We start from the raw sequence: 110,074 nt of genomic DNA, 5'->3' as shown, positions 1-110,074 counted from the left end.
GGTAACAACTATTCGTCAAATTACGTTATATAAAGTTTGATTCGAATCATGACGTTTTTCTATTTGACAGTTGAGGTGACAATATACTGCAACGGTATAGCGCAGTAAAATACTGCATGATGTCAGTATAACGCATTAAATTACTGCGTTATACTATCATACCGCAGTATTTTACTGCGTTGTGACAGAATAACACAGTAATTTACCGAGCTATTCTGCCGGGACCTGGCATAACGCAGTTATTTCATGCGTTATGCAACACTCCGTATTTAATTTGATTTGATGTAACACTGCAAGCCACACTAATTGCATGCATGCGTTGGTTCTATATTCAAACTTCAAATCTTATTAATACCGAGTTCGTATAAGGCAAAAAATTCTAAGTTTCATCCAGTTTTTGCATTTTGTATTCCTCCTAAATTATTCAAAATATGACAGATGTTCCAAGAATTAGAGTTTCTTTATTCTGGGACGGACAAATTATATTCGAGGAAAATAATTTGCGCTATGATTCTCCCCCAAAATATCATGTTAAGTTTCCACTTGACTTAAAATTCTCAAAACTACTCCAAGCCTTGTATAATAGACCACAAGTTAGTAGAAGTGATTTTGATCTAAATATAATTGAAAAATATCCAATGTCATTTACGCCGCAAGGTGTAACTAGTTTTGGATAGTGGTACATTCAAGACGATGATTCTTTGACTGATTATTTGAAGGCGCCTTATGGTTATAGGCAATGCATAACTTTAAACGTCCTTAAAATGTATATAGAGAAGGTCCCCATTAATCGACTTGAATTCATGGCTAGGGCTCCTCGGGAAGCTTGAAATAGACCTCGTCGGGAAGCCCCGTCTATAATTCAGGCCGAAGTCACTCAAGCGGAACCTACTTATCAACACAATTACCCTGACATGAGTACCTATGAAAGCATTTTGACTAGCCAAATGCCTCTGGATAGTTTAAGTCAGCAATTTGACGGCCAGTGGTATATATTCATTTTTTACATTATTATTATTATTATTATTATTATTATTATTATTATTATTATTATTATTATTATTATTATTATTATTATTATTATTATTATGTGTAGTGGCATTTGAATGCTACTAATGATGTCGATTATATTGTTTAGGGGTTATACACCTGATATGGATCATATCGGACGGTCTCCTCAACCGGGATGGATGAATCAGGTTGGAACATCCTCAGCCTATCCAATAACTCAAAGCGATGGTCCTTCCTCAAGTTTCGGTGCAATTGATTACTATCGGTACGTCTATTTTTTTTTAACATCTATAGTGCTATTTGATGTGTAGTAGTTAAAATACCCTAATTTCTTATGTAGGGAGAATGTGGTGGTTGCACCAAATTATAGGCAAAGGCCTGCTATGGATGGTCCGGATTATCCGAATTATATAGTGACATCATCCAGCGATAGTGAGGAAATACCTAATGCGGAGGAAAGTGACGATGAGCAAAGTGACGATGAGATTGAGGTTGGAACTAATCCTCAACATCAAGTAGAACTGGTGCAAGACATGATGAACAATCCGGCACACCAGGAGGAACTGAATTCACAACAACCATTTTAACAGTAAGAGTCGACTCCAGTTCAGCCGCAAAGCCAATTTTAGCAGCAAGAGTCGACCCCGATTCAGTGGCATTCCGATGAGATCCCCTATCTTGATCATCTTCAAGATCGCCCAAATGCCTTTGTCTTTACTATGGATGATGATCATATTCAGCGAAGTTTGTGGAAAGAGCCAATGGATCTTTTAAAAGAAAATGCTCATATTGAAAAATGCATGATTTTCAACTCAAAAAAATCATTGCAAAGGGCTGTTAAGATTTATTGCATCCAGTGGATGATGGAGTTTAGAGTTGACGATTCCATATGAAAACTTTGGCGAATTGGTCTGCAAACGAAAATATCAAGGCTGCGAATGGATGCTCCGTGGTAAGGAAACTGCTGAAAAGATGTGGACTATTTCAAAGTTCTACACAAAGCACACTTGTGATATAGGTGACCTCCCAGGTGATCATTGCAATCTAGATACTAATTTGATTGCGCGGGTATTAGTTGGCGACATTAGAGAAAACCCAAGGAATCCCCTTCGCCTAAGTTTATTTTATTTTTGGTGTTAATATAATGTTCCTCGTTGTTATATGCTGATATTTCAAATTTTTCAAGTTCCCTATTAAAGATTGTATTAGATCCGTCCTGAAAGTATATAGCAAAACTGTTACAATGAGAAAGGCGTATCTTGGGCGTAGGCGTGCACATGAGATAGTCTTCGGCAATTGGGAGGGCTCTTTTAAGAAGTTGCCGAGATACATGGCGGCTCTACAACACTTCATTCATGGTACTGTTGTTGAATGGAAGCTCAAATCGAAGCCTGGTGTGCCCAGTAATATTTTTGATTTTGTGTTTTGGGCCCGACATTGATGGTTTTGCTCATTGTCGGCCTGTAATATCAATATATGGAACACATGTGAGCGGGAAGTATGACATAAAGCTACTAATAGCAGTTGGAATTGATGCAAATGGAGCTTTATTCCCTCTAGCTTTTGCAATTGCAGCTATATTCCCTCTAGCTTTTGCAATTACAGCTAATGAGAGCATTAGCACGTGGGGTATGTTTTTGGACTACTTAAGGCAACACATTATTAAGGATCGCATGGGAATATGTGTAATATTAGACAGACATGCTGGCATATTGCATTATATGTTCAATTTGCAGGGGTGGCAGCCACCCTTTGCCTACCATCGTTATTGTTTAAGGCATTTGAAGGAAAACTTTCAAAAGGCATATCGAACCCCCGCACTTTGCAATTGGATGTGGGTTGCTGCAACATAGCATCAGGAGAAGAAGTTTAACCTGCAGATGGACATTATTAGGCAGACGAATAAGGAAGCCTTCCACTGGTTGAATGCAATTGATAAAGAAAAATGGACATTACACCAGGATGAAGGTAGGCGATGGGGTATGCCGACAACAAACAACTCTGAGTCATTCAATGGCTTGTTGAAATCTGCACGGGAACTACCCGTCACCGCAATGGTGAGAATGACATTTAAGTAGGTTGTGGAGCGGTTCGTCAATAGATCAAAAGAGGCCAAAGCACATGTAGCAGCAGGTCTAAGATGGATGCCAAAATCGTCAAAACTGTTCGAGTACCACAAATATAAGGCTCAGAAACATGACCGGATGGAGTACAACTCTGCAGAGCGTATATTTGAACTCACAACAAGTGTGCACCAAGGTAAAGGAGGTTACATCCACATAATTTGTAGGATTCCAAGAACATGCACATGCGGCAAGTGGAAATCATATCACATGCCATGTTCTCACGCCTTCAAGTGTTTTATCGCAATGGGAAAGAACGTCTCCCCGTACATGACTGAGGAATATATAGTTGAAAATTATGAAATAACGTATGCTGGAAGGTTCTACCCACTTAGTAGTGAGAGTTATTGGCCACCGGATCAATTTTCAATGGTTACAAATAAAGCATTTATCCGTAAATTCAGAAAAATGCATACTCGCGTATTCATAATGAAATGGATGTTCCACCGGGTGATACGCTCGAAAATGCTCATTTTGCAATTATGTTGGTCATGATAAGCGCAAGTGTACCTTACGGCATGGTGGTCAACTACATCTCGCGGTGGAAGTACCTCTCGTGGTGGAGGAAACTTTCGTGGCGGTAGATGTAGTGGTGGTGGCACATCTCGCGGTGGTGGTGGAAGATCAAATAAAGGGCATTAATTGATGAATGTTTTTTTAAGTTTTTTTCTTACTTTGATGATTGTATTTAAAAAGTTTTGGGTTTCTTAATAATGAACAGGTTTAAGTATTTTCATGTGCTCAAGGTTATGAATGATGCGATTTAATTAAGTGCTTTTTTTTTGTACGAATGCTGCCATTTTGACTAACTTTTGATTAATTATTAATGAACAAGTTTAAGTATTCGTAAAGAACTTCAAGCTAATGGCACCGAGCCTTCAAACGAAAATGGCGTTCGAGCACTTTTCAACCACTAAAACGGTCATCCGAACTTTTGTGTATCCTTGATGTATTGATCCTAACGTATTAATCGCAAAAAAATAAGTAGGGTTCTGTATAAAATATTGAAATTTCGGGGTCCCGAAGCATGATTAATCTATGGTCAAAGTACGTTAAAAAGTGTAATGAAAAAAGAGTTAACCAAAAGCGCCGGAAAAAAAAAGGCACACTATAGCGCAGTAAATTACTGCACTATAACAGTTAACAGAGCCATCCCCGTTAACTGCTTTTGCGCAGTAAATTACTGCGCTAAAGGTAGTTCGGTAACATTTTTTTTTGTTAGGGTATTTTAGTTCAAAATGGTTTTTTTGAGTCATTTTGGTTCCGGACTCGAGCAAATACTCTGTTCAACAAATCCCCACCAGCAAATAAATTCCTAGCTAAAAGAGTGCAACGATCTCTTCTTCTTTTTCATTCTTCTTCGCACTGGACTTGATTGTTTGTTTCATCAATTTTGTACGAACAACCATGGAGGGGTTGCGCAAAATTGGGATTCTGATTTTCACTGCCTTCAACAATCTTATCGCATTTCAAGTCATTGTTTAACGATACTGAATTACTGATGGTTGAATTTTCCCTCTCCTTCAGTGTTGCATCTCTTAAATTGAAAACAACATTCGGTTCATAATCTTGTTCAAATAAAACTCAATGGAATCGATTGCATAAAGACAAAGAATTGGATTACCTCCTATTTCTTTCCCCAAGAGGAATATCAGATAGACTAGTTGACAATTGAAGCTTTAAAAATACAACAAACTTGGCAAAATTTGAACGTAAAATCTATTAACTAGCTAAAGTTACAGAAAAAATTAATAGGAAATGAAGGTTATTGAATTTCCCACTCCACATAAATTGAAACAATGACAACTAAATTCTTGAAACTAGTAGAAACACTGAATTCACTTCAATTCTCTTTTTCCCGAAGAAAAATGAAGAGCAAATCCTAAAACTAAACGGAAAAACTAACCATTACATACAAGAATTTATATCAGAGTGTACTTAATACTAGCAAAAACATTGAAATTACAAATACCCATTTCCACATTTTATTAAATTGACACATGGGACTCGCAAATTAAGAAATTAAAAGACAAAAATTTTGACCAAAAATGGGAAAGAAAGCACAAACCTTGGAGGAGGATCACTTTGTAAAAATCTTCCATATTCTTTGAATGATTACATTCTAGGACAAAGAAAAGAAGCCCCAAAATTAAGAGAAAAGCTGGGTTTGAGTGTTGGTTCGGGTCTGGTATTTTTATTGGGTTAAAAATTTATGTGGACCAATAAAAAATAGTCATTTGTTTAATAAAATTCCATGTTCATACATCTTTTAATTAAAGGGCATTTTTGAGCCTAAAGAAAACGTTAAGGGCATTTTTAACCCAATGTCATACCCCATTTTAAGCGGGATTAAATTAGAAGTACGACATATTGAAGATTCCTATTTTTTGTTTGTTTTAAGGAGTCGCCACCTAATTATTTACGGTGAATTAGGGCACCTAAAGTTTATTAAAGTAGTTATCTAAAGTTGATATTATTGTAAAGTCTACGAAACCAAAAGATTCTAGGTAAGGGTTCAATTAGTCTAAAGGGAAGGTATTAGGCATCCTTTAAGACCCATTAACAATGGTTAACCGACCGGACTTATGTTAATTAATTAAAGCCAAAATGTAGATGTAATTTTTAAATATTTAAGAAAATGTTGCTAAAGTTATTTAAAGTAAAACTTGTAGAAAATAATAGTTGCATAAAAGAGTTTAGTAAAAAAAAATAAACTGAAAAAAGCGGGACCTGTAATGTTTATATGTATTTGGAGAAAATGACTAAAATTAAAGAGTTATTTAAAAGTTTTAAAGGTTGTTATAGACAAATATGTATTTCAAGTGTTGGAAAGGAACTAAAGCGGAAACGTTATCCGTCGAAACTAGTTTGCCTTTTATTTCTCAAAATGAGCTAACATTAGTATAAAATTTATGATGTTTTGAAAATCCTAAGATGGTAAGAATAAAAAATGATTCCTTTAAACCAAGAATGTGTAGGCATGCTATTTGAAAATCAATTACTCCAAACAAATGTTATAGATACTATAAATAGTTTAGAATATAAATAGAAGAGAATGTAATTTATGGAATTAACTACCCATCATTAAACTAACCCCTTAATGTCACTAAGGTTCATCTAAATTAACAAACAAAAATGTTAGTCATACAATACACATTAAATGCGCACAAAATAAATAGAGGAGTAGATGTAATGTAAATGGGCTCTGCCCACTTTCTTGGACGGCTGCGGTCTGCTGACTGTTGGGCTTCGACCCAGCAGATTTCTTTATATATTACTGCAGAATATCTGCTACTGTATGGGACTGATTCGAGAGAAGTTGTGTTGGGCTTTTAGCCCAACGCCAAGTGCGGAAGGAGATGACGAGTCGCTTGGACTCGTATGCGAGATGTCATGCATAAAAATGAAAGAAAAAGAATTAGTGCAATGAGGATTTACAAGAGGATAATCTAAACTTTAAAGAAAATGCACATTTTAAACAAACACAAAGGTCATGGATTAATTTCAACGGAATACTGGAATCAACTTTAACTGAAGCATTATATTAAAAATCTATAACTTGAGACAAAACAAACTAACTCCTCGAATTGGTATTGGAATCAGACACGGCTTATTCCTAGAAGATCAGACCATTATTCATTTCAGACAACATACACATGGGTCAAAATTGTTTAAATCCTCTTTGTTAGAGCTTCAACACACACTACTGATTACACTAACTAAATAAAACTTGCGTGCTGTTTTACTTGAGATGCTTTAATCAACCACACAGCCCAACCCGAATGAAGGAAATTAATCTTAAGGATATATATATATATATATATATATATATATGTATATATATAGACACTTTCAAAGCAAGATGCTAGGCATATATTTATCAAGAGAACATGTGTAATTTTGGAATTATAATAGAAAGAAATAAATAGCTTTGATATGAGAATGACACTTCTTCTAACAAAACTAAATCGAAGTCTGCCCAGTTGAACTCGAAAAGGAAAGTATTCAGCCCATATGTATTACTAGAGCAATGAGTAAACAAAGTCTTGACCTGTTATCATCCTTTGGTAAATCATTTTATCCGATTAAATCAGAAAATATTACTAAGCCTTCACATAAGAAGTTCTAAACAGTCCTTGTTTATTTAGCTACGACAACAAGTTCTAAACATGAACTAAAACTCTATGCTTTTATGACGAACTAGAAATGAATACTCGATCATACTCCGCAAACGGAAAATAAACATCTCACCCAATTAAATCAAGCAAAGCATGAACCGAACTAACAATTAATATTGGTTCAGGTCTCACACACAAAAAGGAAAAGCTAATACTAAAATAAACTAAGTAAGCATAAATGGACAGAACTAGAAAATGAAAAGCACTAGCAATAAAAGGAGAATTACCAAACTAATGACTCATATCCTCTAAAACTGATCAAATGACAATTCATTAAAACTTAACTAAGTGAAGGCTAACCATTAAAAGACATCCCGATAGATTAATAATCGACTGCAAGCAAGCAAAACAGATGTGGAGATTTTAACAACATCCCAAAATGAAAACAGAACACGAAAATGAAAGGGAGAGGATTGAGGATTATACGATAAAGCAGAATTAAAATTAAAACAGAATTGAGCTACAGGAATTTGAAAAACAAATAGAATTGAACGAAAACAATACTATGATGAGGAAACTGAATATTTAATCGAGAATAAACTAGGTTGAACAGAGACTTATTTAAACTAATGTTTAAACATACATGGAAACTGTCAGACTGGCTATATCATACGGAAAACAGTCCTTAAAGTTCCAAATCAAGTTCTTGACATAAAATGTACAAAACTAAAGTATGTTAACAACCATGCCAAACAACATAGAGAATAAAGGAAACAAAACAACGCAATAAATTAAAGTAACAACATTATTTAACATAACTATATAGACTACTCGTTTTAGAAGGCATACTCACACTCAAACTGGACAGAACCTGTTTGACACACTATTGCATAACTGTGACTGGGCAGGAATATTAGAAAAAACGAGCAAATGGTCTTTTCAATTTGCTAAATCAAGATAAATACAATTTAGTTCAATAAGCACAGTTCAGGTTCGGATGAGCTTGCAAATATAAATGCAGGTTAATATCAAGGTTTAACAGCAATGGCATACAAACTCCAAGATAAAGATTGTTTTTAGGTTACTGATTATATTAGTAAAAGGGCCAGTCCCATAAGATAGTAGTGATATCGGAACACACAGCAACATTTTAACTCAAGAGTGCAGCATCTGCCTGTCCTAAGCAAGGCAGCAATGACCTCTCATAATGCTAACCACAAACCAAGAAGCAACAAAATATGTCTTTAAAGAAAAGGAAACATCAGCAGATTCTCAGAGAAAAAAAAAACAGCAATAACATGTTTTCATTTATTGGCTTCAAAACAGGTAAGGCATAATAGTAGAGAACGAACCGAAAAGAAATGGAAAGGACTGAACCGGCTTAATCGAACATATACTAAAGCATGATGAGAACTGAACAGGCTCGGGGTTGTGCACCCCTAATCAAACAAGTTCCACTATATATAGCACAAACTGCCTCAATTAAGCAGATACGACAGAGTTATTTAAGAAAATAAATTTCTGTAAACGAGGTATGCCAACAGATTTTAACAATACACTTACTGAGCAGAATTTGAATTCACCAACTATCAGCAAATGACTAACATAGAACTTTCTGTGTTTATGAGCCAAAAGGGTGCTAATAGAACTGAGCATAGAATGTAAACTGGAGACCAAATCAAATCAGTAAACAACCTTGCCATGTCATATGACCATTTTATCGTATCTAACCCAAGCAGATTTCATTCATGACAGGGATATATTACTTAAACAAACAGAATAAAAGAGACACAGTGCTGGCCTGTTTTAATCATATAAATAATATACCTAAGATATACATACCATGGTGTGTATATCAGATGTATATCGAATGTATACCTTCGTCTTACCTTGACAGCTTACTGTATACCATATGTATATTCGACTCTAAATGGGTTTTAAATTCTGGAAATTCAGTCTAAACATCCAAACCACAGTATACGTCTTTCAAATTCATTTCAGCGATTAACATTCTATCCTAGCAGCTCCCAAACATCAAAGAAATAATAGGAAAACCAAGAAACTACCTAGCTACTACAACGAAAACATAAATGAGCCAGAATTCTAACTAAAGCGGAAACTAAAGATTAAAGCAATAAATGTATCAGGGTTTACCTTTTTTGTGTGCAATGAACTGGGGTGTCGAAGTCGTCGAATCTATGCCCGAACTCGACAAAACTCGAACCCGATCAAAGTAACCAAAGTCTCAGACTAAAAAATGAAAGTAGAGTAATATGTTGGCTGTTTTTTGTTGATTAAAACTTGTGTTTTGTAGGGGATTTTCGTGGTTCCCGATCCTTGGGTTCCTCCTCTCTTTCTGTTCGATCTCCCTCTCTCTTTATAGAGCGAGGAGAGGGGAGCGTATGAGAGAGGAGTGGGGAACAGCGTGTGGGGGGCAAAGGAAAGTGGATGTGGCAGAAAACGTGGGGGACAGGGGAGAGTGGGAGAGAGCGTGTGAGAGAGGAAGGGAGCGTGAGGGAGAGAGAGAGATGAGAGAAAAGAAAGAGGGAGAGAGCAGCGGCTGGTGAAGGAGAAAAGAAAAGGGATTAGGGGTTTAGGGAAATAAGATTTGGGCCGGATCGGTTCAATTTCGTTTGGGCTGGACCTGATAAAATGTGGGCTGATTTAAGTTTAATCCAGTGGGCTGGTCTGTTGGGTAGGGGAATAGAAATGTGGGTTGTTTGTTTGGATAGGGAAGTAATATTGTATTTGTATTTTGGGTCATTAATTTGGCTGAGAATTGTTGATCCTTCCTCCGCTATTTTAATTATTCTTGGGCTTTTAATTTAATAACTAGTACAATGTATACTATGATAATTAGTGATTAATATGTAGAGAACAAAATACTTGATAAAGTATAATTAATTTTAACGAGCACAAAAATCCGATAATGCTGACGAGCCATTAAAAAATTGTGATAAAGTAATGTTCGTAATGTTGAAAATAAAAGTAGCGATATTAATAGTAGTAGCAATAAAAAATAAAATAGTGAAAATAAAGTGTTTGGCTTGGCAATGAATTTAGAAGCTCAAAGAAATAAATTGAAATAAAGGAGGGACAAAATTGGGTGTCAACACCCAATAGATGAATGGAAGGTATTTTTGAACCATTTCCAATACCTTAAGGGCATTTTTGAGCCTTTTCCGTATCTTTTATAACAATAAATTCTAATTAAGCACTAACAAATTTAGCGTTTGTTAAACTCTAACTACTTTGAAGTATTCAATCTTAAAATTTAATGTTTTGCTTTGATAAGTAACAATAACAAGCACAATTTAATAATTTAAAACACAATAACGATAAAAACGAACACAGTTGTGTTATTTGGGCACATCAAATACTAGTGTTGGATATCATTTTTTGCGCGAATTGTCCTTCATTTTGGGGTGGTCTTTAATTTTTATCCTTCAAATTGGTGGTCTTTAAGTTTTACCCCTCAAATTGGTGGTCTTTAATTTTTGTCCCCTGTCTTTGCAAATTCTGCCTCAATGCAGAATTTGTAAAATTGTCCATAAATTTGGGTCTAAAGGCAGAATTTGCGTGAGCAGTTTTGCAAATGCTGCCTTTGCATGGGCAGAATTCTGCCTTAAGGTTTCTATTAAACAACCATATCTTATAATCTCCTTAACTTGATGGTTGATGCACCAAGTTTCTTTTAATTATCAATTTCCCAGCTAGTGCAAAATGTGACACTGGCTTTTAATGCTTAATTTATTCCAGCACTTCTTTGGGTGTTGCTAGCCCTGATGCTCTGATCGCTAATACAGAGCAATTAGTGTGCAAGTCAAACCTGTGACAAATCTGGGATCCAATGCAATTACATACAGATCTATGAAAAATAATTAGAGTACAGTTTGTTGAAATTAATTAGAGTGTGTTTAAGGGTCTAACAGTCAACTTTGTTGCTGGATGCAAGGTGCATGAGAAGGATTTTATGTAGAATGTGCTAAACTTGCTAAGGTTTTAATTTGATTAATTTCAGACAGGTTGATCTATTTTTTTATGCATGATCACCAGATCTAATAATAGAAGGCACAATTGAAAGGAAACGGGTTAGCGCATTTTTTTTGGGCGGATTGCCCTTCTTTTGGGGTGGTCATTAAATTTTGCCGTTCATATTGGTCTTTAAATTAACCCCTCATATTGCTGGTCTTTAATTTTTGCCCTTCGCATTGCAACTTTGAGCGTTCACGCAGAAATCATGAGGTTCTGAGTTCGAACCCCGCTCAAGCATAAATTAAAAAAAAAAAAAAAACTTGCAAGGCAAGGTTTGGATCGCGTGTATGTCGGACCCGACATACTCTTGTTAAGGAATTACCAAATTTATGCCGGACCCGACATACTCATGCCTTATGGGCAGACTTGACATAAATATGCCGGGTCCAGCATAACTTTGGTAATTCCTTTACAAGTGTATGCCGGTGGGGGCATACTTTTAATGGGCAAACTTTTATGCCGGACCCGGCATAAACTTGTGAAGGAATTATCAAAGTTATGCCGGACCCGACATACTTATGCCAAGTCTACCCATAAGGCATAAGTATGCCGGGTCCGCATAACTTTGGTAATCCTTCACAAGTTTATGCCGGTGGGGGCATACTTTTAATGGGCAAACTTTTATGTCCGACCCGGCATAAACTTGTGAAGGAATTATCAAAGTTATGCCGGACCCGGCATACTTATGCCAAGTCTGTCCATAAGGCATAAGTATGCCGGATCTGGCATAACTTTGGTAATTCCTTCACAAGTGTATGTCGGTGGGGGCATAGCGAAATTTAAACTCTGCCTTGCGATTTGTTTAAAAAATTTTGACTGTGTGTGGGTTCGAACCTGGAACCCATGGGTTTTAGCTGAAGGGCAAAATTTAAAGATTTCAAATATGAGGGGCAAAATTTAAAGACCACCCCAAAAGAAGGGCAATTCTGCGAATTACCCACGTTAACGTGGGGTCTATGGACCGTGGACCTGCCAAAAGAAATTACTCCCGCTATTTTAATTTATATGAACCTATTTAACTAGACACGAAATTTAAGAAAAAAAAAAGACTTTTAAACTTGTAGTGTTAAATGAGTCACGTATAGTTTGTGTGGCTATAAATTATTTCATAAAGTTAAATTATTTTCAATTATAGAAAGAAGTCATTCTTTTTTATATAAATTAATAAAAAAATAAATTCACATATTGAAACGGAGGGAGCATATGGTACTCGTCACAAATTGTATGTATATAAACAACTTGTTTTTTTTTAAGATTGTCTACTCTACGTAAGCAATCAACAGATATGAAAACATCTGTGCCCCTTTATGTGAAAACCGAGAATTTTTTACTTTTTGCGCTTGCACCTTTAGGCTAGTTGCCGAAAAGGGAAGGTGGCAGGTAGCATAAACTTTTTCGATGTATATTTTGTTAGGGATTTATATTTGGCTCGAGTTCATCTCTTTTTAATTTATTCGAATCAATTTAATAGATTTTTTTTTATTTATAAATATAAAAATTACATTTCAAAAATCAAGAAACAAACATAATTAGGCCCCGTTTGTCCATAGATATAAAAAAAAAATCACTTTTTTTTGGAATTTTAGAGTTGAAGCTGTGTTTGGCCATAGTTTTTAAAATTGTAGTTTTTAGTGAAATGTAGTTGTAAAAAAGTGAAAAAAATTTGAAAAATAAGTTTTTTTGAGTTTTTGGTATTCCGGAATACAACTTCAAGTTGTATTCGGAATTCTCATGGCCAAACGCTGATTCCAGAAAAAAGTGAAAAAAAATTCCAAAATAAAGTGAATAATTCTTATGGCCAAACGGGGGCTTAACATTTTAAACAAGAAATCACACCCATTAACAACATAGATAAAATCAACATTTTCACTAAGGGATTTGCATATTTTATGTATATTAAAAAATGAACTTGCACAAGTAAAATAATATCTCTAATAAAGGAATTATATTACACCAATCAAAATAAGAAAAATAAAAAAAAAAAAGTCTTCAATAGGTAAATACATCTATAAGTAAATGTAGAATTAGATTAACTATAAGTTCTCAAAAATGAATCATAATTTCATCTTTTTTCTAAGCAGTGCTTATGAAATCTCCATCACAATTTAAGTAGTAAAGTAATTTAAATTGAATTTAAGAATTATAGAATAGCACAAATTTTTATAATACACTCTCTCCGTTCATTTTTATTTGTCCACTATACTACAAATATATGTCCACTTTTATAGTTTGAAAAACCAAGACATAATTTACCATTTTATACCTATTTTACCCTTATTATTAAGTACTCTAATTCATTTTTCATTTTGTTTATTGCTTATTAAGAGTGTCCCAAGTCAAATATAGACAAGTAGACAGGGACGGAGGGACTAATAAACAAAAGAAATTATTTAAAAAAAAATGTTCTCAATCCAAAATTTCCATTGAGACCCAAGTTTTTCGATTGAAATACTCATTTGAGATTAAAAGAAATGCTTAATTTAATCTCTAGTGAGAACACACAAATAGAACCTTCAAAATCTGAGTGAACCCATGGTTATCTGATTAAATTCGGTATGTTATGTTTATAATTCATAAAATATTCTCCCTCCATTTCAATTTATATGAAACCATTTGACTGCGCACGACATTTAAGAAAGATAGAAGACTTTTGAAACTTGTGGTTCAAAATAAGCCTCGAAAATTTGTGTGTTTGTAAATCATTCATAAAGTGAATTTGTTTTCAAATTAGGAAAGAGGTCATTCATTTTGGCACGGACTAAAAAGGAAATAGGTTCAAACAAATTAAAACAGAGAGAGTATCTAGTATTAATCTCCGGCACCCATGCTACAAAAGACTTGGTTGGAAACTACGTCATTTACCTAGTATTAACCTCTACTTGATGCATTTTGTTTCTCCTTTCTTTAGTAGTCCACCAATTTTCTAGAAATCCTAAATTCGTCTCGGGTCTTCATCAATCCTCACCCTAACTAACTTTTGGGGTTGAGTTAGGCCTAAAATACATTTATTTGCGTGGTATCTGAGGGTAGCATCAAAGATTTTGATATCCATTTATTAGTATTTCCATTTCAATAAAAAAAAAGTTCGATTTTCTTTTCCAAAATTTGCACTTTTGGCTCAGCAATTCCAAAGATAAGTTTTTATTTTATTTTTTATTTTTTTATGGTGTTTACCCCAAATTTGGATAATCAATTAAATTTATGAGTGAGGTATACGATATGTGGTTGAACTTTAATCTATTTTTGATTGAGAGAAAATGGATTGGGATCAACTATGAATAATCTGAATAGTAATCGATGATTTACATTAAACGTATGTGCCAATATGTTGAATATCGTTTAATTGAACAAATCTAAAAGATGACACAATAATCCGGACCAAAATCAGATGTTGAGAGGGAGAGATTTATATATTATTGCTATTACAAATGTTCTATAACTCAATAATCCAACCCCTAAAAGTAGAGTAATGGTCCCTATTTATAGTTTTGTCTCATGGGCCATATACAACATAAAGCCTTTTGAATAAAGAAAAACCCTAAAATGGATAAGGTTGATCGTACGGTCTCACACCTGTACGACTGACAATACAATGTGGCAGAACGGTTTTGATGCGTGACATTTATGTAACGGATCACCCGGACCAATGGCCACGACAACTCGGATCAACGGCCACGATCAACCGGGCGAACGGCCACGATCAGATCGGCTATGGAGAAACCCCGACCAAGCGATGTTCTTCGCTTTCTTCGGTTCAAGCACTCCTCCTGTCCAGAAAGAAAGTCTTCGCGCTCGTGCTTGTCCTTTTCTTCCCTCGGTCTCCGGTCTTACCGGCTTAACACATGTCTGAGTTTTACCGTATACAGATAGTCCCCACACTTCCCGGACCGTAGTTTTACCGGAGTAACAAAAAGTGGATGAATAAAAAACCAGTGGTTCCGCATGCTCGATCTTATCTTTTCATTTTGGCGGGAATAGTTGCGTCACGTCCCGTCTGTCATCAGCCACGTGTCTCATCCCGGGCGGTCAGCTCTGACAACCGCCGTAACGCACGTCGTTTCAAGTCACTTCTCATTAATTATGGGACACGTGGCACTCCCCGGTTGGCTGGGATCTGTAACCGCCTCGATCCCATGCCTATATAACGTCCTTTACCTCTTCATTTTAACATGTTTACCTCTTCAACTCACTTCTTCTCTGTTTTCAGTTCTTCACTTCTTCTCCATTTCATTTCTTATCATCTTTCAACTCACATTTCTTGTTGATTCGCTGCTTATACTACGTAAAAAGGAACGATTCTGCCAACTTCTCCACTAGTCGTTCTTGTAAGTGTGTTGTTGCTTCTTCTCCTTACTCTTTACCACTTCGAGTCCTTACTTTACTGTTACCTCACTTCTATTTTTAACTTCCCTTCGAATTTGCAAAATCTCTTTTTTCGCAATCTTCAAATGTCTGCTAACACCGAAACCACTTCCCACGAGGTTCTCTCGGTTTCATCCCAAGGAACCGATCCAACTTCTCAACCTAAGGGAAAAATCACCTTCGAGCCCACTGCTTTGGATATTGTTCCGTCCAAACCCAATTATAACAAAGATTTCGAGGTTGAGAAACCTTCTCTGGTTTCCGATAGAGGATATGATGTGAGACGATATCCCTCGTCCATTACTGAGGACAAACTCGACTTAGTCCGGGCTGATTGTGGATGGGATAACCGTCCGGTTCACGTTTTTGCCCCCAGACCAAATGAATCAGTTACCGACCATTGGGAGGGCTTCTTGTACGTTTATACTTATCCTTTCACCCTCAAGCTCAACCCCCCAATCTATCCGGTTATTTTAGAGACGTGCAAGAATTACAATGTGACCCTGGCCCAGATTGGTCCGATTGTCTGGAGGACCATGGCTTGCCTCCGGCTGTTGGTCAATAATTCGAGGAAGGAGTTTACGCTTGCGCACTTCATCCGGTTCTACTCCCCGAGGTTATTCCGGGGTGGTGTAATAAAGCTTGCTAAGCGTAGCCGGAACCCTATCTTTTCGAAGATGGATGAAGATAGAGACCGGGGTTGGCTGGAGCGTTACGTCCGGGTCAAGACCGCGAGCATCATTCCGGCCAACTACATGCCCTTTCCGGAGAAATGGAATGATAACCGTAAGTCTCTGTTCTTTTAATAGTTGCTTTCGAATGCTTTATCAAACATAGCCTTTTCATATTCTCACTACTTGTCCTCTTCTTTATACCAGTCGTGGCGTGGATACCTCCGGCTGTCCGGAACATCAACGAATGGGTTACTGCTCTCCTCAGTCAACAAACCCACGATGCACAGATGTGGGGACACCTGTCACGTGGCCGATGGGTCGCCCAGAACCACGGTAATACTTTGCTTCTATTCGTATTCGTTGCATCTTCTACCCTTCCTTCGGTAATATCTTCGGTTTTCAGGTTTACCTAAGGGCTCGGTGGACCCAAGGCCGGAGTCAGCAGTTGAACGCGCAATGTCGGTACCCGAGTTAGATTCAGCGGGTGCATCCCGTATCGTTGCTGCCGCCGCCAAGAAAAAAAGGCGCTCGGAAAGAGGGCAGAAACCGAAGAAAAGGGCGAGGAGCATCGTTAGGACTTTAAGGGATGAAACAGAGCCCGAGCTCCTCGGTCGGAGGATCAGTGTGGCCCCTTCCGTGGCTTCCATTCCGGAGGAGGGTATCACCGTTTCATCAGCCGGGGAAGGACCTTCAGCTCCGACATTATACACAGGTGAGGAAGAAATTCATTACCCGGCTCCTTTAAGGTCGATTCAATTCGTTGATATTTCAGGTGATGCTTCTTCCGAAGAAACCCCTCTGCAAAGGAAGGCACCTATTGCCGAAGCCGGTCAAAGGACTGAGCCGGTCCCCGAGACTGAAGTCCCCACGGATGTTGGTCCGATGCCCGACTATGAGACTGCCCCAACTTCGGAGGTCCCTGCCTTTGCCGAAGCTGCTGAGGTCCCTCTGAGTTCTCCAACTCCGGCTTCAAGATCGAATGAGTTTGATGACATGTTCTCGGACACTTCTCCTGCCACCGATGAAGTTGCTGGTTTCGGACATCTCCCAATCCCCCGAGCCACGAGGGCGGCCAGCCGGACCACCGAGACTGGAGCTAGGGATAGTCTGGTGCGTGTCTTCCCAGCCCCAAACGTGGAACCCAGGAGGACCAAATCGGCCGTAATCACAGTTCCTGAGGATTGTAGCTTTTTGTCTCGCCCGGTGGGGGTAGCAAGCTACTTGAGGCCGCTCGTCTCGGACTCGGACAAACGGAATATGAATGGAGTCCCCTGCCAGTGTCTCATCAACGAGGGCATGCACGCGGGCAATCGAGTAAGTTTATCAGCCATCCTTTGCATAATTCATTGAGAATTTTAGCCTCTCGCTTATCCGAGTTTTAACTTCTTTGTAGAGTGTGGTGCTTGTTAACGCAGCCTTCGTTCGTGCTCAGCAAGAGGTCGACGATGTCAAAGTCCAACTCGATGCCCAAGGTCGAGAAACGGAGAAGTTTCAGCACCTTTTACGGGTGAAGGAGGATGAGCTGAACCGAGCAGTTACTCTTTCCAACCTCCAACCCTAGCTCGATGCGACGAAGGCTGAAAACCTTCGATTGAAGGATGAGCTGGCCGAGATGGTCGAAAAGAACCGGCTTCTAGAAGCAGATAAAGTCGGCCTTAGCCAGGACAATGCTCGTTTTTCCTCAAGTCTTGGTGAGCTCGAAACCACCATCTCTCAACGTCGGGGGGAGTTGGATTCGATCAAGTCCGATGCTACGAGCATGGCCGAGAGGCATCGGCTGCTCGAATCTGAGAGTGCCCGGTACAATGAGCGGATGAGGGTGTTTGAGGAGAAGGCAGAGAACAGGGCCCGGATATGTGATGAGCTAAAGACCAAGCTCGAGGAGACGGTTGATGCTAATGACCTTCTCAAGGCCAAGCTCAAGTCGACCACTCAAATGCAAAAGGTCCTGCAAGAAGATCGGGATGTACTGGTGGCAAAGTTTGCCCAGGCCGATGCCGATTTGGCAGAAGCCCTTCAGAGTGTAGAGGCTGCCAAGGCTCATACTACTATTGTTGTGGAGTATGAAAAGTGGAAGTCTCGGAGGATCACCCTTGAGCAAGCCGGTCATGGCTTAGTGTATCCTCCGGCCCTGATACTTGAAGCTAAAAGGGTCAAGGAAAAAGCTAAGGGAGTTCTCGGGACTGACTCCAACGACTCCGCGGGAACAGTGTCCGAACACTTCGGATCCAGCCATACCGGATAGACCAGGGCCTGTGCTTATCCTTTTGTTTTTTGCCTTTGTGCGAGTTTTCGATGTAAAAATCTTTGTATAAATGGAACATGTATTTTTCTTGATTTTCTTTGTTCTTTTGTTTGAATGTTTGTTATGACATTTACCCGAATTGTCGGTCCGTTTTAAGGACAAGTAGACTCGGAGTCATTATTTCGGACTGTGCCTTAGTATCGGCTTTTCTCTTCGTCCGGTACGTTTTGTCTGGGAATTTGATGAAGTTTTTTGCCCGTGGGACTTATCTAATGCTTTGTGAATTCAGACGACTTTAATCACCATAGGCATTTTTTAAGGCCGGTATTTTTCGACTATTTTTTAGGGCCGGTATTTTTTACAGCCTTAGTAAAATTTGATGTAGCAGTCCCCATTCGAGGGAGTTGAAAGATTTTGGCTCGGTTCATTGTGACCTTGTTGCCTTTGTCGAATTTCGACCGTAGTGCCCGGAATAGGGTATATGAATGAAGCGATGCCGAAATACGGCGATAATCACTGGGGTAGGGTGTTTTAACAAAAACACATCCGAAATATGATAATTCGAATTTTCGATAATTTTTGTATTGCAAGTATTTTGTACATGATATGAGAATTTGTTTCCTTCTGCTTTTGCTGTAGCAAATACTAAATGGACACGATTCATTCTGATCGTTTGGTCCTTATATCGAAACCTAATGCAGAAGGTCCGGTCTTGGTTTTGCCGTAGCAAATATTGAGTGGACACGATTCATTCTGATCGTTTGGTCCTTACATCGAAACCTAATATAGAAGGTCCGGTTTTGATTTGTTGAGCTCCTCCGTTTTTCACTAACCAGGGTAAACCTCGATGTGGGTATAATAGTCCCCTGGTGCTTATCCGAGCAGCAAGATCAGGCAAGCGCTATTAAGCCCCCACTTATTGGTCGTGACCCCGAGTTTCCGGGCGTTTGTCCTCATCTTTGTTAAGTAACACGTTGTACTTGTTGCCTCATTAAAAATCTTGTCGGAAAACCCATTTTGGGACAAAACCATACCAAGGAAAAGAGTGCAACACGTGTTTTCAGGCCTAGATTCTAACTATATCCGGTACTCGACTTCCTACAAAAAAGAAAATGGTTAATAGTAAAACACGTTCATACCTTAGCAGTAGTATCTTTTCAAATGAGTCACATTCCAATTATTGCGCAACCGTTGTCCGTCCATAGATTCCAGCTGATACGATCCTTTGCCCGTTCCCTCGGTTATCTTGTACAGTCCTTCCCAGTTCGGACCCAATTTTCCTTCGTTGGGATTCTTGGTGTTCAAGGTAACTTTCCGAAGCACCAAGTCCCCAACTTGGAAATGTCGAAAATTGGCTCTCCGATTGTAGTATCTTTCCATTCTCTGCTTCTGGGCTGCAATACGGACCAACGCGCTTTCGCGAAGTTCATCCGTGAGATCAAGCTTTACGGCCATGGCCTCCTCGTTTGACTCCTCGGTGGTGTACCTGAACCGGAGACTCGGTTCACCAACTTCTACGGGAATGAGGGCTTCGACCCCGTAGACCAATAAGAAAGGTGTTTCTCCCGTGCTTGATTTCGATGTGGTTCTGTAAGCCCACAATACCTCCGGTAATACTTCCCTCCAGAGATGCTTTGACGCTTCAAGTCTTTTCCTCAGATTTTGAATTATCGTTTTGTTCGTGGATTCCGCCTGTCCGTTCGCACACGGGTGATAGGGTGTTGATACGATTTTTTTGATATTTAGCCCTTCGAGGAAATCATTGACTTTGCCGCCCACGAACTAAGGACCATTATCACAAGTTATCTCGGCAGGGATGCCGAAACGACAAATAATGTGGTCCCATATGAAGTCGATGACTTCCTTTTCTCTAATTTTTTCGAAGGCCTGTGCTTCAACCCATTTGGACAAATAGTCAGTCATAAACAGAATAAAACGGGTTTTACCTGCTGCCCATGGCAATGGACCGACAATGTCCATTCCTTACTTCATGAAAGGCCAAGGTGACATCACCTAATGCAGTAACTCCCCGGGCTGATGAATCATCGGAGCATGTCTTTGACACCCGTCACACTTCCGGATAAAATTCTTCAAATCTTCCTCCATCCGGTTCCAGTAGTAACCGGCTCTAATGATTTTTTGAACCAAGGCTTCTGAACCGGAGTGGTTGCCGCAGGTCCCCTCGTGCACTTCTCTTAAAACATACTCCGCTTCCCCGGGACCCAAACACTTGGCAGGGGTCCGAAGAAAGATCGTCGATACAATTGACCATCTACCAAGCAAAAACGCGCAGCTTTCGCCCTTAATGATCGTGATTCTTTTGGGTCATTCGGGAGTTTTCCATCTCGCAAGTAGTCGATGTATTTGTTGCGTCAATCCTAAGTCAAACCCATTGTTTTTATTTCGGCATGTCCGTTTTCTATCGCCGAATTCATCAAGTGCACGGTAGTCCCTGGGTTGATTTCTTCCCCTTCGACCGAGGATCCCAAATTGGCCAATGCATCGGCTTCGCTGTTCTGCTCCCTTGGCACATGCTGCATGGTCCATTCTTTTAAACCGGTGTAGTATCACTTGGATTTTTTCTAGATACCTCAGCATCCGTTCGTCTTTGACCTCGAAAACGCCGTTCACCTAGTTAACGACCAAAAGAGAATCGCACTTCGCCTCGATTATTTCGGCCCCCATACTCCGGGCTAATTCCAAACTTGCAATCATAGCCTCATACTCGGCTTCATTGTTAGTCAATTTAATAGTTCTAATGGATTGTCGAACGGCATCCCCGACCGGGGTTCTAAGGACGATTCCTAGCCCGGAACCTTTGAGGTTCGAGGCTCCATCCGTGTGTAGCGACCAAATACCCGAAGCTTTCCCCGAGGTTAGCAGAAGCTCTTTTTCAACCTCGGGGACCATAGCCGGGGTGAAGTTCGCCACAAAATCGGCCAAGATCTGGGATTTGATGGCCGTCCAAGGCTTGTATTCGATATCATATCCGCTAATTTCTACGGCCCATTTAGTTAGTCTACCCGATAATTCCGGTTTTTGCATGATGTTTTTTAGGGGGTAAGTAGTCACTACACATATCGGATGGCATTGAAAGTAAGGCTTGAGCTTTCTAGAAGCACTTACCAATGCCAATGCCAACTTTTCCAAGTGTGGATAACGGGTCTCCGCATCCCCCAAAGTTCTACTAACATAATAAATAGGGAATTGCGTACCTGATTCTTCTCGGACCAAAACGCCACTTACCGCTACCTCTGAGACAGCAAGGTAGAGAAAAAACTGCTCATCCGCTTTTGGTGTGTGTAACAGCGGTGGGCTGGACAAGTATCTTTTTAATTCTTGTAAAGCTCTTTGATACTCTGGTGTCCAAACGAAGTCGTTCTTCTTCCTTAGTAACGAGAAGAAACGGTGACTCTTGTCCGAGGACCTCGATATGAAACGACTCAGCGCCGCTATCCTCCCGGTGGACCTCTGCACTCCTTTGACGTTATTCACCACCTCAATATCCTCGATGGCCTTGATCTTGTCCGGGTTGATTTCAATCCCCCGGTTTGACACCATGAAACCCAAAAATTTACCAGACCGGACCCCGAAGGCACATTTTTCCGGGTTGAACTTCATGTTATACTTGCGGAGTACATTGAAGGTTTCCTGCAAATGCTTTAAATGGTCCTCTGTTTCCAGGGACTTGACCACCATGTCGTCAATATAAACTTCTATTGTTTTCCCTATTTGTTCTTCGAACATCCCATTAACTAGGCGTTAGTAAGTTGCACCGGGATTTTTTAATCCAAAAGGCATGACATTGTAACAGTAAGTCTCATATCGAGTAATAAAGGATGTTTTCTCTTGATCCTCCGGGTGCATCCGGATTTGGTTATACCCGGAGTAGGCATCGAGAAAACTTAACATGTCATGCCCGGCCATCGCATCGATCATTCTATCGATGTGGGGAAACGGAAATGAATCGTTCGGGCATGCTTTGTTTAGATCCTTATAATCAACGCACATTCGAAATTTATTACCTTTTTTCGGCACCACTACTACGTTAGCTAGCCAGTCCGGGTACTTTACCTCCCGGATAGAGCCTATTTTTAAAAGCTTCGTTACCTCGTCCTTAACGAAGGTGTGTTTTGCCTCGGCTATGGGACTTCTCTTCAGCTTTATCGGGGGAAACCTCCCGTCTAAGCTGAGTTTGTGAGTTGTCACTTCTGGTGGCACACCTGTCATATCTATGTGGGACCATGAGAAGCAATCGACATTAGTTATAAGAAATTTAATTAAGTTGTTCCCCGTGCCCAGGTATACCTTTCTGTCCGGTAGACAAGGTGATTTGCTCCAACTCCTCAACTGTTGACTTGGTCGCATCTAAGTCATCCGGCATGACGAATGATCTGGGTACACCGAAATCATCCTCTTCATAACCCGGGTCCAACCCCGTGTGCTTTAGTTGCTATTTGGCGTCCTTTCCCCCGGTTGAATCCTCTTCCTTTTGATCCGATTTTTTGGGCTGAGGTGTCTTTTCCTCGACCGCGAACATCTCTCTTGCAGCGAGCTGTTCACCTAGGATAGTTTTTATCCCATCCGGGGTCGGGAATTTCAGCAACTGATGTAATGTCGACGGCACGACCCTCATGCTGTGTATCAAAGATCTACCTAGCAATGCATTATACTTCATATCCCCTTCGATTACATAGAACACCGTTTGCTGGATAGTGCCATCAATGTTAACCGGCAAAGAGATCTCCCCCTTCGTGGTTTCGCTCGCCATGTTGAACCCGCTGAGCACCCGGGCTACCGGTACGATCTGATAGAGTAGCCTTAGCTGTTCGACCACTCTCTACCGAATGATATTGGCCGAGCTACCTGGGTTAATCAAAATACGTTTAACCTGCGTTTTAAAAATAAGAATACAGATTACCAATGCATCATTGTGCGGTTGAATGATGCCTTCTGCATCCTCGTTGCTGAAAGAGATAGAACCTTCGGATAAATAATCCCGATTGCGCTTCTCACGCACAATAGAAACCTTGGTCTGTTTCATCACCGGCCCTCGTGGGGTATCGGTACCCCCGATTATCATGTTGATTATATGCTGAGGTTCTACCGGTTCCACCCGCTTTTGGGTCTCCCTTTCCTTGTAGTGGACTTTGGCTCGTTCACTTAGCAATTCTCGGAGATGGTCATTCTTCAGTAACCGAGCCACCTTCTCTCTTAGCTGGCGACAATCCTCAGTTCTGTGCCTATGGGTTCCATGATATTCACACATCACGTTTGGGTCCCGTTGGCCCGGGTCTGACCTTAGTGGTCTCGGCCATCTTACATCTGCAATACGGCCAATAGCCGAGACGAGGCCCGAAGTATTGACATTAAAGTTGTACTCCGATATCCTCGATAAATCTTTGCTGCCGACCGAGCTTCCGGCATCGCTTCTGAATGAGAGACCTCGACTATTCGACGAGCGCTCGGCCCGTTTATCACTTCGCCCGGAGAAATTACTTGGGCCAACCCTTGATTTTTCCGACCGGAAGCTTGGCTTTTCTGAATAAGAGTATGGCCGATACCTTTCCCTCGATAGTCTGGCCTTCGGTTCATAATTATTTCGCGATCTCTCCGAGATTTTGTTCATGTTTACGGGCCCTGGGGGAAGCTCGAGTTGGTCATCTTCTACCCGAATCTTTGACTCGTATCGGTTATGGACATCCCCCTAGGTCACAGCCTCGTATTCCAGCAGGTTTTCCTTTAGTTTGAATGATGCTGTTGAGCTCCGAGGATTGAGCCCTTTGGTGATTGCTTGTGCTGCCCATTCCTCCAGAACCGGAGGGAGCTTCATTCGTTCCCTTTGGAATCGATTGACAAATTCACGCAATAGCTCGTCATCCCTTTGTGCTATACGGAAAATATCCGCCTTACGAGCCTGCACCTTTTTGGCACCGGCGTGTGCTTTTACGAACACATCGGCGAGCATTTCGAAAGAAGTGATTGAATGCTCGGGAAGATGGTCGTACCAAATCAATGCTCCTTTTGACAGAGTTCCTCGAACTTTTTCAGCAACACGGATTCAATTTCATCTTCTTCCATATCATTGCCTTTTATAACACAGGTCTACGAGGTCACGTGTTCGTGAGGGTCCGTAGTGCTGTCATATTTCTGGATATCCGGCATCTTGAACCTCTTCGGGATCGGTTTCGGGGCCGTATTGGGAGGAAAAGGCCTTTGGATGTATCTCTTCGAATTCGGCCCTTTCAAAATAGGCGGAACCCCCGGGATTTGATCCACCCGAGAGTTGTATGTTTCCACCCTTTTTTCGGTCGAGTCTACCCGTTTCGCCAATGCTTCGAGCATTCTCAAAACTTCGGTGGATGAACCAGCTCCGGACCCGTTGCTCTCAACCATCCGCGGCTCGTCCCTTCGGGGTTTAGCAACACCTTCCGCCCTCTCTGGGCTCGTTTTATTACTTTTCTTCTGCAACTGGGCTATCGCGATTCCCTGTTCGGCAATCGCTGCTCTCTGTTCCTGTAACATTTTAAAAATTAAACGTAAGTCAATATTATCACCCGGGGTATCCGGTTCTTTCCGGCCCTGAGTCCGGGACAAAGTAATTGAATTGTGAGTATCTAAAGGATCGGGTGCCGGAGGGGCGGCATTCTCCCGATTCACGGTGTTTTGCCAGTTAAGGCCCTCCCTCGAATTAACGGGGTTCGGGTCAGCAGGATTTGGTAATCCTCGTGGCCCACTGTCTTCATTTTCGGCCACGATCTCGTTGTTGCTGATGTGACCAGATTGTCCACTGTTAGCCATTTGGTCCTTTTTCACAGAGACTTAACAGATTTTTTTTATTCTGACGGGTAAGAGAGTTTCTCAGATCAAAGACCACTATTATCCTAGCTCCACGGTGGGCGCCAAACTGTTTACCCCAAATTTGGATAATCAATTAAATTTATGAGTGAGGTATAGGATATGTGGTTGAACTTTAATTTATTTTTGATTGAGAGAAAATGGATTGGGATCAACTATGAATGATCTGAATAGTAATCGATGATTTACACTAAACGTATGTGCCAATATATTGAATATCGTTTAATTGAACAGATCTAAAAGATGACACAATAATCCAGATCAAAATTAGATGTTGAGAGGGAGAGATTTATATATTATTGCTATTACAAATGTTCTAGAACTCAATAATCCAACCCCTAAAAGTAGGGTAATGGTCCCTATTTATAGTTTTGCCTCATGGGCCTTATACAACATAAAGTCTTTTGAATAAAGAAAAACCCTAAAATGGATAAGGTTAATCGTACGGTCTGACACCTGTACGACTGACAGTACAATGTGGCAGAACGGTCTTGACGCGTGGCATTTATGTAACGGATCACCCGGACCAACGACCACAACAACTAGGATCAACGGCCACGATCAACCGGGCCAACAGCCACGATCAGATCGGCTATGGAGAAACCCGGACCAAGCGATGTTCTTCGCTTTCTTCGGTTCAAGCACTTCTCCTATCCAGAAAGAAAGTATTCGCGCTCGTGCTTGTCCCTTTCTTCCCTCGGTCTCCGGTCTTACCGGCTTAACACATGTCCGATTTTTACCGCATACATATGGGAACACTCGAAATATGCAAAATGCTTAACGTGAGTTTTTGTTTTCTTCTACAAATAATCAAGACCGCATTTGAATTTCGAGACATTTTTTTGTGCAGAATGACCTTCAAAGGCACTGGTCCTTAATTTTTGCCCCTCAAATTTGAAATCTTTAATTTTTGACCTTCGCTTAAAATCCATGAGTTATGGGTTCGAACTCCCGCTCAGTCAAATATTAAAAAAAATCGCAAGGCAGAAGTTTGTAGCAAAATTAAGCCTATTTCGGCAAAGGTAGGCATATTCGGGCAAAGTTAGGCTTAAAGGTAGAAGTTTGTCAAATTCCAACTAAATTAAAAAAAAATTGCCTGAAGGCAAAACTCTACCTTAAGGTAGAGTTTGAAACTCTGCCTTAATGCAAAACTCAGCCTTGCGAATGCAAACTCTACCTTGCGATTTTCTTAAAATTTTTGACTGAGCGGGAGTTCAAACCCGAAACCAATTTTTTTTAGCGAAGGACAAAAATTAAAGACCACCAATTTGAGGGACAAAAATTAAAGAACAGTGCCTTTGAAGAACAATCGTGCAAATGACCCATTTTGAGATGATACTGATATATACACCTTAATGGGCCGACACACATTGGGCCGTAAAGATACATAATTGAGCCCAATAACAATATATCCCGCCAAACAGCCCAAGTTTGGGACCAAAACTGAGCTGACATGTTACACGACTTCCGAAACTGAAAGTTGGAGATCAGCTGTCTGAGATTGACAAAACACAACTCCATTAATAACTTGCCTTTCTTCACTTTCCCACCCACTAACTACTCTCTGCCCGGTAAGAATCTTCCTTCTATTCTTTCACTCCATATTTCCATAAAACCCTAATTTTGTATCTATGTGCCTGAAATTTATGGTAGACTGTACATTGTTAGGTTAGTGTTGTGGTTGTTGTTCCGTTTTCTGCTTTTGCTAAATTTATGATGTGTTGATTATACAGTGGTGGAAAGTCAAGTAAAATGGGGGACGAAAAGGATGCTTTTTATGTGGTGCGTAAAGGAGATGTGATCGGTGTTTATAAGAACTTAAGCGATTTGCAAGCTCTGCTACGAACATCTGTATGTTTTTTTTTACCTTTACCTTCTATGGTTAAATACTTTATGCTTTTGAGCCATAGACAGGGTTATCTATTGGACTCCTATGCTACCTTTTTTGGGTCATTTAGTATGAATGAAAATGTTTTCTTCGAAAACAAGTGCGTTTCTTACTTATTTTCTAGTGTTTGTTAAGTAAGCAAAAAAATATTATTCTAAGAACATTTACATGTAATATTGCAAAACACTATAGGGGTCGGATGGGGTGGGAAGTGGGGGCATTTGGATGGGTGGGTTAGAAGATAATGAACTTGAAATGTCACTTATGGAACTTGTTTTCCCTACTTCCATTAGCGAAGTCATTTTTCTCATTTCTAAGGAACTTGTTCTCCTGGAGAAAATGTTTTCCAAAATATTTTGACCAACTAAACATGGGAGAACTGGAAAACATTTTCAAAAGGATATTTTTCTCCATACAAAACACACCCTTGGAGCTCAAGTATAAGAAGACTTTAAATTTTTCGAGCTTTTGAACTATGATGAAGAAATAGAGCAAAATGGTTACAATATAGCCAATCCTACTATTTCAGGGTTGAGGCTTAGTTGATTGATTGATTAGAGCAAAAAAAAAACTTTCTAATCTTTCAGGTCGGTGAACCAGCCATAAGTGTTTTTAAAGGGTATCGCCTGGCTAAGGAATCTGAAGAGTATCTGGCCTCTCATGGACTCAAGAATGCAATGTATTCTATGGATTTCAGCGATGTCCGAGATGATCTCTTTGGGATACTCATCCCATGCCCTTTTCGGGTTAGAAAGTTGATCATTTTACTGCTATTGAACTGGCATCAGAGATAGTTGTCTTATCTATTTGCTAGTGTTATCATAACTATTTGATGACAGTTGGGTAAAATTTTGGCTGATGTGGATGCCAAAATTGTCCGGCTTTTTAAGTTTCATACCTATCCTTCTGCTGTCATGATCCATTCACAGTAGTACATAACCGGAAGAAGTACTCTGGTATGATGTGCCCTTTATATACTTCGCTTATACAAGTTTTGATGAACATGGAGCTGAGACTAATTCAGTATTTGGGGGGAGGGTCAGATGCCTTGTGCTGTCATTCATGCTATTTCTGTGGCGCACACCTTCTTGGTGATAATTCTACTGCCATATGTTATATTGCTTCAAGACTAATTCAGTATTTGAGGGAGTGTCAGATGGAGAACTGTACCATTGTTACCTTATTTTCACAGAAGCCTGCTAATAGCTTTACATATGAGACTCTTGGTATTGGATATCGATGATAGGTTCAATCCCTTTTATGATTTGTTAGTTTTTCCTTGCTTTGTCGTTGCCATCGTGTCCAACTAATTCCCCCACTGTGTCTTGTAGCAACTGACTGGTAACTACAAAGTGCGCATAATATTGCTTTTACATTTTTCAGCTAGACCCAACTTGGAAGGCTTAGATTTTTTGGTGTTCAGTTATTGAAATATCTTTCTCCTTTTGCTCTGTCAAATTCAGCAGTCTATGGTATAAACTACATTTTGTGCCTCGAGAAAAAGAAACATTTAGCAACCCGCACGGGTGACTCAGTTGGTTGAGCATGGGGCTTTCATAATGGAGGTATCAGGTTCGAAACCCCCTCCCTACAATAGCAGGGGATTTGCCTTCTGGGTCGAGCTCGTCGCACAGGGCTTGCCTAGTGCGGGTTATCTCTCCTGTGTGGTTTGCGAGCTATTGCACAAGAGCTGGGTTTACCCTGTGCGCACCCGAAGGGTAGTTGCTGCGGGTTCCCATGTCATAAAAAAAAAAAAACATTTAGCATGTTTTTCCAGCTATTATTTTACATCAAGGACCATTTCATGCGTGGAGATTTAACTTTTTCCTGTTTTTGCAGCAACCCGGCTCTTCGAAAGATAAAGTTATTGGGAAGAGCATTCAAGAAAAGAGGATGCAGGTGATCACTTAATGGCCAATCCAGATCATTCTTGTGTTGATTAAATAGGGCACGTCTTTCTTGAAAAATTATAGTAACTGATATACTTTGTTTTAGGTCCAGCTTCAGTCATCAAAACAACTATATCATTAACATGTTACTGCAAAGCCTTAAGATGTTTTGAAGTAGGATGGGATGGAAATTTTGGGCCACATGTATTATTAGCCTTGTGCTTTTCCTGGAATAAGAAACTAATTGTCTGGCCTAGGGATGGTGGTTTCCTCAATAGCTCTTGAAGTAGAATGAGGATACACATCTAGTGGTGGTATAAATGTCGACGATTTGTCTGTTTGCTGCTAGCAATAAATTTTGGTTCACATTTTATCCTTTTTAGTATAAAAATGACTTTTTTTGGGTCATATAAACTCAAATTTTATTACTGGTTCAACTCACAAGTTTTAGTTATCTTGTATTGGGCTTATGAAAATTTGTTTGCTCCTCAGTCTTGCTGGTCTTTCTTGATCTCTGACTGCTTTTGCCTGATGTAGTTATTATACTTTTTTAATTTGAACTGAGTCCGCATGTGAAAAAGTTTTGATATTATGACTAGGTATGTATGGTATCTTTGATGTTCACTTTATTTTTTCCCCTTCATTCAGATGGAGGTGGTGGCATCTCCTTCATTTGCAGCTGCTGGTCAGCAAAAACATGCCAAATTGGACAACTTCCTAGAAGTTCCTCCAATTTCGTCATATTCTGTAAGTTAATTTTTTTGCTTAATAATTTCTTGTATCAATAGGTGCAAATATTTTCATTGTCTGCTATTCCTGTATGTTGATATTCTCGGTTTTTTTTGGGGGGAGGGGTTGATGTTAGCCTGTCGTGAGCGAACCAACAATAAATAATTCTTCAGACACATGTCAAGAAGAGGTAATAAAAGTCTAAAACAGGGAATATAACATAGATAACAATATCTGATACAGTCGAAGACTAAAATAAACCCCCAGGAACTGGTGTCACAAGTCATGAGCCACCAAGAATAGGAGATACAACTCTTTATAAGAATAATACATAGTCAGTCTAGAGTACAAAACAGAACAAAGAAATCCTTAGCTACCATGAACAAGCTGACAGTGCACTACTGGATGTTGATAGATTTACAATGCTCACTCATGAACTCTGTTGATGCTCGAATCCGTATCTGCACACATGCTGTAGAAGTGCAGGGTGAGTACTCGGTAAATATCATTGACTACCTCCAACAACATAGTGGCGAGAGACAATATTAGAAATACTCACTTTCAAATCTGTGCAATTACTATGTACAATAATAACAATAATAGTACCGTTTATCTAACCACATGTCCTACGTCCATCACACATTATCAATGCACAGATAAAGCATTCATGAATATGCATAGTTTAAGCATGTGACAGAATGCAAGCTATCTCAACCAATCAAGTCCAATGCATGTAACGAATAAAGAACACTAGATTATATTTACTTGATTAAAAAAACGTACAAGATTTTATTTAGACTTATGTTTTTATGTGCTTTAAAAGAGAAAAAAAGATTCTCTTTGAACTTATGTTTTGAGCCATTGTATAGTGTATTAATTTGTGGCACTTCAAGTCATGATATCATGTCTTATATGGGACGTGGATAAGACATTGATTAGCTGAATTTGTCTTATTTTTGCCAAAAGAGGGTGGTTAGTTTCTCGCTTGTAATATGATGAATGTCCAGTTTTCTTTTAAGTGCTACTATCTTTATGTGATCTTTGCTTATAGCTTGGAGGAATATTTTGTAAATAGATACTTTCAGTCCCCTTACATGCAGTGTTCATGCATTCTTGAGTTTGATGGGGCTTCAAAGGGGAATCCTGGTCTAGCTGGTGCTGGCGCTGTGCTACGTGCTGCAGATGGAAGTATGGTATGCTCCCTATCCATTTAGAAGATGTGGTTTGTCACCACAAATTTACAGGTTTTCGACTTTTAATTCTTTTCTGTAGGTTTTCCGGTTGCGTGAAGGTGTGGGAGTGGCAACGAACAACGTTGCTGAATACAGAGGTGTAATCTTAGGGCTAAGATATGCTCTTGAGAAAGGTTTCAAACACATAAAAGTTAAGGGTGACTCAAAACTTGTCTGCATGCAGGTCTTCTTTTCTCTTTCTTCTTACTTTCTGCTTTTTTGTTTTTGTTCTATTTTCCGTTTTGCCTTTAGAAAATTAGTAAATTATTTCTTTCTCACTTTTAATATCCTGTCGAATTTATATCTCTGGTAATTTGTTGAAACCACTGAGTTCTGAGCAATTGCTAAAGAGCTTCTTCCAGGGCATCCCTAGCCATTGGAGAGTATCTAAGAGACTAAGAGACCGTTTGGATTGGCTTATAAGTTGCTTATAAGCTGTTTTCAGCTTTTTTGAGTGTTTGGCTGGCCAGCTTAAAATCATTTTGTGCTTAAAATAAGCCCAAAAAATTAATTGGGCCCGTTTGGCTTAGCTTATCTAAAGCAGCTTATAAGCTGAAAATAGCTTATAAGCCAAAAAAAAAAAAGTTGGGCTACCCCAATTTTTTTTTTTTTTGGCTTATAAGCTGTTTTTTTTAAGCCCATCCAAACAGGCTCTAAGACATGCTCACAAACCCCGGGCTACACCACTGTGCCCCAGCAAGTGGACCATTTCAATTGATGAGAAACATGGTTTTTTACTAGTTTTTGGGCACCTGCATCCCAAATTATTTAGAATTAGATTTTTCAAAATCACTTAAAATCATTGGAAACAACCTTAGAAGATATTAAAAAGTAATTAAACTTTGGTTAGGTCAGCGACATACCTAGTCATAAAATACTATAACAAGGTGTTAAGAAAAGATGAGGGAGAAATGATCAAAGGAAGCTTTTAAAAAGAAATGAGAAAAGCTAAGAATTGTCCACCATGTTTCTAATTGCGCGTCATTGACCCTTGGGGATTCCTCGGTTATATTAAAAAAATGACAGAGCCAAGAGATGATGTGGCGTAGAAGAATGAGCAGCAGCAAGTGAGCAGTTTGGCTCCCCATATTGTCTTGGGAAAACTTGCTTCTCAACATCCCAAGTTGAATGCCAGAGAACAAAGGTGTAGGTTAATAATTAGCGTAAGAAATTTATTTTACGTAGCGTTTATTTTGGATTTAACTTGATTGTTTTGCAGAAGAGATTTTACGGTCACAGGTTTAGGAGTGCGTATAAAGATCCTGTAGGATTTGAGAGTTGAGACATATTCAGGCCACCTAGTTCGATAGAAATTATGGGTCTTGATGGTACCTAACCCACTCCATCCTAAGAGATGCCTAAACCAGTTCCAAAGTGAAGCTATTCTTCCCCTTGCAACCTATGTGATCTTATGCTGATCGTATGTGTTCATGCAGTGCTATTTTTATTGCCTTCAGTTTTAAGTTTTTGTTTTTTGCTGGAACTGCTTGTGGGCCAATGTCTCGTTCTTTACAAATTTCTATCATGGAACAGACTCAAGGAATCTGGAAATGTAAGAACCAGAACATGGCTGAGCTATCCAAGATTGTCAAAGAGCTTAAAGATCAGTTTATGTCATTCCAGATCAACCATACAGACAGAGTATGCCAAGCTTTTCCTATTTTGCTAATTCGGAACTTACTGAGCTTGTCTATAGAATTTTGATTAGTCCTTATTATATCTTGCATCTGCATCTTATTTCTGTAATGAAAATGCAATAGTGTGAGTATGTGTGGTCTCCTGTGACCAAAGTGCAAGTGGTTTCTTGTTAATGCGCTCCATGAAATTGGTTGTCTCACCTTGTTGCTAGAAGTGAATAATCATGCTTCCCCAGTCTGTCAACTCTCATTGCTCTGCATAGGAGTTTAGAATTTCACTTGATACATATTGACTACACATAATTGTTCCTTTCTTTTTAGTCATTAAAAGCTATCTTTTTATCCCATTCTGAGGGTTTTACTTGTTTAACATATCAGGAATCCAACACCGAAGCGGATGCTCAGGCAAATTTAGCCGTGTATCTCAAGAGTAAGGGTCTTTCTCTTGTGGCCCCTTGTCTTGTGCTTAAATAAATCTCTCTTTTCCCGTGAGATATCTTATAAGAAAATTTTCTTGCAGATGGCGAAATTCAAGTCGAATGTGACATGATAACTTAAATGTGAACTAACCAACTACCTCAACTTTTTGGGATTTTGGGAAGTATGAATGACCCCCAAGACAGACGTGTAATGGATTTTCAGTGGTCCAAAACCACGTCTTGTTCCTTGTAGATATATGATCTGAATTATGTGCATGTAACCTAATTATGTATCTGGATTTTAGTAGCTTCTGTTCTAACCTAATTATGTATCTGTATTTCTGTTCTAACCTAATTATGTATCTGGATTGAAGAAACTTGGGCTTAGGGCACGCTCGAATTAATTATTCTCGTCTCATTTGCAATGAAAATTGGTTGGGACAAGTGCCAGATTTCTTCTTTAGAGTGATATTCTAGCACGTTGAAACCTGTCTTACTAGTACTGTATGCCTAGTTAAATTAGTATAACTGACGTATTCAAATAAACCAGAGAGATAAGACGAGAGGAGGAGAAAGAAAATACTCACCGAAAGAGGGTTGCGTTTTTGACATTGCTGCAATTTCTTTTTCTATCCTTAGTGTTTACATTTAAATGGTTTCTGTATTGCCTTCAGAACACTTGAATTATGTGAAGGAAATTTGTTGGCTTACAAGTGAGTCTTGAGTCTGCTGCTTCACTATGAACTAAGATAAGCGTCACAATTAGACAACTATTTTATGTGTTCCCTCTGGCACGTTCTTAGACAGGTGACATATAACCCTATGGGATTTCAAATCAACGGGAACTATGAATAATCAACCATTGGCTATGGTCCGAGACACATTTAAATGGTTTTTCTTTTTCAGTTTTTCCCTGTGATGTGGAAGCTTACCAATTACGCACTTTTTAAAGCAACTAAAGTGTAGTAGTTGAATTTGATGTTGAATTCTACCACTTAGTGATTAAAGTGTAATTGCTTAATTATTAAGAGGGAGCGACACAACTGTATATGAACGGGTGGTATAGTAACAATAATTCTTGGAATGATATAACCATCGGTAAACATTTTTTTCCCTTCTGTAATTTCGTAAATATAGTAATTTTTTTAGCAGAAAAATGAGTAAAAAAAAACTGAGGAAAAAGATAAAATGTTGTTGGGGTGTAATAATTATTGGGCCGGAAAGGGACGTACCTGGATAGCCCAAAAACCACCAAGCAGCCCAAATATTCAGTTTCGGACCAAAATCAGCTGGAAACTGAAAGTTTGAGTGGAGAGATGCTGTGCTGACAAAACTCCATTACACTTGACTCTCCTCCTCTGCTCGGTAAGCATCTTCCCTTCTGTTCTTTCACTTTTCCATTGTTTTAAAAACCCTAATTCATTATCTCTCTGCCTGATATACGGGGGATTTTTTTTTTTTTACAAAAAAGCCCTAAATCATATAGTAATTGAGTATCACACTATCAGTAGTACTATCTCAACTACACTGATCATGCACGCACGCATACATTATATGTAGACTGTAAGGGCCCGTTTGGCCATGAAAATTGTGAAATTGGTTTTCAAAGGAAAAATGGTATTTGGAAATTGGACTTGTGTTTGGCCATGAATACAAATTGGACTTGTTTTTGAGTAGTGATTTGGAGTTAAAAAAGTGAAAAAGCTTTTTGGTGTTTTTCAAATTCCGGAAAATGCAAGTTGAATTCCAGAATTTTATGGCTAAACATGATTTCCGCAATTCAACTCCAGAAAAAAGTAAAATATATTCATGGGCAAACGGCCACTAAATTCCTCGGTGAGTCTAGAATCGAGTTTCACGAGTGGAATTTGGACTTGTATTGGTTTCTGTTTCTTTTACTAAGTAATACTGTGTTGTGTTGATTCAGTGGTGGAGTAATTTGCAAAGCCAAGTAAAGGCATTGGAGTTGGGGCACATAAATGGGGGACGAAAAGGACGCTTTTTATGTGGTGCGTAAAGGGGATGTGATCGCGGTCTATAAGAACCTGAGTGATTTGCAAGCTCTGCTACGAACATCTGTATGTTTTCCTTTACCTGCTATGGTTAAATACTTTATGCTTTTGGGCCATAGACAGGGTTATGTATTGGACTGCTACCTTTTTTGGGTCATTTAGAGCTCAAGTATAAGAAGATTCTAAGGGGGTGTTTGGACATAAAAAATTTGAAATTTGCAAAAAAGAAAAGTAGTATTTGGAAAAAAGCTGAAAAATGGTATTTGGAAATTGAAGTTGTGTTTGGACATGAATACAACTTGGAAAGATGTTGAATCTTTGTGAGTGATTTGGAGTGAAAAATGTGGAAACGGCTATTTGGGGTTTTTCGAATGCCGGAAAATTGTAAAAATTCTATGTCCAAACAAGATTCCGGAAAAAAGTGAAGATTATCCATGGCCAAACGGGCCCTTATTCCACATCTGCACAATGATGAAAAAATAAGAGCAAAATGGGTACAATTTAGTCAACCCCACTAGTTCAGGGTTGAGGCTTAGTTGCTTGATTGATTAGATACAAGTGATAATATTATTAGGTGCTTTATTTTTTCTTTTTTGAATAGATTTTTTATTTTTGCTAATCCTTCAGGTCGGTGAACCAACCATAAATGTTTATAAAGGGTATCACCTGGCTAAGCAATCTGAAGAGTATCTGGCCTCTCATGGACTCAAAAATGCAATGTATTCTATGGATTTCAGCGATGTTCGTGATGATCTCTTTGGGATACTCATCCCATGCCCTTTTCGGGTTAGAAACTTGATCATTTTACTGTTATTGAACTGGCATTAGACATGGTTGTCGTATCTATTTGATGATTGTTGGGTCGAATTTTGGCTAATGGTGGATGCTGAACTTGTCCGGCTTTTTAAGTTTCATAACAATCCTTTTGTTGTCATGATTTAGACACATAGTAGTGTGCTGCTAACCTTGACTGGCTGCATGATTATTCTCGGTCAGACTGAACTGCTCCTTCTTTTGATCTTCCAACTATGTTTTCGGCAACTGAGTGTTAGTGATTCACATGTTGTATCTACTCCATTTGGTGGGTTTTTACATGTTTAGATGTATGCCTTTTGCCTAGCTCTGATATCTTCTTTTGTGTGGCACCGGTGCTCCCATGTAGCTCTTTTTTCTAAAGGAATTGGACAATTGTGTTATTGAATGCAACTGCTATTTGTTTCTTTGACATAATAACCATCTTATTATTCCTCTTTGCTTCACTTTCATCTGATTGTTGACATAAGAGAACAACTTCGTGTAGTTCTTCAGCATTCTTTATTATCTTTTGCTTCCAATTCCTTTTTTTTTATAATCGTGGTGTCCGGGCCAGCATGCGCGTACCTCGACTAATTCCACTGGATACCTGTCACCTCCCACCAGCAACAGGTACCACGCAACTCTGTCCACCAAGGCTAGGACAGATGGGAAGAAATCAACTAGTGATTTTATCTGTTGGGACTTGAACTCGAAACCTCATGGTTCTCAACCTACTTTATGGACTACTAGGCCCACACCCTTGGGTGCGCTTCCAATTCTTCTCATAACACAACTATCTGGCGCTGCAGAAATGGTTTTGAACTCATGAGATTAACTTTTCCGGTGTAGGATAACTTCCAAATAATAAAGTGCCTTGTATTCTGTAAGAGGAGAATATCACTCCGTCATCTACAATCATATGCGGACCAGCGTAACTCGAAGAATTGCTCCGGAATGATTATATTCTTAGCTTATACAATTTTTAATGAACAAGGAACCGAGCCCTGTGTTTGGTCAAAAAAATTCTGAATATTAGAAGTTTAAATTAATACTATAGTTGCTAGCAATGATTCTTTAAGGTGATTTTTGAACTGATGACACATAACATTGATGTGATTGGATAAATTTTTACCTCAGCAGAACTTTGAGCTAAGATGCATGAGAAGGGAAGTGAATATTGAATCAGATTTCTATGTATAGGAAATTAAAAATTGAAAGGTGGAGGACTGGGAAGAATCATTTCATTGCTGCATTAGATAAGAGAGCAAACCAAGATGAATACTATTGAGAGCTAAGAAAAAAGGTGAATACTATTGAAAAGCTTAATGTGAATAACGTAAAGTAGATTTTTTTCTGAAGTGTTTATCCGATTATGTGGTACATGGTAGCATTGCCATACCTGCCTATTATTTGTGGCGCACACCTTCTTGGTGATAATGCTACTGGCATATGTTATATTGCTTCAAGTCTAATTCGGTATTTGGGGGTGGGGGGTGGATCTGTCTCAGATGCAGAACTGTACTACTGTTACCTTATGGTCACGGGAGCTTCCTAATAGCTTTGCATATGAGATTCTTGGGATCTGAATTTGATATCGATGATAGGTTCATTCACTTGTTGGAATTGTTAGTTTTTCCTTGCATTGTCATTGCCATCTTCCCCCATCATGTCTTCCAGGCACTTACTGGTAATTACGGAGTGTAAATAGTACTGCTTTTACATTTTTCAGCTTTACCCAACTTGAACGGCTTAGATGTTTTAGCAATCAATTATTGAAATGTCTGTCCCCGATTGCTCTGTCAAATTCAGCAGTCTATGGTATATACTACATTTTGTGCCTTGAAAAAAGAAACATATAGCATGTTTGTCTAGTAATTATTTTACATTAAGGACCATTTCATGCAGGGAGATTTTTAATTTTTTTCTGTTTCTGCAGCAACCTGGCTCTTCAAAAGATAAAATAATCGGGAAGAATATTCAGGAAAAGAGGATTCAGGTAATCTCTTAATGGTCAATCCAGATTATTCTTGCAATAATTAGATGGGGTATGTCTTCCTTGAAAGGTTCATAACTGATATACTTTAATTTTTGCCCAGCTTCAGTCATCAAAGCAACTGTATCATCAGTTACTGCTAAGCCTTAACATGTTATGAAGTAGGATGGATGGAAATTTTGGATATTGTGTATTCTTAGGCTCGTGCTTTTCCTGGAATAAGAAACTAATAGGGATGGTGGCTTCCTCAATAGCTCTTGAAGTGAAATTAGGATACACTTCTAGTGGCGGTATAAATGTCGAGGATAAGCCTGTTTTGCTGCTTCTAATATTAAAGTTATGGTTCACATTTATCGTTTTTAGTATAACACTGATTTTTTTAACCGAAGAGCTCAAAGTTATTGATGGTTCAACTCACAAGTTTTAGTTAATCTTGTCTTGGGCTTATGATAATTTGTTTGGTCCTTCATTTTGTTTAATATACTCTTTTAAGTTAAACTGAGTCAGCATGTGAAAAAAGTTTTGTTATTAACTTGTTATGAAAAGGTGTGTGTAGTGTCTTTGATATTCACATGATTTTTTTTCCTTACATTCAGATGGAGGTGGTGCCATCTCCTTCGTTTTCAGCTGCTGGTCAGCAAAAACATGCCAAATTAGACAATTTCCTAGAAGTGCCCCCAATTTCGTCATATTGTGTAAGTTAATTTTTTCGTCTAATACTTCTTTGTATCAATGTGTTTAAATTCTTGTCATTGTCTGCTTCATCTGCATGTTGACATTCTTTGTGTGTGTGTTGGGGTTTTGTGGGGGGGGGGGGGGGGGGGGGGGTGGAGTTAGCCTTGCAAAGGGCTGCTCCTATATTTTGCTGCTGATGGACACACAGTAGTGAGGGTAGTGATGCTTATTGGAGCTAATTTGGAAAATAAAAGGTTAAAGAACTCAAAGTAATTTGAGAACGAGAGATTATTCTCTCAGTCTATAAAGTTGAAAACTCCTGATTCGGCAACTGCTGAACCAAGGGGGACCAAGTGACTCTTAAATCAAACTTTGTGAAGGACAATGTGCAACTTTGCTCCAAAGTTGGAAGATTAGTGGCAAAATTTACTTTAATCTATGTTGTTTAGATTCTTCAAAAAGTGCCGCACCCGTGTTGGATCCTCCAAACTACTTTTGATGGATCCGACACGTACTCATCAACATTTTGAAGAGTCCGATTAACATAGCTTGTAATAAGTCTACTTTAGAATGTAAATGGAATTGCAGCATACTAAGCTATTTCACATGGAGCACTCCCATTAGAAGCCAAAAAGAACACAGGGAAAAGAAATTTTCTGTTGAAATAACATTCAAGCTTACTTATCCTGAATGTAGAACACACAAAATTGGGTTTACTTGATTAGAAAAACAACATAAAAGATTCTATTTGGACTTTGTTCTTATGTGCTAAAAAAAGATTCTTGGAACTTATGTTTTGAGCCATTTTATAGTGTATTAATTCTGTTGGCACTTACCCTAGTCATGATATCATGTCTACTATCTCTACCTGATCTTTGCTTCTAACTTGGAAGAACATTTTGTAAATTGATACCTTCAGCCCCCCCACATGCAGTGCTCATGCATTCTTGAGTTTGATGGGGCTTCAAAGGGGAATCCTGGACCAGCTGGGGCTGGGGCTGTGCTACGTGCTGCAGATGGAAGTATGGTATGCTCCCTATCCATTTAGAAGATGTGATTTGTCACTACAGATTTACAGGTTTTCGACTTGTAATTCTTTTCTGTAGGTTTTCCGGTTGCGTGAAGGTGTGGGACACGCAACTAACAACGTTGCTGAATATAGAGGCGTAATCTTAGGGCTAAAATATGCTCTTGAGAAAGGTTTCAAACACATAAAAGTTAAGGGCGACTCAAAACTTGTCTGCATGCAGGTCTTCTTTACTCTTTCTTCTTACTTCTGCTTTTTTGCTTTTGTTTTATTTTCCATTTTCCCTTCAGCAAATTAGTCAACTATTTCTGCTATCTCACTTTTAATATCCTGTCAAATTCATCCCTTCGGTAATTGACGAGACCACTGAGTTCTGGAGCAATTGCTAAAGAGCTTTTTCCGGCTATGTGCTAGCCATTGGAGACTGTCTAAGACATGCTCATAAATACCGGGCGACACCAATGTGCCCAAGCAAGTGGGCCATTCCAAATGATGAGAAACATGGTTTTTCACTAATTAACCTTGTGGTTCTGTGGTCTAAGGTTTCTGAAAACTTTTGTAAGCTAACATGCTCATTTTTTCAACAAGATGGTGAAAATTTTGTTCCTGAGTTATTAGCTTAATTAATGGTAGTAGCGTCTTGTTCAAAGCATTTAAAGTGGGATTGCAATTATCCCTTGTTATCCCATAGGGCTATATTTATAATAAAATCTTTTATATTTCTAATTTTAAAAAAATCCTGTTATTCTTACACATATAAGTCCTAATAATTTTATAGACCAGGTAAAAATTTCCAAAAAATAACAGGTGAAAGAGGAATTATCTCTGCTAATAAGTCAAAACGACTTAAACCAACGCGAGGGAGAAGAAGATTGTTAAGCTTGGAGAAACTATGTCAAAAAGAAAAAGGATTTGTTATGTTGCGAGGAAGAAAGTGTTTTGACTATTTTGGGAATATGGGGTTTGGGGGAAAGAAATTAAAAAAGGAAAAGAGAAACCAAAAAATGCAAACAGAGAAAAAAAGAATTGGAAAAATAGAACAACAATCTATGTAAGAGAGGGGGTCTAGGGAATGGAAACAGAAAATAAAAAGAATTGGAAAAATAAAACAACAATCTATGTAAGAGAGGGGGGTCTAGGGAATAGAAACAGAAAATAAAAAGAAATGATTTAACGGTAAAAGAAAGAGAAGAAAAAGCAACAGCTGAATTGAAAAAGATAAAGAAAGTAAAAAATAGGAAAAAAGAGATCCCTTGCAATTTACAGTGACAGGTTTAAGAGTGAGTATAAAGACCCTATACGATTTGGTATAAGCTTGCCTTCTTGATGGTACCTCACCCACTCCATCCTTAGAGATACCTAAACCAGTTCACAAGTGATCTATTCTTCCCCTTGCATCTGTGTGAACTTTTGCTGAGATCATATGTGTTCTTGCAGTGCTATTTATATTGCATTCAGTATTATGTTTTTGCTGGAACTGCTTCTGGGAGACTGGGACGATCTCTCTCGTTCTTTACAAATTTATATCTTGGAACAGGCTCAAGGAATCTGGAAATGTAAGAACCAGAATATGGCTGACCTATGCAAGATTGTCAAAGAGCTTAAAGATCAGTTTATGTCATTCCAAATCAACCATATGGACAGAGTATGGCCAACTTTTCCTCTTTTGCTTATTTGGAGCTTACTGAGCTTGTCTATCAGAATTTGGATTTTCAATGTCCTCATTATATCTTGCATCTGCATGTTGTTTCTGTGATGAAAATGAAATAGTGTGTGTAATTTTGTATGTGTGGTCTTTTAGACTGCCGTGACCAAAAACAGTGCAAGTGGTGGGTGCTTGAATGTCATGTTTAATTTTTGCCGTATAGAGTTTCTCTTTTCTTGTTAATGGGCTCTATTGAATTGGTTTCATCACCTTGTAGCTAGAAGTAAATAATCATGCTTCTTCAGTCTATTAATTCACTTTGTTTCTGCATTCCTCTGCATGAAGAGCCTAGAATTATACTTATACATATTCACTAGACACATAATTGTTCCTTTCTTTTTAGACATTAAAAGCTATCTTGTCATCCCATTCTGAGGGTTTTACTTGTTTCACATATCAGGAATTCAACACCGAAGCCGATGCCCAGGCAAATTTAGCCGTGTATCTCAAGAGTAAGTGTCTTCTCTTGTGGCCCCTTGTCTTGTGCTTAAATAAATCTATCTTTTCCCGTGAAGAATCTGATGGGAAAAATTTCTTGCAGATGGTGAATTTCAAGTGGAATGTGACATGAAATAACTTAATAATGTGAAGTCACCACCTACCTCAACTTGTTGGGATTTTGGGAAGGATGAATGACCCCCAAGACGTGTAATGTATTTTTGGTGGTCTAAAACCATGTCTTTTTCCTTGTAGATATATGATCTGATTAATTAATCTCGTCTCATTTGCAATGGAAATTAGTTGGTCCAAGTGCCAGGTTTCTTCTTTAAAGTAACATTCAAGCACTTTGAAGTCTTACTGGTACTATTGTCCAGTATGCTAAGTTAATTAGTATCCCTAGTACTTAAATTTAAATGGTGGTCTATCCTGTATTGCTTATGTGAAAAGAAATTTATCAAGGGGTTTCTTAAAAACAAGACTTAACCGATCCAACCGAATCGTACCGAACTGATTATTAGGTTTCCTTTATATGATTCAATGTACTATATTTCGATGAGTTGATTTCATACAAAGAAAATGTTGCGACACTCAAATATGAGATATATAATTATGGGCTAGATTTCAGATAAATCGGTAAAACAAGTGACGAGGAGAAAAACTATAATAGGAATTCCTCTTGAGAGAGTGATGGAAAGAAGAAATAAAGAGAATGAGCTCGTTTGGATTGGCTTATAAGTTGCTCATAAGTTGTTTTTAGTTTTTTTGAGTGTTTGACTGGCCAGTTTATAAGCTATTTTGTGCTAAAATAAGTCCAAAAAAATAATTTGGACTGTTTGGCTTAGCTTATCAAAATCAGCTAGTCAAAAAAATAAGTTGGCTACACCAACTTATTTTTTTTTTGACTTATAAACTGTTTTCAGCTTATAAGCAGCTTTTTTTAAGCCCATCCAAACAGGCTCAATATCACTTTTACCCTCCTCAAGGACCTTTAACCTTTAAAAGGAATTTTCCAGGCCTCACTTGTGAAATTATACTAGGTATATTATTTTTTGTTGTAAGGACTTTAACCTCTTAGGTTTGAGAAACAATATCCCTTTATCTATTTAATGAGACATAAAACCCCCTTGGTTGTAAATCAACGCCAAAATTGAGTTAAATCATTGTATGTAATGTCACAAAAGATACCTTCATTTTATGTAATTTTAAAATACAGAGTATTTAATGTTTATTTTTGGTACTCACATGTTCAAAGTTCCAACTATTATATTCAAAATTTAGTGACTTATCATTATATCGTCCCAAATATCCGTAGTGTCCCCTTCCATTTGTGCTTTGGCTTGTGGATAAGAAGAGTAAAACAATCACTTTGAGGAAGTAGCAAAAGAATGGCCAGTGTCTCAGCATTTTCAGTTTGCAGAGCTAAATGTCATTCTCAAATTCCCCATTCAATTCCCCACGTTTTCCCAATTCAATTCCTTCGACTTCAAAGTAACAGGAGCATTAACGGCGGTCATTCAAGTTTGGTGAAAGCGAAGACACCTTCGAGAAGTTGGAGGATATTTTCTGCAACTGAGGAAGATACTGCTGTTGCCGAACAAGGTGGAGATGAAGCTTCTACTGCTCCCACTACAACCACTGATCAGACTGTTTCTGTTTCCGTTTCCCCTTCCGATGTCCTCACTATGTTCTTTCAGGTTTCCCCCTCTTCTTTTTCTATTTTAGGAAAGTTTCTATTTTTGTCAAAAAACTCAACCAATGTGAACTCGGAGGTTTGAGGCCTAGTGTTGGAATGAATTTCAGTCTGTGCTCATATTGTTATGAAATGGGTTCTTGTCAAAGTGTCTAATTTTGTCAAAAAAATTTCAATTCACTACGTTCGGATAAAGGAGGAGGGTTAGATATTAGCTCAGTGTACAACAACAATATACCCAGTGTTAACCCACAAGTGGGGTCCCGGGAGGACAGAGTCTACGCAGACCTTACCCCTACCTTGGGAGGTAGAAAGGTTATTTTCGATAGACTCTCTGCAATTCCAAGCATGTTGGAAAAAGAAAAAAATGGAAAAATGACATTATATATATAACATATTTAAATAGAAAATTATACAAATCCTATTTTGGGTGGATTTAAAATGAATTAGAATTAATAAATATTAGCTCAGTGTTGTTGTGCTCATATTGGCATGAAATGGGTTCAGATGAGAACGCGTATACATGATTATTATAGTCCAACTCCAACTAGTTTGGGAGTGAGGTTTAGTTAATTAATTGATTGATTGTCTCATACTGGTGAGAAGAATCAGAAGTGTTCAATGTGCTAGTTTTGCTTCATTTTTCTATCAAATTGTTAGTCGCTTGTAACCCTTTAACGTGTGGTGGATTCTTCTGTCAATGGTAACTGAAATTATACCTTTCTTATCACAGGCAGAAGGAACAATGAATGAAGCTGCCGTTCCTAATGTGACTAACGCTTTAGAGGTAAATTCAGTACGTAAAGTTCAAAACTTTTTACTTGGACATAACCAATATGTCCACTCTTCCGCAAAAGACTTCAGTTGTCTATGTGTTAGATACAATGTAGTTTAAGTTGCAGGAGACTCTGCATTTTTTTTTTTTTTTGTAATTTTAATGGTACTTGTTGAAAACCAGAAAGACTCTCAATTACATTGTAATGGGAGATAAAAAACACGGGGTCTTTACACTTTAAAGAACAATTAGAGAAAGAAAATTCCGATCATTCTAAGGCATATCTGAAATCTTATAACCTAAAATCAAAGAACAGGTATAAATATTCATCAGATTATTGGTGTTCAAATGCTGCAAGAGAGAACTATTGATCTTGTGAATGTTTGATGAAGAGCTCTATCTGCTTGCTTCTCCATCTCTGTTCCAAAACATTAGATTTTAGCTAATAATTAGAATCGAAGAATACTTGCAGTTTGACCTTATCAAAAAATAAAGCAAAAGGAACAGTTGTAATTTGATCTTCATTGTCTGTCCATATGTATACAGGAGGTAGAAGGCATTACAGGTCTCAAAGTTCAAGTTGTCGAGGGTATTGCAAGCGTCGAGGTGATTTACATATATAGCACTTCTCTTAAATTGACTTATTAACTGTAATATATTCTGTTACAGGAAAAATTGCTATATAAAGTTGACATCTTTATCAGCATAATGCACCTTAGAGATAGTGCATAAAATAATAAATCACCGAAGCATGCTTTAGGTTCCTTACTGGTATTCTAAATTCAATACTCAACATAGTGGACTACTACCAGGAGGATTGTCTTGTGCTGTTTTGTCATGTTTGGAGCTTCTCTAGAAATGATAGTGTAACAGTCTATCTAAATGAACAGTAGCAGTTAACTTTGTGTGGAAGAGCTGGAATAAAATTTATTTGTCAAAAACGGTTGTTAAAGTATTTATCACATTTTAATCCTTAAAATATTCCGTAGAAAACCTAACGCTGTCAAAGCTAACCTTTGAAGCTGCATTCCCTAAACATACAAACTACATAACATCCAAAACGTGTGCGAATTTCATTGACAATATAGATCAAGCGTATAAAAGTGGAAGGTAAAGTTACCATCTATTTTCATCAGAATTGAAATCTGAATCCTTTATCTGAGTGTAACAAATGAAGCATGGTTAATCTTTCTTGTTATTTGATATAGTTAACAAAGCAAACGACAATACAAGCTACAGGGGTGGCTTCCAGTTTGGTTGAAACAATACAAGGTTCAGGCTTCAAGTTGCAAACATTGAATCTGAGCTTTCAGGATGAAGATTCAGAGGCATGATGGGCTGATATCTTTCACAAACATCTTAAGAGAATCCTATTTCCCTATACCGATGCAAGTAGTTCAGTCAGCCTATATTTGTCACATTTTTGGTATTACGCAGTTCTTTGATTAGTTTTTCAACTTGTGAATTACTGATGAGCAGAAGAATCAATTTTTTTTTTTTAAAGTATATTATCCCCGTGGTGGGAATATGTCAGTATACAAGCGGTATGCAAAAGTAGAGGAGGTACTCTTATGAGCTGTCGGAGTCATATTACTAGCTTGTCAGATCCAAATAAGAGGGAAATTACTTTGTGTTGGGAAGGAATCGATCCAAATAGTAATTGGTAGCTCATTTCTCAATAGTTAATGAATCTATGCCATCGATCGATTGGTCAGTCCAGTAAACGGCCTTGATTAATGAAATTCCGATATTAGGAGTCGTCAGCTTCTGCCACTTGCCTATTTTTTGCCAGTTATCAAGAAGGACAAATAGAATTTGCTAGGAATTGTCTCTTTCTACTGCCAGCGACTCAATTAATTAAGCAATATTGAAGGGCATGCATTTTCCTATAAATAGCTTGTTTGAGAACCTGGGACATACAGAATTGAGCAGGAACCTTAATTTCTTTCAAATAGGCAAAAGTGGCTCTGAAAAAGTTTGTTGTAGCAGCAATTATGCTTGTTTTCATAGCTAATTTAGTTGTGAGAGCACAAGTTGGAGCACCTACCCCCCTACCCCAACTCCAGGGGGTCCTTCAGATAATTCTAATGCATCACCAAATGAGCTAGTTTCGATTCAGCACATGTTGCTTGGTTTCTGAGCATTGGCATGTCCTCGTTTCGGTTTGTCCTCAAACACTCAGTTTGACACTTAAAGATTTTCGATCGTCCAGTGATAGAAGATTAGCAAGTTAATGTTGCAGTGTGACCTGCGGCTGCTTTCTTGTTATCAGTAAAAGTGTCAATTCTAGTTCAGTTAGTGTCCAATTTCCGTTGTTAGTGGAAACCATTGTCAATGTGCTTGCGGTGTATTATGTCTATCAGTCTATGCATACATTTATACACTATCGACTGTTATTTAAATACTCCATAAAATCATCTTTGCCAGTTTTGCGATATCACTCTAAGACTCATTAGTGAGGTAAAGGGCGTGAACTCACGAACTTTGCTCAAAACCTGTTATATATATGTTTATATTTGATTGTGAATCCCATTGTTAATCTGTACTAATTTAAGACTAACGTAGAAACCTTTAAACTCTAAATCCAAACCAAGTGATGTTTGCTTAATTGTTTTGCAGAAAATTTTATTTATACACAATATTCTAAAATACAATATGTACGCTAAAGTGACGCTGCTTGAAAAATCTGTAATAATTAAAATACATATTGAATAAGAAATAAAATTGTTTCTTTCTTAAATTTCAAGTCCAGTTAAAACAACTACTTACATGGGTCATTTAATTATAAGTGACTTTTAAGTTTTAAAATTAAAGGAAGGTGATTCAAGTTTTAATTATTGAGTAGAGGTGACTAAATTTGATTAGTGATTAAGGGGCTTGAGCTTGCCCAATAGTTTCATTTTTGACACTTTGGCCCTCTATTTTATTTTTAATACTTTGCCCTCAAGTTTTATTTTTAACACTTTGACCCTAAACTTTACTTTTAATACTTTGCCCCAAAGTTTTATTTTTAACACTTTGACCCAACCACTATAAACCCTAAAATACAAAAATCGGGAAAAAAAAATCCTCTTCAGTGCCGTTTCCTCCATTTTTGTTCTTCCCATCTGTTCTTCGTGCTGCTTTCTTCTTCTTCTTCTTCTTCTTCTTCTTCTTCTTCTTCTTCTTCTTCTTCTTCTTCCGCCATTACTCAAGAAAAAAAATCATCCGATTTTATAATTTTTTTTATTGAATGTCATTGGTGTAGCACTGGAATTACTTCATAAGTGTTTTCGGGTCTATTGGTAAGTTAAACAATACTGTTTCTTTCAATTGTTCATTTGGGTATAGTTGCCTTATTTGCTGATTTTCCCAGATTCGTAGTTACAGCAGTATAGTTGTTGCGACAAGTTCTAAAGCTGCTGTGTAAGAGCTTCTGAACTTTTTGCATCAGCTGTTGTAGTCCTAGTATTTCTGCAAGAGTTGTTGATAAATTATGAAGTTGTTGCAACAGATTTACTAATCTGTTGCAACAATTACAAAAAAAGTGAATAAATAATTTACAACAGTTGTTGTACTTTATGCAATAACTGTGAAATCTGTTGGAAAGATCCTACTCTTTCCAACAACTGAGTTACTTGTTGCAACAAGTATGATACTTGCTGCATCAATTACAGCAGCTGTTGGACATATTTTACAGTTGTTGGATGAAACAGAAACTAAAGCTGTCTCCAACAAATAAGTGAGTTGTTGCAACTAGTAACCTACTTGTTGCAACAAGTATGTTATTTGTTTCAATAAGTCACTTAGTTGTTGCATTTTGTTATGAAAGAGACAAAAACTGAAGCTGTCTCCAACAAGTAATCAAGTAGTTGGAACAGGTTACATACTTGTTGCAACAAGTACGCTAGTTGTTCTAACGATTCATATAATTGTTCCATTTTGTTATGAAACAGAGACAGAGACTGAAGCTGTCTCCAACAAATAAGTGAGTTGTTGCAACTAGTAACCTACTTGTTGCAACAAGTCAGTTATTTGTTTCAACAAGTCACTTAGTTGTTGCATTTTGTTATCAAACAGAAACTGAAGCTGTCTCCAACAAGTTACCAAGTAGTTGGAACAAGTTACATACTTGTTGCAACAAGTACGTTAGTTGTTCCAACAAGTCATATAGTTGTTCCATTTTGATACGAGACAGAGAAAAAACTGAAGCTATCTCCAACAAATAAGCGAGCTGTTGCAACTAGTAACCTACTTGTTGCAACAAGTCAGTTATTTGTTCCAACAAGTCATTTAAAGTTGTGATTAAGTTAACTAATTTGGGTCCAAAATTACAGGAAAAAACCACTCAACTATGAACTTAATCATAAATTTAAGTGGCCTTTGGGCTTGGGGTGGTCAAAGCTGTCACCTAGAGTAATTTGAACACTTGACATTCAAGCATTGTAATTACTAGTTGTGACAACTTTGAACATCCAAGCTCAAAGGCTGCTCAAAGGCTGCTCAAAGTTGTGATTAAGTTAACTAATTTGGGTCCAAAATTACAGGAAAAAACCACTCAACTATGAACTTAATCATAAATTTAAGTGGCCTTTGGGCTTGGGGTGGTCAAAGCTGTCACCTAGAGTAATTTCAACACTTGACATTCAAGCATTGTAATTACTAGTTGTGACAACTTTGAACATCCAAGCTCAAAGGCCGCTCAAAGTTGTGATTAAGTTAACTAATTTGGGTCCAAAATTACAGGAAAAAACTACTCAACTATGAACTTAATCATAAATTTAAGTGGCCTTTGACTTGCGCTGGTCATGACTGATTTTCTTAAAACAAAATATCTTCAGACACCATTAATGGGGGACTCAATAATAATAGGTGTTGATTGCCATGGTGAATGGATCGAGGTGAACAATCGATATATTTGGCGATGGAAAGGTAGTCACATGTTAGAGACGATAGCGATGACTGTCCCAAGAGATGTTGAGTTTGATGATTTTGTGAACTTAATCATTAACTATTGTGAATTAACTTGTGAACCGAAAGACCTTGTCATCACTTACATGCATAACTCTTTTGAAAACCAGAGGGTCTTGCCTTTTAAGATAACCGATCAGAGTCATTTGCGTACTTATTTGAAAGATGTAGCTAGGCCCATTTTAAGGGTATACGTGGTTGGAAGCCCGGTCGAGAACCATAATTTAGCTCAAGACCAACAAGATGCATTAAATGATAAATTGGAAGGGGTTAATATGGATATTCCAGATAATAGAAGTGCGAAGCCCCATGGAAGTGAGGGTGAGCCGATCCCTATACCCGAACTTGCGAGTAATACATCGTGTGCTACACAATCGTCACAGTCCAGCCATGTTCAAGATGATGAAACAGGTTTTTATAAAGGAATGTCATTCAATTCGCGAAGTGTGTATTGCTTTAGATGTGAACATCTGAAGTGCAAGTGGTGGCCAAGGGATGTGAAGATTTTAAGTTCTAGCAAACATGGAAGAAGGTGGACAAAGAGGGCTATGCGGAAAAACAAATGCTCCTTATGCAAAACAGTTGGCCACAAAAAAACATGTCCAAGCCGAAATGCTCCATAGTTGTAGATTGCATTGTGTTGTAATAATAGTTATCTGTTGGATCTTTATGACATTTTAATATTATTATTTCTTAACATGGTAAGTTATATTCTTGGTGATTATGAACTTGGTTTATATGATATGTTGTTCGTGTTCAAATCACTAATGTAAATATTCTTGTTAATAAATTGTTGTACAGTTTCCAACAAGTAATGAATTTGTTGCAACAGCTCTGTAACTTGTTGGGTTTTATCGAACAAGTAACAGGACTTGTTGCAGCAATTAGTAAGTCGTTGAACATATTACAAAAAATCGGAGTTTTTACGCAGATGCAACTAAGTTATATGTTGGGTTTTTTCTAACAAGTGGAGTGACTCAAGTTTTAATTATTGAGTAGAGGGAATCATCCACATTTAGTGATAAACAATTGGAATCAACCATATTTAGTGATAAACAATGGAAATCAAACAAATGGAGTGACTTGTTACAGAAAATGGGTAATTTGTTGGGTTTTATCGAGCAAGTAACAGGACTTGTTGCGGCAACTAGTAAGTCGTTGAACATATTACAAAAAATCGGAGTTTTTAAGCAGATGCAACTAAGTTATATGCTGGGTTTTTTCTAACAAGTGGAGTGACTCAAGTTTTAATTAGGGATAAGGCATCATTACCCCCCTCACCTAGTAGCGTTTTTGCTACGACACACCTTACCTAATTTTTGGTCCTATCACCCCCCTAAACTATTTAAAACCGTAATATTTTACCCCCTTAAGGTTGACGTGGCAAGGAGAGTATGTTTCACTCTCTTTGAGAGAGTGAGAAACATAAAAAATGGGAAAACTTAATTTTTTTCTTAAAAATCCGTATTTTCTTAAAATATGAATATAAATCTAGTTCCACATTTTAAAAAAATAATTAATTTTTTCAAAATTCTATAAAAAATCAGTTTTTTTTCAAATTTTGACAAGAAAAACACTTTTTCCGGATTTTATTTGAAAAATAAAAGTGTCCTAAGAAAATGAAATCATGAAAATCAAGATCTTTTAAGACATTTAAAAAAAAATAATCAAGCTTTCCATATTTTTAACAAATCCATTTTTCCATATTTTAAAAAAAATTCATGTTTTCAGTTTTGTTTTTTTTTTAAAAAAAAAACATATGGGTTTTGAAAAAAAATCAAATTTTCAATTTTTTTAAAAGGGTTTTAAATTTATTTTTTTAAAGAAAATTCAGTTTTTTAATTCGCGTTTTCAATTTTTTTTTATTTTTTTAAAACGGGTTTTAAAAATAAAATTTTTAAAAGAAAAATCAGTTTTTTATTTTTTTATTTTTTAAAAATTGACACGTAAGCTGAAATTTTTATTTAGTGATAAATAATGGAAATCAAACAAGTAGAGTGACTTGTTACAGAAAATGGGTAACTTGTTGTGTTTTATCCAACAAGAGTAAAGACTTATTCAACAACTTACTCAGTTTGCTGCAACATATACTAAACTTGCCCCAACAGATACTACATCTGTTGCAACAAATACTACTTGATTCACCCACATTTAGTGATAAACAATGCATATCAGCCACATTTAGTGATAAACAATGGAAATCAATCCTATTTATTGATCAATATATATACTTAAGCAATTTCATGGTGTTTTGGGTCAGGATAGATGATCAACTAAGTCCAATACGCACTAAATGGAGTGATCATTGAAGTGAATTGATGGGATTCACCCACATTTAGTGATAAACAATGAAAATCAATCCTATTTATTAATCAATATATATACTTAAGCAATTTCATGGTGTTTTGGGTCAGGATAGATGATCAACTAAGTCTAATACGCACTAAATGGAGTGATCATTGAAGTGAATTGATGGGATTCACCCACATTTAGTGATAAACAATGGAAATCAATCCTATTTATTGATCAATATATATACGTAAGTAATTTCATGGTGTTTTGGGTCAGGATAGATGATCAACTAAGTCCAATACGCACTAAATGGAGTGATCATTGAAGCGAATTGATGGGATTCACCCACATTTAGTGATAAACAATGGAAATCAATCCTATTTATTGATCAATATATATACTTAAGCAATTTTTAGTAATTTGTTGCAACTTCTCTCCACAATTGTACGATATGTTGCAACAGATTAGTAACTTGTTTCAGTAGATTATTTACTTGTTGGAACGGATTAGTAACTTGTTGGAACAGATTAGTAATTTGTTGCAACTTCTTTCCACAACTGTATGATCTGTTGCAACAGATTAGTAACTTGTTTCAGCAGATTATTTACTTGTTGGAACGGATTAGTAACTTGTTGGAACAGATTAGTAATTTGTTGCAACTTCTTTCCATGACTGTATGATCTGTTGCAGCAGATTAGTTACTTATTGGAACGGATTAGTAACTTGTTGAAACAGATTAGTAATTTGTTGCAAATTCTTTCACAAATGTATTATCTAATGCAACTGATTAGTAACTTGTTTAAAGAGATTAGTTACTTGTTTGGAACGAATTAGTAATTTCTTCAACAACTGTATGACCTGTTGCAATCATTTAGGCAACTTTTCTAAACAGATTAGTAGATTAGTAAATTTTTGCAACTTTTTTAACAACTGTACTATCTGTTGCATTTGTTGCAACAGCATTCATAAATAATAACAAGGACAAAAAAAAATTGTTCAAGTAGTAATTTGTTAAACAGCCAGCTTAGGGCTCCAAAACTTTATCTATCACACCCACCGCCCACCGCCACTGCATCCTCACCACTGAGTTGTCGCACAATAGAGTCTCAGGCTTCATCATGTTAGTGCCGGTAAGCAAATGCTCAATAAAAGCAAGTGAATACGATCCGCATGCCATTGCAGTTTCATTGCGGGGGAGATTCTCCTTCAGCATAAATTTCCAAGCTTCGTTGAGCAGCTTTTCAGGCAAGCGTTCAAACATGCCACTCTGCTTCAGTAGTTTCAGCCATAATTCAATGACTGGCTGGATGTGGATGAAGAACTCATCCTCTTGGATTTTTGGAACGTTGCAATCATAGACATTTATCACCCCCTCCTCAATTATGAATTCGAGGGTGACAAACTGTCTGACATTTATGTTCATGATAGTAAGCACCCTTTTGGCACCAACCCACTCGCGACCACCTTTGGCTGGTGCAGTACCTCTACAGTAAGCGATAATATCATCATCCCATATAAAATCACCAAGCATTTGATTGAATGGAATAGCTTCTGGCTGTGTGCTTTCATCCGACAACTCTGTGTATCGCTTGAGCATGATATTGTAGAAGTTGAGATCCAAGATTATATTTGTGGAAGCATAGTGCTCAGTGAAAGTGCTTTGTCTCACACATATTAAGAGCATAATTTCATCAACATACTGCATTAAAAGTATAAGGAATGTCAGTCACCTAAACAACTAAGTGAGTTGTTGCAAAAAGTGTGCACTTGTTGCAACAAGTATTGGTCTTGTTGCAACAACTCACTTAGTTGTTGGAGTTTGCTTACAGCAGTTGGGGAAATAGACCCAACTGTTGTAAGCAAACTCCAACAACTAAGAGAGTTGTTGCAACTAGACCCAACTGCTGTAAGCAAACTCCAACAACTAGGAGAGTTGTTGTAACAAGACCAATACTTGTTGCAACAAGTGTTCCACTCGTTGCAACAAATATATAACTTGTTGCAACTAATACAACCAAAATAAGACTTGTTTCAACAAAAATAATTGTTGTTTTCAAACTTGCACTGGCCAGCCACCAATCTTCCATGCTTGTCATTATCCTGAAGTCATCGGCCTTAAATTCATGCAATGAATACATCGTACCCTTGCTCTTCTTGGCATTGACGAATTTTTCAAGATTTTTCATTTTTTGAGCATCTGCATGCTTATACACATTTACCTTTTTAAGATCAACAACAGCAGCTGCCTTGTGGGGTGTAGAAGATTTTCTTGACCTAACATCGGCAAGTGCCTTGGAAATTGCTTTTCCCTTCTTGCAATGCGAATAAGAGTATAGGGTGAGGTCAGCTTCTTGGATGGATTGACACCCCTCTTGGATAACAAACTCTGTAAAGCAGAATTTGTGTCTTTTTGTGCCTTCACCAACTCCTCAACATTATTTATCAAATCATCCATTCGCTGCTTGCAATAGGTGCATTCACAACCACATTTCGATGTGTCGGCACCAACAAAGGAAAATCTACCACCAAATCCGCCACAACTAACATCTCCATCAATTGGAGTTTGTCCACCGACATTACCACCAATTGGAGTTTATCCACCAACAACACCACCAATTGGAGTTTGTCTACCAAAATCAACATCATCATCTATTATTTTTTCACCGGCAATTTCTGTCGCAACGTCATCAACAACAGGTTGACCACCAGCAATAACACCACCACCAACAACATCTACCACAACTAATTCCCTTTTTGATGGCTGTTACTCCAGCCAATTCTAATTTCATCCCCTCAATCATTTTATCAGGAACAGATTGTAAGGGCTCAAAGGAAGCAAGGAATGACATCTCCAACTCCCGTACTGTCGGGACAAGCCACGGGTGCACAACCTACAACAAAAAAGTAGATGTATTAAAATGGTCCTAAATCATGAAATGCAACAGATAATTAGGTTGTTGCAACAGGTGTCATACTTGTTGCAGGTGTCATAATTATTGGACATTGTCCAACAGATTAGTAACTTGTTGCAACAGGTGTCATAATTATTGGACATTGTCCAACAGATTAGTAACTTGTTGCAACAGGTGTCATACTTGTTGGACATTATCCAACAGATGACCAAGTTTATTCTATATATATGTCTTAAGGCTTACCTCTTCCAAAGGAGGGTTAAAAAGATCAACACTTAATCTTGTGTTGCTCTTTGCAGTCAGCCATCTAAGCATTCTTGGAAAAGACACTTAATTTCTTTCAAATAGGCAAAGGTGGCTCTGAAAAAGTTTGTTGTAGCAGCAATTATGCTTGTTTTCATAGCTAATTTAGTTGTGAGAGCACAAGTAGGAGCACCTACCCCAACTCCAGGGGGTCCTTCAGACAATTCTAATGCATCACCAAATGAGCTTGTTTTGATTCAGCACATGTTGCTTGGTTTTCTGAGCATTGGCATGTCCTCGTTTCTGTTTGTCCTCAAACACTGAGTTTGACACTTCGATTTTCGATCGTCCAATGTTAGAAGATTCGCAAGTTAATGTTGCAGTGTGACCTGTGGTTGTTTTCTTGTTATCTGTTAAAGTATCCATTCAAGTTCAGTTAGTGTCCAATTTCCGTTGTTAGTGGAAACCATTGTCAATTTGCTGACGGTGTATTATGTCTATCAGTCTATGCATGCATTTATACACTATCACTGTTATTTAAACGGAAAAGGTCCAAAAATACCCTAACCTATTGAAAAAGGCTCATAAATACCATCCTTCCACCTTTTGGTCTAAAATACCTTTAAGGTTTGTTTTTGGCTCAAATATACCCCTCAACCTATTGAAAAAGGCTCATAAATACCCTCCTTCCACCTTTTGGTCTAAAAATACCCTTAAGGTTTGTTTTTGGCTCAAATATACCCCTAAGATTTTTTTAAATCTGATTTTTTTTAAATCTGGAATTTTTTTAAAATATGGATTTTTTTTTTTAAATCTGGGATTTTTTTTTTTAAATCTGGATTTTTTTTTAAATCTGGATTTTTTTTTTAAATTCCGTAATTTAAAAAAAAATCCAGATTTAAAAAAAATCCAGATTTAAAAAAAAATCCAGATTTTTTTAAAAATTCCGTAATTTAAAAATTCCGTAATTGGTCAATAATAAAATTCCATAATTTAAAAAAAATTCCAGATTTTTTTAAAAATTCCGTAATTGGTCAATAAAAAATCCAGATTTAAAAAAAAATTCCAGATTTTTTAAAAAATTCCGTAATTTAAAAATTCCGTAATTGGTCAATAATAAAATTCCGTAATTTAAAAAAAATCCAGATTTAAAAAAAAATCCAGGTTTTTTAAAAAAAAATCCAGATTTAAAAAAAAAAATCAGATTTAAAAAAATCTGAGGGGTATATTTGAGCCAAAAACAAACCTTAAGGGTATTTTTAGACCAAAAGGTGGAAGGAGGGTATTTATGAGCCTTTTTCAATAGGTTGAGGGGTATATTTGAGCCAAAAACAAACCTTAAGGGTATTTTTAGACCAAAAGGTGGAAGGAGGGTATTTATGAGCCTTTTTCAATAGGTTAAGGGTATTTTTGGACCTTTCCGTTATTTAAATACTCCATAAAATCACCTTTGCGAGTTTTGCGATATCACTCTAGACTCATTAGTGAGACGGGCGGATCTACCCTTGAGCCTATGAGTTCACGTGAATTCACGAACTTTGCTCAAAACCTGTTGTATTAAAAATTCACTAAATATATATATATGTATATGTATATATTTGATTGTGAATCCCATTGTTAATCTGTACTTTAAATTCTAAATCCAAACCAAGTGATGTTTACTTAATTGCTTTGCAGAAAATTTTAATTATACACAATATTCTAAAATACAATATGTACGCTAAGGTGACACTGTTTAAAAAATCTGTAATAAATAAAATACATATTGAATATGAAATAAAATTGTTTCTTTCTTAAATTTCATATCCACTAAAACTAACTACTTACATAAATTGGGACAGGGGAGTTCATTTAAATATTCCAGTGAACGGTTAGTAGAAAATTTTAATTGTTCGCTTCTTCAAAAGTTGAATCTTTCTAAAAATTTTGGGTCATCTTTGAATAAAAATATAGCCGCAAGATGAGCCTATAACTGTTCGCAGAATTAGTCAAAATCACTACACTAATAACTGGAATTTTGGGTTTAACAGAGTTGTTAATACTAGTAACTAATCTGCACTAACTTTTCCAACAAAAATTCCTTACACACAAAACAAAAAGAACCGCAACAGATCAAGATACTTAGAAAATAAATCTTGGAGATTTTGTGATCCAATTAACTGATAGTAGATGCTTGGAAAAGTTTCAAGTTTATAGTAATGAGGACAGATGGGATCTTGGGAGATGGTAGGAGATCCACCATTAACACTGCTAAAAATAAGCAGAAATGGCTGAGCAGAAAAGAGAAATGGCTGGTGGTTCTTGGTGTAGTACTTCATGCAGTGTATATGCTCAGTATCTTCGATATTTACTTCAAAACTCCCATTGTTCATGGCATGGACCCTGTCCCACCTCGTTTCGTTGCTCCAGCTAAGCGTCTTGTTCTTCTGGTCGGTGCGTTGCACTTGCACACAACTTGTTCGATGATCTGCCGCAATGAAATTTTTCAAGCTCATGTTTTTATTTTCTTGCATTGAATTGACGCAATGCCATTTTCTTGCACTGAATTTTCTTGTAGTTTCTTGTCCTTTGATTTCTGTTACTATCTGTTGTTTCTTGTGTTCCGGTTATCGTATTATGTGATTGTTGTTAGTTGTTACTGTTCTTTTTTTCTTCTGAATGCTATATAATGCTTCCCCTATTATTTGCTATGTCCTCTTTATTTCTTCTTTCTTTTTCAAACTGCGAAAAACAGCTTTGGTATGCGTTACTTGAGCCGAGGGTATTTCGGAAACAACCTCTCTACCTCCACAAGTAGGGGTAAGGTCTGCGTACACTCTACCCTCCCCAGACCCCACCTGTGGGATTACATTGGGTATGTAGTCATTGTTGCATTGAATTGGCCAGTGGGTGATTACCTTTTTCTTGTGTTGATAAATTGCAGCGGATGGTTTACGGGCTGATAAGTTTTACGAGCCAGATTCAGAGGGGGGTTATAGAGCCCCATTTTTGAGGAGCATTATAAGGAAAAAAGGTCGATGGGGAGTATCACATGCTCGTCCTCCAACAGAATCTAGACCTGGACATGTTGCTATAATTGCTGGCTTCTATGAAGATCCTAGTGCTGTTACTAAAGGTAAGTCTTTTATATATTTCTTGAACTGCTTTAGAATATGCCTTTACTTGTTTAGGCAACTGCCTCTCAACCTCAACAAGCTCAATAATTTCGCAGGTTGGAAGGCAAATCCTGTTGAGTTCGATTCAGTATTTAATCAAAGCCGGCATACATTTTCCTATGGTAGCCCAGATATTGTTCCCATATTCTGTGGGGCCTTGCCCCATAGCACTTGGAACTCGTATCCACATGATTTTGAGGATTTCGCAACTGGTGCGTTACAGTTTCTAAAGTATCTGTTTTGATTAAACATATCATACATGCAAGTAGTTTTCACAAGGTTTTGTGATTTACGAAAATAATTTTATGGTTCATTTAGTAGAGCCCTGATTTCCTCTCCTTGAAAGAATCAGTTACTCCATATTAGTAGTGTAGCCACCAGCCCACCAATCCTTTTCAGTTCTTTTTAGTCATTTTACCAAATTCGATAGTGTTTATATGCAGATGCTTCTTTTTTGGATGAGTGGTCATTCGATCAATTCCAGAACCTCTTGAATAGGTCCAATGAAGACCCAAAATTGAAGCAGCTACTACAACAAGACAAGCTTGTTGTTTTTCTGCACCTTCTTGGCTGTGATTCCAATGGTCATGCACATAAGCCCTTCTCGTCCATCTATCTAAATAATGTTAAAGTGGTTGACAAGATAGCGGAAAAGGTTTACAATCTTATGCAGGACTACTACAAGGACAATCAGACTGCATATATATTTACAGCAGATCATGGAATGAGTGACAAAGGTTGGCCTTGGCGCTCAATTGTTTTTCAATTGCCTAATGAGTATAAATAGATATTTACCATGTAAACACAGCATAGGAAACTGTTTGTAGATATGATCATTTGATATATATATATATATATATATTACGCACACAAGTTGAACTGTTTCCATGATAGAAAAATTCTTTTCATTTTCCCAGCAAGTGATGTTTGTCTCTAGTTACCTGGATCTTTTACAAAGTTTTTTCTGCGATTGAGCAACTACAGTGTAATGTAGCATATTGATTCATAGCAATTTCTGGTATAGGGAGTCATGGAGATGGACACCCAACAAACACGGATACACCTCTTGTGGCATGGGGAGCAGGCGCTGGGCATCCCTTGCCAATTTCCCGCAGTGACCATCATGAAAGTACTGCTCGCTTTATTGATGACCATCTGCATGATACAGAAACACCTTCAGAATGGGGCCTCAGTGGCATGACGAGGTTGGACGTTAATCAAGCTGACATAGCACCGCTGATGGTCGATTACCTTGTCCTCTTCTAAAAGTCTTATCTTTGAAGTGCCTTTCTATCATATCAACTTCTTTTAAAATCTGACTCTGATATGATACCTAAAAATTGCAGTCCACTCTGCTTGGTCTGCCATGTCCTGTCAATTCGGTTGGCAATCTGCCTCGTCAGTACATGAATCTGAACAAGGTAGCTGCATTACTATAAGTTTCCAGTCTATTTTGCACAGTATGACTGTGTGGTGGATTGGGAGAGATGTACCGGTTTGCTGGTTCTTTGGCACTGTTGTGTTATTTGTATTGAGATTGAATGCAGGTCTTACAATCACTTCTATTTCCAGGCAGAAGAAGTTGAAGCCGTGCTAGCCAATACAAAGCAAATCCTCAATCAGTTCCTTCGAAAATCACGTATCCTTCCCTAGTAACTTAGATTGTTTTTCACTTATAATCTCTTTCTGCCTCCCTCATCTTACATGTGTATATTCCTAATTTTGTTTTTGTTGTGATTACACCTTTCAGAGTAGAACAATTTCGATTGAAGTGTGACATATATTAGAATCAGGACAAGTTATCAATTTTTAGACCAATAGAGAGGAAAGGTGATAAAATCAAGTTTTACGCTGTCATGCCAAACTTCTTCATAAATGTAACTGGGGGCTTGTCCTGCTTTCACCTTTTAAAAGACCAAGGAGAACAGTCTTGATTTTTCTTTTCCTTTTTTGAGCATCCTTGACAAATATTTAGAGTTAAAGCAGTCAAATCGAGCCTTTCAAAAGCTTGGCTAGTTATTCATCACTATTCCGCCAAATCGAGCATCTGATTTTTAGACCAATATAGGGGAAAGGTGATAAAATTAAGTTTTACACTGTCATGCCAAACTGCTTCATAAATGTAAATGGGGCTTGTCCTGCTTTCACCTTTTAAACACTAAGGAGAACAGTCTTGATTTTTTTTTTTCCTTTTTTGAGCATCCTTGACAAATATATAGAATTAAAGCAGTCAACCTCATTATACACCAAGCCTTTCAAACCCTTGGCTAGTTATTCATCACTATTGCGTCAAATCGAGCATCTGATTTCTCTCAAAGAGTATGAAACTGCAATGAAACTATCTGAACAGCTTAGGAGCTTGGCACTTCAAGGACTTCACTATTTCCAGACATATGATTGGTTGATGCTGATGACTGTAATTACTCTTGGCTATGTTGGTTGGATGATCTATGTGATACTCCATGTCTTGCAATCTTATACATCCCTACCTGCATATATTTTTAGCAAGGAGCAAGTGCCTAATCAAAGAAGTACAGTTAAGGTACTTGTTTTGCTCTATATGCACGTGCCCTTGTGTATTTCTTTGTATGCGTTGGTTAGAGGAGGGTTGTAAAAGGGAGGTTCAAAAGAAATTATATGTCTGTTTGGTGTTGAGAGATGATAGATCGGTAGGAAAAAGGGAGGAGGAAATTTGGTGTTGAGAGATGATAGATCGGTAGGAAAAAGAGAGGAGGAAATTGGACATATAAATGCATTTATGCGTGAAAAGTATTTGTGTTCTGCAAGTTCAAGTAATTTTCTTAATTCAAACTAAAACCAATAAAAATATCCTAACTGTTGATATATGATTCTAAATCGAGGCGGAGATATTCAAAGGGTTGTCCGGTGTTTTGCTGCCTCTTCGAGATAGAGTACATCTAATGGCAAATATTGATACGCCAAAATTACCCATGTTCTTGTATCGTATAAGAAAATCTAATTCATAATGCTGGAAAGATATTGTAATCACTTTATCTATGCATTGTAAGTGGGAGGAGGGGGTCTTCTACCAAAGCTTTAGAAAGTTAGACTTGTCAAGGAAAGAAACTGAAATCTAAGGGAAAATTGGGAGTAATGACACCAAATGCTACTTTTGACATTAATCCTCTTGCCTTTTCTTTTCTTTCAACCCCCAAACATTTTTCCTTTCTGCTCTTTCTAAAATGTTCCATGACAGTCGCACCCCGCTTCAGGACCATATTTGCTTATATTTTGTCTCTATTCTGCCTGATCTCCAAGGCTATTGAATCAAGTCCTCATCTGGGATTTCTCTTAAGGGAAAATCTTAAAAAATTATATCATCATGGTCCTCTATTGGCGTATTAATTCTTTCTCTTTACTATATTATTTTGGCATTTACAAATTGATGTTATTAGAACATGTGCCTTCCTCCCACAAAAAAGATGAATATTCTGGATAGTCATTCATAAGGTGATAGTAGAAAGAATTGTTATCTGACCAATTGATTCCCCAGTTCTTGCTTATATTCTTTTTCTATGGCAGGTACATCTTTTAGGAGGGCTGTTAATGGGAGTAGCGTGCACTCTTCTGTTGGTTGAAAAATCTCCTCCCCTTTATCACGCATATGTCGTGATGACAATGTTTCTGTGGACTCAAATATTTAGTGAATATCCATTTCTTAAGGCATTGTGCAGATACTTGTGCCGGAAAGTTACTGATTACTATCTTAAACTCATTGGAACTTGTGTTTTCTCCGTGATCATTCTTGAGCTTTTGGTGAGGCTTTACCCACAGTCTATGTATGTTTCTTTAGGCAGCAGCAGATTTGTTCTTGAGCACCTGGATTCTTTAATCATTGTGTGTGGTTACCTTACAGGTGAAGAGCTTCACAGAGAGAAAGCTCTATACTTGGTGTTTCTTAACCACAGGGGTTGCAGTTCCTTTTTATCTGTATAGATCATTACCTACAAGATCTGGAATACCAATCTTTGTATGGATGGCATGTTGGTTTTTGTCGGCTTTTACTCTCATGCCCCCTCAAATTCCAGAAAATACCATGCTTGTGTAAGTAACTTCTTATTGAGTATCTTAACTTGCAGATCCAGTTGTTGTATGTCGATTGAAATTCGTTTTACTGAACTTCCTTATATAGGGTTGCTGGCGCGATGATGATTATCACAATTGGTGTAGTTCTTCGATATGTGGAACTGCATGCTAAAGATAACAGATACTGGCTTAGTCTCGTTGCACATGACTCGACGAAACTCAAGTTTCCCATGCTCTTTCAATTGCAGGTAAGCAATGACGTTTTCGAATAATGTTGTCTAAAATTATCTTAAACTTTTACTGAGAGATTTTGGAATTTTTTTTTCTTTGTTTGGAGTAGATCCTTTTGGTTGGATTAGCATCTCTGATGGTTTGGCTTTCAACTACCCATAGAACAGAGAAGCAGGAATTGTTAGTCCTACACCAACTGGTGAATTGGTCCATTGCTGGTATTCTTTTTTGCTTTTATCCGTCTGCTAGTGTAGCTCAGTCTTAGAATTGTTCTGGGATGTCCGATGGACACAATTAATGCAACCTTTACACTCATTTTTTCCTTCAATTGTTTGTTTTACTAATGCAATGGGATGTTGAACAGTGAATCCAAAGTGGTGAGATTCTACATTTTTCTTTATAATTGTTCTAGTAAAAGGCATACTATCCAAACTTACTTTTCAGAATTTCTCTTCTGCTGCTGGTATTGTGTCTTACAGTTGCCCTCCTGGGACAACTGCTTCCTATGGTAGATATGGCATTAACTCAAACAAGAGTCCATGTAATGTAGGTCGCATCCTGTCATGCAACAACTACACCTCAGGCCCAAACAAATTGGGATCCTCTATATGAATCCTCGCTGGCTATGTTCCCCATTTAAATTTCTCTAAGGCCAACATCTTACGAAACTAGAATTTTTTTTATATTTCCTACAGTCACAAGAACCTCTAATAGGGCTAAAAGACTCCTAGAAAGCAGAGGACCTAAAGTAAATGTGATAACATGACTAAAATAAATTCTCAACTAATTGGTATTGCCTATACAAATCATTATCTTCCTTTGTGCCTATCCTTTGCCAAGTCTGCATATATTCCAAAGAGATTGTAAGACTTCTTTGAATACTTCCTTCCATGTGATTTTAGGAATAATTGCTGCTGCATCCTGTCATAAAGAAATAATATTCTCCTTCAGTCTTTGGTAAACATCTACTAGTTTATGGTAGTGTATTTTGCATAACAGACTGTCCTTTGTTACACTTGCATTCTTTTTTCAGGCTCTTTTGGTTCATTTTAATGATAAACTCTTATGAAGCTTTTCCTGACTTGTTTTTTCTGTGTAATTATTCCTTTCCCCTTTTACTGTTCTTCAGCCTGATTGAAAGTTTCACATATTTTTGTTCTTTGTGAGCATTTCAACAACCCTGTATTTATCATTTGGCTTGTTTCATTAGGCTTCTCGATGATACTCCCGCTCTTTTCAGCTACTGGTCTCTTATCCAGGCTGACTTCCATTTTCCTCGGCGTTGCACCTCCCTTCCTGCTTCTATCAATCGGGTATCTCCATCATTGTTTGGCTTAGGCTAGGAGTAGATTCAATTTTTATAACATTATGAATCAGAATTCAAAAGCTTTTGAATCTCCTGCAGCTATGAAGCAGTCTTCTATGGTGCTCTCGGTCTTGCACTTATAGCATGGATACTGGTGGAAAATGCTTATCTCCATATAAGTAAGTTCAGATTATCATCAACTCCAGTCAGATCCATGGAGGATGATAATAGGTGCCTGGAGTTATCCGATATGAGAATCCCATTAACCTTTGTAAGTTTTACGTTCTGCTTTTGTTAATGATGTTATAGTTATGGAGAAAAAGAAAGACAGCGACATCATTTTCAGCCTTGTTAATTTAACTCTTTGGGAGTAGTGATAGGGTTTTCGTCCAGCTCTGTTGTCTTTGTATCCAAATAGTTATATTGAAACTTCCTAGGCTACTGCACATCTTCCTTGCTTCCATGTGCGCGCCAGTTCCTTATATAACCAGTACAGTGTATTGATAATTAGATCATGACCACATGCTAAGGTACCACATAACTAATTGTGCAGCTAGGGAAAAAAGGCTTCACAATTTCAAATTTAACCTTGAGTTTGAGTCGCTCTAAAAGCATGTCTACCTCTTCTGGAAATTGAACTATTGTAATTGCTTCCATTCAATTTAATGTAACTCACAAAATTAAACGTCAATACACATTCTAAAAGCATGTCTACCTCTTCTGGAAATTGAACTTTTGTAATTGCTTCTGGTTTTGAACCAAATAATTGTCTTCTTTGTATCATCTATTTTTTTTTTTTTGGGTAATATTGGTGGAAAATGCTTAAGATTATATATAGTCTAGTAACCCCCCCCCCCCCCCCCCCCCCCTCCTCCCAAGAAAATAAAAAAAAAAAAGGAATGTTAATTGAAATATTAGTAATATGTTGCACCAATCTGATGTAATTTTCGCTTTTGTAGATGGTCTTTTTCAATATTGCATTCTTTGGAACTGGTAATTTTGCAAGTATTGCAAGCTTTGAGATCTCCTCCGTGTATCGGTTCATCACTGTTTTCAGTGTAAGTGGAACTAAACATCCTTATTTCTGCATCTCTTATTCTTTATTTCCCTTTCATTTGTATATGGTGATACATGGGACTATTCCTGTCTTTTGCAGCCTTTTCTGATGGCAGCGTTGCTTATTTTTAAGTTGTTGATACCGTTCATACTTGTCATGTAAGTACAACTTGCAAATTTTCCTTGTTAATGGCGTCGATGAAAAACCTCGTAGGTTCTCTCTGGCTCTCATTTACTTTACAAAGCTTCTCAATTCCTATACTAATCTGTTTTGCTTTAGTAACTATTTACACTTCACTATTCCAGCATTATGAATCTTGTGGTCGAGATCCTCTTTTCAGACACACTCTTCATATGCGACTTTCATAATACGATTTTTTTTATATTATTTCCCTCATAGGGTTTACCCCACTTGTGGGATTACACTGGATATGTTGTTATAGTTGTATTTCCTTCCACAGGGTATCTATGTTAGCTTCTAAATCACATGCTCCCTCCTTCAATGCGACTCTTCTCCTTTTCCACTGCGCTTTGGCTTCACATGCTGGGCTATCTTTCTGTTTTAAAATAAATGTTAGCTAATACTAAAGGGTAAGCTAATACCAACTCCAAGATAGCTTTCCTATCTTCATTCTGGTGGCTATCGGAACCGTCATTATATCTACCTGCATTTACATTCAGATGTCCTCTGATAATGGTTTGTTGGTCATTTGGGGTCCCTTGAGTCAAGGTATCCTTATCCTCCCATAATTTAGCTTTAGCATATCTTGTCTAGTCTTATTTGCAGAGCACAAGCACTACCTGATCTTCACTGAGAACAAAGTACATAATAGGAACTTATATTGATACATGAGTAGAAGCTTTTAGAATATTAGAAGACCAAGAAGAATTATATTGATATGCAACCATAAGCATTTTGGAGTTTCTTGTCTTCGCTGAGACTCGTTGGGCACCACGTATAACTTTTTATTTGTTGTTGGGTATTAACTGCAGATGTGCATTTAGTGCAATCACTAAATTGGTGCAAGTTCCATTGTTGGGATGCTATTTTCTAGTGATCTTGTGCTCCGATGTAATGACAATTCATTTCTTCTTCCTGGTAAGCAGTCATCTGATTCTTCTTATGGTGCAATTCTCATATGATTTTCCACCTATAGTCATTCCAATGCGTTTTGCTTGAAAAACGTAGGGTTCCCAGTACCAATATGTTCTTCTCTGTAACAATCTCTAACATCTCTTAGTTTTTTCTCTTTCATGCATTCTGACTGAATTATCTCTAGGAATATGATCCTTGGGATTCTTCATGGTTAGGATCCATCTATTTGACTCCTGTTACTTGTTTTCTGATTGGTATCAGGTCAAAAACAAAGGAAGCTGGATGGAAATTGGCAATAGCATTAGTCATTTCGGAATCATGAGTGCTCAAGTTGTGTTTGTCCTCATGCTTTTTGCTGTTACAAATGTATTCACGAAAGACATCCAAGTTAGATCAGCTCAGCAGTTTTCTCGTAAAAAGATGTGATTCATTTGATGCTTCATTCTTTTCGAGATCCCACTCTTTCGAGTGGCAGTTTTGCTAGAGTAGCAATTAGGTCACACGAATCGTTGTATTGGGCTAGGCTACATGAAGTAAATCATTTTTTCTATGTCCCATATTCTGGGTGGCAAGCTTATAGTTCTTGCCAAAGGAGAGTGGATACTTGTATCGAATGACTGATGATGAGATGATTAATTCCACTTGCACTTGAAATAGTGTTTAGCTGCTTTGTTGGATTAGAATTGGTTAATTTTTTACTTTAGATTTCGAGATGTGAAATCATTCCTTGAATTGCAGGAGCAAAGAAGGGTAAAAGAGAACCGTTATGCCTCTAATTTCCACAACTCATTGGTCCGACTAACATAGTTTTACAGGGTGTTTCCTACTTGGAGTTTCTCCATTTTAATCCGTTTGGTTGGCAGTGTCTTTCCTGGTCCAATTTTATAGTATTTACCTATAAAGTTTAGTACTTCATTTGTTTAAATCAGCGTTCAGATATTTCTTTTAAATTCGATTTATGATAATGATTAATGTCATACTATATGTCTTGATTCAAATACTTTTCACAAATATGGGACGTTGTATTTACTCACCAGTTACACACTGAATCACATTACTCTTTCTATGGTAGTATTTCATATCTCAAATACAGTATATTATTTCCAACATATTTTGTGCTTTACTTCCACATTTCACATATTTTTCTCATAACAAGAAAATATATAGAAAATATTTACCAAAGTATATATTTCATTTTTTTGCGCGGATTGGCCCTTCTTTTGGGGTGGTCTTTAATATTTGTCCCTCAAATTGTTGGTCTTTAACTTTTGGCCTTTGCTTAAAAAAATGGCCGAAAATACCCTGAGGTTCTGAGTTTGAACCTTTGCTCAGTCAAAAAAAAAAAAAATGATCGTGCAAATTGCCCTATATATTACCAAATAGGATTATACTGCAGAATTAACGGGTTAAAAAAAAAATGTCTATTAATCCAAATAGGCTAAAAAAGCAAATAGTGAATTTGATCGGCTATTTGTGTAAATATTAGTATCGGTAATGGGTTAATTTGGGCCCGACTCCACCCGTTCCAAGCTGACCCATATCATTCCCCAAATCATACTGTCCTTGAGATCTCTCTCGTCTGTGTTCGCCCTGAAAGAAGCTTTCTTCAACAAACGAAGGTACGCCCTATGTATGGTTTTTACTTATTTTATTTGCCTTTGAAATGCCTTAATTCTTGTTTTGATGGGCGTTAAGTTATATTGGTTTGAGGGCAAGAAGTAATTGAGATTTGATGGTAACGATAAATATCCATTGTAATTTGTAACAGATACAGATTCCAGACATTGAATCTTACGCTTGTTTCTTAGGAAATTGAATGTTGATACTGAAAATTTTACTTGTTTTTGGAGCATATTACAACATCACTTTCCATTCTGCTGTTGCTTCTGATTACTGCCAGTCGATGGTCTCCAATTGGTTTATTATCAGAGGCGTAGCTACATAGACCAACCAGTGGTTAGTTGAACACCCTTTATCGGAAACTTATTCTCCCTCCATTCCAAAATAAGTGTCTCTTTTAGCTCATGCACACCCCTTAAGAAATTGCTCACTCCTAGAAAATTAGGAATGTAAAAGAAAAGTTATTTAATGACTCTTGATAATAAATAAAGGTAAGTTTGGAAGAATAGAATTAATTTCTTCTTGAAATCCTACCGTGTCACTTATTTTGGAACAAAATAAAAAGCCTAAAAAGACACTTATTTTGGAATGGAGGGAGTACTAAATAATGCTATGTTACTTTTTCTATATATATATATATATATATATATATATTATTTTTTTATAAAGTACTTTTTATGGATATATATTAAATCTTGAACACCCTTAGCGAAATTTCTGGCTTCGCTGCTGTTTATTATATTATTTCTGCTTGTCCTTTATATCGTCCTAAATTCTCTGTTTCAGGCTAATTGAATCATTATATATTTGCTATATAAACAAATTTGCATGTTCAGTATATTAACCTAAAAGTTTGAATTTTGGAAGTCTTTTTTCCTCTTTCATATGTGTGTGTGCTTATCCCTCTCTAACTCTCTCTCTCATTGGAGGGCAATTAAACAATGCTGTTCTTTCTGTAGTTTAGTATTACTGTTTTTCATTGCTAAAGTTGTTTACTGACCATGTTTTTTTACCTCTTCTAGTTTTTCAACCGGGGTCTTTGAAGATGATACAGAATGTTCAACATCAACTTTTGCAATCGCCTGCCCGGCTGGGCCTGCCAACTCCCAGTTCACCTTCTGTACAAAACCCAGCCCCTCCTCCTAAGTTCTCCTCGCAAGTGTCGCAAACTCCTCAACCCAATCAACAGACAAATGTATTAACTACCACTACCACCTCATCAACGCTACTTCCTCTTCTCCCACCTCTCTCTAGAGCTCAGTCTCTTCTCATTCAAATGGCATCTCTTTCTTCAAGACTCTTTGAAGTCTCACCTAACCGGTCCCATTGGCTTAGTGCTTTTCGTGGCTCTCTCCCTTCATTTCTGCCTTCTGCGGGACCGGCTCCACAAGGTTCCTGCCCGTCATCCTCAAAAGAAATCCTCTCTGTGTTTACTTCTCTTCAGACACAGCTGTTTGAAGCAGTTGCCGAACTACAAGAAATTCTTGATCTTCAAGATGAGAAGCACAAAGTCACCCGTGAAATTAGGTCAAATGATTCTGCAATTCTTGCTTTTGCCAACAAACTCAAAGGAGCTGAGCGTGTTCTTGACAATCTTGTTGATGATTACTCCGATTATCGTCGTCCCAAACGGGCCAAGTTCGAAAATGATACTGAAGAATCTTCAGTAACAACTGTGGCAACTCAGTTGAAATTATCCGACATATTGTCATATGCTCATAGGATAAGCTACACTACTTTTGCACCACCTGAATTTGGTGGTGGACAAGCTCCTCTTCGGGGAGCACTCCCACCGGCCCCACAGGACGAGCAAATGCGTGCATCTCAATTATATAATTTTGCTGATCTTGATATTGGTTTACCTAAAACAGATGAAGGCAAAGAAAATATTTTGGAGCCACTCATTGAACCTCCTGCAGAAAGTAACCCACTTGCGAATCTTTCAGCAATTCAGGGCCTCCTCCCTCCACCTGGTTGGAAGCCTGGTATGCCTGTTGAGTTGCCGACTGATCTCCCACTTCCTCCACCTGGGTGGAAGCCTGGCGATCCAGTTGCTCTTCCTCCAGTGGATTCTCTTCCACTTCAAAAGGTCGAGGAGGCACCAGCACGACCAGTACCTCCTCCAGGACTGCCAAGAATGCCCGAGCCAATACAGGTTCGGCATGTGCAGCTTGATATTGAGGATGATAGTAGCGAGTATAGTTCTGATGACGCCAGCTCTGATAGTGAAGATTGATGTGGTTAGCTGTTTTGAGTAGCTAATAAAGGTTCAGCATGTGCACCTTGATATTTACTTCTCCTTGCACAGAGCAGCGTTTTCTCTTATTTGCCTCACTATTGGATGACTCCTTTTCTCTCAAACAACAGGTACCCTTGCTCTCTTCTTGTGCAAAATTGGGGGCCATTTTAGTTTCAATTTCAAGGTCTTTAGCTTTCTCTACTGCATGTGTTGTTTCGGTTCTTTGTAAGTTTCGATATGCCTGTTGAAAATGATTTCCCCAAGAAATAAAGAGAGCTAGGCTAGAATGTTAGTAACAGGAACTGTATGGTCTCAACAAAATCTTCCCTGCTAACTATGTGCCATATTTCATCCCAATAGTTTTCTGTGGAGTCAAGATCAAACTATGAGCTTCTCTTCAGTTGGAAAATAAAAAATGTTTCTTTGTTTGCTTATACTAGTTAACCTGTAAAAGCTGTCATGATTCTGCTCTCCGAAGAGTAAGATCATTCTGTTAGTCCGAGTTTATATTTGAAGAGAAAACAAAATTAATGCATCTCCAACATTGATTCTATCAGAGTCGACAAGCACTCAATGGTGTGTCCTAGTAGACAATGTAGTGGGGTGAAAACCATGAGGTCTGAGGTTCAAATCTCGGAGGAGTAAACTTACATTGAGTGATTTATTCCCATTTATTCGAACTTTGGTGGACAGAGTTACTTGGTATCGGGTGCCAGTGGGAGGTGGCAAGTGACCGATGGAACAATTGAGCTGTGTGCTAGGTGGCATGGAATTACTGTTATCAGGAAAAAAAATCTATCGGAGCTAGCAGATAGCCAGATAGTGAACTTAAAATTCAATAGGACCAGTGGGGATTTCTTTTTGTGATGCCTTTAATTTGATGTGTTAAATTTAGGCTTTAGGAAGCCAAGTTTGTTTTAGTCATATTGGTAATAATTTGTGCATTCTGCTTGACTGCAGTTGGGAATGCTTGACAACATTTCCCGAAAGGTCAATAAGCATCCCGCTGCTTCACTTTTGTTTCGCTCCTCTTGGTGGTGATGGTTTCCAACAAGTCATATTAGAATGTCAGACATGGAATTCATGTTTTTTACGCGTAGTCTCAAACTAAGATCCAGCCCACAGATATACAATCAATCTGATAACAGCTTTGCTGATTCTGTTCCTTTTGTATTTACAAGTCATATTGTACATTTATGCTGTGCACAGAGTCAGAATTCTTGTTTTGAGAAACCTGAATCAGTTCGGGAATTTTGTTTAGAGCCTATACCCCTGGCCAAAGACATCTTTCTTGATTAATCGCTATGAGCAGGTGCTTGACCGTCTCAAGAGTGTAGTATTATGGATCACCTTCAAGCAAGGATACAGCTAGAAGAAATCGGAATTGATGGACAGGTTAAACAAGCTAGTTCTATGTTCAGTTAGACTTAAGCCATCAATTTTGACGTGGGGGGGAGGGAACTATCAAATCTTAAACTAAAAGATGTGATCCCAACGTTTACAGTCCCTTCCCTTCTCTCGATCCTCTATGTAATTAAAAAGTTATTAAAAGAAATAGAAGTTTGATAGACAAAAAATTGATTCTATCATTCTGCTTGTAATCAATTCTTTTTACCAATTAAGATAACTACGTAGCGAGTTCTCAGAATAACGTGTTACAGGCACTTGAGTAATGATTTTTTAACTAGTCAAAACTCTCAAAAGAAATTAAATTGACTTCTTGCTGACTCCTATAAGTCTAAAATATAGTATCCTTCTGCAACATACAATGTGCTTGTACCCGGGGGGAAAAATCAAGACATAGTTTCATACTCTTCTTTACCTAAGTTTGTTAGAAGGACTGCTACAAGATACAATAATGTACTTGTATCTCAGCAAAATTATAGTAGTACTATTGGCTTTTGGTGTGGTTAAAATAAAGGGACTAAGGCATCATTTGTTTGTTTCAGCTCGTTCATTAAGTGCATTTGTTTTTTTTTTTTTTTTTTTACCATTTATTGGATCTTAAGAGGTCTGATTGGCTTAGATCTGTGAGGAAGTCTTACAACCATTCAGACATCAATTCCTCCACTCTGTATTAACAACTAACACTTTCTTCCACAAACCCAACCTGATTTCTTCCACAACTCTATTACTGCTCTCTGGAGGAATAAAACAACATAGATTCATTTGTTTCTTCCAGTGAAAAGACAATTTCTTTTATGTGAGTTAAACATTACCGCTGAAGTTAAAGAATACCATGAATATATATAAATATATATATATATATATATATATATATATTGGGTCTGATAAAGAATACCACAGATGAAAAATCATGGCAAATTGTGATTCTTTGACTTTCCATGATTTTGGTTCTCTTACTCTTTACTATTTGCTCTCTTAATTTATGATGGAATATTGATTTTTTTCATTCTTAAATTTTAGTGGGTATGTGGAGTATAAGAGGAGAAGATGAGGAAGAAAGAGAGATGTGAGCAAGGGGGAGAGTGGTCTCCAACGATTAACTTTTCAATCAAATCTTGTTTGAGTCTTTAGTTTAGATACATTATAAATTGTTATCAAATAGTATATACTATGTTAAATAGTTTAAATCTTATCAATTTAGTGATCTACTTATGTTATATTAAAAAAAATTCAAATATATTGCTGAAATAATATTTAATTTCTATATTTTTAAATTTTTATATTTAATAACTCTTTTAATTATACATATTCGGATCTTAAGAACAAACAGAAAAGTATCTGAACTTAATTCAAGATGAGGAAATTTTATGAGCAAAAGGAGAACGAGACAAGCAAGAGGTGTAGCTGTCAATAAGAGAAAACCGTGCATGAGCTGTTAGATAACTGTCTTCATTACAAAAATGGACGTTTCCTTTGTCTCATGGCATGGGACCAGCTTCTTTTTTTTCCCTATCGTCCTATCCCCAACACTCGTCTGTTATCCCCCTTCAACACTCAGTACATCTAATTTTTAATTTTTTTTTTTTTTTTTTAAATTACATTGTAAAAAAACTACATGTATAGAGACACAGAATTCGTATAATTTTGAATTCTAAGAGCCAAACATATTTTGAGAAAATATTGTTGAATTTCTTATTAGAAATCTTGGTTGTGCCATACTGCCACTTATTGCGCTAATATTCATTTTCTTTCCACTTTGTCAACAATACTACTCTCTCCGTCCTAATTTATGTGGCACACTTTTCTTTTGAAAAGACATTTTTTGCTATAAGTGGTCATGAGAGATCATTTTCTCTTTTTACTATGTCCCGAAATAATATCACATTTTTATAATTAGAAATAACTTAATTATAGAATTATCCTTTCACCTTTGTGAAATAATTTGTAGTCGCACAAATATTTAAAGATTGTTTTATACCACATATCTCAAAAGTCTTATTATCTTGCTGTGAAATAATCTCATAGTCAGATAGTGCCACGGGACGGAGGGAGTAGTGGATTAAGATTTATGGCAATTAGGAAAAGAGGAAAGAAGATACAATAATAAGGTCATTTAAATACGCTATGAATAAGTTGGATCTTATCAGCCGAACTGATCTGTAACAATAATGGAGTGGCACATTCTTTTTCGGCACTACTTACTAATGCACAGAAGAAAAACTACTAACAGCCACCCAAACTATAATTCGGTGTATAATTGGCTTTATGGCTCCTACACCGATGATATTTAATTTAATCGACCATAGGGGGCCTAACAAAAAGGGAGGAGGAAAAACCAATTACGTTTTTTCGCTTTTCCACAATAAAGGAAGAAAATAGGGAGGAGAAGACAAATTATGCTTTTTCATTTCCGTAATAAAGTAAGAGAGAGTGAATATGACAGTTGCGATAATTTGAAGTCACGTTGCATAAGGTCTATTAATGAAAAGTCTTTTTATTAATTTTTAGTTCTCAAACTCAAAATATCTAGTTAAGATGGAATATTATATATCCATTCCATTATTATTTTAGGTGACTACGGCCTTTTAGGTCGTGGAAATTTGAAGCAATAAAAGGTTTGTGATGCCCATAGATGTTCTGGGCCGCACACGCGCTTCACTTCACTGATGTATTCAAGGAGTTTATAACCTTGGCTGACAAGCTTGAATAATTTTTGAAATTTCACGGGGATAGATCATTGCAATGACGAGCATGTCCAAAGAAGTGTCAATTGACACCCGCGTTGAAAATTTACACTGTCAGGATAGGTTAAAAAAAAAAACCTTCATACCATTGAAAAACCTTCTCTCTCCCCTGCAGGACTACTTATTAAAGAAATTGAATAATAATGTCACAGCAAATAAAGCTTCCTACTCCCAACCCCAACCCCAAAACAAAATAAATAATGTATGAAACTTTGAAAAATGATTAGGAAGCTCAATTATTAAAGTGGACAAGGCCATTATAAGATCATGTGATTAAGGGCACAACATACGCCGCCCAGTCCGTCCTTAATACTCCTCTTATGTATACTCTGTCCCGTATTTGCCCAAAAAAGAAAATTCATTTTTAAGAATTGCTTGTTCTTCTCAGAAATTTCTGAAATATAGTACAACTCGAAAGTCACAAGTCACATGTTCATCAACTTCAATTAGAGCTTTAACCCTTGGATTACATTCTGCTAATGACACGCATCCCCATCCTCACCTTGTCCCAGTACCACTCCATGCTAAACCCTAAAATATTACTGTATACGGTAAAAACCGGATACGATGTAAACCGGTGGAACGGGGAACCGAGGGAAGAAAGAGATGGGAACGTGCCTGATGACATTCGATCTAACCCGGAGGAGCGCTTGGGCCGGAGCTGAGCAAGGACACCATCTAGTCCGCCTTCTTTATCACCAAGGCCGTTTGTTCGTAGGGTCGTTGGTCCGGTGTAGTCGTTGCACACGAGCCAACACCAGTAGCGTCCTGCCATGGTCAACCACCAACCATGCGTGTGTCAGATCGTACGGCCAACCTAATCCCACCAAATCTGCTCAGAGCTGTCCTTTTTATTATTATTCTAATCATTTGTATAGGAAGAGGCCCATAGAGGCACCACTATAAATAGAGCACATCCCCCTCCTTTGTAAGGGTTGGCTCCTTTACTTTCCAAGAACATTTTATAATACAAAAGAGTTCATATATACAATCTCTCTCTCTCAATATCTGACCCGGCCAAGGCCGTTTGTTTCTATTTATATTGTGCTTCTTCCATTAAGTATTCAACATAATTTCTAAACGTTCGTGTCCATAGTAAATCAAGCAAACTATCGTTATTAGCCGTTTTATTACTAAATACTTACACATTTATTTTCCACTACCAAACATACGTCAAGATCCAAGCACATATCCTATACCCACTCACAAATTTAATTGATTATCCGAATTTGGGGTAAACAGTTTGGCGCCCACCGTGGGGCTAGGATAATAGTGATCTTTGGTCCTGATTTCTATCATATTCATCAAAACCAAAAACATCTGAAAACGGACTAAATGGCCGACATCGAAAAATCCAGCCATGTCAACAACACCGAGATTGTGGCGGAAAATGAAGGCAGCGGACTATGGGGATTGCCAAATCCCACTGACCCGAACCTCGTCGATTCGAGGGAAGGGCTCAACCGGCAAAATACCGTGGACCAGGAGAACGCCGCCCTACCGGCCACCGATCCTCTAAATACCCACAATTCTGTTACTTTGTCTCGAAACCAGGGCCGGAACGAACCGGACGCACCAAACGACGGTGTTAACTTACGTTTAATTTTTGAAATGTTGCAGGAACAAAGAGCGGCAATCGCCGAGCAAGGAATAGCAATCGCCCAGCTGCAGAGCGGAAAAGGTGAAGCAGAGCCGGGAAAGACAAAGGGTACTGCCGAAACCGGAAGAAACGAGGCCCGAATGGTTGAGAGCGGCGGCTCCGGAGCCGGCTCCTCTACCGAGGTCCTAAAGATGCTCGAAACTTTGGCGAAACGGGTAGAATCAACCGAAATGAGGGTCGAGACATACAATTCTCGGGTGGACTAGATACCGGCTCCACTTTTGCTGAAGGGGCCGAATTCAAAAAGGTACATCCAAAGGCCTTTTCCTCCGAGTGCAGCCCCGAAACTGATCCCGAAGAGGTTCAAAATTCCCGATATACAGAAGTATGACGGCACAACGGACCCGCACGAACACGTGACCTTATATACCTGTGTCATAAAGGGCAATGATATTGAGGAAGATGAGATTGAGTCAGTGTTGTTGAAAAAATTTGGGGAGACTCTGTCGAAGAGAGCATTGACGTGGTATGACCACCTACCCGAGCATTCGATCACTTCTTTCGAAATGCTCGCCGATGCCTTTGTAAAGGCCCATGCCGGTGCCAAGAAGGTGCAGGCCCGCAAGGCCGATATCTTCCGAATAACCCAAAGGGACGATGAGTTACTGCGGGAGTTCGTCAACCGGTTCCAGAGGGAACGGATGGAACTCCCCTCGGTTCCAGAAGAATGGGCCGCACAAGCTTTCACAAAGGGGCTCAACATGCTCAGTTCAGCTGCTTCAGCCAAATTGAAAGAAAATTTGCTGGAATACAAGGCTGTGACATGGGCCGATGTCCATAACCGGTAGGAATCGAAGATTCGGGTGGATGACGATCAGTTCGAGCTCCCCCCGGTCCCTGCAAAAATGGATAGAAGTTTTGAAAAGCCAAAGAAGGGTTATGGAGCGAAGGCCGAATCGTCGAGGGAAAGGTTTCGGCCATACTCCCATTCGGAGAGACAAAATTTTTGGTCGGAAAAGTCAAGGGAAAGCCCGAGCCGTTTCTCGGATCGGGGTAGCAAGCAGGTTGAACGATCGACGAGTAGTCGGGGGCTCTTGTTCAGGAGCGATGCCGGAAGTTCTGCCGGTAATAAGGGACCGCCGAAGATCTCGGCGTACAACTTCAGAGTTAGCACTGCAGACCTCGTCTCGGCCATCGGCCGCGTCCCGGATGTAAGATGGCCGAAACCGCTAAGGTCGGATCCAGGCCAACGGGATCCGAACGTGGTGTGTGAGTATCACGGAACCCATGGCCATAAAATCGAGGATTGTCGCCAGTTGAGAGAAGAGGTAGCTCGCTTATTGAAAAACGGTCATCTGCGAGATCTGCTGAGCGAGCGAGCCAAAAATCATTACAAGGAAAGGGAAGCTCATCGAAGGGCCGAGCCGGTCGAACACCAGCATACAATCAACATGATAGTTGGGGGTATTGGCGCCCCTCGGGGCCCGTAATGAAACGGACAAAGATTTCTATTGTTCGAGAAAAGCGCATCCGAGACCACTCAATCGGGGGCTCTATGTCACGACCCAGCCCCGTGGGCCGCGACTGGTGCCCTATTTGGACACCCAAACAGACTTACGTACCAGATCGACATATCAAAGATTTATTCAAACTTAACATACGTTCTTTTAAACAGATACTGAAAACAAATATCATCTTAAGCGGTCGCCCGTACAGAAACATCATATCAAATCCGATAGGCTGGCGGAATACACATCGCCCAGATATACAAACATATACAATAATATGGGCCGTTTTGGCCATAATAGCAAACGGGACCGCCTAAGGCACAAATCATAAACATAAACGAACAAACATGACCCATGACCCACATATATGTCTACAAGCCTCTACAAACCATAACAACAACATATGACGGGACAGGGCCCCATCGTACCCATATAGTCATATATACAGAACATGTATAACAGAAGGTATGTACCAAAAATATGAGCTCCGGATCAAAAGGGAGTACTCCAAACAGCAGAATATGTACCCTACACTGGCGGGTCACCTGAACGAACGTCTGCACCTGCGGGCATAAAACGCAGCCCCCGAAGAAAGGGGGTCAGTACGAAATATGTACTGAGTATACAAAGCATGAAATACAGAAATCCGAATCATAACTGAAGTGAGGAGTACAGAAAATGGATACAGAATTAGTATATCTAAACCTGTGCTGAATATATATATATATATATATGATGCGAATAAAAAATATCATGCATAGGGATCAGGAACGTGGTCGCTACTCCGACGCTGGCACCACAACACATCATACTCCAGAAGGTTTCATATCTCCGTATAATCCCCGAACATATCGTATCATCATAACATATCACAACACTAGAACATATCATATGCCATATCACATCATAACGCTGTATATAAGCGGTACCCGGCCTTATAGCGAGATCTCGGGAACCGTAACACATCATACTGCCGAATATAACATAGTGAGCACGATCACAAAACCGGCCCGGGATCCGGCGAACGATATCATAGTAGTATGCACGAGTGGAGTAGTGAGGAAACCATATGCATATAAATACATAAACAAATTTCAAAACTTGATGGACAAATATATTTATGACATCCGAAGGCTGAGAAATCAGTTTCGGGTCAATCGGAGTTAGTATGTGAAAGTTACAAACTTTTGAAGTACAGAACTTTCTAAAAGCATTTCAGAAGCTCTTTTGGAAATTTCAAGTAGCAATCATATTAGTACAGAACTATTTTTTTGGGCCTCTTTGTTTTTTTTTTTTTTTTTTTTTGAGCCCAATTAGTTATGGGTCTTATTTTGTAATTCCCGAAACTAATTTTCAAAATTCCCAATTTTGCCCTTGGCCTTCCTCCATATTTCCGCATCAACATTTTTCATGAACAACACATATATATTTAATAAAATCAAAATATGGCCTTATTTCTTACAAGTCAAAATTATTTCGAATTTTCCGAATATGCAAAAATACGGGATATAACATTCTCCCCCCCTTTAGAACATTCGTCCTCGAATGTTAAATTAGCCTTATAGGTCTTACAAGCATTTTGGGGAAGGTTCTTTATATGGACAGCACATATAAATCGTTCATTAATCAATATAACCAATTACGGAATTTAGATTACCTGTAGGCATAGGAAAAAAGTGAGGGTACTTCTTCTTCATTTCGTCCTCTGCTTCCCAGGTCATTTCTTCTCTGTTATTGTTTCGCCACAAGACCTTAACAGAAGGTACATCTTTGGTGCGCAGTCTCCTCACCTGATGATCCAAAATAGTTACAGGCTGTTCTTCATAAGACAATTCCTCCGTTACCTGAATATCTTCTATGGGGAATACTATGGAAGGATCACCAATACATTTACGGAGCATTGACACATGAAATACCGGATGTACTGCCTCCAGATCGGATGGTAAGTCTAGCTCGTAGACGACCTCGCCTATCTTCCGAATAATCTGATAAGGCCCAATATATCGCGGGCTGAGCTTTCCTTTTCTGCCGAATCTCATTACACCTTTCATAGGTGACACTTTCAGGAATACCCAGTCACCAATCTGGAACTCTAACGGTCGACGTCGTTTATCTGCATATGATTTCTGTCGACTCTGGGCTGTTAACAACCGCTTCCGGATAAGTTTCACCTTATCAACTGCTTGCTGAATTATATCTGGCCCGATCAATTTAGTTTCACCCACATCGAACTAACCAATCGGAGATCTGCACTTTCTACCATATAGGGCTTCATACGGCGCCATCTGGATGCTGGAATGATAACTATTATTATAATCAAATTCAATAAGCGGCAAATGATCATCCCAACTACCTCTGAAATCAATAACACAGGCCCATAGCATATCTTCCAGCGTCTGAATAGTACGCTCGACCTGCCCGTCGGACTGAGGATGAAATGCTGTACTAAGACTCACCTGAGTCCCTAATCCGTCCTGAAACGATCTCCAGAAGTTAGCCGTAAACTGGGCACCCCTGTCGGTTATAATAGATATAGGAACTTCGTGAAGCCTTACTATCTCTTTAATATACAAACTGGCATAACCCTCAGCCGAATAAGTAGTCCTGACCGGAAGAAAATGGGCTGCTTTTGTCAACCTATCAACAATAACCCATATAGGATCATACCTTCGTGGAGTGCGCGGTAAACCTGTAATGAAATCCATGTTGATTATTTCCCATTTCCAAGCTAGAATTTCCATTTCCTGTAAATATCCACCGGGCTTCTGATGCTCGATCTTAACCTGTTGACAATTTGGGCACTGAGCAACGAACTCTACGATATCTCTTTTCATAACATCCCACCAATATAAGCATCTGAGATCATGGTACATTTTAGTGGATCCAGGATGAACAGAATACCGAGCATAATGTGCCTCTTCCATAATCTGTCGGCGCAGCCCTGCTATGTCAGGTACCCATAATCTGCTTCTATATAATAATACTCCGTCGGGTGAAATTTCGAACTGGGTCTTTTCCTTATCAAGGGCCACATCTCTGTACTATACCAGAATAGGATCCTCGAACTAACGTCGTTTTACCTCTTCCATAATAGATAATTCAGTAACTTCTCGGACAGAAATCCCAATATTTCCAGAATCGGCCAAACGGACTCCAAGGCTGGCTAACTGATGAATTTCACGAACTAATTCCTTCTTCTCTGGCTGCACATCGGTCAAACTGCCCATAGACTTGCGACTAAGTGCATCTGCCACAACATTAGCTTTTCCAGGATGATACAAAATATCGACGTCATAATCTTTCAATAATTCAAGCCATCTTCTTTGCCGCAAATTCAACTCTTTTTGCTTAAAAATATACTGAAGGCTTTTGTGGTCCGTATAGATATCAACATGGACCCCATATAAGTAATGCCGCCATATCTTCAAAGCATGAATCACCGCGGCTAATTCCAGATCATGAGTAGGATAATTTCTCCCGTGCGGTCTGAGCTGCCGGGAAGCATAGGCTATAACTCGACCATGCTGCATTAATACACAACCAATCCCGATACCAGAAGCATCACAATAAATGACATACCCGTCTGACCCCTCTAGAAGAGCTAGAACTGGAGCTGAAATTAATTTTTCCTTCAGCAACTGGAAACTGCGTTCACAAGCATCGGTCCACTGAAATTTTGCTGCCTTCTGAGTTAACTTTGTTAATGGTGCCGCAATAGAAGCAAAATTCTCCACAAATCTCCTGTAATATCCGGCTAATCCCAGAAAACTGCGTACCTCAGTCGGTGTCGTGGGCCTAGGCCAATTCTGTACAGCCTCGATCTTCTGTGTGTCGACCCGAATACCATCTGCTCCGACGATATGCCCCAAAAACGCCACTGAAGTTAACCAGAATTCACACTTGGAAAACTTAGCATACAATTTCTGTTGCCGAAGTGTGCCAAGTACTGTCCTCAGATGATCTAAATGCTCCTCTGCTGATCGTGAATAAACCAGAATATCATCAATAAATACAATCACGAACATGTCGAGAAACGGCCTGAATACCCGATTCATCAAATCCATAAACACTGCTGGAGCATTAGTTAGCCCAAAAGACATCACTCTGAACTCATAATGCCCGTACCGGGTCCTGAAAGCAGTCTTTGGAATGTCAGCCTCTCGTACCCGCACCTGATGATAGCCCGAACGCAAATCTATCTTCGAAAAATATTTAGCACCCTGCAACTGATCAAATAAATCATCAATCCGAGGAAGGCGATATTTATTCTTTATAGTCACCTTATTCAGCTGTCTGTAATCAATGCACATCCGCAGCGACCCGTCTTTCTTTCTTACAAATAATACCGGCGCTCCCCAGGGTGACGTACTGGGTCTGATAAAGCCTTTTTCTAATAGATCTTTCAGCTGCTCTTTCAATTCTTTCAAATTTTTTTAGCCCAATTAGTTATGGGTCTTATTTTGTAATTCCCGAAACTAATTTCCAAAATTCCCAATTTTGCCCTTGGCCTTCCTCCATATTTCCGCATCAACATTTTTCATGAACAACACATATATATTTAATAAAATCAAAATATGGCCTTATTTCTTACAAGTCAAAATTATTTCGAATTTTCCGAATATGCAAAAATACGGGATATAACACTCCATTTTCTTCAATGACGAAGACGCGGAAGGCATCATTCAACCTCACAATGACGCACTGGTAATTTCTATGCTTGTCTTTAAAACTAAGGTTAAACGTATTTTGGTTGACCCAGGTAGCTCGGCCAACATCATCCGATGGAGAGTGGTTGAACAACTAGGGTTGCTCGATCGAATCATATCGGTGGCTCGGGTACTCAGCGGGTTCAATATGGCTAGCGAAACCACGAAGGGAGAGATCTCGTTGCCCGTGAATGTGGATGGCACCATTCAACAAACGGTGTTCTATGTGATCGAAGGGGACATGAAATATAATGCATTATTGGGCAGACCCTGGATACATAGCATGAGGGCAGTACCCTCAACACTGCATCAGTTGCTGAAATTCCCCACCCCGGAGGGGGTGAAAACCATCCGAGGTGAGCAGCCCGCAGCAAAGAAAATGTTCGCAGTAGAGGAGGCGGCGCCCCAGCCCAAGGAGCCGGCTCAGGAAGAAAAGGGTGTAACCGGAGGGGAGGTCCCCTAATAGCAACCACAGTATACCGGGCCAGATCCGGAGCATGAAGAGGATGATTTCGGGGTACCCAGATCCTTTGTCATGCCGGATGACTCAGACGCGACCAAGTCAACCGTAGAGGAGCTGGAACAGATCATCCTGTTCGAGTACTTACCGGACAGAAAGGTATACCTGGGCACGGGGTTTACCCCGGAGCTCAGGCGCAAATTAATTGAGTTTCTTCGATCTAACGCCGATTGCTTTGCATGGTCGCATATAGATATGACATGTATATCACCGGAAACAGCATCCCACAAGCTCAACTTGGATGGGAAGTTTCCCCCGGTGAAGGAAAAAAAAAACCCATGGCGGAGCCAAAACACGCCTTCGTAAAAGACGAGGTAACAACGCTTTTAAAAATAGGTTCCATCCGGGAGGTGAAATACCCAGATTGGCTTGCTAACGTAGTGGTGGTGCCCAAAAAAGGTAATAAATTTCGAATGTGTGTCGATTATAAGGATTTAAACAAGGCATTCCCGAAGGATTCATTCCCATTACCTCACATCGATAGAATGATCGATGCGACGGCCGGACATGAAATGTTAAGTTTTCTCAATGCTTACTCCGGGTATAACCAAATCCGGATGCACCCGGAGGATCAAGAGAAAACATCCTTCATCACCCGTTATGGGACTTACTGTTATAACGTCATGCCTTTCGGATTAAAAAATGCCGGTGCAACTTACCAACGCCTAGTTAATGGAATGTTCGAAGAACAAGTAGGGAAAACGATGGAAGTTTATGTTGACGACATGGTCGATAAGTCCCTGGAAACAGAGGACCATTTAAAACATTTGCAGGAAACCTTTGATGTGCTCCGCAGATACAACATGAAGCTCAACCCGGAGAAGTGTGCCTTCGGGGTAAGGTCCGGTAAATTTCTGGGTTTCATGGTGTCAAACCGGGGAATTGAAATCAATCCGGACAAGATCAAGGCCATCGAGGACATCGAGGTTGTGAACAACATAAAAGGGGTGCAGAAGCTCACCGGAAGAATAGCGGCACTGAGTCGCTTCATATCGAGGTCCTCGGACAAGAGTCACCGTTTCTTCTCTTTGCTCAGGAAGAAGAACGACTTCGTTTGGACACCGGAGTGCCAAGAGGCTCTACGAGAGTTGAAGAGGTACTTGTCTAGCCCCCCGTTGCTGCACACACCGAGGGTCGACGAGCCGCTTTTCCTCTACCTAGCTGTCTCCAAAGTGGCGGTAAGTGGTGTTTTGGTCCGAGAAGAATCAGGTACGCAATTCCCTGTCTATTACGTGAGTAGAACTTTGGGGGATGCGGAGACCCGTTACCCCCATTTGGAAAAATTGGCATTAGCACTGGTAAGCGCTTCCAGAAAGCTCAAACCTTATTTTCAATGCCACCCCATATGTGTAGTAACCACTTACCCTTAAAAAAACATCATGCATAAACCGGAGTTGTCAGGTAGGTTAACAAAATGGGCTGTAGAAATTAGCGTTTACGATATCGAGTATAAACCTCGAACGACCATCAAATCCCAAATCTTGGCCGATTTTGTGGCAGACTTTGCCCCAGCTATGGTCCCCGAGGTCGAAAAGGAACTTTTGCTGACCTCGGGAAAGACCACGGGCATTTGGTCTCTACACACGGATGGGGCCTCAAGCCTTAGAGGTTCCGGACTAGGGATTGTCCTTAGGACACCGACCGGGGATGTCATTCGACAATCCGTTAGAACTGCTAAATTGACTAACAATGAAGCTGAGTATGAGGCTATGATTGCAGGTTTGGAATTGGCTCGAAGTATGGGAGCCGAAATAATCGAGGCAAAGTGCGACTCGCTCTTGGTCGCAAACCAGGTGAACGGCGTATTCGAAGTCAAGGACGAACGGATGCAGAGATACCTCGAAAAAAATCAAGTGGTGCTTCATCAATTTAAAGAATGGACCATGCAGCACATACCGAGGGAGCAGAACAACGAAGCCGATGCATTAAAAAATTTGGGATCCTCGGTCGAGAGGGAGGAAATCAACCCCGGGACAACGGTGCACTTATCGAACACAGCCATAGAGAGCGGACACGTCGAAATATACACAATGGGCTTAACTTGGGATTGGCGCAACAAGTACATTGACTACTTGCGTGATGGTAAGCTCCCAAGTGACCCGAAGGAATCACGGACACTACGGACCAAGGCCGCCCGTTTTTGCTTGGTGGACGGCCAATTGTATCGACGCTCTTTGCTTGGTCCCCTGGCTAAGTGTTTGGGCCCCGGTGAAACGGAGTACGTGATGAGGGAGATACACGAGGGAACTTGCGGCAACCACTCAAGTGCAGAAGCGCTGGTTCACAAGATTATCATGGCCGGTTATTACTGGAACCGGATGGACGAAGACTCGAAACGTTTTGTCCGAAAATGTGACGGGTGTCAGAAGCATGCTCCGATGATTCACCAGCCCGGGGAGTTGCTGCATTCGGTGATCTCACTTTGGCCTTTCATGAAGTGGGGAATGGATATTGTGGGTCCGTTACCTCAGGCACCAGGTAAGGCCCGTTTCGTTTTGTTTATGACTGACTATTTTTCTAAGTGGGTTGAAGCGCAGGCCTTTGAAAAAATCAGAGAGAAAGAAGTCATCAACTTCATATGGGATCACATCATCTGCCGTTTCGGCATCCCCGCCGAGATAACTTGTGATAATGGTCCTCAATTCGTGGGCGCCAAAGTCAACAATTTTTTTGAAGGATTGAAGATCAAGAAAATCGTGTCAACCCCGTATCACCCATGCGCAAACGGACAGGCAGAATCCACGAACAAAACGGTAATCCAAAATCTGAGGAAAAAACTTAAAGCATCAAAGCACCATTGGAGGGAAGTATTGTCAGAGGTGCTGTGGGCTTACAGAACCACATCCAAATCAAGCACGGGGGAAACCCCGTTCTCATTGGTCTACGGGGCCGAAGCCCTTATCCCCATGGAAGTTGGCGAACCGACTCTCCGGTTCAGATATACCACCGAGGAGTCAAACGAGGAGGCCATGGCCGTAAAACTCGACCTAACGGATGAACTACGCGAAAGCGCATTGGTCCGTATTGCGGCCCAAAAACAAAGAGTGGAAAGGTACTACAACCGAAGAGCCAATTTTCGACACTTCCAAATCGGGGACTTGGTACTTCGAAAAGTTACCCTGCACACCAAGAATCCCAACGAGGGAAAGTTGGGTTCGAATTAGGAAGGCCCGTATAAGGTAATCGGGATAACGGGCAAAGGGTCATACCAGTTGGAGTCCATGGACGGGCAGCGGTTGCGCAATAACTGGAATGTGGCTCATCTGAAAAGATATTACTGCTAAGGTATCCCCCCCCCCCCCCCCAATGTCCTCCTATTTACCTTTCTCTTTTGCAGGAAACCGAGAACGCGACAAAGTTAGAATTTAGGCCTGAAAACACGTGTTGCACTCTTTTCCTTAGTACGGTTTTGTCCCAAAATGGGTTTTCCGACAAGGTTTTTAATGAGGCAACAAGTACAACATGTTACTCGACAAAGATAAGGGACCGGCGCCCGGAATTTCGAGGCCACCCCTTCCAATTGGGGACTTAATAGCACTCACCCAACCCCGCAGCTCGGATCAGTGCTAGGGGAATACATTACTGTGCCCTCAATCGAAGAGACCCCGGTCGGGGAAAACGGAGAAAGTCAAAACTTGCTACGGCAAAACTAGGGCCCGGCCATCGGCCATAGCCTCGATGTAAGGACCAAACGATCATAATGAATCGTGTCCCATTTTATATTTGCTACGACAAAACTAGGGCCCGGCCATCAGCCATAACCTCGATGTAAGGACCAAACGATCATAATGAATCGTGTCGCATTTTATATTTGCTACGGCAAAACTAGGGCCCGACCATCAGCCATAGCCTCGATGTAAGGACCAAACGATCATAAAGAATCGTGTCCCATTTTATATTTGCAACGACGAAGGAAGAAGGAGTTAAAATTCTCATATGTACAAACATTTTGCAAACGCAAAGTTATCAAAAGTTGGGATAACAACTTTCTGTTAAGTGTACTTTGCCCCGGTGATAACCACCGTATTTCGACACTGCCTCATTCACATACCCTATACTGAGTACGGTGGTCGAAACTCGACAAAGGCAACAAGGCCGTAACGAGCCGAGCAAAAATCATCAAAAAATTCGACTAGGGCAACGAGGTTACGATGATCCAAGCCAAAACTTGATAAACTTCCCCAAACGGGGACTGTTACGTCAAAAAAATTTCTAGCCAAGGCTGAAAAAGCACCGGCCTTAAAATATCGAATAAGACCCACGGGCACGATGAATTAACAACTACAAGTCGACCTATCCTAGAACGGACCAACAATTACGGCAAAAATAATAGCAAACATTCAAACGAAGCAGTAAGGAAGAGGCAATTTTCATTTATACAAGGAGTGTCTTTACATCAAAAAATCAAAGTCCTACAAAGGAACTGACGAACTAACTACAAATAAGAGCTTCGGAGCTCCGGGAAAGGGAAGCCTGAGCATATAATCATATTCAGGGGCGGAGTCAGCGAATCACAATTTAATCAAGTGCTGAATGTTGAGCTGAACCGGCCCCGAGCTATCCGGCATGACTAGAGGCAGAGTGTTCGGACCTGGTCCGCTCGGAGTCGTCTGATTCGGACCCGAGAGCGCGATCGGCTTTCTCCTCTATCTCTTTGGCCTGGGTTATCAGGGACAGAAGATCTGGGAAGCCATGCTCGGCCTGCTCAAGGGTGATCCGCCGAGACTTTCACTTCTCATACTCGGCAACAATAGCAGTGTGAGCCTCATCCGCTTCCACACTTTTCCAGGCCTCTTCCAAATCGGCCTCGGCCTTGGCCAGCTTGGATTCCAGATCAACCCGGTTCTCCTCAAGGACACCGCTCCTACCGGTGGCCGCCTCTTGCTCGGCCTTAAGGGCGTCATTGGCACTCACCGCCTCCTCGAGCTCAACTCTTAGGCCTTCACATATCCAAGATCGCTCCTCGGCCTTCTCCTCAAACACCCTCATGCGATCCTTGTACTGAGCGGCCTCGGACTCGAGCAGCCGGTTCCTCTCGGCCAAGCCTATAGCGTCGGCCTTCACTGAATCCAGTTCCCCCCGAAGTTGGGAAACGGTGATCTCGAGCTCATCCAGCCTCGAGAAAAACTGAGCTTTATCCCGGCTAAGGCCAATCTTGTCAGCTTCAAGGCTCCGGTTATAATCAGCCATAGCGGCCAGCTCACTTTTCAAAATACGATTTTCATCCTTAGCCGCATCAAGCTCAGGCCGGAGGTTGGAAAGAGCGGCTGCCCGGTTCAACTCATCCTCCTTCTCCTGAAGAAGGTGCTGGTATTTCTCCGTCTCTCGGCCTTGGGCATCCAGTTGGCCCCTAAGGTCGTTTATCTCCTGCTGAGCACGGATGAAGGCTTCATTGACCAGCACCACACTCTGCAAGTACAACAAGTCAAAAGACTTGAACAAAATAATGCCAAAATCCTCAGATAAGTTATACAAGAATGGCTAAGAATCTTACCCGGTTGCCCGCATGCATACCCTCGTTGATGAGGCACTGCCAAGTGACCCCGGTCATCTTCCGCCGGTCCGAATCTGAGACGAGAGGCCGCAGGTAGCTCGCTACACCTACCGGGCGCGATAGAAAGCTACAGTCCTCAGGGACGGTAACTACCGCCGATCTCGTTCTCCTCGGCTCCACGCTCGGAGCCGGGAAGATATTTACCAAGCTATCCCTGGCACCGAATTCGGAGGTCCGGCTGGCCGATCTCGTGGCCCGAGGAATAGGGAGATGGCTAAAGCCCGCAGCTTCACCGGTGGCAGGAGGAGTGCTCGAGAACATATCCTCGAAATCGTCCACTCGTGGAGTCGAAGTGGGGGCACTTGGAGTCGCCTCAGTGCCCTCGGCAAAAACCGGGGGCTCCGTAACTGCAGCAGGTTCGAGAAAGACCTCGGTCTCTGGGGCCGGCTCGGCCCTTTCTTCAGCTTCGACGGAGGTCGTTTCCCCGGAAATGTCGACGAAGCCGATCGATCTTAGCGGAGCCGGGGAAAGAATTGCTTCCGCCCCTGAGCGTGGAGCCGGAACCAAAAGGCCTTCACCAGCAGAAGGCGGAGGCGGAACAGCGGCAGGTTTTTCCGGGATGGGGGCCACGGAAGGGACGGAACCGACTCTCCGAACAATAATGTCGGGTTCCGTTTCTTCCCTTGATGACCAGGCGACGCTCCTTGCCTTCTTCTTTTTTGGAGCCCCCCTTTTTCGGAAGGCCGTTTTCTCTTTGCGGCATCGGCAAGAACACGGGAAGTACCCGCCGTGTCAAACTCGGACGCCGATGCAGGAAGAGCGGCCCCCGATTCTGGTCTAGAGGCCGCCGAGCCCTTAGGCAGACCTGAAAAGCAAAAGGCATTAGCAAAGGTCGAGGGGGATAGTGGCCTCGGATAGCGGAAAGTACAGCGAACTTGAAGAGAAGCTGAATGTTACCGTGGTTCTGGGCGATCCATCGGCCACGTGACAGATAAGCCCATGTCCGGTTGTCATAGGGCTGCTGACTAAGGAGTGCTGCAACCCATTCGCTCAGATTACGAATGGCCGGAGGAACGTACCCGTTGGCTAATAAAAAGTAAGGAACAAATGGTGAGAAAGGAGTATAGAACAAATGGTGAGAAAGGAGTATAGAACAAAGGCAATTAATCAAAGGTTTCGGACTTACGACTGTTGTTCCATTTCTCCGGGAAAGGCATGAATTCGGCCGGGATGATGTCCTCGGTCTTCACTCGGACATATCGCTCCAACCAGCCCCTATCTCGGTCTTCATCCATTTTCGAGAAAAACGGATTCCGGCTGCGCTTGGCAAGTTTGATTACGCCACCCCGGAAAATCCTCGGAGAATACAGACGTATCAGGTGCGGGAGTGTAAACTCTTTCCCGGCGTTGTTGGCCAATAACCGGAGGAGTGCCATGACCCTCCAGACGATCGGGTCGATCTGTGCCAGGGTCACGCCGTAGGTCCGGCACATGTCTAGGATGACCGGATCAATCGGAGGGTCGAGTTTGAGAGTGAAGGGATAAGTGTACACCTATCGGAAGCCGGCCCGGTAATCGGTGATCGACTCATTTGGACCGGGCGCTAAGACTTGTACCGGACGAGTGTCCCACCCACAGTCGGCTCGGACTATGTCGAGCTTCTCTTCAATAATGGACGAGGGGTATCGCCTCACGTCATATCCCCTGTCCGATACCGAAGAAGGCTTTTCGGCCTTAAGATCCTTGTTGAAGTTGAACATAGCCGGAATAATGTCTGAGGCTGTCGGTTCAAAGGTGCTCTTCGACTTAGCCGGGGATGCAGCCTCGGCTCCTGGTGATGAAACCGATGGAACATCATGGGAAGTTTCCGACATTTTTTGAGGATGTGAAAGAGAGAAGATTCAGAAAGGAAGTGCAAAAAGGGCAAGAACACTGATGAGCAAGAACAGTTAGCGGAAGTGGAGTCAAAGCTGGTCCTTTCCAAGCACAATGAAGCAACAAATCAGCAACAGATTCGTTACAGAGAATAACAATATGGTAAGAAGGTGAAAAAATGCAGAAAAAAGTGAAGGACGAAGGGAATGCAGATCGTGAAAGTATTGGAATGAAGAGGGAAGGAGCCTTATATAGGCATGGGGCTATGACGGTTACGACTCCCCAGCCAACCAGGGAGCGCCACGTGCCCCATAATTAATGAGGAGTGACTTGAAACGACGTGCATGCGGCGGTTGTCAGAGCCGGCCACTCGGAACAGGACGCGTGGCCAATAAAGGGGGACGTGACGCAACCGTTCCCGCCAAAACGAGAAGATAACGACGAGCTGACAGGGCCACCGGTTTCAGCAGTTGGCCACTTCCCGTTACTCCGATAGATCGTTGATCCTGGAAGTGTGGGGGCTATCTGTATATGGTAAAAACCGGATACGATGTAAACCGGTGGAACGGGGAACCGAGGGAAGAAAGAGATGGGAACGTGCCTGATGACATTCGACCTAACCCGGAGGAGCGCTTGGGCCGGAGCTGAGTAAGGACACCATCTAGTCCACCTTCTTTATCACCAAGGCCGTTTGTCCGTAGGGCCGGTGGTCTGGTGTAATCGTTGCACACGAGCCAACACCAGTAGCGTCCTGCCATGGTCAACCACCAACCATGCGTGTGTCAGATCGTACGGCCAACCTAATCCCACCAAATCTGCTCAGAGCTGTCCTTTTTATTATTATTCTAATCATTTGTACAGGAAGAGGCCCATAGAGACACCACTATAAATAGAGCACATCCCCCTCCTTTGTAAGGGCTGGCTCCTTTACTTTCCAAGAACATTTTATAATACAAAAGAGTTCATATATACAATCTCTCTCTCTCTCAATATCTGACCCGGCCAAGGCCGTTTGTTTCCATTTATATTGTGCTTCTTCCATTAAGTATTCAACATAGTTTCTAAACGTTCGTGTCCATAGTAAATCAAGCAAACTATCGTTATTAGCCGTTTTATTACTAAATACTTACACATTTATTTTCCACTACCAAACATACGTCAAGATCCAAGCACATATCCTATACCCACTCACAAATTTAATTGATTATCCGAATTTGGGGCAAACAATTACCATGATTTTTATATGTTCAAATTCAAATTAAGTGAACTTTGATTAAAATTACAAGGTACATTTTGGTTGATACTCGTTCACTCCTAATTTATGTGAAGAGATTAAGAACATGAGGCCGAAACACCTCGTTTTTGTGTGAACTCGAGTATAAATTCTTCAAATTTTACTTAAACTATATTTGAAAAAAACCAAATCAATCAACATTGTATATAACGCAAAACTTTTAAAAGAATTTGAGAAAAAACATAGTTAAAATTGACTTCCTTAATATTTCTCCCTCTGTTGTAATTTTAAATGGCATTATTTTCTTATTAGTCTGTTCTCGAAAGAATGATAAATTTATATATTTGAAAAATATTTAACTTTAAGCTTTTCAATTTATTTTAATAAGAAGTCATATAATCAAACAAATTTTATGTAATATTTAGAATCACAAGTTTAAAATTTTTAGAATCACACAAAATGATACATTTGAAACTGCAAGTTACAAAATTCTTCATTTTTTTTTAAATTTTATACGAGTTAAACTATATCATATATATTAGAAACAGTAAAAGTAATACATCTACATAAAATGTAACGTGTAGTGTCTTGACTAAAGTACTTGATGACCATTTTTCAACTTTAAATATTATCTTTTTCAAATTTGAACCAACTTATGTCCAAACGTTTTAAGTTCGGTTGTAGTGTCGGAAATTGATCAAATACCCTATCACGTCCAACTCAATTTTTATTTTATTTCTTTAATTGCTAAGTATATTGAATTAGCTGGTCCTTGATAATTGCCAACTCATTAATTCCAAAAAACAAGAACCCAAATATAACGCACCGACGGGTCAATGCAGAGTATCGGGTTCCCATGTGGACCCATGTTTCTAGCGAGCTCACTTCCCGTGATTGGTGGTTCATGTAATGGCGCGTGTCCCCATTTTACTTTCCTCATAGGATACTCTTGACAAATTTTACTCATGTGACAGTCTACTAAAAACTTTACCAATTTCCCTTCCTTTGTGGCTTTGTCCATATTCCTTTTGCCTCACTCACGTATAAGAATATCATTTCTTTGATGGATATTTTATCCTTCCATTTTCGTTCTTGCTCCTTATTTAGCAGACTTTCTAAGACATTTTTTACAAAACTTTGTAGCTTAAATTTATTTACCTCAATACTGATAGATTAAATTAATCCACTAGAGTGGAGTTTACTAACAACAGTAACTCATGTACCTTAAGAAAAGGTTTTGAAAACATCTATTTAGTAGACTTTTTCTCTTTGTTTTTGAGCTTTTAATTAGGGCTGAGCATAAATACCGAAAACCGAAAAATCGAACCGAACCGAATCGAACCGAAATTTCAACAAACCGAACCGAACCGAACTAGTTTGGTTCGGTGTTTGGTGTCCACCGTAAAAAAACCGAAACCAAAATAGCCGAATCGAAGTTTGATAAAACCAAACCGAAAAACCGAACGCGCACCGAAATTTAATACATTACCCAAAAAAATTAAAATAGTCCAGGCCCATTAAGTTTAAAGCAAAAAAAAACTCAATTGTAATAAGTCCTCTTTTGCATTTGTATCCCTAATTTTCCACTTCAATTGAGAAAATCAAATATGCTTAACAAAGAAAGGTAACCAGGATGTGTTTTTAGGATTAATGTATGTCCTTTATGTGTTTTCTTAATTATTCTTACGGTATGTATATAACACCTAGTAATCGTATATCATGATTATAGTTTTATGTTCTTGTATATCCTGTTTGTTTGATTTTGATTTCAATTTATCAGTTTTATGTTTTATTGCTTTTGAGAATATGAATTAGTGTCAATGGAATCGCTTCTAATATTATATCAAAAAAACCGAATTGAAAAAACCGAAACCGAACCTAACCGAACTTTAAAAAATCGAAACCGAAAGAACCGAACCGAACTAGTTTGGTTCGGTGTTCAGTGTCCACCTTCAAAAAACCCAACCTGAAATAGCCAAATCGAAGTTTAATAAAACCGAACCAAAAAACCGAACGCCCACCGCTACTTTTAATGCCCGGTATTTGTTTTAGAAGCACTTTCTATGAAAACCAACTTTATTTTCGGAACTTGAACTTACTGACTTCTAGTTAAGAATGAATAAGTAATACTCCATCCGTTTCAATTTATATGAACTCATTTGACTGAGCATGACATTTAAGAAAGAGGGAAGACTTTTGAAACTTGTGGTTCAAAATAAGCCTTGAAAATTTATGTGGTTATAAATCATTCATAAAGTGAATTTGTTTCCAAATTAGAAAAGAGATCATTTATTTTGACATAGACTAAAAAGAAAATAGATTCAAACAAATTGAAACCGAGGGAGTAGTACTTATTTACTATTCCACGACTACTTATTTACTGCTCCACGACAATCTTTGGATGTTAATAATCCTTTTTCAAATGTACCTAATGCTGAGTTGTAAACAGAAAAGCACTTAGAATTATGGAAGAAATTCAAAGTAGAGCATGTCTCATTAAAAACAAAATTAAAACCAAAACAAAATAAAATAACAGATCATTGAATGAAGAGAGGTGAAAAATATGAAGTCCCCATTGAAGCCCTCCAGCTGTTATTTCCCATCCCCACATCCACACTTCTCAGCTGCTCCCATTACCTATTTCCCTCTCCCTTTTTAGCCATTTTCTCAAAACCCAAAAAACCTCCACTTTCCCTTCCCTCTCTCTCTCTCTCTCTCTCTAACCTACTCAACTCAAACCCAAGTGAGTTGAGCATCAAAAATAGCTTAGCAGAAAGCCAGAAACTGTATAATGGGTTTAACAGTTCTGCTTTTCCTCTTCTTCTCAGCTTTCTTAACTCCCTCATTATCCAACCCCCATTCACCACTCAACACTGCATATTACACTAAATCATGTCCAAGATTCGAACAAATAATGCAAGAAACAACTACAAACAAACAGATCACTTCCCCCACAACCGCTGCCGCCACTCTCCGTCTCTTCTTCCACGACTGTTTCGTCGGCGGTTGTGACAGTTCCGTCTTAATCTCATCCACACCATTTAACAAAGCTGAACGTGACGCTGAAATCAACTTATCTCTTCCAGGTGATGGGTTTGATGTAATCACACGCGCCAAGATCGCGCTTGAACTCACGTGTCCAGGTGTTGTCTCTTGTTCAGACATACTTGCTGTTGCTGCTCGTAACCTCGTTGTCCAAACTGGGGGCCCGTTTTATCAAGTTAAATTGGGCCGTAAAGATTCTTTTGTTTCTAAAGCTGATTCTGTTGAAGGAAATTTGCCCCGACCCACAATGCCAATGGATCAAATGATTAAGATTTTTGAATCTAAAGGGTTTACAGTTCAAGAAATGGTTGCATTATCTGGTGCTCACACAATTGGTTTCTCACATTGTAAAGAATTCAGCTCAAATCTATCTGACCCTTCGTATAATCCTCGATTTGCTCAAGCTTTAAGAAATGCTTGTGGTAATTATCAGAAAGATCCAACGTTGTCTGTGTTTAATGATGTAATGAGTCCTAATAAGTTTGATAATATGTATTATCAGAACTTGCCTAAGGGTTTGGGTTTGTTGTCTTCAGATAGGGGTTTGTTTTCAGATCCGAGGACGAAGATTTTTGTTGAAGAGTATATTAGAGATCAAAATGTGTTTTTTAAGGCGTTTGGTTCAGCTATGCAGAAGTTAAGTGAGCATGGTGTTAAATTTGGCAAACATGGTGAGATCAGGCACAGGTGTGATGCTTTCAACAATTGAATTAATTGAGAGGGGTGGTTGATTAATTATCTTATGTTTTGTGGGTTCGAATTTGTTTTTGCATTTAATCATTTACAAGATGAAACTTATAATATGTATACAATGTTTTTATCATTTATTTAGATCAGAAAGCTCCCCATTAGTTCTGTTTTTTGCCCTGAGTTCTGCTAAATTGCTCATTGGAGTCTGTATTGTATTCGAGGGAAACTACTACTTGTGATTAGTGTGAACTACTACATTATATTGGAATGGTGTATAATGAAACTGAATCATTAATTTGATTCAGGTGAGATGCACGTACGAGGTTGTTTGTTCCTCAAATTTGATTCAATAAGAAATGAAACCGTAAATAAAGTTTGCAACTTTTGAAATTAGTGTGAAAATGTTTCCTTTTCGGTTCAAGATGTTTGATTGATGGATTGTTTTGTTGCTTTATGGTTGGAGTGCAAGTGTTCAAAAAGGTGGGATCTTTCTTTCCGGTGGGTGTCTCCTTTGTCACAGATTATTACTGGGGCATGGCCAACTCAAGTTAACCTGGCACTAACCAAATGAATAATAAGCTAGAGATACATAACGTGCTTTGGTATTGATTCTTGGAAGAGGTGTCAAAATCAAATCAATTTTGTTAAGTCGCTAAGTCAAAGAAGTCATCAAATCATTGGGTCAAAATAGTGTAATCCAACTTATATAAAATATAACTCAAACCTAAACATACAAAATTAAATTTGGAGATTAAGAATTATATAAACTTAGAAGTTGGAAAATTTATAGAAAAATACATAAGTTTTCACTTTTTTTATTTTTGATGAGCAACATAAAAAAAAAAGGATGAGATGTTGAGACATTTTGGGCGCGTTGAGTTCTGAATTTGATCAATCTAGACTCGAACTCTCATTTTGAATCGAACACAACTCTGGATGGCTTGGGACATGACCCGTTTGATCCATCTTCATTTGGCAAGAACATGACAACTTAAAAGTATGCTACTTCAAATGAAATAGAAGAAGGTATATATAAATGCTGACTATAATGTGTATTCCATTATGCTTTGTTATATCGGAATACTTTAATTAGATAAAAACAGCATAAATGAACGAGAATTATTGCCATTCAATTACGGTTCCGTCATCTCCGCCCTATTGTCTGGGTTCTGCCCCAATCACTAAAACTCTTCTAATCAGATTAATAATCAAGAAACATTTTTCCACTGTCGAGCCATGAGAAGTTTTGACCAGTTGTCTGTCATATGTGACTTTTCGAATGCCAATCTAAGCAACTATAATACACAAAATTAGGATGCATAAATAGTTCATCTTCTAATATAGAGGTCTAAACTCTTAAACTGCATAAGTAACATTCAAAAAGAGAAAAGAAAATAGATTCAACATGTAGAAATGAAGAAGACGAAGGCATCTATTTGACCGGCTGATGGAAAACAAGTAGGCTAAGTTAATGTAAATATAACTAAAGTTGGTTTCATTTTTTCAAGAGACCTAATTGTTGCATCCTCTGAAGTTTACTCCAGTAAGAGCAACAAAAAACCTCAAAGCTTTAGAGGATTGCTCATCTTCAAGAATCATATGCATGTTCTGCTGATCAAAGCCAACTAGATGTTCGAAGGAACTATGTTAGCGCACTTTACTGCCAGTTTTATTTTCTCAGTCATATGGCTTTGCAATTATATTTACTGCCAGTTCTAATTTCTCAGTCATGTGAATCCCATATCAGGATTGTATATTTGAATAAGGAATGCTTCTGAAGTTCATGCAGTATCGAACCATGTAACACAAGCACAAGATAATTTTTCAAAGAATTACCTTTTTCGAATAAGCGAATTCATTTTGGACGCTGCAGTCCACTCCATTTCCTATTCAAAGATCAGCCCCTTACTATGTGGATAATAAAGTAGAACATTTATCTATTAGTATTTTCTGTTTAAGTCAAATTCCCACAAAGATCCTAAAGGGCAAGGAGAGACTTCAAATGAAGAAAGCACATCACACAGTTGTAAGGTTCTTCTAGAGATGAAGATCAACCATTTCACTCTGACAAACGTATATTCATATCTTTTGTCAATCAAAACAAGTAATTGAAAGGAACAAACTGTGCAATGTACAAGAGATCAGGGAGCAATAGTCTTTTTATGAAACCAGTTGTCTGTATGGGAGCTGCAGGTTTAACTTCGACTGATATCCAGAATATGAAAAGGTTTTCTATCAAGAAGTTATATCAAGCATTGCAGGGAGGCTATCAGAAAGTGCATTGGAGGAAGATTATATGCAATAATCATAGCTCCCCAAAGTGGATTTTCATACTGAGATAGGCTATGTATGGAAGATTAGCAACAAGAGATAGGGTCACTAAACGGGGTGTTGAAACCAGGCTGATGTGTCCGATGTGTGCACAAGAGGAGGAAGGTGTTCACTAACTATTCTTCCAATGCTCTGTAACAGGTTCAATTTGGAAAAGACTTCTGGTTTGGCAAGGGATAAACAGGCCACCTCTAGGATGGACTGATGAGTTACAATGGGTAGTTCATTTCTGTGGAGGGAGGAGTGCTGGTGCTGGAGTTTATAGAATCATCATGGCTGCTGCAGTGTATTATCTCTGGCGGGAAAGAAATGCCAGGTTCTTTCAGAGTAAACAAAGACCAGAGGATGTTATTCTTCACTTGATCACACAGGAAGTCTATTTCAAGGCAACTCAAGCTCCTAAACTAGCTAGATATATCCAGAGCAGGGCCGGCCAGAGGGCCAAGCCACTAAAGCGCGGTTCCATCCGGTGTTCGGTACTTGTATGGAATTTCCCGATTAATTCTATTTCGAGACACGCAAGGCCGGCTAAAGAGGGAAGCACTCCCTAGCAAGATTTTTTGTTCTGAGGCTCGAACCCAAGGCCTCCCGTTAAAGTTGGCTTTAGGCCACCAATCTAATTGAGCCGCCCCTGATTCAGAGGATGAACTTCCATCCTTAGGTTTAGCTTTCTTTGTTTCTGATTTCCTTGTGGGGTGGTTCTAAGTCAGGGTGTTAGTCTTTGTTAGTGCATGAGTTTGGGACTATGTCCATTCCATGCGTGACAGTTTTGTTTTTCTCTTCTGTTAAGCTGTAAATACTTCATTTGGTAAAATACTTTACTTGCCAAAAAACAAAAAAAAATCTGTAATGAGAATCTTTCTGAATTGTCTTCGCATGTAAAACTCAGCATTATAAGGAAATTAAAAAAGAGAACAAAAGAGCTAAGCAGAGTTCAGAAGTATAACATCTAAACTCTTACACAAGTATATCATCTTGTCCTACAATTTTAATAATTGCTCAAACACTAAAGTCCCGATGTAAAAATGTTAGTGCTGAAATTCTAACCTTCCCAGAAGCACAAGACATCAGATTGAAGAATGTGGAAATGTTAGTACTGTCTTCTTTCTTGTGTTCATTGTTTGAGCACCAAAATGAGAAGAGACAAACACGAATAGTTCATAGAATTAACCTCAGGCACACAAGAAATTGAAGATAGCATTACTGGAAGAGTATTAGGAGACAATGAGTTCATGTTAAAGACAACCTTAATGAGTTCATGTCAAAGACAACCTCTTTTTCCAAAAACAAAAACACACTGTTCAGAATCTTTTCTTTACATTTTCAACATTATTTACCCTGTCAACTGTCACATGATCTCAGAAGACACGACGAGCAGAACCAAAACCCAAACCCAAATCATGCTATCAGCAGCTATGAGAAGAGAGCATGGTGCCTAATTACAAGCCATTTCTCAGAAAAATAAAGAAACAGCATACAATGAAGAAACAAAAACAAACAAGAGCTATGAAGAACTTATCCGTGTTTGACTCATATCATCATCGGAATTAAGCAACTTCTCCCAATCAACTTCCTCCTCCTCTTCATCCTTCTGCCTCAAAACCTCCAATATCTTTCTGGCCTTATCCTTGGCCCGCTCATTTCCCGTTTCCTCAACATGTATCAACAACTCCTCAGCAGCAGCCTCTTTAGCCAACCCTTTAAACCTAAGTCCACCATGACTTAGTCCATACAATGCAGCAAGACAATTCTCACGACTCGACTCCGAATCAAACTCTCCCTTTCTCAACATACTAACAAAACACTGCACCCCACCCCCATCAAGCATTGCTGCTCTCCCTTCCGAGCTCGCTGCCAGGTTACAAAGTATCAACAGGATCCGACCCGTCATATGACCCGTTTTAACCATGCCCAATAACACCTGAACCGCCCCGAGTTTCACTAACTTAGCCCTGTTACTCTGAACCAAAGAAAGATGATACAAAGCCAAAGCCGAATCATGCCTAGTACGTTCGGATTCGGATCGAACAGCATGTAAAAGTGGAGGCAATGCACCCAAAACCCCAATTGCAGTTTTGTTCTGATCATCTAAAGCTAAACTGAAAAGTGCACCAGCAACATGTTCTTGTGATTCTTGAAATCCACTTTTTAGCACATCAATCAAAGGTGGAACAATCCCAGAACGTACAATTTTCACCTTGTTTCGATTCTCTAATGATAAATTCACCAATGCCGCTACTGAATTAACTTGTACAGAAGCATACCTTGAGGTTATAAGTACACGTAGAGCTGACAGTATACGAGGAGTACATAAACTGAAACGGGTTTCTTCTCGGGTTCGGGTCAATTTCCTAAACGAGATAACACCTTCTTCTTGTTCAGAGATATGTGAACTCTTCAGTTTTACAACAAGCTCATCTTCTTCAATGGAATTTGAGTTCATGGTATCCACGTCAGATGATGAAGAGTAACAGGTGAGGGGCCCACTTGTTGGGGTTACAGATTCCTCTGAACTCGTTGATATGTGACTAGGTACCCGATTTAGCTCAGTCATACTACTGAATCTTGATTTATCTTTAGTGTGGTTTTGGGCTTTTTGGGTGGCCATTAATGTAAAAACAAGATTTTCAGCTGTGAGGAAATTGAGGGGTTTTGGAGGGTCAAGAAGAGAAGAACGGCAAAAATTGAGGATTGTGGATTTGAGAGCTAAGTTAGGGATGATTGTGGAGAAATCAGGGATGGAATTATCAGGAAGAATAGGTGTAAAAGATAGTGATTTACAGGCATGAACACAGTGGCGTTCAAATGTATGGCCTGAAGAAACTATTACAGGGTCAGCCATGAGAGAATTAGAAATAGGACAGATGAATTCTATAGGAATAGGAGGGTGTTTTGATGGAGATTTGTGGAAAGAGATTTTCCATCTTTGCTTGTTAGTACCCATGTTAATGGTTTAAAGATTCAATCTTTAAGCTTCAGATACGAATGAATAAAACCTTGAGTTTATGGAAAAGATTTCAAAATTCAATATTGAGCTTCAGATAGGAGCGCATGTGATTGAAACTGAATGCAGAGAGGATAGTTGTTGAAGAAAACATTATGACTTGGAGAGAGGGAGCTGAGAATTTGTGGATGTTAATAGAATTCAGTAGCTGAGAGCTGTGTTTTCATATTTTCTTGAACCATTTTTTGCTTTTACCTGTCCTTTTGGCAAACGTACTGCAATTGAGCTTTTTAACTCAAATAGCGCCTACTGTTTCAAGACAGTTTTTTTTTTTTTCTTGTTCTTATTACGGAGGAAACGATTTTTTATACTCCCTCCGTCCTAATTTGTATGATATAGTTTAACTGGATACAAAATTTAAGAATTAGATGAAGATTTTTTAATGTTGTGATCTAAAATAAGCTAAAGATATTTGTATGGTTATAGATCTTCTCGTTAAGCGTAAAAGATAAAATTGTTAAATTATTATCAAATAAAAATATTTATCATTTTTTTTGGGACAGACTAAAAAGAAAAGTGTATCGCATAAATTAGGACGTAGGAAGTAGCTACCTAGAATTTGAATGGAAGAAAATAATATTTTTCAGATTTTTTATGTGTTAAAATAAAAAATTTATATAAAAAATAGAAAATTAAAATACGAATTTATAAAGAACTACAGTACTAATTTATCTTATTATATTGCTTTCTCTATTTTCTAAGCCCTTTGAAAAAAACAAGACAAACGATTTTCGTTGTAAACTTGTAATTAGAGATTAAAATGGAAACATAGGGAAAAAAGAAACTGGAGAAGAGAATCCCCAGGGGTTAGTCTTTACTACTCTGGTCACCTGATAATTTATTGTTATCTTCATAAAATTTTAGGGCTTTGCTTGTGAGTTTTGTTATTTGGACTAAATTTGTTTACGAAATGCAAATTTAAAGGATAGCATGATGAGCGTGATGTAATATGGACAAAACTAGACCTACTCTTAAGCTTATGGACCAATTGAGTCATAGATCGAAAATGAAAATTAAGAACTTTTTCTAACTTGTAGTTAATTTATACTTTCAATTAAGTAAAATTTACTTGGCATAGGTTCCATTATTACCTATTTATGGAACATAACTAAACTTTTCAATAATTATATTTAGTAGCTAAAATATATCATATTTACTTCACATAGCTACCATGTTTTTACCACTCATCTGATAACTTCCCACTCCCCTAAATTTAAGCAAAAAAAACGTGTCTCTCTCCTACCTCCTAAATACACGTCATTATTCACCATATCCATTACTTTCCTCCAATTTCAAATCAGTTTTTCAATTATTCAACTTCCTTTTTTATCTCTAATTAACTATTCATTGATTTCTCTCACGTTTCAAATCTAATTCCCAAAATAAAGTAAGATTCTATACAAATTTTTATTTTTTACCGTGTATTTAACCTATATTTTGGGTGTTTTTTTTTTCGTTTGAATCAGGAATGCAAGTCTAAGTAATTAACTATCAGTGTTTGTTCTTGGTTGTTTTTTCTTAGATTCAATTGGAATGACTAAGAAAGCTGCTACTCCGATGAGAAATACAGGTATAGAACCCGAATGTGCGATTCCTAATTTTTCTTTGGGAATTTCTCAACATGAAATTGCCATTGCAGGCTCTTATGCTGAGAATCGTTCAAAAAGAATTAACGATCCTAGGCGTTCTAAGGAATATGTTGATTCGAAGAGTAAACAACAAGAAAATTTGAAAAATGTTTCTCAAATGGAGAAACAAAAGAAGAGAAAGGCTGATGACAATGTTGTTAATGTTAGGGGCAAAAAAATTGCTAAAGCCAAACGTAATGTGGATGAGGATGATGATGAAGAGGTATGTTTTTGTTGTATTTTCAGTATATTTAGTTCTTTTTTTTTTTAGTTCAGTTATTACAGATCTGTGAATTAACCAGATCTATATTATATGTGCATTTTAAGTATATTTCTGTGTTTTTTTTACACATGTTTCTTCAGTTATTTTGTGTGTATTTTTCTTCACCATAACTGTGATTTTTAAGATTTTTAAGTACATTCAGTTATTTTTGTGTATATTTTGTTGACAGTTATTACAGTGATTTTTAAGATTTTTAAGTACATTCAGTTATTATTTTGTTGACAGTTGTTTTGTGTATATTTTTAAGTACATTCAGTCGATATATGTCAATCATACGTGTTTTTTGGCATTTTGTTTCAGGTATCTAAATTTTTGGTTACCAAGCACCCTGCTGTGACACCATCTATGTGTAGATACACGAATGTTAATGTAATGCAAGATATTAGAGGCAAACTAACAGATCCACAGATGGATATGTTTAGGAATTCTTGTTTTGGTAAATATCTTAGAATGCAGCAATTGGATGTACAAGCACAGATTTTTCGGTGCTTTATGGTCAAAGAACTTAGGGGCAGTACATATAGGTGCTTTACATTTGAAATAAATGGTAAAGTTCTGCGTTTTGGCCTTCGAGAATTTGCACTGATCACTGGGCTAGATTGTGTATCTGATGAAAATGATTTTGTTTATGATAACTCAAAACCGAATAGGCTTATGGTTGAGTATTTTGGTAGAAATCAGGAGAACCAATTGCCAGTTAAAAGACACGAGCTTATTGAGTGTTTCAACAAGACTGTCTGGGATGATAAAGGGGATGACGCAGTCAAGATGGCAATATTGTATTTCATAAATACGTGGGTACATTGTGGTGAGCCGAACTCAACAAACATACCAAGGATCCATTTTGATGTTGTAGAGGACGGGAGATATAATGAGTATCCTTGGGGTAAAGATTCGTTTAGAGAGTTGGTTGTAAGCATCGGGCAGAAATATGCTGGTTTTAAGAAATATTATAGGATTCATGGTTTGCCGCTTGCTATGCAAGTATGGTTGTATGAATGTTGCTCAAAAGTCTCGTCCACCATTGCAGTTAAGACGGGGAATTTAATTCCTAGAATTTTGAACTGGCGGACTACGGAAGGAAAACCAGAATTCAAGAGATTGATGGATGGCATGTTCAAAGACGATAAAAATCCGGTAAAACAGTCTTTTAACAGTTTTGTGTCTTTTACCATTTAACTGTTTTAATATGTTTGTTTTACATGCTATATTTTGATTATATTTTGTCTATATTTATGAAATAAGTCATTTGTGATCAATATATTTTGACTATATTTTCCTCATATTTTTAGTATGTTACCAATGTAGATATATACGGTAATATAGTTTCTATATTTTGTTGTTCATAGTCCTGTAGATTTGAGGAAGTTGTGCCAACACCCCATGAGTTGGAAACTCTTAAATTGCCTCCTGTTGCACATGACATACCAAACGTCAAACATGGAGTTGATGGTGTACATGGTACTGATTTGTTAGACGATGATTACGATAATTTTAGTACCACACCACCGCATCTGTCCAGTGACAAACAGCAACAAATGAGTGCCAATTCTGATTCCCCGCGAGGCAAGAAACGGACGCAGTTTTCCAGTTTCTGTTCCTCCTTCCAGGAAACAACCATCACGGAAGGAATCTGGGATAAAAGGGACAAGGAAACCAGATGCACCTACAGCACCCCGAACAGATGAGTTTAAACTGATAAGGGAAGAGATTCGGATTTTCAAGAAAGAAGTAGGCGTTTTGTTTTCAATATGTTTTTTTTACTTCATATTGCTTGTGTCAAGTAATTAACAATTCTAATTCTATTTTTTATCTTTCAAAACTGTAGGTGTTTGACTACATGGATAACAACTTCAAAAAGTTGTTAGATGCAATAAAGGGCAATCAAACACCAGATAAGGTAAAAATCAACACTAAAAATGGAAATTATTTACTTTTTAAGTTATTTTGATATATTTATTGGAAGACTTTATATTTTCTTTTGGAAAATTTTAAAGGTCGGCGACACAATGTTAAAAGCTGACTTACATAGTGATGGTGGGATTTCTCAAGGCAATCAAAGTGGCGGTGCAGTAAAGCTTTCAACCAAAGAGAATTAAGGTGGTGGTGCCACTTCCGCGCAGAGGAGTCATCCAGTGGTACTCATTTTTTCTTTCACTTTTCTATATTTGCAGTATATTATTCAAAGTGAAAATATTGAATTTTTAGCTGTGTTTTTGTATTACCTATAGTGTATTTACATATATAGTTTTCACATGGTGATTTGTTAGTAGTGTTTTTTTTGATGTATCTATTTGTGCTATTTTTGTTATGATTGTGTTTATATATACTAGCAGTGCTATATTTGTTTTGGATTGATATTTTAATATTAGTTTTTCATATGTGTTGTGGCTGTATTTTAATTGTATTTTGATTATTATGTTCAATGTTACTTATTCTGATTTCTGTTTACTATATTTCAGGCATATTTACCATATATTTTCTCTATATTTAACTGAAACTTTTAACTTTTAAAGCACTATTATATATGTGTATATGTGTATCTGTTTTGCTGATGCCTTTAAATTCATTTGAACCATGTTTTTATTGTTTTAGGTTGAGGGAGTTGGGTTGCCAATTAATGATCCGGTTTCTGTTGTTGATGTGGATAAATAAACCGGAGTTAAAAGTGATGCACAAACAGGTGGAGTGCCCATAACACCAATCCATTTAAATTTTGATGTAAGTACTGAAATGTGGCTTTTAAGTACTGAAATGTCATTTTGATAAGCAATAATTGACAAACACCAGTCGTTTTTTTCTTGTTTTTTATTTCAGGAATCTCAGCAAATCGGCGATATGGAGAATGCTAATGCTGAATTACCGCATCAGAGGAAATGGTAGCAGACTTGCTAATCAACTGCCCTTTAGCATGTGTTATTCCTCTCGGTCCTCCTCCAGTACCACGCGATGATCAAACCGATTTGTCAAGTTTAAGGACTCCTCAGAATGTGGACAATAACCCGGTAACCATCTCTCAGTGGATGATTCTTGATTCTCAGATACCAATCCAACTTGGAGTACAACCAACAACCGGACAAAGTTCAACTAATGAAACTGAACAGCAAGTTGGAGTACAACCGATAGTTGGCCACAGTTCAAGCGATGAAACTGGACAACAAGTTCCCGTACAACCAAATGCGGGCCAAATCTCAAGTGGTGAGACTGCACAGTTTTCAAACTCTGAAAAACAGATCATTGTCCATCCAGGTGCTGCCCGAGAAAGGAAACCAAGCAAATATAACCTGTCCCCTTATTGTCCCAATTTCAGCTCAGCGGGTTCTTCTGCCAAAAATATCGGTCCTTGCATTTATCAGAAAAAACACCCATTTGTTGACCACCCTATAAATGCCCCGTTAGATACTTCGTTTCTTCAAGAATATCAAAAGTGGCTTGAGAAGGATCTGTTGAAATCGCATGACAAAAGGTACTTATTGTCACAACTTGTTTTTTTAGTTTTCCAGAATTCAATTATCAATAAACTTAACGTATGTTCTTTCCATTGTTGATATACAGGAAGCCAAATGAAAATCATTACAGAAAGAACAAGGAAGGACTCGATCCTGCGGATGCCGAACTTCGGTTGCATTTAGGCGTTACAGCCGTAGCCGACAAAAACTGGTTCTACTTGTTATCTATGGATGGGCAACTTTGGACTGATGAGGTTTTGATATCTTTCTGCTTGTTATCTAATTTTTTTATGTTTTATAATAGAATTACAATGTGATGTATCTAGAGTATATTTTTTACTATATTTGACATATATATTAAAAAATATATTTCAGGCATATTTACCATATATTTTCTCTATATTTAACTGAATCTTTTAACTTTTAAAGCAGTACTATATATGTGTATATGTGTATCTGTTTTGCTGATGCCTTTAAATTCATTTGAACCATGTTTTTATTGTTTTAGGTTGAGGGAGTTGGGTTGCCAATTAATGATCCGGTTTCTGTTGTTGAAAATATATTTCAGGCATATTTACCATATATTTTCTCTATATTTAACTGAAACTTTTAACTTTTAAAGCAGTACTATATATGTGTATATGTGTATCTGTTTTGCTGATGCCTTTAAATTCATTTGAACCATGTTTTTATTGTTTTAGGTTGATGGAGTAGGTTTAGGTACTTATTGTCACAACTTGTATTTTTAGAATATTGTCATCATTATACTTGCACTATATTTAATATACAGACATTAATTTACTAGTTGAGCACAGTACTGTCCAGGTATACAGAATTGTATTTTTACTATGTTTAAGAGTATATTTCACTATATTTACTATATATACAGCAATATTTTTTTTAACATAGTGTTGATTATAGTCACTGAATTGATGTTTTTACAGCATATTGATGTTATTTTCTACTACCTACGCAAGAAGGGGAAGTATCACAATAACAGCAACTATAGATTCACCACTGCCAGCTGTATTTTTCACACTTTAGTTGCTGAAATTTACAAATCTTGGGAAAACCCTGATTCATCCACATGTGTCGCCAGTAAGGAAGATGAACTGTGTGAGTACATTAACGGGCACAGGCTGTTGGCTAATGTACCATGGTATACTGTTGACAACGTACTAATTCCTGTCAACATAAAAGAGGAAAATCACTGGATTTTGATTGTGATATCATTCACTGACAGGTCTGCTCTCATCCAATGAAAAGATCATTCATTTTTCTACAAATTTTATATGTTTGTTTTTTTCTTATATTTTCTTTTTACAAACAGGTCCATCTACGTATACAACTCATACCGAGCTGCAGGGCATGATGCTGTCGTTAGAGTCGGAGTGAAAATGTTGGCTACTCTAGTGACACATAGTCTAAAAATGACTGATTTCTATGAGAAGAAGGCGGATATAGATTTTGTCACACATCCTTCTTACAGAAATAGAGAACAGACCGACAACTTTGACATTGTGAATGTAGACAATCTCCCGCAACAAGCTCCCTCTAGCATGTAAGAATCTATTCCAATAAAAAACACAATAAATACATCTTTTTTTTCGTGGGTTTTGATAAGTAAATTTTTTGATCATTTTTGTTCCAGGGATTGTGGTGTGTATGTGGCAGCCTTCGCTGAATACTTGAGCTCAAGTGCAGTCATCCCAACCGAATTCGATGCAAAGTTACTCCGTATGAGATATGGTGCCCTTTTATGCGACTATGCATGGGATAAGTCAAACAACAATGCATCAAGTGATAACAAGCAGCCTCCAAGACCAATTAGACCGGCAGTTGATTGCGATGCAGTTGATAAAGAGCATCTTGATTAGGCCACCAATTCATTTGTGTTTTTGATTTTCATGTTGAACAATAGCATAGTTGGTTGCGACTTTTGTTGTTGGTTTTTCATTTTGGATATATTGTTTCATGTGTAGTAATCTTTTTTAGGATGATTAATATTGAACACCACCTTATGGTTTTTATATTGTTGTTTCTTTCAAGTATGTTATTTTTTCAATGCATAAATTCCATTTTTCATTATCTGTGAAATGTATTCATTTAACAAAGTAGTATATATAACCATTTAAATACAGTCGATATATACAGAAAATATAACTCAGATATATTCCATAAGTCCATTTTTGAAATTACAATTTGTTACAAAATTTAAAATTTCATCTAAATACACATCAAATATATGTAAAATATATATCAAATATAGTTAACAGTAAACCAGAATAAGTATTATCTACCAGATCAGACAAAATGCAACTAAAATATAGCCAAAATATATACGAAATACAACTATTAAATCATAAATCCAAAACAAAAGGTCAAATCAGTTAACATAGAGTAGACTTTCCAAATACCATTTAACCACCAATATAGCATTACATTGAAAAACATCGGATGTTCAACCATGTGAAATACAATCATACTAGAATAATATGAATTCAAGATGAATTCATTTTTTATTTTTAACTGAAATTTAAAGTAGAATTGTCTTAACAAATAAAATCAAAATGGACTTATTTATTCTTCTTATTGAGCGGCGGATTATCACACGAACGCCTATTATGACCAAGACGTCCACATTTACCGCAGGAATTTCTGCGTTTACCAATCATCAACTCCTGTAATGGCTTGTCCCTCTTCTTTTTTGGCCTCCCAGGGGGTCTCTTATAGATCGGTGGCATAACAACTTCATCTAATATACTTTTAGGAACATTCCACTCGGTCTCATCGGGAAGAGGATCAACTGGCACATCATATGTGTTCACAACTGTTTCCGGCTTGAATAAATCCGAACAATATACATCAGCAGTCAAATTTTTATTCTTCAATACTGCCCATGCATGAGAACACGGTATCTCGTCCAGTTGGAACATCCTGCAGCTGCAAGTTTTCTTCTTCAAATCTATTATGAAACGCCTCGGTCCATCATTCACTGTGTAAACATATTCAGTTGACGCTTCAACCTGAGAACCATTTAACAAATAAACAAGCATTACCTGAGCAGTTTTACCATATTGGGAATATATATAAATATACATTACATATAGTAAAAATATAGATTAAATTTTTGTGTTGCAAACAAAGATACCCTCATTCGTATTGATTTGTACTCGTTGATCGACAACATCTCTTGATACCGCCTCATCAGTGTTGTGAATGTGTAGGTACCATTTTTTCTATTTGTCCAATTCCATCTACCAAACATCTTCCTCACTTCTTCAAGGAAATCAAAAATATGTAACTCTCTTGCAGCAACCAGTTTTCCATTAATACATTCGGCTATATTCGAAGTCATTGTCCATCCTCTATTAACAGGTGAATAAAGCCTAGATCATTTATCTCTTCCAGCATCTTCTAGGTATCGTTTTACCCGAATATCAACATTCCCAATCTTCTCCATCAATTTATCGAACCCATCCTGGCTGTATGCTTTCGCTAGTGAATAAAATATAGGACTCAACACCTCACTGTTTGTTGTGTATTGCTTTGTCACATTTTTCCACAAATGCCATATACAAGCCAAATGAGGAACAGTAGGATACACCTTAGAAACTGCGTGTATTATGCTTTCATGTCTGTCGGACACGACACACATATTTTGCCTAACACCATAAGCTTGCTTGAACAGTTCAAAGAACCACGTCCACGACTTATTATTCTCAGAATCTATCACACCATACGCTAGTGGTAGGATATTACCTACAAAAATCAGTATATATTTATAATATATTCAACACATATTTCAACTGAATTTGATCTCACACTGTATTTTTAGCACCATCATTTATAAAACAATAATATATATTTACAATATATTTACCTCATATTTACAGTGTATTTCAACATATAATATTCACAAATTTACACCAGCAATACATCCAGAGTATGTTTTTAGCAGCTTTATTTGCAAATCAATAAGCATAATGTTGTATTTATAAAAAAAACATTCATAGAATAGAATTACATATACCTGCTCCATCCAAAGTACTTGCCGACACAAATGTACCATTATACGTTGATTTAAGATGTGCACCATCCACTACAACTATTGGTCTACAACACTCGAATCCCTTTATGAATGCTTTGAGTGCTACAAACAAATACATAAACTCATTTTCTGGTGATTTATGCATTTTAACGAGCGATCCAGGATACGTTTTATCAAGTATGTATATATATGCCGGCAACTTCTTGTATGAATGAGTTGGATCACCTCTGAAATCTTTTCTAGCCTTCTCTCTAGCTCTCCATGCCATCATATAAGAAACATCTACGCCGAATTCATTCTTAACATCATCTATTATATCCCCAGGTGTGACCTTCCTTTTATGGTTAGTTATTTTCGCCTTCACAACCGCTTCTCCAATAAACCAACTTGTTGCCTGCCTTTGTGAATACACCTTGTCCTTCAACGGACATGTATGTTCGTCATCGAAAGCTCTAACCCTGAACATTTCAGAATCCCCAATTCTCGACGCTCTGAATTTCCATTTACATTCTGGCGACCAACATGCCAAAGTGTAGCTACATAATACAATGCAAATAGTACATATTGAATCAATTAAATACAGTATAAATATATCAGAATATATTGCATCAAACATTTTTAAAATTAACAGTGTGCTAAATAAGTTAACAAATCATCTCAATACAGTACAAATATAACAAAAAATACATCTGCACTTTCTGTTACCAGAATACATTTAGAAAATCATACCTTATAGCATTCGATCTCTCTGTTTTGAAATTGAATCTTTCACGAATTGCGTATTTCGTCATCGCAATTTTCAAAGTTTCCTTATCCTGGTAAATTTGATCGACAAAAACTCCTTTCGCTTCCGGTTTCGAAATTACCAAATTGTTATCATTCCCAAACAAAACAACATCGTTTACAGTAGAATCATAAACTTTCATACCATCCCGATTCTCGCTATATCCAATTTGCAGCACATCATGTCCAATAATACGATTACCAGTTACACCATCCTCAACATCCAAATCATGAATACTAAC

The 110,074-nt window shown here is 38.5% G+C and overlaps 9 protein-coding genes and 1 long non-coding RNA gene across 21 annotated transcripts; 7 read left to right on the top strand and 3 right to left on the bottom strand.

Moving 5' to 3' along the window:
- The first annotated feature begins 26,856 nt into the window (after nt 1-26,856).
- On the top strand, nt 26,857-33,683 carry LOC132621848 (uncharacterized). Of its 3 annotated transcripts, none has more exons than XM_060336301.1 (10): nt 26,857-26,997; nt 27,160-27,277; nt 27,902-28,060; nt 29,154-29,213; nt 29,852-29,950; nt 31,033-31,125; nt 31,205-31,348; nt 32,698-32,805; nt 33,180-33,231; nt 33,322-33,683. In XM_060336301.1, exons 2-10 carry the CDS (start codon nt 27,179-27,181, stop codon nt 33,357-33,359), a joined length of 852 nt encoding a protein of 283 aa, XP_060192284.1. In that variant the 5' UTR covers nt 26,857-26,997; nt 27,160-27,178; the 3' UTR covers nt 33,360-33,683. The 3 variants fall into 3 exon arrangements, with proteins under 3 accessions (XP_060192284.1, XP_060192283.1, XP_060192285.1); XM_060336300.1 differs by having other exon boundaries at nt 31,018-31,125; XM_060336302.1 differs by lacking the exon at nt 27,902-28,060 and having other exon boundaries at nt 31,018-31,125.
- Nucleotides 33,684-34,430: 747 nt separating this feature from the next.
- Nucleotides 34,431-42,292, top strand: LOC132621849 (uncharacterized). Of its 3 annotated transcripts, none has more exons than XM_060336305.1 (10): nt 34,431-34,585; nt 35,148-35,298; nt 35,860-36,018; nt 37,964-38,023; nt 38,617-38,715; nt 39,630-39,722; nt 39,802-39,945; nt 41,260-41,367; nt 41,828-41,879; nt 41,969-42,292. In XM_060336305.1, exons 2-10 carry the CDS (start codon nt 35,200-35,202, stop codon nt 42,001-42,003), a joined length of 849 nt encoding a protein of 282 aa, XP_060192288.1. In that variant the 5' UTR covers nt 34,431-34,585; nt 35,148-35,199; the 3' UTR covers nt 42,004-42,292. The 3 variants fall into 3 exon arrangements, with proteins under 3 accessions (XP_060192288.1, XP_060192286.1, XP_060192287.1); XM_060336303.1 differs by having other exon boundaries at nt 39,615-39,722; XM_060336304.1 differs by lacking the exon at nt 34,431-34,585 and adding an exon at nt 34,670-35,056 and having other exon boundaries at nt 39,615-39,722.
- An 841-nt stretch (nt 42,293-43,133) lies between these two features.
- On the top strand, nt 43,134-45,908 carry LOC132621850 (uncharacterized). Its single transcript, XM_060336306.1, has 4 exons — nt 43,134-43,562; nt 44,292-44,345; nt 44,880-44,939; nt 45,542-45,908. The coding sequence occupies exons 1-4, from the start codon at nt 43,254-43,256 to the stop codon at nt 45,665-45,667; spliced, it is 549 nt and encodes a 182-aa protein (XP_060192289.1). The 5' UTR covers nt 43,134-43,253; the 3' UTR covers nt 45,668-45,908.
- Nucleotides 45,909-56,583: 10,675 nt separating this feature from the next.
- LOC132622034 (uncharacterized) lies at nt 56,584-66,284 on the top strand. 2 transcript variants are annotated; one of them, XM_060336543.1, is made up of 18 exons: nt 56,584-57,163; nt 57,654-57,845; nt 57,942-58,097; nt 58,329-58,622; nt 58,910-59,127; nt 59,232-59,306; nt 59,458-59,524; nt 60,105-60,427; nt 61,429-61,662; nt 61,763-61,950; nt 62,039-62,180; nt 62,273-62,381; nt 63,374-63,476; nt 63,569-63,740; nt 64,429-64,527; nt 64,626-64,684; nt 65,519-65,624; nt 65,883-66,284. In XM_060336543.1, the coding sequence occupies exons 1-18, from the start codon at nt 56,929-56,931 to the stop codon at nt 66,045-66,047; spliced, it is 2,937 nt and encodes a 978-aa protein (XP_060192526.1). In that variant the 5' UTR covers nt 56,584-56,928; the 3' UTR covers nt 66,048-66,284. The 2 variants fall into 2 exon arrangements, with proteins under 2 accessions (XP_060192526.1, XP_060192527.1); XM_060336544.1 differs by lacking the exon at nt 56,584-57,163 and adding an exon at nt 57,188-57,529.
- A 759-nt stretch (nt 66,285-67,043) lies between these two features.
- On the top strand, nt 67,044-72,534 carry LOC132621920 (mediator of RNA polymerase II transcription subunit 4-like). 7 transcript variants are annotated; one of them, XR_009575743.1, is made up of 4 exons: nt 67,045-67,240; nt 67,390-67,577; nt 68,264-69,608; nt 70,441-70,673. XR_009575743.1 is itself a non-coding variant. In XM_060336398.1 (2 exons), exon 2 carries the CDS (start codon nt 68,287-68,289, stop codon nt 69,475-69,477), a length of 1,191 nt encoding a protein of 396 aa, XP_060192381.1. In that variant the 5' UTR covers nt 67,046-67,240; nt 68,264-68,286; the 3' UTR covers nt 69,478-69,916. The 7 variants fall into 7 exon arrangements, 1 of the variants encoding a protein (XP_060192381.1); XR_009575747.1 differs by lacking the exon at nt 67,390-67,577 and having other exon boundaries at nt 67,044-67,251; XR_009575745.1 differs by lacking the exons at nt 67,390-67,577; nt 70,441-70,673 and adding an exon at nt 71,908-72,534 and having other exon boundaries at nt 67,046-67,240.
- A 14,159-nt stretch (nt 72,535-86,693) lies between these two features.
- Nucleotides 86,694-89,333, bottom strand: LOC132624757 (uncharacterized). The gene is made up of 2 exons (XM_060339484.1): nt 89,076-89,333; nt 86,694-87,374 (listed from the first exon to the last, which is right to left on the bottom strand). Exons 1-2 carry the CDS (start codon nt 89,331-89,333, stop codon nt 86,694-86,696), a joined length of 939 nt encoding a protein of 312 aa, XP_060195467.1.
- A 3,825-nt stretch (nt 89,334-93,158) lies between these two features.
- Nucleotides 93,159-94,464, top strand: LOC132623205 (peroxidase 31). Its single transcript, XM_060337937.1, has one exon. The coding sequence runs from the start codon at nt 93,360-93,362 to the stop codon at nt 94,320-94,322; it is 963 nt and encodes a 320-aa protein (XP_060193920.1). The 5' UTR covers nt 93,159-93,359; the 3' UTR covers nt 94,323-94,464.
- Nucleotides 94,465-94,484: 20 nt separating this feature from the next.
- LOC132623204 (U-box domain-containing protein 40) lies at nt 94,485-99,901 on the bottom strand. The gene has a single exon (XM_060337936.1). It carries the CDS (start codon nt 99,576-99,578, stop codon nt 98,139-98,141), a length of 1,440 nt encoding a protein of 479 aa, XP_060193919.1. The 5' UTR covers nt 99,579-99,901; the 3' UTR covers nt 94,485-98,138.
- Nucleotides 99,902-103,145: 3,244 nt separating this feature from the next.
- LOC132621898 (uncharacterized) lies at nt 103,146-103,684 on the top strand. Its single transcript, XR_009575724.1, has 3 exons — nt 103,146-103,280; nt 103,378-103,449; nt 103,547-103,684. It is a non-coding gene; the product is annotated as an uncharacterized LOC132621898 (long non-coding RNA).
- Nucleotides 103,685-107,409: 3,725 nt separating this feature from the next.
- On the bottom strand, nt 107,410-108,477 carry LOC132623954 (uncharacterized). The gene is made up of 2 exons (XM_060338769.1): nt 108,150-108,477; nt 107,410-108,024 (listed from the first exon to the last, which is right to left on the bottom strand). The coding sequence occupies exons 1-2, from the start codon at nt 108,354-108,356 to the stop codon at nt 107,575-107,577; spliced, it is 657 nt and encodes a 218-aa protein (XP_060194752.1). The 5' UTR covers nt 108,357-108,477; the 3' UTR covers nt 107,410-107,574.
- Nucleotides 108,478-110,074: the final 1,597 nt, after the last annotated feature.

Source organism: Lycium barbarum, chromosome 12, assembly GCF_019175385.1.
Source record: "Lycium barbarum isolate Lr01 chromosome 12, ASM1917538v2, whole genome shotgun sequence".
Classification (NCBI taxonomy): domain Eukaryota; kingdom Viridiplantae; phylum Streptophyta; class Magnoliopsida; order Solanales; family Solanaceae; genus Lycium; species Lycium barbarum.
The sequence above is the reverse complement of the archived record's forward strand: the minus strand, read 5'-3'. Positions and strand labels throughout refer to the sequence as shown.

What these genes read in the sequence shown, in the direction of transcription:
- LOC132621848 (XM_060336300.1), top strand. Translation starts at nt 27,179, where the DNA reads ATGGGGGACGAAAAGGATGCTTTTTATGTGGTGCGTAAAGGAGATGTG. An exon ending in TTCAAGAAAAGAGGATGCAG is followed by an intron (nt 29,214 to 29,851) that starts GTGATCACTTAA and finishes CCCTTCATTCAG; the next exon opens with ATGGAGGTGGTGGCATCTCC. An exon ending in TTTAGCCGTGTATCTCAAGA is followed by an intron (nt 33,232 to 33,321) that starts GTAAGGGTCTTT and finishes ATTTTCTTGCAG; the next exon opens with ATGGCGAAATTCAAGTCGAA.
- LOC132621849 (XM_060336303.1), top strand. Translation starts at nt 35,200, where the DNA reads ATGGGGGACGAAAAGGACGCTTTTTATGTGGTGCGTAAAGGGGATGTG. An exon ending in AAGCTCTGCTACGAACATCT is followed by an intron (nt 35,299 to 35,859) that starts GTATGTTTTCCT and finishes CTAATCCTTCAG; the next exon opens with GTCGGTGAACCAACCATAAA. An exon ending in TCATCCCATGCCCTTTTCGG is followed by an intron (nt 36,019 to 37,963) that starts GTTAGAAACTTG and finishes CTGTTTCTGCAG; the next exon opens with CAACCTGGCTCTTCAAAAGA.
- LOC132621850 (XM_060336306.1), top strand. Translation starts at nt 43,254, where the DNA reads ATGGCCAGTGTCTCAGCATTTTCAGTTTGCAGAGCTAAATGTCATTCT. An exon ending in ATGTGACTAACGCTTTAGAG is followed by an intron (nt 44,346 to 44,879) that starts GTAAATTCAGTA and finishes ATATGTATACAG; the next exon opens with GAGGTAGAAGGCATTACAGG. An exon ending in AGGGTATTGCAAGCGTCGAG is followed by an intron (nt 44,940 to 45,541) that starts GTGATTTACATA and finishes TATTTGATATAG; the next exon opens with TTAACAAAGCAAACGACAAT.
- LOC132622034 (XM_060336543.1), top strand. Translation starts at nt 56,929, where the DNA reads ATGAGGACAGATGGGATCTTGGGAGATGGTAGGAGATCCACCATTAAC. An exon ending in TCATGGAATGAGTGACAAAG is followed by an intron (nt 58,623 to 58,909) that starts GTTGGCCTTGGC and finishes TTTCTGGTATAG; the next exon opens with GGAGTCATGGAGATGGACAC. An exon ending in ATCAAAGAAGTACAGTTAAG is followed by an intron (nt 60,428 to 61,428) that starts GTACTTGTTTTG and finishes TTTCTATGGCAG; the next exon opens with GTACATCTTTTAGGAGGGCT.
- LOC132621920 (XM_060336398.1), top strand. Translation starts at nt 68,287, where the DNA reads ATGATACAGAATGTTCAACATCAACTTTTGCAATCGCCTGCCCGGCTG.
- LOC132624757 (XM_060339484.1), bottom strand. Translation starts at nt 89,333, where the DNA reads ATGTCGGAAACTTCCCATGATGTTCCATCGGTTTCATCACCAGGAGCC. An exon ending in GTGGGTGGGACACTCGTCCG is followed by an intron (nt 87,375 to 89,075) that starts GTACAAGTCTTA and finishes TTGTACTTGCAG; the next exon opens with AGTGTGGTGCTGGTCAATGA.
- LOC132623205 (XM_060337937.1), top strand. Translation starts at nt 93,360, where the DNA reads ATGGGTTTAACAGTTCTGCTTTTCCTCTTCTTCTCAGCTTTCTTAACT.
- LOC132623204 (XM_060337936.1), bottom strand. Translation starts at nt 99,578, where the DNA reads ATGGGTACTAACAAGCAAAGATGGAAAATCTCTTTCCACAAATCTCCA.
- LOC132623954 (XM_060338769.1), bottom strand. Translation starts at nt 108,356, where the DNA reads ATGACTTCGAATATAGCCGAATGTATTAATGGAAAACTGGTTGCTGCA. An exon ending in ACAAATCAATACGAATGAGG is followed by an intron (nt 108,025 to 108,149) that starts GTATCTTTGTTT and finishes AATGGTTCTCAG; the next exon opens with GTTGAAGCGTCAACTGAATA.